Genomic DNA, 144,179 nt, shown 5'->3' with positions numbered 1-144,179 from the left:
GGAAAATTGAATTAGCCAATCTCAATAGAGTTGCTGCTTGTTGGAGCAAAAGCAATATCATCTCTAATAGAATATGTCCCAGCTAGTTTTGGCTGGCCCATGCAGTGGGTTGTGTGTGCAGATGCTGGCACAGCCATGCAGCAGGCTAATGTGAGCCTTAGTGGGTCAGCACTCTGCCTCTCCAGCAGCAGCTCACAGCCAGGGCTGGCAGTGCTCCTGCTAGATCAGAGATGAACTGATTTCCCTTGGCAGAGCAGCTCGAGGCTCCCTTCCAGTGAGGCTGTGGTGCCCTGCTGTGTGTGTCAGGTGGACCCTGCCCTGAAACCTCACAGCCCAAATCCTCTGCTCTGGCCATGGCTGCAGCTGCTCTGCCAGGGCCAGGGGCCACTTGGATTCCTTTTTAAAAATTCAGCTTTAGAATCCACATTGAAAGAGTTTCATGCCCAGGCCTCCTGGTGCTCTAGGTTGGTTTTGTTGTGGCTTTGTGAGTCTCCTGGCAGAGCCCCAGCAGCACAGTGCTGTCCATAACTGTGCACCCTCTGTGAGACTGCCAGCCTGAGTTCAGGAGGCTGAAATCCTTGCATCACTGAGAGGCAACTCAAAAAATATTTATATTTATGCCTGAAATAATCAGAGTTTGCTGGTTTGGTTGGAAAACAGATATTGTGCTAACACAATTAACACAGTAGCCTTGTAACTGGGAGCTGTTTGGGTTCCTCAGCTACTCTGGCACAGCCCAGTGCTCTGTCCTGTCACTTGTCCCTGCAAGGTGGGCTGCATGCTGTATTGCATATTTGTAGAGCCCATAAATTCCAGGAGGCTGCAGAAACATCCTGTGCACCTCTGGTTGCTGTGTGAGTGCAGTTACCTGGGGATGTGGATCTGAGTAAGAATTCAGTGCTTGTTGGTAGCAGTGGAGGTGGAAGGGGACCAAGTGAGACTGTCTTTCTGCTGGCTTTTTTCTCCCATAATTTAGAAGGACACAGGTGCTGGATTACAAGAAAGAAGTAATAATGTATGAAAGAGCTTTGGGGTTTTTTAACAAACATAAGTGCAGGCTTTGAGGCAGTGGGGAGTGGGAGTGAGGTAGGAGGGACACAACATTCAGTGATAATATGCTTTAGGTAGGATCAGCATTTTTTATATGTAGCATAAACACCTACATATACTGTTTGGCCCCAAATGTGATATTCAAGGAGATTATCCTGAATATTTTCAGGGAATTACCTAGCTAGCATTAAACTCCTTTGACATCTCAGTATCAGAATGTCTCAGAATTCAGTTCACTTTCCTTACTTCTACTTAAATTAATTTAATTCTTGAATTGAATTAGAGAATTAAAAATATTGATTTTTACACCTTTATTCTGCTAGAATTAATTTTCCAGAGTTGCTTTTCCTTGTTGCTTTTTTAGTAGGCTTCTGGCTGGCTTCTACTAATCAAAATAGGGTTGCTATAAAGAGGTTTTCTTGTTCCTTGACATGGTTTTCTGGGGGCTTTAAAGCACTGCAGTGGCTGTTTGGTAATGCTCTATTACTTGTAGCACCTTCTAAAATATCTCTTATGTCATCTCATTCCCACAAAAGTGGTGCACTCTGTTCAGGTTTAAATAATATGTTATCAGATTCAAAAGCTTACTGTCCTTAGATGATCAGAGTGAACTACTTCATTTTCAGTATGTGTGGAAATGAAACATTTTGTAATAGAAACTTAAATCTCCTGCCTGTGGAATGAAATGACCTTGTGTGGTACAAGATTTACATTTAAGCCAATGGGCACTAAAAACCTGCTATGCACTGCTTTGTATTTCCAGCTAGCTGTAACTCCATTTTGTAAAATCAAAATGGAAATTGTATCCTGAACAGTTTTATTTTAGTGGATTTAAATATAGCCGTGTAAATAAAACTATTACATGACAGAGAAAAAGAGATTTGAGGAGTAATATGTTGGAGAGAGTGAGGATGTGTGGAAATTGTAAGAGAGAAAAGGTTCTTGAGCTGCCAGTGGGATGTTCCTGGAATGTGAGAACAGCAACAGGGAGATGAGAAGAAGTTTGTGAAATTAGAAACAGCTGGAAAAACCTCCCAGGAGGCTCCTCCATGGCAGCCTGTGGCCCTTCAGGACTCTGCTAGAGCACATGTGTGCAAGGACTTTAAAAAAATAACAATCTTTCTAGATGATAACCTTTGGCAGTGCTATTAACTCCCCTTGCATGTGTTAAAGGGCAAACTGAGGTCCTTCTCTTGCATAATTTCTGACTTGCTTGGTCTGCAAAGGTGTGATTGACGTTTAAATGTGATTTGAAGCTTGGTGCATAACACATGGTGGTACTGGTGAGGATGGGGAGGATGAGCTGTTGTGCTTCTGTGCACTGGGGAAAGTGGCTCTTTGGAGCACCAAGTCCAACAAAACGCTGCTGTATGGAGGCAGGTTTTGTTAAAGGAGAGGGAGAACATGGTTTTTTCTTGGGATTGTTTCATCTTCTCCAACACAGCTCCCCACGCTGGGCTCGTGGCTGTGTCCTGGTGCTGGGGGTGGCTGCAGGTGGCTGTGCTGTTCTTGTGGTTCTCCAGGGCTGGAATTGCCATCCTTGAAAGGGAGAAGGATGAATAAACAACAGGAGACAAAACCTTAACTTGTGTCTGTCCTCGCTGCCCAGCACAGCAGTGTACAAATGTCACACACTCAGGAGTTAAATTGATCTTTACATCAAACTTGGAGACTTTTTTTTAAAGTTATTGGAGGTACAAGGGCACGTGTGGGTGGGCAGTGCTTGTGAATGTCATGACTGAGGCATCTTCCTATTTCTGATGTTGATGTGGAATCCAATATTCACTTCAATTATTATTACAGCTTTTGTAACTTTGGAGAAACTGCTTTGATGGGAAATCTAGTAAAGCAAGTTGAGCCTCTTTAGGCATACATAAAGTAAAAACTGGAGAAAGTAAGGTAGTGATTTGCCTGTAAGACTTAATGAATGTCACAGTTTTTAAAAATGCTTTTTCACATGATTTTGAAATACTTTAACCTGAAGCAATAGAATCTTGATAGACACATTTGTCTCCTATCAGCATTCTTGGCATGCTTTTTATTAACTGAGCCTATGGCATCTTTAAAAGACATTCCCTGACTTAAGATCTGCTCAACTGCAGATGAAGGCAGCTTTTGTGAAAGGGAGTTACTGCTAATATGTGATGATGAAGTTATGTTAATATGTGATACATTAATTTGTTAATAAGTAATGATGTTGAAAAGCTTTGTCCAGGAGGAAATTAATTATTTCCTCTTCCTTCTTCTGTATTTGTTACATCTTTTCTATATCCAGTTTGCTTTTTCAGCAATACCATTTTAGAAGCTTTTAGAAATAATGGCCACATTCACATCAAATTGGGAACTCAAAGGCTGATTGAAACTGCTCCCTCAGCTTACTTGGGAATCTCAGGAAATCCAGCTGCTGTTGGGTAATGCTTTGCATGCTGTGAGAGACCCCATCCTTCTGATGGGGAGCAGACAATAGATCCTGGCAGTGCATGACTGTTAAAACATTACTGAGCTAGCAAAATTCACACTAATGTCCTGGGCTCCACTTCAGCATTTTCATTTATTGAAACCTGCAGCACAGGTAACCAATTCTGCTGAACAGTCACATTGGATTTCCTGCCTGAACTACACACTTAAGAAACAGACTTTACCATAGTTGGTAATTACCAAACCAACCAAACAAAAAGTGCATGTCTACTTATTTTATGGACTAAATGTTTTCTTACAGTGTGCAATATTTTACAAGTTCCCATAAAGAGAATAATTATTTTTGGTACCTCTCTTGCCTGGGCACTGCTGCTCTTTAGCCTAAACCTGAACTGTGTTTAAGCAGGGCTCATTTCCCTCCCATGGCTGTGCTGTTCCTGCTGTATTGCTTTTGCCAGCATCTCTGGCCAGAGGCTCTGTCACCTGTCTGGGGGACATTTTTGGGCTCAGAGACCAGCCTGCCTTGTGCAGCCATCCCCAGCCTCTTGGCCTGAGCAACAAAAAAATAATTTTCCTGTGCTCTGGTTACACCAGCAGGACCCAATCCTGTTTCTGCTTGTCACTGTGGAGGTTCTGGCAGAACAGAGGACCTGAGAAGCCTCTCCTGCAGCTCCTGGACAGTGGCAGCACAAAAGGAATCCTTTCTTTGCATGTGAATGTATGCACCTTTAGGTTAAAGAGTGAGCTTATGAAGCAGAGGTTAAAGCAGAGAGTCCTACCCAGACAGTTGTTTATATAATTTTTTTCTTAATGTTTGGGAATAGTCAGCACAGCCAACTCCTTCTCCTGGTTAAGGAAGGACTGCTGACCTCCATTCCTAAATTCTTTTGTGCATTAGCTGGCAACTCTTCCCTCATCTTGCTTTTGGACTTAAATAGATTATTTTCCTTTGATCCTGTTGGTCATGAAAGTGGAGTTTTTTTGTATTTTTTTAAAAACTCTATTTTACCCCAAGTCTAATATCTGAGAGAAATGTAGCCTGCCTGGCTCTTGGGGTCTATCCAGTGCTTCTCCTATCAGTGGTTCTGCTAAGATTTCTTTGCAGACTTTCACTATTTGACTGTACACACATTGCTGGTCTGTGTTTTAGCTGTGAACCTCTTCCTACACAGGCAGTCTGAGCACCCTGTTTGGAAAGAAATAGAAAACAGGAGTTGGATAACACTGTGTGCCAAATGTGTCTGTGTGGCTAAAGCCTTCCCATGGATAATGCAGGTATGTTAAGAGGAGGAGAGGCCTCTGCTGCTTTAAAATTAAAAACTGGTTTGTAGCAGAGTAAACGAGCTCCCGTGGTGGTTACCTAGACGATGCACTAATTGGGAATGAAAGCCTTGTGTGGAATAAATAACACTCAGGCATCCTGATAGCACCTGTCTGGTGGTACATTCAGGGATTGTGCTGGGAGGCCTTTGAAGAAACAGGGCACACAACTTTTCACAGCCACACTTTGTGCCCCAGGTACGTCTAATGCAAATGAGGAGAAATTGGTGACATTAGACTAATAGCGCTGCTTAGTCTGTAATAGTTTCTACTTAATAATGACTCTGTAGTTAAAATTTTCAGATGAAGGCTGAAAACAATTTGCTCCACAGGAGGCCTCATGGCTTTGTGTCTTCTGTTTTCCTAAAATGAATATTCGGACTAAGACAGGGAGAACAATGAAACAAGATAAGCATCTAATACTTGCAGTGGAAAGATCACTCTGGCATAAACAGCAGTTGCATAGAGAAGGTTCCTGAAATTATGGCATGTTGATGTGTCTGTGTAAAACAAATATAGGCAAATTTAAATCCAATGCCTGCTGTAAAGTGAGACTTATATCTAGAATTCTTCTCCCATAGATATTCTTCCAATTGTTTTATGTGGAAATTGAGGCCACAACAGGGACTGATTCCTTTTGCCAGCATATCCAATTCCCACCTCAATGAGGAAAGCCAAGAGACGACTCAATATTTATTTTTTATTGCAATCCCAAGTCAGGCATTTTAATAGAAATCAACAGTGGAGAACAGAAGCATAGCCCAGTTCACTTCTAAAGGATAATCCAGATTCAAGTAAAACAAATTTCTAAACCAGATCAACTCCTGTTGAATAAATGACTGAGGCTCCAACATATATCCTGCCTGTGCAGTGATGAAATGGCAACACTCCTGGTTGCCTTTCCATTTGTGATTTGTCCATAGTGATGACAAACTCTTTTTAGCTGAGTGCACTGCTTATGGTGCAGGTTCCTGTCAAGGTGAATTTGATTCATTTTACCTTATTGCACCAAAGTTTAAATCATGTCATTTCTATCCGTGGCTACATGTGGTTGATTTGTGGTACATGTCTAACTGGAGAATACATAACATAAGATTGATTACAATAGCATTTCTAAGAGTGTAATGATAACTTTTTATGGCTTTCAACTCTGTCATTGTGCTGGTGTCACAGCACTCTGAGAGGAGTTTGGGATCTCACACGTCACACTGTGCAGGAAAAGAAGGTGGGGAGAGGAACAATATTCAAAAGAGCTGGGAGAAAATCACATTTCTTCATTAAGTTTGTCTGTGATGTAAAAAATGTCAAAATAAACAAATTTTCCAGCACACCCTAGAGAAAAGAACATAGTCAAGGTAGCTCCATAAAGGGCTGCCAAGGAGGAAAATGAAACCTGCATTATTTCAGTGTTAATGAAATGTTAAAGATATGTGGAGATTGTGAGCATCTGGATTTTGGAAGGTTGGCTTTCATGTTGGCTTTGATGTGACTGCATGAGGTGGGATTTTTGCCTGTGACCACCTTTTCAGATACACAGTGATTCCCTTTTGAAAGCTGTGGGTGATTTGGGTGCACATTTAAAGGCATCAGAACTACCAGGATTCTTCAAAATCTCTGAGCTATATGCATGGGTTTCTTCTATTGACAAAAGAGCTCACTGTCACTTTTAAAGCTGCTTAAAGCCTGTGTCAGCCAGCATTCAGAATCTAGACAAAAGAAATACCAGGTAGATGAAAGTTTAAAGATACCACAGGAATTCAGTAGCAGGTCTGAGAAAGTCTCTAATATTCTGGGTTCCTTGATTCCTTCTCTTCAGAGGCAAAGAACTTTATGGCATCCTTGCCTTCTCCTTGGCTATGCTATGTCTTTTCTTTTTCTTTTTTCTTTAAATTTCTTCTGAATAATGTGATCCAAAGAGGAAAAAAATAATTTGCCTCTGTTCTGAGTTGTGGGGGAAAAAGGCAGTGCTGACTCCAGAAGGGAGTAATTTGATGTTGTAGGAAATAAAAAAGAACTCAACAGGCTAAAAATGGATGTTCTGTATCAGGAGAAATCCTAAGAAGGTCTCTCTCCCTCTAGAGCTGATCAGATGCATAAAGGTCCATTAAATGTGTCCCAGTATAAATGGGCTCTAAATATCCAGGGATCTCCCTGAAGGGAAGGTCTAGTGATAAACTGGATGCTTTCTAAGTTACATTTCCAAATTTTCAGCTTCACTTTTCCCTTTGTTTTCCACCTTTCTTGGAGGACAGAGCATGTTTTATTGAAACCACTGAGCTTACCTTCTGTTTTCCTTTCATTCCAAAGTGGAGTGAATTATCTTCCCTGCTTAATCCTGAGAGCTAAAGCCATGGAAACTTCTATCCAAGCAGTGGACTGAATTCCAAATGCTGTTGGGCTGAAGGTCAGCAGAATCCTGGTTGGTGTCAGAAGCTGTGACCCACTGGGGAGGGATTGTCCCCTGTGCTGGGCACTGCTGGCGCCCCAGCCCAAACCCTGAGGTCAGTTCTGGGCTCCTCAGGAGAAGGACACAGAGGGGCTGGAGCTGTGCAGGGAAGGGAACAGAGCTGGGGAAGGGGCTGGAGCAGCAGTTTGTTAAATAGGGACTGTGGGAGGGCTCAGCCTGGAGAGAATGAGGCTCAGGGGAATTTTTCACTCCCACAGACATGTGGATGTGGCACCTGGGGACATGGCTCAGGTAATGATTCTGCTTGATGATCTTGGTGGCATTTTTCAACCAAAACCATTCTGTGATTCCACAAAATGCAGGTGCTGGGGTTGATTAACTGTGATGGGAACTGTGATTTTCAAATGTTCCCTGTCAGCAGCAGGTGCTGCTTTGGCAGAATCCTCTGCTGCTTATTTCTGATCAGCTCATGGCTCCAAATACCAGCAAACCACAAAGGGGAACAAGATACACCTTGCCAAGGATCATTCAAACACAGTGATCCTGTTTTTTCTCAGTATTAACTGGGCCTTCCTGTTTGTATAGCAGTGTTTGCAAGTACTGCTTATAAGCTGGATAAATTAATTAAGCTCTTGAAGTAATGTGTACAATGCTTCAAATTAAAAGCAGATTTGATTTGTCTTGTACAAAGACATCAGGGATTGGATTGCCACATCCTTTGAAGATAAAGTGATCAGAAAACCACACTGACCATTAATTGGGTGCTAATGGCAGCTATTACTCTTTGGAACTAATTGCTGGTATATATATATATATATATAGCTATGTGCACTGCAGGTATTTAAATAAAGTGTCTGGCTTCGTGAATATTGATATTGTTTCCAAGATAACTTTCCTGGTTATTTTCTAAAATTCTACAAAGTATTCCCTGAGAGCTGCTTCCTGCTGTTGGTGGGGTTTGCCAACCAGGAATGGTTAAAAGAGCCCTTCTTGTTGAATTTTTATTTCGTGTACATTTTCACTGCCACTCCAGTCAGTGTATAGACACTGCTTCAATTTAATTGAAACAGTTTTTTAAAGAGGAGGCAATGAGTAAAAATCTGTTTTCACTGGCTTAGTTCATGCTGATAAGCAAATTAAATCATTTGCTGTCCTGAACATAGGAAGAAGATTGAGTATTCTTCACATTCATGGCCAAACAATTCCAAAGTTCTCATCAAGCTGAAAAGAAAAATCACTGTTTGAAAGTACTGAGCTAACTCTTTTCTACCTCCCACCTTCTACCAAGGACTTTCTGAGCCTGATCAAGGTGGGCTGTGTGCCCACTTGGCAAACCATCACCTTTGCATGGCAGAGCATGCACTGCCTCTGAGTCAGAGACCTGCAAACTGCTTTGTACTGCTGGGAGCTAGAGCCAAGGAGCTTCCAAAACTACAGAAAAGCACTTTTTGACAGCTGATGTTGTTTGAAAGTTAAGTGCAGCATCAAATGGGAAGGTTGGGCAGGGAGGGCTAAATTATGGACAATTATATTGTTCCAGGGAGATCTGGGGATTGATGCTTGGTTTTGATTAAATCTGTTCACTCTTCAAGGAAAATTAAGTTCTACTTGCCCAAATTATTTATGGTGTGGACCATGTGCCTTGCATCACACACTCTCTGTGGTCAATGAGTGATAAATCCATGGGATAGAGGTCTCTGAAATGCACGAGGGTTGCAGCAGGGAGTGAAAAAAGGTAAAAGAGGGAATAGGGCAGGAACTCAGACTTGACAAGAGGCTTTTTGTTTGAATGCTTTGAGAAAACAATCTGAGAAATGTCCCATGCAGCGAAAAATCAAAGGCCAGTTTTGCAAATATCTGTGTGATTTTGTAGCATCTTTCAAGGCTGGTGTGCAGTGTTTGCATACCTGCCTCTGCTCCAGGGCCCTTCAGGGGCTGCTGTAATTGTCCCCTCGGGGACTGGTGGTGTGCAGCTCTCTCCAGAATCGCTTCACTGAGCACTCAGATGCTCTTCTCTAATTACTGCTGCAGAGGGGGGAGACCCTCTGAATTGCAGCTGAAGAGCTGATGCCTTTCAAGCTAAGCATCACTTCATAGCAAATTTGGTTACTTTTGTTCTGCTTTGCTTGTTTTTAAAGAGAGAAGAGGAAAATAGTGGTATAACTTTCCTTTAGTAAAAGCAGCACTTTGGTCCTATTTTCAAAGTGCAAGTTGGGAGGAAATTGAGTTCAGAGTACTGAGGACACAGTTCAGGCATTTTGAACCCTAATGTGCCTGATTTACTGAGGGAGAATAATGAAGCAGAATAGCCTCAACTGCTGGAATAGTTTCACTCTATTGAATTGCATCAGTTTTAGACAACTGGGTCTGAACTGTGACATGTGAGATGGGATGTTGTAAATAGCACTGCTGTGTGCACAGCACAGCCCCCTCTCCATCCTGCCTTTCCCTCTAAGCCTGCCCAGCTTAGAATTCAACACAAGCTTCTTTCTCAGCAGTGAGAATGAATTTTGATAATCCTGAAATGTCTAGACATCTGAACTCCAGCTCCAAGCTGCCCAAGCCTGAGGTGCATCTTTTTGGAATCTCCATAACCTGCATCTTATACGACCTATGCAGTTCATGTAGTAGTGTGTTTCCAATTAGAATTTTAAGTTGTAAAAAACGTACCAGAGAATTTGCAGTGATTCTACGAAGGATAGGAGACCTAGTTCAGGCAAAATAAGATTCAATTCAAGCGTGGGTAGGTTTATGGGATTGTAGGGTTTTAGTTTTATTCTCACACTCCTCTGTAATTCCTAATTTTGGACAGAACAGATGGACTGAAATTCTCTCTCTTCCCTTGTTTCCCTTCTGGGAGAAAACATGTTTGCAGGGACAGATTCACTGGTATAATTGAAGTAGAGAACAGGTCTGCTGCATTTCTGACCAACTGAAGTCCATAATAAAAGCAGAAAATGAGGTTTATATATTTTAGCTAAAGGAAAAATACATCCCATTAAAATAAATAGCCAACATGGGTATAAGGATCAAGTCAGTAAGCAAAAGGGAATGATACAGATGTGTTAGATAATGCTGCTTAAAACAAAGGGTTCTCCTCTGAGGTGCCTTAGAAATCCTGTGCTGGTGATCTGTATCCCCAGTCAGATGCAAATGATGTAGGTCTGGGTTTACCTGAGCTCTGGCTGAGTGCAGGCAGCCCATGCTGCTCCAGGAACCTCCCTGCACAGCTTCTGCAGCTGCACAGAGACTCCAGTTCAGGTGGGCACAGAAACTCCTGCCCCAGACATAGAGGAACTCTGGCCAGGTGCAGAAGTGACTGTGCCACGCCTGTGCCCCTTTGGTTGAAGACAGAACCAAGCAAAACGAGCTCACCCATGAGCAGAGCCTGCCAGCTGGAGCTGCAGAGCTGCCAGAGGTTGGAGCTGGGATGCTCAGCCCCAGAGGTTGGATTTGGGATGCTCAGCCCCCAGAGGTTGGATTTGGGATGTAGCACAGGCCAGGCTGTGCTCATCAGCCCTGCTGGGATGCTCAGCCCCCAGAGGTTGGATTTGGGATGTAGCACAGGTCAGGCTGTGCTCATCAGCCCTGCTGGGATGTTCAGCCCCCAGAGGTTGGAGCTGGGATGCTCAGCCCCCAGATGTTGGATTTGGGATGTAGCACAGGCCAGGCTGTGCTCATCAGCCCTGCTGGGATGCTCAGCCCCCAGAGGTTGGGGCTGGGGCTCGTTTGTGGGGGTGGCAGCACCACTGTCAGCCCCAGAATGCTTTTAGCACAGCCACCCACTCTCTGTGAGAGTCCCCTTGGTCACAATAGGATCAGGAAAAAGCTAAGAGCATTTAGATTTTATAATGCTCTTGTGCAAAAGCTTGGAAGTGAGATCCTTGGGAGGACTTCTAACCAAACCAAGCTGGGCTCAGGAGCTCTCTGGAGCTCAGTGTTGTTGGAGGCTGAGAAAGGACTTGAGTGAAGTGTCAGACAGGCTGACACTGCTCCTGCTTGTGCCTGGCTCTCTGGTTACAGCTGGCACTGGGGGCAGCAGGCTGGGCTTGATGAGCCCTTGCCTGAACCAGGATCATAAATATATCCTTGCTCATTGCAGAAAATGCACAAAATGCCCTACAGGGTTGAAATCCTAAAAGGCAAACTCCTTCCAACGACTGGATTTAAATTCTAGTAAATGCCTGTATACAGCAGAGAAGGGAATAATTATTATATAGCAGCTCTACAAGGTAAGAAATTATTTCATAATCCCTTTAATGTCTGTGCTTGCACGCTAGCCAGCTGGCTTGGTTACTGCAGGTAACAGAGGCTACTCTATTTCTTTAACAACTTGTTTTCAATCAAGCAAGCTAGATTTCTGCAAGATCAATATGAGATGAACAGAAAATATTTGATTACCTCAGGAGCTGTCAGTGTCTGAATTTTTTTCTAAGCTGACATAAATAACATCTGGGACAGCAAATGTACATGCTTGTGCTTTCTATTTCTGAACATTATTCATGGACTGAAACTTAGCTTGAAATTGAAACAATAAGAGTTCGAATTCTGGAAATGCACCACTTGAATTTGCAGCAGAGAAACAACAAGCTGCCAGCTGGAATGAAGATTCCCAGCACACAGAAGGCAGAGAGCCTGTGTAGCATGATGCAAAGTACAGTGAAACCTGCTTGTAAATCACACTGCCTTTTAAAATTCAAGTCCTTCTCCCTGGCAGAGTAGAATGCAGCTGAAGTATTGCCCCATGCCTGAAATTATAGCACCTAAAAAATATTGCTGTTTGTTCATGCTGTGAGAAAGGTGAACCAGGCAAATTGTCTGAGAAGAAATTGTCTGTGCTGCACCTCTGGGGTGGGTGCTGCAGTCACTCCTGCACCTTGTGTGTGCCCCATCTAGACAAGAATTCTAGAATTTCCAAGTTGTTTAAATATCAGCTGTTATTACTGAATCTGAAATGGCTTTATGAAAGGTTACTGTCTCCACACCTGCTATACAGGTGGTTATATTTCTGCTTGGTAAGTCCTCAGAGCAGGAACAACAAGAATACCATCCTACAATTTCTATTCTGTGCTCTGAAAGTGCCTTTAAAATGCAGCAGTGTTTCCTACCCAGCAATTGTCCCCAGCAACCTCTTGAGCTCTGAGCTATTAACTACCAGTGAATGAGTACATGTGCTGTGGCCTTTAACCTCATCTTTGGGTTATCATTTCTGATGTTTCTTTCAATAACTTTGCCAGTTTTTTTGTTTTGTTTTGTTTGGGATTTTTTTTTTCTGCCACTGAGATTTTTTATTTTTTTTTTCAAAGCTATGTCTCACACTTTTGGGCTGTATCCCCAGGATAGAAATACTTACCTTTTCTTTCATATCTCATGTGCAATTTGTTGGCTCTGACAATTCCTTTCATTCTGGAAAAATATTGCTTTATAGAAACCAGTTTTAAAACCCAGCAGCAACTCAGACTATTTTTGTCTGTAGCCATTCCAAAGAAGCACCAGTTGCCAACTTGTCTCAACAGCAATCAGCACCTCCAGGTAATGGCTCCTGACACACTTTGGTACAAAATGTTGCTGAAAACTCCTGATCTGGCTCTTCTTTTCAGACAAACAAAGAAAAAATGCTGGGGGAGAGAAAAGATGGAAGAGTTTACTTGGAATAAGGCTGGGAAAAGGGATGAGATGTCAGCATGGGCTTGCTGGGGACGAGCACAGGGCTCTGCTGTCACCTTGAGTTAGGCTGCTGGGCCATGGCAGACTGCCACCCACACTTGGTCTGCTTTGAAAGGAGCAGGCTAGAAGTGGTTCAACTCCCAGGCACAGCAGCTTGGAAAATGCCAGGAAGGGGGGAAAAAAGGGAAAAGAAGCTTTAAGTGAATAAACAAAAAATTAACTAAACCTTTCCCATCTGCTGTGCCAATAAATTTAAAACTGACCCAATAGTTTTTAACCACTATATTTTTTTTTTTCAGGCTGTTGAGTGCAGGTTTTAAAAAGTCCTTTAAAATTCAGCTTGTGCAGGTGGGGAGAAGCTGTGATCAGTGACCCCACACAGCCCAGCTTCCCTGGGGTTGTGGGGATACCTCCTCTTCGTTTTCATGGGCCCCAAGAGTCTCACAGCTGGAAATGGAAGTATTTCACCTCTACAGCAATGTCTGGCACAAGGAGGTCCTTCATTTTTTGTCTATTATTCCAGGCATGATTTGTAATCAAATAAAGCTATGGTTGAAACACTGTGGTGATGATGAATTGTCTGATCTGAACTGGGCAGGCTGTCCCTTTGTACTTGGCTAGCAGGTTACAGGCTTTTAAATTAAAAAAAAAAAAAAAAATAATAATTTTTTTTTTAACTTGGGCAATTTCACAGAATGCCTCAACTGGACCCCCAGGCATGAAGAGGCCATGAGCTGCTCCCCTTTGCACAGGACAGGCCATGGGGACCTCTGGTGAGGGACACTGATGTGGCAGCCACTGACCCCACACTTCTGCACATCTGGGCTGGGAGGGTGCAAAACCCCAGGATTTGTGTTTGTTCAGGGCTGCTCCTTGGGGCACCAGCTTGAGCTGTTATTTTGCTATTTAGTTATTGCACCAGGATTGAGTTATTGTAATGATGAGGATATCTGAGACTCTGCTGGGAAAGTGGGGAAGCACCTTGGCCTGACTGTGTGGGGTGTGGGTTGCAGCTGGGAATGGGCTTTGGTGAAGTCAGACTGCACAAACTGGAGTTTCACCTCGTTTTTATAGCTCATGATTTTCAGGAGAACTTGTAATTCAGAGTTTTTCTCTGTTAAAAACTTTTCTGAGAGATTAGGTAAACCATGTTTCCAGGGAACACAAGAAAACCTTTACAGCCACCAAAATAAGCTTTAGAATAAACTGAACCTATTTAGCACCTTGGTATAAAACTGATCAAGCTAATCATGTTCATTATATCCCAGCCCCTGCAAGCAATTTTGCAAAGGCAAACCAATGCCTTCCCTGTGTTTGGGCAAATCTCAGGCCAGAGCATAGCACAAAATTCAGCTGCTAAAGAGCCATACCTGGATCTAGCACTGCCAGAAGAGCAGCTCTGGATCTCTTTTGGGGTGCTATACATGGATGGAGAAGGCTGCCTCTGAAGTGGCAGCATTTGGTTTACATGGGAAATACAAAATTAATTTACTTTTTCTTTCCTAGATTCTCTATATTTTGTTTTGTTTTGTTTTTGGTTTTGTTTTTCTGTGCTTATAGCATGACTGTGAGTCTTTTTGCATCTCTGTGGTACTTTGCTTTTTTGTAACATGGTCCTTAGTGCTATTCCCACAAGCCTGAAATCCACATGAACATGCAGTTTGTTACCTTTATTAAAAACTCAATCACTCTATTGTTATATCTAATAGTAATGCTCAGGTATCAGATGTGTCTGGTTGTTTAAAACTAAGTGTAGCTTATAAGTGCTAGGGAATGGGTGGAAAATCCCATACACAGCAGCAGTGGGATTTTTCTTATCTGTTTACTAGGAATGCATTAATATCAGGGGCATGTTATGAGTTTAAGCTAAATCTCCTTTCTCCCTCATTATTTAATAATTATTTAATTTTCTTTGATTCCCTCTCTTTCTTTTCCAAGTTAAAGAACCAACCATGCTCTGGCCAAATCTCTACCAAGCCCAGCAAACTCCTTCTTTTTATCCTTCTTTGATACTATAATGCTTCACCAGGACCAGTGTAAAATCCTTTGTTCTACCCTTGCCACCTGACATCTTAGAAACAGGATTTATCTCTGAGTGTTTATTCTCCTCTATTCTCCATTTTAGCAGTGTAAATATTTGACTTTGCAGTTCTGACGTTAGCATAAACTTCAGAGTAAAAACTTGGCTTAATTAAGACCATCAAAATACCTGTCAGCTTTGTGTATGTACAAGAGGCTGGCTCAGAATTAGCTACCTACAGGTGATGCTGCCCATGTTTCAAGGGCTTTTTTTATTCCTTATGGCAGAATGTCTTTCAAAGGTGAATTTTGCAGCAGGTACTTAGGTAAAATTAGATAACAGCAAATAAAGTTTATATTCCTCTAAATACTGAATGTTAGGTCTTATCCTAAAACATCTTTAAATGAAGAATATGCTGCCACATCTTGGGTAAGAAAGACCAGAGCAAGTCTGTCATAAATACAGCTGAATTTTAAATCCCCTCGTTTTTATGCCTGCATTCATCTCAAAGCACACAAAAACTCCTGGAGGTCAATCTAAATGAAATAGGGATACAATCAATTAGCTTCTTTATTTGCAGCAGTAATTGCTTAAAGATGAGAAAGAAGAGATCATCCTGAAAAGTTGCTGGAAGTAGAAAATAAATGTATGGAGAGAAGTGTATGGATTGCTGTGATCTTTAACAGTTGTGTTAGATATTATGGCTAAATTTAACAGTTGTCTTAGACATTCTTTTCTCAATTAAAGACTTTTTAGGAGAATTTGCTGAGGGGCTGAAGGTTCCACCACAGGATGAGGCATCCAGTGGTACAGAGAGCTGGATTGCAAAGAGCAGCACTTGAGGTTTTGTACAATGCAATGCCAGGTGCAGCTTGATTTCATAAAACAATAACCCCTGGCTGATGGAGTGTAATATGGCACATCTTCAAGAATAAATGAGACAAAATATTCCAATTACAGACTAATCTTACTTCTTTCTATCCTGAGCCAAGCGTTTGCCTCAATTGTTCAGCAACAAATTACCCCAGGAGCAGAGAACTACCACAAAGTGGTGTCTGCTCAGGGAGATTAACTGCTGATAGGATATTAAGAGTTCTTGAAGGAAAAAGAAGCAAACCAATTCACAGCAGATGAGACACTGATGTCTTGTTCTTTGTCTTCAGAGGAGCCTTCTGTGCTGTGTTCAGCAGGATTTTTTTGGAAGCTGCTTTTTGAGGATTTGTGTGTGCCTTCTGCACAGCACATGCTTCAATAAAAAAATAATCAGACTCACAGGAACAGTTTCATGGGGCTTGGGAAAATTTTTGAAGTGTTGAGTTGTGACAATTGATGCCTGTATTCAGCATCTCTGAGAGGTTTAATTAATGATCTGTCATTAACTCTTTCATGCATCCATGTCATAAGAATATGGGTTTTTTTTCTCTTCTTTTGTAGTGTTTTAAGACTGATTTTGCCCTGCATGCTGCAGAGGGGAATTCATAAAGAGGCCAAGCTGAGGTGCAGGGAGAGAAGCAATGCACAGTGTTAGTTCCAGCCATGCTGTGAATGAACATCTATTACTGTGGTGAGGAAGTTTTAGGGAAGAACACTGATGTATGTGCTTTTTACTGTTTCCCCCTCCACACCCCCAGTAAATATTTTTGTGTAGCTGCTCTACAGACAGCCTTTGGGTGTAGTCTGCAGTCAGAGCTGAGGGCTCTTTGCAGTCATCCACAGCCCTTCCTGGGCCTTGGATGGATATGGAATTCCTCCTTTGCTTCCAGCTGCATGGTGTTGATCCACACAGACCCTCTGCAGAGTTTGAAGTGCTTCACAGTCGAGTACAAGTCACTGCAATGGTTAATTAATTTATAAATATTTTCTACAACTTAACAAAAATCATCACTGTGTTGGAAAAGAGCCACTTGACACTCTGTGTGTCTTTTAGGCTGTGAAGATCAGCTGCAATTTTAAATCTGTAAAACCACTCCACTGGGATATCTCTATGCAGATGGGAGACAAAACTCAGCCACATTTTTCAGTGAGTGGTTAATGGTCATTGTTTTGAGAAGTTCAGGGTTTAACCTAGCACAGTGTCTCAGTGTAGCACTTCACCTGTGTCTCCTTTATTATTCACCCAGATTTAGGTTAACTGAGCTGCTTTGCAAGCACAGACTGTTAGAGACAGTTCCTGACATCAGCTCTTTCCTTGCTTTCTGGAAAATGTTCTCTTGAGAAGACCAAGCAGGAATTTAAAACAAAGCCCAGCAACCTTTCATGGTCCTGCTGTATTCCTGGGACTCCTGATGATGGTTTGCTTGCTCCTCAGTTTAAAAATGCAGGTTTTGTTGACTTTGTTTCAGGCTGAACTGATCCTCTAAATCCCTTTGGTTAACAGTTGCTGCCACAGCAGCATTATGGAGCACTGGAAAACACTTGAAGAAAGTGGTTTTCAGAATATTAAAAGCTTTGATGAAATCAGGTCACTGTGCTTAGGAGGCGGCTGTTAAATGTGAATGTCAGGAGCAGGAGGGGTTAATGAGGGTTTGTTTTGGAGGGTGGTTCAGGTGCAGGAGCTGCCTTCAGCTGCAGATATTGATGGAAAAGCCTTGGTTCCTCCCAAACAGCCACCCAGGGAAAGGCTTTGCTGCTCTTTTCCCCTGGCTGTGAGTACCTCAACACTCATGTTGGCTCCAGCCAGGATGAGCTCCAGGGCATTGCAGCTCTGCTGTGTGTGCAGACTGCCTGTGATGCTATAACCAGATCATGTTTTGGATTCTCAAAATGCCTGTCCATCCTTGAGACCTCTGCAGTCAGCCAGCTGCCCCAGCCTTGGCCAGCCACACTGCTTGGCAAATGGAAAGGTGTCTCATTATGGATAATTTGATTTAACATACCTGCTCACAAAAGCAGGTGACTCTTCATTTAGCTAGTGAGATATTAAGGGTAATATTTCAACTGTGGTATTTTTCCCCCCCTCTAGATTAATTTAAAGTAAAATTGAGCATTTTTGTAGTTTAGTTGCTGCAAAACTCCACATAGTCACTTAGCAAAGTGTTTCAACCATCCACATTCATGTGAATAACTCTTACATTAACACTGTCTAAAAGCCTCCTGCTTGCTTTATCCTTTCTCTTAAATAAAAACCTGAGAGGGGTGAAAAGTCCAAACCCCCAAAACCACCTATTCATTTCCTCCCATGCTTTCTGACAGGAAATTATCTCAAATTTGAGTTTTCCATAACCTCACAGAGTTCAGGTCCTCTAGAGCACCTCTGATAGGTAATTCTTACCTAGAAGGGAAGGTTTTGTTATGATGGCTCCAATTTCTACATGGTAGAAATTTAGCCTGGATCTCCCAGTCACTCCCTGGGTACCAGAACTGTGAGAGGCCCTAAACCCAAGAGATGGCTCTGACCAGATCTAGAAATGTTCTGTGATGCTTCTCTTTGCTTCCTAATGGCAATGCTTCAAAAACCATTCCTCCAGCCTCCTGCAATCCCATAAAACATGGGACAGAACAGGTATGCAAGAACAGGTATTATTTGTAATTAATTCCTGGAGTGCAGGGTTTAATGCATCACGTGGGTGGTTGTGGTTTTTAAGGCACTTATTTATTCAGTCATAAAGTTCTATTGATTCAACACAGGTTATCCTGTTGGGTTGCAGGCTGTGTCCTAAAATTCCTATCAGAAGTTTTTAAAATGCATTACTTGTATATTTACAGTGAAGGAGAAGCCTCCCTGCTAATGCCCTGAAATGTGTGCCAGATCTTCAGGGCATGCTGCATAATGTGGCCCCAAGAAGAAATTCCCTATTTTCAAAGCTGAAGAAGTTAAAACAATAAATTATAGAATTACATGAAACAATGAAGGAGATACAAGAAGTAATTGCAGGGAGAGATGTTGCAGGAGTGTTTTCTAAGCTTGTACACTAGGGCAGAAGAAGTGGTACCAAACTCATTTACACATGCACATTAAATGTATTAACCAACTTCTTGTCTTATGTAACATCTAAATAATTAAAATGTGCTCTTTATGTAACTAAAAGAACATATTGCTTGAAGTAAAGTGTAAGGGGAAGGATTTTGATAAAAAAATTTCCTACCCCTTTAGCTATGGAAATGATAGCCCAAGTACTGTTTTTCCACTTTTGGGCTAAATTTGAGTGAGATGCCCTAAGAAATTCAAGAGAGTTCTTTTGCTTCTTCCAACCTTAGCTTGGGCTATGACCATTATTAGTTTAGAGGAAAAAAATGTTGGATTCACTGCACCCACTGTGCATAGTGGAAATCCTCCTTTCAATGTCAGAAAACAGATTTTTGCTCAGATGCTTGTATTTATTTATTTATTTATTTATTTATTTATTTATTTATTTATTTATTTATTTTGAAATCAGGCCCTTGTGGAGATTTTTTAAAAATGTCTTTTAATCTTTCTTATCCTTTGCAATGACTTTGGGGTGGGTTAGCAATCAAGTCTGGCCAGGTTACACCTGAAGAGGATTGAGGTGGCCCCAGGTATTTGAGGATTGGTTCATATGAGATGCAGTTGAGGCAAGTTGAGGGTTGGGGTGTTTAGAAGCAGCTGGGAAGTTCCCAGCCTCCAGTTCTCTGGGGGCTTTTCAGAAGAAAACTTGCAACATCCACTCTAGGTTCTGTTGGTTCTTTAATACTTTATTTCATCTTTTTGTGTAGTTTTGATGTTTTTGCGTTGTGGTCTTTATGATGGAAATTATCAGGAGGTGTTTATGGGTTTTTTTTTTTTTCCTAATTATATCCTGGATTTTTTTTTGTGCTAAAATGAGCTGACTAGCTGAAAGTAACAAGCTTATTTCTATCTCTAGCAGCCAAGCAGAGGCACTGCAGAGCTCATGGTCTTGAGGGCTAACAGATCATCACTGTGGGAAGAGAATGTGATTTGGTATTATTTGCTGCAAGTATAATTAATCAAAAGTGCTGTAGTTGTTGTGGTTTTTTCTTCCCTCAGTCTTAATTTTGGGTTTTGAAGTCTCTCATTAGTAGCATTAAAATTGGAATGGGGCTCTTAAAACATTTGCCAATTGCAGAAGCCCTTTCCTGTTTGCAGTTGTACAATGTGATGTTTCAAAGTGCTTTTCTCCCTTCTGTGACAAACCTTAATTTTATTTAGTGCACAGTAAACATTTATTTTTTTTGTCCTTCTAGAGATAAAGAATTTGCATGCCAGGTTTTTTTGAGTTGTTCTGAAACAATATTTGTCTTGATAATTGGATGCATTTATCCACTTTTGTGGATGTTTTTCCTTTTTGAAAAAATGGGTTGTTGTTGCTCTTCAGTGAGGTCTGTCCCTTAAAGACTTGTTTACTGAACCCAGCTTCTTTGCCTAAAATATATTGCACCTTTGCAGCATAAGCTGTGTGAAAGGAAAATACAATATTATTATTATTCCACCTACCCTGTTTAATCCTTACCTAAATGGGGTGTGTGTTGGGGGTTATTTGTTCCCTTTTTAAAGCTGTTTCAACACCTGGTATTTACTCAGGAAGCCTCCAGGACTCATGTGGATCTCAAACTGCTGCTCTTCTCCCAAGTTCTCCCTGTTGCTCTCAGGATGAGTGTGATGGACTGCTCTGCATGCCTGGGAATTTCCATTTCCCACCAGGTAGCATCAGGTGCTGGCATCTCTCAGGGAGCCCCATATGCCAGGACACCTGAGCCAGCCTTTAATGCCTCCCAGCTACCTGGCAGGCCTGGAAGAACCTCTCTCAAACTTTCTCTCCTGTCACTTTGCTATTTTTAAGTGCTGGTTTAGCAGCATGCAGAGATGAACAGGCTACAGGAGTGGAGACTCTTATGTATTCCTTTCAAGTAATAAATAAATAATGCATTCCAAGCTGTGCTACCAGCAGATGTTCCTTGCTCCAGCTTTATGGTTCTAGAGATACTTAGTAGTAAGTTCAAAAGTAGTTTTACAGTATTTCTGGGGAGCAACAGCAACAAAGGAAGACACTGAGAATGGCTGCATGTTTTAGTTCCTGGAGGGGAATGTCAAATATTTGCATTTTTCATGTTAGGAAGAGAGAGGAGAATTAAAATTCTGCAGTGGCTTTCATCATGAGTAGACTTCAGCCTCAATGGCCTCCCTAGAAGATGAATTCTAGTCATTAATAAACAGGGTGTCTGTCTATTATGGTATGCATTAATTTGTTTAGCTCATGTTTGATGAGCTGAAGGTTGTTGCTGACTGAATTCAGTGTCAGTATCCTCTGACTGCAGAAGTTGTTTATTTTTCCTATTTATAGAGGAAGAAAGGCACTGGAGGACAGGATATCCAGGATCCCAGTCTTTTGGCTGGGGTTTAGGAAGGTGTTTCATTAACTGGGAAGGGTTGAAGGTGTGTTCTGAATCAAACCCTCCTCTGGCAGGGTAGTGAACAGGTATTGTACCTGGAATGGTAGGGGCCAGCATTTTGCTTCTTATTCTAGGGGTGCCTGTGGGGGGACAAGGGTCCCTTTGGCACAGGGTTACACACAGAGTAGGGCATTGTACCCCAATTAATGTCCATCTGGTAATTTGAAATGTGGTAAACATCTTAAAAAAAAAAAAAAAATCTTTTGCTAGTTTAATAGTGATTGTAAATTAATTTTCATTTCACTGGCTATGAAAGAAAGAATGCAGTGGTTTTTATTATCTGGCTTCTAGAGGGTTTATCCCCAAGTGCTTTTAACTCCAGTAGATTTGTTTTCTAGGTTTGGGAAATAATGGCCTGGCCAGCTGCACTGTGCTGGATGTGCAGCGCTGTATGTGCACAAACACTCCCAGAGTTATTATTGAATACTTTCTCAGCAGATATTGGCCACTAGTTATACATACAAAATAAAGGGATAACAAATACTTAAAGGCATTCTGACACACCCTTCTCTCTGCCACACCAGTGTGTGATCACTGCAAATGGGATTATGTAGCAATATAACAAATGTCATTTGGTTTGTGTCCTCCAGCAGTAATGCAATAGCAGGAAAGTAGGAAAAACATTCTTTCATGCATATAGTTTTTTACTCAGATTTTTTCTTCTGTGATTGCTGTTTAAATTTTTTTTTAAGCAAAATTTGAGAAATGTGTATAATATCTTGAAGTGATGTTTCAAAGGATGGAATTCAGCATTCTCTTATGCCAGTGTTTCCTGTAGTTCTGCATTAGGGAAATAAACTTAGATCCAGGAGAGAACTCATGTTTTGGCAGTATCTAAACTTATCTGTGCACTTTATATGGAAACATTAGTTGTGATACCTGAGGGAAGTATTAAAAATAAATTCCAGTGACCACATTAATATTGAGTCTAAACTTTCTTCAGCAGCCTGCTGCACTTTGTCCTTATTGTTAGGTCAGTTTAGATGCATTTGTTTAGGTAGAAGGCATCAAAATAATGTTGGTCTGGTTTTGGCTTTTTCCCCATTTTATTCACCTTTTTTTGGTTGTGTTTGCTGGTTTCCCTAAGGAAGGGGTCTTGTTTGGGAAAGGTTTCCCAGGGCATTGAGGGGATGTGCTGAGGAATGAAGAGGTGTCTGGGTGGTGGCACTGGAGTGTCCCAGTGGGGACATGGGGAGGGGACAGGCAGGACCCTCCCTGCTGCCACCCCGAGCTGTGCCAGCCAAGGCTGCACTGATCCTGAGTGAATCCCTTTGATGGGTGGGGAGAGCAGAAAGGGCTGAAAGCAAACTTCGATTTTGTTGGGTATTTTAATATCGACTATCAGCTTCCATTTCTCTGCTTTCATCAGGAAGATGGTGTGAGAACTGAATACCTGCTCCCTTCCAGTGCTTCTGCTTTCTCAGTTTTTGTGCCAAAGGATGAAAATTCCTGTGACAATGTTGCCATTTTGCTAATGGTTCATGCCCTAGTGGATACCCTCCATTGCCCTAAAATATGCAATCATTTAATTGTCATTGCAATCCTATTATATTGCCATTATGGAACGTCTGGTGGGGAAAGCTATGAACATGTTATTAGTGCTGAAAGGGACAATTTACTGAATCTCACTAAATGCCATCACTTCTCAAAAATGAAACAAAATTACTTTATTATGCATGTCTTACTTTAATATTCTGCTCATATAATGATTGGGAGCCATTGATCTCTTTCTGAGTGTTTTTGTACAAGTTTTAGCTTGTTGCAAGAGTAGGAATGCCAAAAACTTCGTGGCTTTTTCCAGCATCTTTCCTTAGGTTAAAAAAAAAGGAAGGGGAAAAAAGGCAGCTCTTTTTGAACTGGATTTGAGTACAGTTTTTGTGTTTAGTGACTCAGGAAATGTTCCTATTCATAAGTTCATACAAGTGAATCAGATCTCCTCCTCCTGGCACTCCCTCTCCCTTTTGGCTCCTCTTCTTTTAGCTGTTCTGTAAACTCTTTGGGGCACAGGGCACATCTCAATGAGTCTGAAATAACATTATACTCTGCTCTGTACAACCTCACTTGCAGTCTCCAATTAGAGCCATAGTACAGATAATTAACTAATTAACTCCTGTGCTGGGGGAGGGTTGGTTGCATTTGGAGCACGTGCAGCCTGTTGTCAGTGTGGGAGCTTAGAACTGTGTAGGCTATTCCCAGAGATGGTTCAGTGAACTGGTGAATTTGAAATTCTTACTGATTCTAGAAACTGCATTTCCTTCTGTGGATGGCAAGTGAGGCTGAGTGAATCATTCCCTCATCTTTGAAGTTATCTCCAAAGAGCTCTGGGAAATCCAAGGAAAATGTCGTTGTGGAACAAGATGGAGACCAAGAGGGACTTCTCCAATGTACTGTGAATTCTGGAGGAAAAGCCATTTTAACCATAAGGAAATAAAGTATCATAGAAGTCCTTTAATATCTTTATAGTTTGATGTCTTTGTAAGTGCACATAAAACAAACTGAAGAGTATTGCATGCAAATAATGATTAACAATTTGAGCTTGGGGGGTCATTAAAAATCCTAAGGTATGATAAATGCAATATATATCAGCATTAAGAATGCAGATATATGCTTAAATTTCAAGCGTGTCACTGAGCAAAGCAAGAAGAGTCTGTTGTGACTTTTTCCTCTTTTAAATTCATGTGATATGTTTAGCTATTTCATATGGATTCTGCAATTTTTTTATTATTTTTTTTAAATCCTAGATTTCATCCTGGTAATTTTGAATTTGCAGTTCTGGGCCAGCTGATACAACACAAATAGAATTATTACTATACAACTTAGTTTGGAAAAAGGTTTTTGAAAAGCAGTTTTGAATTGCCTTGTGGCAATTCTCTTGTACATAAACTCATTTTAACTGCATAAAACCTACTATATTGCATCTAGAAACTGCAGTGAATGCGCATTTAGATGTTATGAATAACTGCAGTTAAGTAGAAATGAAACTGAAATAAATCTGAATTTTATTTGCACTTTCCCTTCATTTTAATGCCACTCAAGCTGCTGCTACCTTTTATTCTCAGAGTAACATAGCTGTTAAGGATAAAGAGCGAGTGTGTGTTTATCTGTGAAATGCTCCAGCACTGTTGGCCTACATGTAGCATGGTTTATAACCACAGAGGCTGAGCAATGAAATTTTGACTGCTGGACATTATTTTAAAGCTGTTTGCTCCTGTCATGGAAATGCATTGCACAACTAACACAAGGTATGGCTGAGAAAACTGAATAACCGCTTCAAAATTCAGGATTTCTGGGGGTGCTGAGTGGTGCTTGTGCCTTGGCTTGCCTCTGCTGTTAGAAGGTGTTGGGAGCAGGCTCGGTGCTGCAGACCCTGCCTGGTTTGTTGTGCTGGGCTTGCAGCAGCCAGAGCTTGGCTCTGGTCACTGCCACCCGTGTGGGTGACCAAATCCCTCTGCTCTGCAGCCACAGCTGACTTGAGGGAGCCTGAGTGACCCTGGGGAAAGTTGTCAAAAGCAATTGAATGCCTTGCTCAGTGTTGTCATTTCTGATTCACCTGCTCAGGAGATGCAGTCCACACCAAGATAATGTGCTTTGTCTGCCAGTGCAGCCAGCAGCCTCTGAAAATTTTACCATCAAAAATCCCACTTGATGAAGGTTTGCTTGATTTATCAGGCTGTGATGGCTTTTATTGGTTTCCTGCTGTTCTTTTTGCTGCCAACTCATTCAAATCTAAACTTTTGGACCATTTCTCTTCTGTCAGCTCTCAACTTTTGTCATGCAAGCCACCCTGCACAATTACTGTCAGAGTGTAATTAAAATGCTAAAATAAGGTAGCAGGAGCCTGTGCATTGCCTGGTGGGCTCCTGCCAGCAGCTAATGAGCAAGCCCTCTGTCCTGAACACATGGATGTGCTGGAAAAACAGCCCAAACGCTGGACACAAAATCTCTTAGCAGGGGCATCGTGGAATGGAGCAGTTTGAAGCCATCCTGCTCTGTCAGAGTGTGAACACCCTCCTGAGGGGCTGGGACAGTGGTGGGGCTGTGCCCCCCTCATTCTGCTCCCCCTCACTGTGGGTCCCTGCCCTCAGCACTTGCTGTGAGTCTGGCATTATCAACACTGTTTCTGTAATAGTATTCTCTCTTTTCTTCATCTTCTAATGATTAAATCTGCACTAATAATGGTTCTTTGATTAGGCTGTTAATATTTCAATTATGGTACTGGGAAGCCAATGATGGCACATAGAAGGTGCATTTCTTTTTTGCCCATAGCAAGATTTTTGAACATAATTTCTTTGATCTCTTTTGAATTAACAATAGCACAAATAAGGGGAAAAAAAAAAAAAAAGTATGGAGCAGACTGCTGGCATGGAGGCTGACCAGTTATCCCACACTGCACTCCTGCTCTGCCTCTTCTTTTCTTAACTTTTAACTTGTTTCATCACACCCACCTCCCCTTTCCCTTCTTAAAGGAGTTATCTCAAAGACTGAGAATTAGTACAGCCTGGAAAAATTTTAATTCATGCCCTGATTAATGAATATAATGCAATGTACACCCGTGGTGATAATACCTTTATTAGTGTTGGAGTTGTTAGACATCAAAGCATTGTATCAGGTAAAACCATCTATTTCTCATTTAATGGAGTCACAATTCAAGTGTATTTTGTTAGAATGAAATCACATCATAACTGTGAGTTAAGGTGAGTAGAAATCCTTCCATCCCAAGCTGCAGGTTAATGATAGGATAGGCTGCAGTATTAGGTGGCAATCCACATTTAACATCACTGAACACTTTATGAATTCACTCGTTTTAACACTTGACAAGTGTCTTAAAAGCTAGATGCATTAACATTATTTTTGCTTCATAAATAAGGGTGAAACTGTGTTCTCACCTCAACGTGAACAGCTTCAGTAAAGAGAAAATGCTGCAGCTTTTGGAGCAATAATTCATTTCCTGTGTGGATAAACTGAGGCTGAAGGCAAAATAGTTTGTCTCTATCTAGTATTGTAAATACATTACCTTTCCCCTTTTAAAATTGAAATCCTTCCTAATAACCACAAGCAATGCTGATGTTTCTTTCCCACAGCTTCTTTTGCTTCTTTTCCCAACTCCTCTGCTGTTAATTCTATTGCATAACAATTTGTTAGAGTTTTTTTTGTTTGTTTCTGATTCCTCATCTCTCTAAAAGCAGGAAGTTTTCTGGCTGAAAAAATATCTTGGAGATTTATTGTAGAAAAGCCTGGATGTGCTTACTTGGGCAAAATTCTCCATGTTTTTTTAAGAGCCATGAAGAAAGCTGGTCATGTTCAATATTGCCTGCTCAGGCAGTTCTTGTAGGCATGACAACAAGCATATGTTGTTGGGGAGGTGAATGCAACTGGGTTTGGAACTCATCCATCTCTTGAGACAGGGGTGGGAGGCAAGGGGAAGGTAACAAGGAATTTCTTCTAAGACAAATACAAGATGAACATTCCCACACGAAAACAGTAAAGAAATTCCTGATATGTAGGGTTTGATTTTCATATTCTCTGGACCATGGTCCTATTTATCTTTTGTCAGGAAGGATGAAGGGGCCAGTAATGGTGTTTTCCCACTCTCCAACCTTCTTTTCCTTTTTTTCCTCCATGGGTTCTTAGATTTATTTTTATCTTGGAGAAGCTGCAGTTTACTGGTGCAGTAGGTTAGCTTTTATAGAAATAAAATTTAGGAGAGAGTGATATCCTTTCCATACAACTTCCAGAGTGCTTTCTAAAGCTTTTATTGCTGTAATCTTTCAGATTCAGTAAGAATCCTTGACCTTTGCTGGCTCCATTATTTTAGATATGTTGCATGACTTTGATTCCTCTGTACTACCACATCATAAGAGAAAATTTTTCCTTATGGAAATGGCACAGCTACATCAAATGAGCAAGTTGCTCTCTTCACATTAAATGCTATTGAGATCTGGCTGCACTTAAGTAGAGAAGTAACTATTACTGCATTGCATAGCAGGTAAAATTTGAATAGACAGCATACTTAGAATGGAAATACAGCATATTCCTAATGAATAGTGATTACTTCTACAAACAGTCTGTATTTTTAAAAAAGGAAAAAAGTAAAAGTTGTTTGTTTGAATCCATGAAAATGAAATTGCCTCTTTTCTCCAAATTTTGCAAAGACTGTTTTCACTTTGTGTTTTGGGGCTTAATTTAATAATCCAGAAATTCAGTCTGGGTGCCAGAATCAGCTCTTGCCACCTTTAAGGTGGGGATATGGGTGTGGTTGTGAAGAGTTGCTGCTGGTCAAAGGTGACATTCTCATGTTCTCCTCATGTTTGTGTTGACACAATAACCAATGTCAGAAATGCCCAACAGATCACTTTAACAGCTTGCATTAAATATTTATTGAAGTATGCATGTGCCACATTTCCAGTTACATTGCAAGTGTGAAAGGAGGTGGTCTCGTGGGAATGCAGTCAGGTCTCTGAGGGAAAAACATTCTAAAACACACATAAAAGGACACTGCAAGCCTGATTAACATATGAAACTCTCAGCAGTGGAGTTTCTTGAAGAAAATGAAGAAAAATGTTGGGAAGGATATTTAGAGTTTACAGTTTTACTGCTCAACAGCTCTGTGTTCATTAACTGGCACATCCCTTCTAATTTGTGATCTCATTTGTACTGTGTCAACAGCTTTTAGCAGTGCCTCTCCACATTCTGTTTGCTTTAAAACACAGTTTCTGTAATCAGGGAGAAAACTGGGAGCAAAATCACCATTTCAAAACCTGTACTCATCCTCATTTCTACCTCCTTCTTTTCTACCTGGCTGAGCTGGGCTGGCTCACCTGTGAGCTGGGGAGGTTCTGTGAAGCTCTGCACATCTGACAGAGCTGATCAGTGTTTGTGGTGAATCACTGCAGGCTTTGTCACATCACAGAAGTGTTCAGGAATTGACCTTTTTGTTTCCTTTGTGCTGCATTACCAAAGTTATCTCTTCTTTTATGTTTTGTCATGTGGTAAAAACAGGACTGGTGTGGTTTATAGAGGTAAATTTGGCCATCTCTCCCTGTTTGCTTGGGCTGGGTGGTACATGTCAAATTTGTGCCTGTCCCAATGAAGATGGTACCTGAAAGAGGAGACAGAGTGTTAGTGGATCAGACACAGATCAAGGAGTTGCTGTTGTAAGAGTGTGTGCCAGGTATGATTTACAGGTTAAACTGGTTTCCCCTATTTAGTTTATTTTCCATTTTTCTCTTTATTATGTGTTTTGTTGTTCAATAATTTTGTAATATCTACCTCAACACAAAAGAACCCTACACAAAGACAGAAAGTATTCTCCATACATTTCAGCATTTTTTCTTGTTACAGTAAAGAATACTTTTCCATCCATTGCATTTTTTTTCTCTTTGCAGTGAGATGCTATTTTAAAATATTTTGGAGTGTTCCAATGTGCCTTGTAATTTTCCATTATCTAAATCCTCCCAATCCTTTTGCAACAAGCCCCAGCCCAACTAGAGGCTTTGTCCTTGTATCCTTTTTGTCCTAAACTGTGTCTCAGTCACATCAGAAGCTCCAGCCCTATGAAATCAGGACCCACTTTTGTCCTGCTTCTCAACAAATTTTGAAAAGTGTAATTTGCCTGTCTGAGGATTGCATTATTAGGTTTGCCTTGTTAGTGCTTAGTCCTTTGCTGGGTTCAGCTGAAATAAGTCAGAGTTCATTTATTATAGAAGCTCACAGATATACAGAAGAAATTGTGCAGACACTTTAATAGTTCCTATTCCTTACAAGAGGGATGTCTCTAAATTATAAAGTATTATAAAGAACTTCTGGTCTTAGAATTAATTTAGTTCTCAATTCCTTTGACAAGGAGAATAAGAAGCAGTGGAACAGGAGGGAGAGAGCCATCCAAACCCATCTTTCTTTGGTTGATTGATGTTTAGTAGGTTTACAGGAATTAACCTTCTTTCTTAGGTCACCATCTGATTTGGTCCTATGATTAATGAAGAGAACAATTCAGGCCATTTCTCCCACGTGTGTTTTTTTTTGTTTTTTTTTTTTTGTGATGCATCCTCTGGAGATGCCTTGCAGTCATTTAGATGGTGTGGGACCTTACAGAATTAAAAACAACAGGAAAAAGAAAATAATAGAACAAAAGCAGTTTTGTTCTGTAGTTAGCTGAAGGTTTGAATAGGCAAGTTTGAGATATTAGTAACCTTCAAAAAAGAATTAAAATCAAGCAGGAGGACCTGGAAGCAGCTGTATGTGTAATGTTGCAGCTCACACAGCTCTGCAGCTATCAAATAAAATAATTTAAAAATAATGGTTAAATATTTTGGTTTTAGTCTTCACTGTAGCCATCTTCTACCATCATGTTCCTTATTCCTCCCTGTCAGAAAAATGGGAAGGGAGCCCCAGGGCACAGTGTGCATCTCTCTGGGCTTTTCCAGCTGCTGATGGAAAGACAAGCTTGTACAGATGTGGAGTGAAGGGGAAGCTGAGCTGCTCCCCCAAGCCCAGCCTCTGCTCCGTGCTGTTTTTCACCACAGTGCCCTTATTGAAATTTGTGTGGGTGATGTCAGTTTAACAGGCTCAGCACTTTCAGGGGACATTGACAGAAACTAAATTGGAAAATGCAACAAATGTTAGGTTTTAGCAAAATATCGACTTAATACAGATTGAACAGGGAAGAAAAATATTGGCTGGTGTGCAACTTGAACTTCACATTGTCTCATTAAAGACTCTGCAATGGATAACACTGTCTGCCTGCCTTGCCCTCAGCTGTAGACCCAGCAGATCATTCATGTAAGGAGTAATAATAAACCACTCTGTGGCACCTCACTGCAACTGCCACGAGGTATTGTGAAGATCTGGTTTTATTACTTACCAAAATCTACACTCCATTTATTTCTGTGCAACTGTTCTTTTGCTCCCTCCCCACTTTTCCATGGGCCCACATCTATTTCTTATTCATTTGTTTGACCCAAATTTCTTATATGCAGCAGTCGATCCATTTAAACCCTCAGGTCCCCAAACCTGGGTGTGTATTTAGATAGGTTTTGGGTTTTTTTGAGTCAGAAGAAATATTAGCTTCTATCAATGAGAATTTTGCCTGCTGTCTGGAATAAGTGGATTGACTAAAAAAATTGAAAACTGGGCCAAAATCAACTTAGATTTTCACAAGAAAATCTACTAATTCTCAAAACACAACCTCTACTTTCAATCTTGATGTGTTTTATGCCATTAATTATGAGTAGCTGGTTTAGAAACATATAAACCATGGGTTGAGGGAACATCACCTCCACCATTACTGTGAATTAAAGGCAATTGAATCTGATACCAGTGAAATACCTGTTAACCAAACAGCAGCAGAGGGGGGTTTGTCAGATGGGCAGCTGGTGCTTTGGGTGGTTACTGATGAGATGGAAAATTCTGGTGTGTTCCTCTTGACTAGGGGGCTGCAGGGGATAAGGAAGTTATTCAAGACAATTAGTTCATGGTTAAGTTTGTTAGAATTTTTTTTTTTTTTTGGCTTTATTTTCCCCCAAAATGAATTGCTTAATATAATCCCGTTGTTTACTCACCAGAGGATAAAGAGATGGAATTTGCCAGCTGTGCAGAGTGGGCTTTCAGTGGGAAGGACTTGTGATGCATTTGTGGCCTGAGTCCTGCAGGACTGTGACTGTGCAATACTGATATTTAGTGCTTTCCATTTCCTAAGCAGTAATTCTGCACAGCTCATTATTTATGTCCAGCAAATGCCAAAAGCTTTTTTTATTAAAAAAAAAATAAAAAATACTCATAATATGAGTTTGTTCAATAGCCTCTGGAATACTGAGTTTTGTCCCTTGAGTGCAGGAAAAGCTGTTTGTCTCCTTTCAGAAAGCATCCAGGTTTGACTCTTCATGGCCAACTATAATGTGAATGCTAACTTCCACAAAACCCAGAGAAAGAATATTAATATTTCTCTCCATGTTTTTCTTTTCATGATTGCAACATAAGCACTGAATGTGATTTTCCTGTCTTGAAACAAACACACCAATAAGTCTATCTGGTATGCCAAGAAAAGATGCAACATCCAGACAGTTCTTTGTACTGTCAGATGAAATGAGGCTATTTTGACTAGTGTTTAGGATATACAACATATGGCATGCTGCTGATTTTTGCTTCCAAGGGATCATATTGGATTCACGTATCTGAGGATATAATTCTAACTGCACCCTACAAAATACTGAAATGGCAACTCAGTATGTTTTTTTGAAGGTGTCAGAACCATAAAAAGTTGATGCTGGCTCTGTTCCAGCACTTCTTTCTTTTATTAAAGCTAATTTCTTAGCTTTTTATTAATCACAGCTGTCCTTGAGGACAAAAAAATTACCAGGTAGGCAGACTGGGAGATGGTTTTGTGTTTTTCCTTTCTGCTCCCCTCAGCAGACAAACTGTGGTTTGTCTTCTGATACCTGACCTCCAACTGAAACCCACCCAGGACAGCAGTGGCCAAAAGCTGCTGCCCAGCACTCCCAGCTCCTCTGGGATCTCTGCAGAGGAGGTTTTTGGGATGCTGAAGCCTTTGATTCCCAGTTGCACTGCTGTTCAAGGGGCTCAGGAGAACACCAGTCCCTCGTGCTGCAGCTCTGCTCGTGTCACCTTATTGACCTTCCAGGACCCATCAAAAGCCACTGCTCCTGGGTTTGGGCAACAGAGAGATCATGGCTGGTTTATGTCTCCTGAAGCCATAGAAAGGTTTGGGTTGGAAGGGACTTTAAAACTCCTTGTTCCAGCCCTGCTGTGGGCAGGGACACCTTCCATCAGACCAGGCTGCTCCAAACTCCTCTTGGGCACATCCAGGGATGGGGCAGCCTGTGCCAGGGCCTCATCCCCCTCACAGGGAACAATTTCTTCTAAGATTTAATTTCAATCTCTCCTCTTTCCTTTTAAGATGATTTTCCCTTGTTCTGTCACCACATGATTGCCTATTGTGATGCTTTGCTAAGTTTCCTTTTTCCCTAGACTCAGGAGGTAAACAAAAATGACATATATTCATTGCACCTGTGTGATTTTCAAGCTGATTCCATGTTGGTCAGGTTGTCTTCTTTGGCACATGAACAATATGATTTAGGTGAAGGTTTTGTCTAAAACTGAACTATCAAGCATGGTTTGTGGTTAAGTAAACTGCAGGCTGTGCTCTATCCTTTGTTCCCCTGTACATGTGGACTCCACACCTCCTTTAAGTTGGCATGACAAAATATTTGGGGGCTTGTTCATCTCTCTGAAAGCTGGGAAAGTTTCCCAGGATTCATTTTCTTTCCCTCAGGAAAACAAATAAAACTGAGCAGCAGCCGAGCTGCTGTGTGAATTTTGTTTTTGGAGAGACAGTGGGCACCAGCTTAATACACACATTTGGATTTTTGGGTTGATACAAGCTCTGGATCTCTGAAGAGCATTGCACTGCAGCCTGACCTCATCCAGCAGATGCAAATCTGGTTTATATAATGCTCTTGTAAAAAGAAAAAGAAAAAAAAAAAGGAGAAAAAAAAAAAGTCACTTTAATTAGGTGGCTTTTTTTAATGCCATTTTGGGGTACCAGCTATTACACTTCCCCTGTGTTCTGGTGTTGATGATCACAAACAATAAGTGCTTTTGTCAAGTCACCTGTGTGATCCAAGAAACATACTGTGATCTTGCCCATCTCTTTACTTGTCTTCTTACACAAATTTAATATTCCTGCTACAGTATTTTCTTGCAGTCTCATTTTCTGTTAACTTTCAATTTTTATAGGCTGAAAAGTACCTCAGGGAAAGAGCTTGCTGATTGGTTTTTCGGGCTTTTTTTTTTTTTTTTCCCCCTTGTAAAAAGCTATTTTTATAACCCCTACAGTTTCTTCTCTTTTTTCAGTGCTTGCTTTTTCAAAAAGAATAGCAAATTGACTGTATCTGAGAGCTGATATGCCTATTTTGCTCATAACTTTTAGCTGCTATTTCCTTAGAAATTTCCTGATGATACATATGGTGTGTATGAACAAGCTGCCCTTTCTGTATTTCCTTTTATTTCTTTTCACCCAAAGGCTTCTTGTTCGTAAAATTTTAATGTAAAAACATTTTTTTTTTTTGTTTAAAATCTGTCTTATTCTCAGATGCTCCCTGTTTTGTTCAATCATTAAATTATAAGGCATTAAATTATAAGCTGCCACCTAGTTATTTCTGTCATTTCCTCACTGATCCACATGCACATGACCTGAAAGTGAACTTTCCCTTTAAAGTCTTCTAAAAATATTCCTTCCTGAGATGTGTTGCTGTAGCTTGTGTCTGAAATGAGCTGCTGCTGCTCTTCCTTTGGACCACAGTAGCAGAACCCACCTGGGAACCCACGGGGCAGGCAACAATTCCAACCTGTGGGTGCATGAGGATGAGGTTTTTAACAGATATTCCCCCTTTTTAACCCTACTGCTGCTTTCCTGAGGGAGTTTCCTGTCCTGAATTATATGGGATTTGAGCAGGTTAAAAATATACTAAGGCAAAACTGAAAGTATTTTGTGTGTATATATGCAAAAGCAGAATTTTGCAGGAGCTTCCTCAAAACCAGTGTCAGACAATGAGCATGTCCTGCTACAAAAAATATGCTGGAATTTTCTGGGGAAAGCAATAAGACTTGCAGTGGGATATGTGGGTTTAGGCCCATGCTGTGGTATCTAGAGTCTGTAACTTCAGCTGGCTCACAAGAATTGGATAATTCAGTCTGAGCTGCTGACAGGCATGGAGCAGTCTGAGCTGTTGACTGTCTCTGCAGCTCTGCCCAAGAAAAGCCAAAGAATGAGAGAGACACATCCCAAATTAAAACAGGCTGGGCTGGGCTTGCTGCAATTTTGAGTTGGGTTCCTTGATATAATTTGAGAAGAATATTTGCTTGGGTGTTTTGGTGTTTTCTTAGTAGATTTTCCCTGGTGTGGTCTCCACACATATTGCCAAGATGTTTTAAAGTAGCTAAATTGAGTGAGATATATAGAAATTATTCTGAGTCAAGCAAAACTCAGTGAGCTGGGCCATATATTTCTGACAAATTTATCTCCGTGGAATGTGAGGGTTGGTGACAAGGCAGACAGACTGTTTTCACATAATCTGTGCATCTTTAATCTGTACCTTCCAGTTTTGAAGCTATATAGCAGCTGTGTCTTAAGAATTAGAGAGTTTAAAAAAGGCTTAGTGGTGACAACTGACTTTAACAGCTCAAGCTGGAAAGGTGAGATCATTAAAAAAAAAAAAAAAGCAATATCCTTATGTCTATAGTGCTGTCCCTTTGTACATAGAGTCTTGAAGCCTGAGGTAATGCATAAAAATAATAGCTATATGTGACACTTAGTCTATTTTGAGGAACTTCCTATACTTAGTGACCATTAGACAGTACAAAAATTATGGTTAGACTTTTCTTGCTTGTGCTAAAACAGGATTTGCAGAACTGCTTAATGGGCATTTACTCTTTTACAACTCGAAAAGAGCCACTGCAAATCTGTTTTCTCTTTTTGACTTCTGCCTCTGCTGGCTCCCTCTGGTTCTGATGTTATCTATTTAAAACCAAATCTGATAAGGGATAATGGCTGCATTAGAGTTGAAGAACTGCTTTGCTTGATCTGTCTCCAGTGGCTCTGGAGCAAGGTCCAGGGACTCTCCTTTGTGATAAACACTGCCACAGACAATCCCTTAATTTCTCAATCAATTCACCAGTAAGGGGAATGTCGACAGATTCAGCATTTCCTGGACCAAATGCAGGTCTGAGGATGTGTGGATTTTATAGAGGGAGGATCAGTGAAGAGAGGCTCAGTGGGAGCTGATCCTTGCCAGGGAGGGAGAAGCAGCCCTGCAGATGGGGAGGGGAAGAGGAGGAGGAAAGGTGCCATTCAGGCTTCTCATCTAGGTACTGCAGCAGGAGTTCTCACTGCTTTAGCAATGCTATACCTGTGTGCCATAAATGTGGTGTCTCTGTCAAATAATTGCATTATTTCCTGACATATCCATGTATAAACATAAAGGTGTGTGTATATATATATGTAAATAACTATAATAAATATATGTATGCAAAATTGATCATCATATAAAGTATAGAAATTCTATGTATAAATATATATACACATATATACCTATTTATAAAAACAATAGTTCTGCCTCCTCTTAGCAAGCTAGGGAAAACAAATGTGTATGTCCAATATTTATTGCTGGGAATAATGACCTAAATTATTTTCTTGTTAGAGTTCAGATAGCTTCATTATTATACAGCTTCCTCAGAGCAACTCTGTAGAGTTTTTTTGTATAAACTGTACTTATTTATCACAGGGCTCATTATCTGTGCTGTAATTACAGTATGCATACTGATTTTAGAGAGCAAGAGAAGTAAAGCTGTTAGAACAGTAAGGATAAGTTTAAAAAGAAAATAAAAAAAATTAGTAATTCATCACTTAAATCCTGAGGTTCCTAACTCAGAAGTTCTCTGTTTCATAAATCACAATTTAGGAGCAAAGCTGTTAGTTAATGGATGGGGAGAGTGCAGGGCTCTCCTGCATCATATTGGGCAGTGTGAAAGCCTCAGCAGCCCCAGATGATTTTCTTCAGGGAGCTTTTTGGGTAAAACTGAGATGCTGGAGCTTGCCAGCATTGCCATGCCATTGCCTTGCACAGGGCCCTGCAGGTGGCAGCTGGAGGGGACAGGGAGCTGCAGGGTGGTGGCTGCAGTGACCCTCAGCCCTCCTGGCCACTGTCCTGCTGCTCCCTGCCCCTTGTCCTGGCTTGGAGCTGGTGCTGCTGACCCCAGCACCACCCTGAGCTGGTGTCAGCTGAATTCTGGCTCCTCGAGGGAACAGTCACATGTTCTCTCAAAATTAGCTGCAGATGATTATAAGAGGTTTAAGAAGGTTTCTGTAGGTGTAAAGATTTATTTTGTACAATTTCAGATTTTTTTGAAACCCTGGAGTTCACCTGTGAGTAATAAGCTGATGAAATTAACTTTGGTGTTTGATATTGTACTGAAGAATTTAGCCTTTATTTATTCCATAAGAACTTCAGGAAGAATACCACACCAACAAATCTAATTAACAGGGAGAGCTGCTTTGTTCTGTGACATTATGAGATGGAAATAGAATGGAGTATGTGGTAATTAAGGTGCTGATGGCTTTTCCTAAACAAATTTGAGTCTATGGTGAACTTTTGATTTAGTCCAGCCTTATTGTTTGCTGGAACTTTTAATGCACATCTGTGGCATGATGGCATTAAGCTCGGATGTGACAATGGAAAAAATATTGACTCTGCTTCTATTAATGCTGTGCTGAAATGTACTTTGCACCAGAACTGTTTGAAATGAGTTCAGTTTGCTAGCCCACTGTAACATATGACATTTTTCTAATTAGGGCAATGTTTAATTTACTGTCTCATGGCTTTTTGAATAAATATAAATTGTCATACTAAAGTGACAGGTGTAAAACCCTGGGTAGCTGTGTTAGAGAGGTTAATTTGCTCTTAATCAAATCAGTTCTGCTTCACTTTCTCACGGGGAGTGTGAGATAATAGGCCTGTTTAACTGGAGATTAGGCAGCCTTTTCCCTGGAATTCCCAAAGGATTCACCTGAGACTTATTGTGTCATATTCTCTATAAAGATATTTGAATACATCAACATTTAAAGATGTGCTAGATCTACTCACAAGGGTGTTTTGTTGCCTGCATTTCACTCAGCAGCACTGAAAGGAGACCTAGGACTAGAGGAGCTGCAGGAATGTGGTCCTGTGGAGAGCTGCAATGTACCACCCAAGAAGGGACCCAGGTTTGGAAAAGAAAGAGGGTCAGATGTCCTTAATTTGGTGGTGGTTTTTTTGTTTGTTTGGGTTTTTTTTGTTTTGGTTTGGTTTGGTTTTTTGGGTTTTTTGGGGTTTTTTTTACATTTTCTCTTACTGAGCTGAAAAGGGAGAAAAGTCCTCACCCCATCTTATATTTTGCAGTGAGAAAGTTGTCAATATGTGCTGCTTGAGAGCTGATAAAAGAGCTAAGAAACACAAATGAAACCCCTGCCAGTTTGTAGGAAGTGAGAGCAACGTGGGAATCCACTGGAGGGATGTGTGAGCACCAGAAGCTTGGCTGTGGGATCAATAGGTGAAGGCTTTGTGCCAGAAGGGCAATTGCTGCCAGGATTTGGTGGGCAGGGGCAGTGAGACACCACCAGCGTCCTGCCGTGGGGAGGAGCTGGAAAGCACTCAGCAAACAAGCTTGGTGTGTGCTAGGAGAGAAAAGCAGTGTGTTATGGAACACCTGAGGCTAGGGCTGAGAGCAGAGTCAGCTTTGGCTGCCTGCTACATCTGGGATAAGAGGTTTTAGCATTCAGGGGCAAATTGACATCTTATTTTATGACCTTCAGTGTAAATAATTCCACTTACACACTGGAAATAAGGTGGTTTTTAGTCTAAAGTTGTGATGCTTCCTTGCCTATTATTTTTAGGCAGGCCCATCTCGTCTTTTGCTAGCAGAAAGGAGAATGAAATAACCACCCTTGCATGGCAATCTGTGTGCAGAGGAGAAGCCAGAAGCACAAACTTTCACAGCTCCTTGTGCCTGGCAAGCACAACAGGAGAGGTTCTCACTGGTTTGCCATGTGCAGTGTGGAGGGAAAAAACACAAGGAATGGTCTTGGTCCTCACTCTGCTTCAACATCAGGGAAAACCATCCTAAAAAACGTTCTGTGGGCTGAAGAGACAAACGTGTGACAGAGCTGGGTCTGGATTTGCTCTGCTGGGAGACAAAGGAATGTCTTGAGCAAATCAAGGAGACCCAGGAAATGTGATACACTTCATATACAGCTCTGAACAAATTCCTCCCTAGGTTATTACACATGAAGAAGAGGCATCTCCTCTTTAATAATTTAGGAGATAGGAAATTAATCTTCTGTAGTCCCTGGCTATAGATGAATGCTGCAGTAAATTGAGAGTGATTTTTGCTTGTTTGCATCTTTTGTTCCTGAATTATCACATGCACCTGTGACTTCTATTTATTTGAATGGGCTTTGTGTAAGCCAAGTACTGAGAGAAATGTAACTTTTTTATTATTTTTTTGCATAACCTATATTGTATGTAAAACAAGCAGATCCTCTGACATGTTTAGAGTCCTATATTCTGGATGTGCTGGGCAAAATGAGAAGGATAGATACTATCACTCTTCTATTATTTATGGACTATAAAGTCTTTACAGTGGCATTGACAAAGGGTTTATAGTCAGTACACAAGCTGGTTATACCATAAATTGTAATGTTATATGATAAACTGGAAGTTTATAGCAGTAGTAGATATCAAAGAAAAAAAATGAATTTTGGTTTGAAATGATCTATCATGGGATGGAGTTGCTACAGGTTTAAATATTCAACCATTTTTGTCTTCATTTATTTTGAAGCTACTGATAATTCATGTGCTACAGAACAAGGATTTATAGGTTTATTTAGAGACTGCTGTGGGGGGAGGTAGGAATAGACCCTTTAAACTCAAGAACAACACATTCTGGCATGCTAGCTGAGAAACACTGATGCAATTAAATTGATTCAAGCCTTTGGTTTCCAGCCCTAGAGATGGCAAACAGTCCTGTTGCTAAATATTTGGTCTGTTGCTACAGGGCTCCCAATAATGCAATAAAATAGTTGGATTGCTATTTCTAGGAATGTAAATGGAGACTACTTACAGCAAAAATGTCTTAAACATAATTTAATTGCTTTGAGTTTACATAAAAACTAAAAGCAAGAAAATGTCAACAAATGTTAGCTCCCCTTTCTTTGTGAGTTACATTCCTTCCTTTAGCTAATGATTCTGTAAACAAGAACCAAAACATTCTTAGTGTTTACTTACAACACTTTAATTTAAAAAATCTCATTGCAATTTTTCCCATTGCAAGGAATTACTATGTATTAAATTTGTACTCTTTATTAAATTCATCGTTTCTCACTGCTCTTTTCTCCCTTCAAAGCATTTCTGGTGTGTGAGTACAGATGGAATGGCACTACAAACTTAACTAATAATGTGCAAGTAAAACTAATTTTCTTTTTTTTTTTTTTTTTTTTCCAGCTTCTAGAACTGACTTAAAATTATCTCAGTTGTTCAGAGCATGGTGCTCACAATGCCAAAGCCATGGGTTTGTTTCCTGTATGGGTCACTCATGGAAGGGGTGGACTTGATGGTTGTTCTAAGTCCCTTCTAACTCAGACTGTTTTGTGAAATACAGTGTGCCATAGGAGTTGTCAGGCTTTGAGAACCATTCTGCTGCCTTAATTTGTGATGTGCTCAGCACCCAGGTGCAGCCAGGATTTTGGGAAGTTTATGATTAGACACAAAACCAGAGGAAAACAGCTAAATATAAAAATGAGTGCTGCTGACTTTGGTGGTGACTGGAGTGTTGGTGGAGCAGATTTGGCTAATTAAACAAAGATTGCTGTGTTTGGCAGGGAGCAGGCTTGAGGGGTGGTTCAGAGTGAGTCCAAGGAGAACAGAGGGATGGGATGGGATGGGATGGGATGGAGCAGGCAGCACGTTGTGAGGAGCACAGAGCACGGTCCAGCCCCTGGTGGCCTCCTGATCCTCGCTGTGCCCCATCCCAGGGGAAGGGCTCCCATCCCTCTGACAAATCTTCAGGGATGAGAGTGTGTTTGTTATTGCAGGGAGAGAGGCTTGGAAGCCTCTCCACCAGCCAGCAGAATGGCATGAGAAATTGCATTCAGGCACTAAAACATGAGCACTATTTCAGCCTGCCCCTACTGCCAGGGGCCCAGGTAATGTCTGAGTGTATGCACAGCACATCCATGGCTTGTTTCCAAGCTCTGCTCCAGTCTGCCTGGATAATGAATATTCATGGAGGGGAAAAGAGGAGGTGTGAGGGGGTTGTCTGTTTGTTGGTTTGTTTTGGTGGTTTTTCTCTTTGTTTGGTTTGGAGGGGAGGTTTATTTGTTTAATTTTTTTTTTTCTAAAGAAATGCTTCTGATTCTGGGGGGAGAAAACCTCGCTGCTGTTTTCCCCTGAAGTACAAGTTTTGCACTGTGTACGTTGTTAAAGTACAATGCTAAGGATGAAAAGATGTATCTCCCCAAGCGATTTCTTGAGTTGTTTTTCATGCAACATAACAGTTTTCAATTGTACCATGTAGCAGTCAAGTGGTCTTGTTTATTTTAGTTATGCCTGAGGAATTCTTTGAAGAAATTAAAAAAAAAAAAAAAAGCAAACCATTTTGGGGTTAGACTCTCTGCTTGTTTTCAGCCTTCTCTGATCTTTGACACCCCTAAGAGATTGAGAGACTGGGATTGGTAACATTTCCCCCCTTGCAGTGGTGTAAACAAGCACATATTGCAAGACCTTGTCTGATTTTTGACATCTGCTTCTTTATCACTGGTGCTTTAAATATGAAACAGTTCCACAGGAATTTCAAACAGCAGAGCTTTATGGGTGCTTTGGCCACTGCTGTACCCCATAAATGCTAATAAGGTTGGCATTAGTGTCTACGGGACGGGTTCTTGCAAGCTGGGCATGGATTTTGGTTGTCACTGAATCAGCATTGAATGTTCACACAGGGCAAAGGGATTGAGTGCCAGAACTGCTGGTGACTTGTGGGAGCTTTGTGTGGTGGGGTTATTGATGGGACAACAGCCCTGAACAGATCTGCTCTTCCTGAGGTGGGCACAAGGGCTGACCCACCACTGACTTTCTGGGGCTATTCAAACCTTCTCCCTAAATTTTCCTCAAGACCCAGAGTTCTCATGAGCCTTAATTGCTCCAAGCATCCTCAGCTGCCCTTGTCCCATGGCCCAGGAGTGGTGCCAGAGCTCAGGTGGGACAGTTTGTTCCCTCTGTCACCTGCCCTGCTGCATCACCCTTGCTCAGGTGTCTCTAACCTGTGCAGAGGTGTGGGCTAGTCCAGTGGGCTGGATTTCAGTGTCACAAGGATTGCCTCCTCCTCTCTTCAGTGTGCTGATCAGTAATGGAGGTTTCAGGTGGCTTTGTAGAGTAGGGATTTTTTTTTTGTATTTATTTTCTCCTGAAGTTTCTGCCTGATTTGTCTAAGAAGTTGCATAATTTATCTGCAGCTGAAAATTGCTCCCTTTGTACAGCACAAAGAATGACATTTTCAGTTTACTAAAATAAATAAAAAATAGGGGAGGGGAGTGGGGGGAGTCAGGGACATGTTTATGTGCCAGTGGCTCTTGTTTGTGCCTGGCAGGTAAAAAGTGAGTGAACTGTTAAATTGCTATTGTGCTCCTATATGAGGTCATCATTGATCTCTATGAAATTCTTTAATGTTGTTACTAACTCCTAAAATCTATAGCAAATACTCATTGGACCATGTATATTTCTGAGGATTTATGAGCTCTTTGTGATTCATGCAGTCACAAATATGATAATTACCACTGAAATACAAAAAATTCTTTGGGTGGTAATTTTTCCTTTTATGTTTCCTGAACAGAGAACACCCTTGTAAGCACAATACCTGTTTCAATCTATCACTGTTTACAGTAAAAAACTAAAAATGAATTTAAGTTTTCTGCCTCTTATGCAAACTAAGATGACCTAAACTTTTGGTATCTTCCCAGTATATGCTTGCTGAAATGCCTGTTTTAATACAGATACTTTTAGCTCTGGGCATGCTTTGGTATCTAGTCTTTGCTCAAACAAATACACTTATTTTCTAGATAAATAAAGGTACCCCCAAGTCTGAACTATTGAGTGCTACCTGGTGCCTAGACAGGAATATTTCTCCTAATAAATACAACAGAGTTCAACTGCATTTGTTGATTTGAGAGTGCCAAAATGGAAGTGTGTAGTAAATGTCCATGTGAGGTGAAGAGATGTTCTGTGCTCACACTATGTGAAGCTTGCCTTCTGCATGGGCTCTTTGGAAAGAAGAGAAGGGTTGATGATCTGCTTGTGCAGATCACACCTGAGGCTCCTGCAGTGCAGTCCCAAACACACTGCAGGGATTCCTTCCAGCTGGGCAAAGCCAGGAGGAGCCTTTGCAGCTGCACAGGGGCACTGAGACATCCTCCCACTTCTCACCCCTCACTTTGCAGGAGCTGTCTGAACACACTGCTTGAGCTGGGATTTTTAGCTATGCAGTTATGCTGTCAGAAAGAAATAGGGATTGTGATCCATATCAGTGCTGTTATATTTTATTTACAAAATACGGTATTTTTGATTCAAGTCTAAACACATAAGCACTTAGTAGAGTATAAGCAGAACTTAGCCCTGAAAAGACATGATTTTAGCTTACATTTCCAAATGAGAATGTTTGCCAAAGATATGTTCATGCTATACCTTGAATGTGTATAGTCCCTCTTAAGCCATCTCGTAGTGATTGTGGCTTACATAGCTCAAAGCTAATTTTGCAACAAAACCTTACAAGTGGAGTATTTGGAAAACCAAACTATGCTTACAGGCAGAAATCAATCCTGGCTGTGGAGGGTCCTTGATACAGCTTAAGTTTTGCCTGGACAGCTCAAGTGGGGCTCCTGACTTGGAGGTAACTTCCCACCAGTGCAATGGTGAGAGCAGCCTAACCAGTACAAAAGAGCAAAAGTCTGAGCAGCCAGCTGGTTCTGATCACTGCAAGAGCAGTGTGGCAAGCCCATCACCCAGAGCTCAGGGTCTGCATGGCTCCTGATCATAGTAAGAATTCAAAAATTATTTCAAGACCTTTATTTAAACACTTTCTCCTCTTTTCAATTTTTTTTTTTGCACTGTCCCTTACTGTCTACACTGTTACTCCTTCCTTCCTGAGATCCTAAATGAATCTGACAGAACCAAGTGAGTTGTTCCAAAATGGAACCACACTTTTCTTTTTAGAACTATGGCATGCATAAAGAAATTTATTTGTAAGTAAGAAACTTTACACCGGGTTTGTCAATGCACAGTTCTTACTCAGTCTCCTTGTAGAAATGATTCATCTACATGAATCACAACTCATAGTATGGATAAGGTGGTTGTAGGTGGCTTATGACCTTTAGTCTGTGTACAAAATAGATGCTGAAGAGCTCCAGCTGCATCTTTAAGAATCAATGGCAGCACAGGATGAGTTCTGCACCAGCTTTGAGTAGCAGAGCAAGAAAGATCACACAGCCCAGATAATGGGTGGCCTCTGGCCCTAAAGTCATCTCACTAATCAGACTGCTGGATTCCATGTAGTTCTGCATTATAAATAGCACACTCTTGAGCTGCCATCTTGGTTTTGTGCCTTATTCTTTAAGTTCATGAATTAGTTTTTTGAGTAATCAGACTGTTGGGGAATGCTTGTAGCACAGATGTGTGATGGTCACTGTAATAATCCTCTGAGCTCCAGTTGTTGACCTACAATTGCATTTCTAGTGTGTTTGATAAGAAATAGCTGAGAGCATGGGATTGCAGATGTGTATGTTGCTGGCATTATCATAATTGAGACATACTGGCTTGTTTAAAAAAAATGCAGTGACTGTGCTGAAGCTTTCAACTGGCATAACACAAACGCCCTGTGTTTACTTTAAATGTCTGCATTTGCATCTTATGCAACCTTGACTCAAAAATCCTAAAGTCTTCATGTTTTTGGAAACTTACTTAGGCATGTTTCTCTTCATCTGTGCTAACCTGCTGCCTGAGGCAGAAAGCAGATTTTGATTTTGTCTGTATTTTGCTCATTAGGAGAGGAAGCAAGATCCAAGGATCCAGGGAAAGAAGAACCACACGAGCTCGTTTCTGGCTTGGATCAGCAAAACAACATGTAAGAGAAATGCTGGGAATAGCCAAATAGCAGGATGCTGTTTCATTGAAAGTGACAATGAGCTTCCAAAGCATGTCAGTCAGGCTTCATTATTCATCTAGTTTTGCTGTCTCAGTATCTTCAATACTAAGGTGCAAAGTTGAGAAATCTAATCCAGCCCAACAGCTTGCTCCTTATGGGTTTGGTCCCTTATTTCTGTAGCTTTTGTACCACTTTGGGGTTGTTCAGCCAGTCACACCACCTACATGTTGGAAGCTTTGCATTGTTTGGGTACTTTCCAGCTATCACCCTCTTTCTACCTTTTCCAGCAATATAAAAAAATGGTTATGTGATTTTATTTTACTGCTTTGTGCTATGCTTAACAGCCCATATGAATACAGAACTTGATATCGGTAAGGTAAAATAGAGATGATTTCTTCACAATGAGTAAACAAGTTTAGCTCATTATCTATATTGTAATCATTCCCTATGCAGCATATATACATAATTTTTGTTACCCAAATTATCCAGAGGTTAAACTAAAGCTTACATACAAATAGGAAATATTTCCCATATCTGTGCAGCTCGCTGCTAGGCAGAGGAACACGTGTGTGCATATTTTACAGTACCACTGAGCACAGGTTTTTCATTCTTTTTAAGTCTCTGTGGGTTTAGGTGGCAGTGACTTTGATCAGGCTGGCTGTTTGAAATCTCAGAGTGGCTAATAGCTCCTTGTTAGTGAGGGGGAGGAGATGGGCACTGAGGCTCACAATCACAGGCAGTCACTCGGTGAACTCCTGAACTGGAGTGTTTTGGAGTGGTTTTTAAAGCAGGGGTTTGAACCTGACAGTGTTTGAAGTTTGCACCAAAATCAGTGCCTGGGCATGGAGGTGACACCAGGTTGTTCCATGGAGTGGGTTACAGGTGGAGCTGGAGAAGTGCACAGGGCACAGACGTGTGCAGCTGTTCAGGCCCACCAGAAAAAAATTGAGTGTTGGTCTCTGCAAAGGAGGTTTTTATTTGAAATCTTGTGATATTGAGGATGGGAAGAACCTTCTGTGGCTGCCCACTGCCTACTCAGGCTGGGGGCTGCACTCAGCCTTGAGAAGAAGAACTTGGCTCTGCAGTGTGGGGCAACTTGGAGGAACAAAACTAAATGCTGGACAGAAGAAGAAATCCAAGTAATGTTTTTGAGTATCTTTAAGATAACCAAATGAAACGTGAAAAGTTGTGAATATAAAATCCCTGTGTGTTGTACATGTTGCTGGTCTCTTGAGAGGGGGAAGGTATTGTTCAGGTGGCCTTGTAGATCAGTAAAGAAGACTAGTGAAAACTAACAACAAAAGGGGAAAAGTGGCAGAAAATTAATACTTTTTTTAAGTAAAAGCATTGGTAATAATAATAAAAAAGGCAGGACTTCCAGAAATCAAATTAGTTTTTACCTTGTATCCCATTATCAGAAGACTATTATAGAGACCTAGTCCATTGCTGAAATAGGTGACATGATTTATATGACTGAGATGCTAGAAATCAATAGTTAGGATTTATTTAGGAGGGATTTGGTGGGCATAGAGGTAAACAACTATTGTAAAAAATCATATTTCCAAGTAAGAGATACTAAAACAAAATTATCCTGAATGGATATGAATCAGCTTCTGCTCAGATGATGCACTACCCACAGTTTGTTTAACAGTGGCTGAATTCCAAATGAGAACCGGATAATTCCCTTCCTACATTTACTTGCAATCCTCACAGTGGAATAATTTGTGGAATAATTATAGTGACTAATTTGTCAAATTTCAGTTTAGACAGCGCTGCTGGAAAACAGTATTGGAAAAGGGATACTGTTGCAGCTTGTACTTAATTAAGTCTACCCTGCATCTAAATAAGAATTATCTTGCCCAAGCTCCAGGTATGAAGTTGTTTGGGAAGTCCATCTTGGCTCCCTGGGAAAGTTTGATTTTCCAGCTTTTCAGAAAGGGTGCTGAGTCAAAGGGGAAAAGATAGAAAAATATTTCAGAGAAAAGTGACTATTTTCTATGTTTTCCCCCAAGATCTGTATCAGCAAAAGGTGTTTTGCAGAGTTTTCACTTATTTTTATTATTATGTCATCTTAACAAAACCTCCAAGTTTAAAGTCCTTAAAAACAGTTTGCCAAATATTCGTTAGAAAATCATTCTATTTTAAGACGTTAATTTAATACTAAAGATAAGGGAAACCTGTAAATAGATGCAAGAAATGCTTTAGAGGCCAGTGTTTTCTGCAGCTCCACAGTTCTCATCGTCTCCCCTTTAGCCGTGCATCCCACCCATGACCAGATGAACCGGATCCTGCATCGCACAAGGCGTTATCTCCCATTGGGAAAAAATGTTCAGGAGGCATCCAAGAGAACGGGAGCATCATCTCAGCCATGAGCAGCTGCTGACTCACCAGAAAAGGATCCTGCCGAGGCAGCTAATTTCCCTGGAGCGATACTTAGCGTTTGTAAACAGGGCGTGCATCTCCCGAGCTGTGCGAACATCTCATCACACATCACTGACACACATCGTCCAACCCCTACTCTCAGTTTCACTTTTCTGTCCTTGTAGATGTTGCTCAGGACAGGAAAAGTCAAGTAAAAGTCCCAGGATTTTCCATGTTGCTTGGGAAAGGAGGGATCCAGCTCCTACTGGACAGCAGAGTAGCTGAGGTCTTGATTTTTCTTTGAAAGTAATTCCTTTTAAATCAAATATTAATCTCACAGGAGATGATGGCAGCAATGTCTGTATTTCTGACATGTAAAATGTGTTTATCACTATGAGATGCCTCCAATAAAGAGTGAGGGTGAGAGGGGAGACACAGGCTGAGGGACAGCTGAGGGGAAACACACATTTCCTCTAGATTTACACTGATATTGCCCCATAGAGTTAATACCTTATTTTTCAACCCTTTGCTAAATGATTCCATGTTATAGATGGATGAATTAAATAGAGTCAGAATTTTCTAGACCTTTTCATTATATTTAATGCCATCTTAGACCAATGAGCCTGGAAAGGTGCAAATTAAGAGCAAGAGCTGAGAACTTTTTATGTAGTTGTCTTGATGCTCAAGTCAAACTGAACTAGAAATAAAGACTACTTTACTTTTAAAGTAGTCTGCCCCAGATTTGGGGAGGGCATTAACGTGCCATAGTTGGCAAATTAATTATTAGAAACATACCCAACATAAATAGAAACCCAGGTGAGGAATTAGTATTCTTCCAAGCATGTGTCTATAAATATTTATTCATAATGTGTGTCAATCTATATGATGTACAAGTACTGCTTCTTTCCTTCTAATAGAAAACTCAAATCACCAAATACAACATTTTGGCTTCTAATGCTTCTCAGTGAGTTCTGCCTTTAAAGGTCACGTTTAGTTTGGGTTTTTTTAGCAGCTCTGATGACCAGGGCTTTGGATTAAGTGCCAGAGATTCTGGGATGGATTTCTAACTCAACCATGATCTTTCATACATTATTTTTGTTATTAAATAATGGCCAGATATTCCTGAAAATGAAACCTTAGTGACAAATTAATACATCTAAGACTAGAAGTGTGCATGTGTATATAAAATTAAAAACTCTGTAGTGTGGAACACTACAGAAGGGTCACAACCAAGAAATTGTAAAGAAGAGAAGTGTAGCAGCTTGTAGTAGGTACAAAAAGATGCATGCCTTTATTCCATTTTCTTCTTCATGAGCAGAAATTGGTAATGGACTATTTTAATACTTTTTCAAAAGCTGCCTAGGAGCCCTAGCTACTAAGCCATAAAGGGAATGGCTAAGTCCCCAGAAGGCTTCTCTTCTCCTTCTCTTCTCTTCTCTTCTCTTCTCTTCTCTTCTCTTCTCTTCTCTTCTCTTCTCTTCTCTTCTCTTCTCTTCTCTTCTCTTCTCTTCTCTTCTCTTCTCTTCTCTTCTCTTCTCTTCTCTTCTCTTCTCTTCTCTTCTCTTCTCTTCTCTTCTCTTCTCTTCTCTTCTCTTCTCTTCTCTTCTCTTCTCTTCTCTTCTCTTCTCTTCTCTTCTCTTCTCTTCTCTTCTCTTCTCTTCTCTTCTCTTCTCTTCTCTTCTCTTCTCTTCTCTTCTCTTCTCTTCTCTTCTCTTCTCTTCTCTTCTCTTCTCTTCTCTTCTCTTCTCTTCTCTTCTCTTCTCTTGGAAAAAGAAAAATAATAATAAAAAAAAAGACACCCAGCTTCAAAGTTAGATGTAAAATAATTTTCCTTTATCTATTATCTTGTCTAGTTCAATGTGCTAAAGCAGTTTTCTGAATGTTATGGAATTTACTGTTAAACAAAAATAAGCAGAAACAGAAATCTGTTTTAATTTTCCTCTAATTACTTCCACAGAACCAATCAAGCTGCCAGTCAGGGGAATTGAAGACAGCAAACAGATCAACATTTTATCATCTTTGTTTTTACATACAAAACTTTGTTAATGGACAAAAAAAGAGGTTGCTGAATTTGGTTTCAAGTGTAGGTAGCTGATTATTTCTTGAAACAATATTTACATTATTTTGTTTCAAGTTAATTTTGAGATTGTGCTGGGGAAAAAAAAAACCAAAGCAATCAATTAAAAAAAAAAAAAAGACCTGCCAAATCTCAGGGATGTTCTTTTGAAGATGCTGAACAAAATCCTAAATTAAAGTAACAGTGATAGCAGTTCCATTTATATACAGAATGCAGAGTCAAAGTGCCTTTAGAACAAATACATTTCTCAAGATCAGAAATCAGTTTGAAACTGATTTCTTTTACATCTGCACTTGTGTAGTCATGTACACATCACTAAAACTCTCACAATTTCTCCTTCTCATGTAGCAGAAAGCACAGGCTTAAGGCTTTCAAGGTGTTACCTGCACCCATAGGAAAAGTACAATATATACTTGGATTATTGTATTTCTTTATGCTATTGTATTTTTTATGCTGGATCTGCAAAGCATGTGATTTGTTTTCAGAGGAAACTGTACTCCCCAATTCCTTTGAAAAATCTCCCTCAGTAAATCTGTTATCACCCTAATTCTTTATACAGATAACAAAAGGCATCTGTCCTTTATGTGCTTAACAAAAATAGTTTGATTTAATTCTAAATGACAGGCGTGGCAAGAGAAAGTGATATAATGAAACTGTAAATGAAGAGAATTTTGCTTGGCATTATTTTTTCCTTTTGTGGTGTTGTTTGCTTGAATTTGTTTGTTTGTTTAGGGAATTTTGGGGGCTGGTTTTGTTTCCTGCAGATTTATTGGAGTAGTCTGCAGGTAGGGAAGGGAGGAATTTGTATTTAAGGTATCAGTCTGGAAGGCAGAAGGAGTTTATCTCTTTCCCTGCCTGATATGTTTGTTTCTGAGTTGGATACCTATTGTTTCCTAGGTTGGAATATTTCTGCAAGACACTGATTGCATAGATTCCTGAAAGTCTCAGAAGTGAAGGTGCTGGAAGGAAAGCAATGCCTACACAGCACTTCAGTTTTTGTTTCATTTCCGTGAAATAATATTTCAGTTATTTTTATCAAAAGCAACAAACAGAAAGCAAGGAACACAACAAATCCAAAATTCAGAAACCTCAGCTTCCAGCCCTTTCCATTCCCTAAATTTCAAGCCCTTATGGAAGGAAGGATGCACTTGACTTGCAGAAGGATGTCTGAGGCCAGGATACAGCTTCTGGGGGTGGTGGGAAGAGGGGGAAGGCTCTCTGACATTTAGTGTGGGTTTACTTACACACGTGGACAGTAGCCAAGCAATTATTATTTTGGTTTTTTCTTCTCACTGTTTTATTGTTTATGTATGTGTAGCCTTTCTTTCTTAGATGATATTTATTCATTGCATTGAACTTAATTGAAAACTTTAAATAATCTTTTTGCAATTTGTCTTTTTTGCACAAAATTCTTGTTTTTCTTGCTTACCCTCTCTTTGCATGCTATTTAACTCACTCAGTGAGGAGGTCTGCTTACAGACAGAATTACTGAGACAAAGGAGATTTTCAAATGGCAGCATAAAAGTTCTTGTGAACTTGAGAATATTTGCATGGGCATGGAGAGGTTTCTGAGCACGCAGAAGGTAAAGCTTTGTTGTGCAAGCTCATGGAATAGAGAAAAACTTTCTTTTTTCTGCAGCATTGTAGTTTTGTTTCACTGCTTCAAACTGCTTTTTTTTCCTGGTTTCCAGGTCCTGAGCAAGAACTATAAATGTCACAGTATGCTGAGTTAATGAGGGAGCACCAGGCTGGGCTCTCTGCAAGACTTTGCTTTGTGGTTTTAAATCAGAAAATCAGAGCCTTAAATTTATCTGAACATAGCCTCCTTTTTGCCTGTGTGGTTTAATGTGGCTTAATTAACTAATGTCTTAAGTGAGGATTCAAGTACCCATGTAGATTAAATGAGCCAATTTAGGATCCTGCAGGAGCTGAGTCCCTCTGAAAATACATTTCTTCTTCCACAAAGGAATACAGAAAACACTTTGGAGGCTGTTTAATTTTGCATGGCAAGGTTTTGGTGGTGGGAGCTGCAGGGTGGTTTCCATCAGCTCCAGGACAGACCCAGCAGGGCCAGGGCAGTGCTCTGGGATGGCAGCTTTGGGAATGGGGAAGAGCAGCTGGGCAAGGACAGATTGCAGCCTGAGAGAGCAGGGAGAGCTGTGAGGGGCAGCTCTGCAGCCCAGGCAGGGCAGGAGGAGCCCCGGGGCAGAGCTGAGGTTCCCCTGCTGCTGCTCCCTTGCTGTGCCCCTGGAGCTGCTCTGGGTGCAGAGATCACCTGGAGCTGTGCAGGACCCACATGAGGACTGAGATCTCCTGGGAATCCCAGGCTGGAGCAGCTCCTGGCAGGACCTGTGACCCTGCAGAGCTCACAGCCCCAGGCTGGGGCTCCTCTGTCCCCCACCCTCTGCAGCCCAGGCTGGGCAGGAGCTGCCACGGGCAGCCAAGAGCTCCAGCACTGTTCCCCCCCAGCATCCCCTGGAGGAGTGAGAAGAGAGCTGAGGTCACAGGTAGGAGCCAGTGATGCTTGTGTATATTGATTTGACTGCTGGTTGCTCTGGCTGGGCAGAGGAGAACTTCTCAGGTTCCTGTCTGCCCACCCAGTGCCTTCCAGTTTGCCATGACCTGCCTTTCCCTGCATCACTGTGCAGCTCTGCCACGCTCCATCCCAGCAGGGCTCCTGCTGCCCTGGGCCCACGTCACCTGCAGCATCAGATCCTGGTCATTGTTGACACCAGGGGAAGTTCACACTTACCTTCTCATATGTGTCTATTTTTACACGATTTAATATTTACTGCAACAGCAAAACAAGCTGTTGTGCTAAGAGGACAAGTTCTTCACAAATGAGGACACTGCAAAATCAAAATTAGGTAGAAATTCTTTAAGCAGCTAATTCAAAGGAAATATCTTGATTTCCAAAGCTGTACCACTCAAGACAAAGCAGAGTAATGCAGTTCTTCACAGTCACCATAAACAGTCATAACAGACACTGGGTTGAGAATAATTGAATCATTAGAATTAAAGATCTCCAAATCAGAATCAAAATACTTTTCTGGACTTAGCAATTCACACAATATTACTGTTGAAATAAGAAAAGCATTGTATTATAGGGGTTAAATGGTAAGCATCTATGCACAGAACAATTATAACTTATTCAAAACCCTTTCTGCACAGGGTGTTTATAAAAATGCAGAGGATCATCACACCTTGTACAGACTGAGGCAATTAATGGTGAAGGCTTCTGGAAACAGAAATGAGACTTGATAAGTAATTGCTAGATAAACATTATAGAAATGCTGAGGTCCTGGGTTTAGAAGTGAGAAAGGTTTCTAAATGCCTCAGATGCTCCTGTGAATGTTGCTATTTGTTATATCTCTGCAGCATTTCAGTGTCTAAGAGCCCATTTTAAGATACTTTGGGCCTGATTAAAAAATAATAATGGTTGAGCAGTTGAGATACCAAGGTAATTCAGTCAAACTGATGTGAGGCTGAGTTGTGTTGTGATCAGTCAGGACTGTCAGTGATCACTTTGCCAACTGGTATTTTGATGTATAAATAATAATTAAGAGCTATTTTTGTGGCTTTTTTTGTCTGAGTGCTGTTTTTTTCTGCTGCATTAGAAGTGGGCATCCCAATGAAGCCTGGCCTCTGGAGCTGGGCTGGCCACCACAGGTTTAATTTCCTGCAAGAGAAGTGTTTCTTGCTGTTTTCAAAGGATATGGATATGATATTTTGTTTCTCCTCTTTAAAACTCTTCTCCCTGATGAGGGGTGGAAAAATATTTTAAATTTTAGTACTGTTTATGATTCAAGAAACTGTTTCTTGCTCTGCTTCATTTACAGCAGTAAAAAATAATAAAATATTTTGGTGGAGAAGAGTTGGTACCCTTAAAATATTAAGAAAAAATATTTTTCCAGACCATTAATACAAAGAATCCGCTTACATGGGTGTTTATTGTGAATTTTTTAGCATGTAGTTGTTTTTATGAAGCTATTTTGATGTTCCTGGATGCTCCTGCACAAAAGAAAATATTCTCATTTTGTTAGTTAGTACTTATGAAAATGACTTTATACAACTTATAAATAACCTAAATGTAGGGTCAGGATTTTATCTTGAATGTTATGCCCTGTTGGAGTAAAAATACAGTTATATGCAGTTGTAATAAAGCACCAAGAGAGGAGAAAAGCCTGTGCTTTCTGTAGGTTGCTATTGCACTCTCTATTTTACTGAGTTGGCTTACAAGACAAAAATGCTCATTCTTTATTTGTGTGAACAGCCAACTGTAGCAGCACCAATGTCTGTAACTGGATTTCATTATGGAAATTCAGCTAAAAAGGGCCACAGGCACAAAAATCCATTAAAATGTTTCTATTGCTTTACATATTCTTCTGTGATAAAAATAGCCCTATATTTGAATTTAAGAAGCTTTAGCCTAAAGGGTAGCAGATGGATATTAAGGAGATTATAATAAAGAAGGGTATTATAAAAAAAAAAAAAAAAAAAAAAAAAAAGGGATGGGGAGAACCATTCTTTTACATTTAGGGAAACCATTTGTAATTGCAAAGGTATTCAGAAAATGTCATCTATTCCTAGGTAATCAATAATGACTTGTTGATTCTTTGTTTCTTTATGAAGTCCTGACATAAAAATAGGCTCATTTTGTAATAAATTGATACAAACAACACCGGAAAAAAATATTAGCTTTATCTAGGACACTTGCATTGTCACTCCAACAATGTAAAATGTGATGAGTGGCTGCCATCTGAGCATATTTTGAAGTAAACAGTAAATGCTCTTTGGCTTAGTCAGAGTCTCAAAAGGCAGCCTTCAGAAGTTCCTGGGAAAATGCAGCCTTTGCCAGTTCTAGACCCCATTTCCCTTCCCATAAATCTACTTTATATCTGAACTTTTTTCCCTATCTCTGCAAATTTGTCCTGGCAGATTTAAAGGTTTTCTCGAGTTTCTTGAAAATTTCTGGTCCCTTTGGAGTCCAGACAGAGCCTTTGAGCAGCCAGAACAGATTTTCTGCTTCCATCACAGAAGTCCCTCTTCCCTTTGTGTGCCCAGATCACTTGCACCTAACAGCTCAGTACCTGTGTGTAAGTTTGAGACAAATCAGACTTAGTTGTCAGTTTTGCATAAGGGGAATCCATGGCACGTCTGGCACTTCCCAGGTTGTGGGACTGGAACAATAATGACGCAATAATAATAATAATAATGGTAATAATAATAATAATAATGGGGCAAGGCTGCAGCCAAACTGTCCAGCAGCATTGGACAGCACAGCAGAGTGGTTTTTCTTGGAAGCTGTGCCCTGCATCCTCTGCCCTGTGGGAAGGAGTGATTCTTGGGTTGCCCCATCACTGGATGTCTGTGTGAAAGGTGGAGGAGCTGACAGGAGGGAAAAAAGCCCCACATGTGTTTCCTCTCAAGCTCCCCTGTGCTGGCTGTGGCCCACTAAAGTCTGATGGGATTAACTGGCTTCAGTGGGCTTGACATCTGTGTGAGGGAGGTTAGGCTTTTCCTTCAGATCAGCTGGCCCTAATAGCATTTCTGTGATTGCCTTCCCCTTCTTACACTTTCCATGTCCTGCCTGAATGTTGTGAGCTATGCTGTAAGGATGGATTTATTAGAGATTGCTCTTGCTCTTTGGGTGAGCCCCGGGACTTTTCCAGCAAAAGATAAGGGAAGAAAGGAACAGGGGAGAAAAAGGAAACAATTTCAGGTCTCAATAACTAAGAAGGGTTAAACAAAGAGATAACTGCTGCAATGCCTAAATGTTTTCGGCATCTCTTTAATGTGAAACCTTTTCATCTGTTACACCTTCAGAAGTCAGATCTCACTACGCCCCCTTTGAGTTTTGTGCTTCCATTTCTGTCTTAATTACCTCTCAGAGAGAGACTGCTCCTCTGTTTTAGAGGAGGGGGATTTTTTAATGCCAAGTTGTATTTATTTATAAATATATAGATGTATATATGTCTAGAGAAAGTCGGCTTCAAGTCTTTTGTTCGCGGCACTCACCATATGCTACTGTTTAATATTTAATCAGCCCCACCTCATCAGAAACACTGCTGGCCTCATTAGATAATTAATGGCTGCCTGCGTCTCATTTGCTTCAGTTGATACATCTGCAGCCAGTAATTAGAGCAGGAGTTTATTAGTTGCACTGGCTCGGTTTATTTGTGAAACAATCTCTGCTTTGATGGAAGCCGTTGGGATTGGCATATGTGGACAGCCTGCCTCCCTGTTCAGCAGGGCTCTTTTGTTTACATTTTTGCTACAGTTTTGCAACACTGCACATCCTGGCAGTCCTAGGAACAGTTGGTGGTGAAGATTTGCCTTTTATAATTTAGGAGATAATTGGGTAATTCAATGCAGTAAAGCTACTGCAAAGCAATTCTGTAACTTTGGGGGAGGGAAATCTGGTAGACAATTTGTTCTCTTATAATATTCATTTTTTTATTATTATTTTCCAGGCATCTTAATACAAACCGTCTCCGAAGGATAAATGTGCATAGCACAATGCATTTGGAAAGCTTTCAATCCAAGTTTTTTTCATTCTGATATATTAGCTAAGACAAAACCAGTGTTCTTAAATATTGGCAAGTGGTCACAAGCCAGTGTCAGTAGCCATCCTCCTTAATGAATTCTCATTTTAAGCCTCCGTCCTTGGTCTATCAACTCATTTGCAAGTGTGTAAAATGTGGTATTTTCTTCTGGCCCTATGAATTTATGACAAGTCTCTTACTGAGCAGTCTGAAGGAAAACCTTTATACAACTGTCCATGTTAAAATAATGAGAGGAATTGTTCCTGCCTCTGAGAGAAAACAGCAGATCTCCTCAGGATTGTCTCTGAAAGGTCCTTTCCTGTCATTATACTCTTAGTCCTGATTAAGTGGGCTTGTTTTTATTTTTTTTTTTTTTGTTTGTTTTTTGTTGGTGTTTTTTTTTTTTCTTGAAGAAATAAATCTTTTATAACTCTTCCTCCTGACAAGGTTCTTGCACCAGCGATCATCCAGCCAGGCAGAAGTTTGAATGGGGAGTTCTCCCCCCTCATTGCCTGTTTTTGTCTTGCATGTTTGCTGCACACCTTGGCATTGCCTTTGTGTGCAGAGGTACTGCAGAATTCCACTCTGGAACAGCAGGTGTGTGTTTGACAGCCTCTGGCAGCACAGTGCAAGAGTTAACTGTTAATGTGGGGAACAAATCTAAGTCAGATTCAATTTTCTTTACCACTAAAAAAAGAAACTGAAAACTGTTTTATTTTTTGTGTATTTATTTTCCAAAGGGGCAGGTTATTGAGCCAGCACTTGTTTTTTTAATGTGAGAGAAAGTGTTTTGGGTTGTTGACCCTGACTCTTCTTTTGTCCTCAGTCAGGATTTTCCTGCAATGAGCATTTCCAGATAGGTCTTGTTCCAAGATTAACACATCAGCTGTTCTTGCCTATGTGCAAGAATTCCTGAAATTAATCCTAATTTCTCTTATAGTACCTCTTTTATCTACCAGCATGTGTGCTCCTGAAAGCATATCCTAAATCTTCTATATTCTGGGATGCTCCTTCCTCCTTGTTGTGCCTCATAAAACCAGGGGAAGGCAATTGTCCATGATTTTTGCCTTCAGCCATGCTGCAAAAGAGACAGGTTCTAGTGAAAATTAACCTGCCTGTAAACCAGGTAAATTTCCTGCAGGTTGGAGGCATCCTCAGCCCCTGGAGGACTGGGTTAAAAGTAATCCTGGCTGGGTGGTTTGGGTGAAGGCATAAACTATCTGATAAAACTTGGTGTTGGCAACTCCCCACCCTTGTTCTCTTCCTGCAGAGGTCAAGTGTCTGTAGCTGTCTCTGCTGGGAAGCCTTATTTCCTTTATTGTGTGCATCTGGGTGTATTCTTTATCATTTGGGTTTGTTTTTTTTTTTCCTATTTTGCAAGCCACACTTTGTACTTGAGCCCGACTACCTCTCTCACATAGCTGGTTTTTTTTCCCCTGATGTTATTGAGAGACTTAACCCTGGTGAGGAGCTAGAATTTGTGATAACCACATCTTTTAAAGACTGGTACCAGCCAGCTTGGCTGCACAATTGGAAGGGGTGTCAGCCAGCAATAGTTTTACTATAGCTCCAAGCAATGGCTTCCTTATCAGTCTTCAAAACATTAAAAAGTCTTTTCTTCTACTAGATAATCCTTTATCATCCCTCTGTAGCTCCACTTAGCCTACACTGGCAGATTCAGTGCGTTTTGACAGTTCTGACCTGATGAAAAAGCCTGTGCTGTGTTTGTAATTGATTGTACCCATAAATGGCTCACAGACTCTATTTTGTTTCTGTTGTTCACTGTGTCACTTGAGCTTTTTGTTTGTGTTCCTCTGGTTCGATTTCTCCACAGTGAGAAGAGCTTTGCAGAAACAAGTTTAGATTTTTGTTCACAAGGTGGTGTTGGGCTGCCTCTGGGGAGGAGAGACAGTCACCAGTGTTTTCTGATGCAGAGCAGGAGGGAAATGATGGCTGCTGGAGATTTGGATCAGAGCAATTAATAAACACACCTTCCTTCAGACTTTGCTGTCCCTGCCTTTCACCAATTTTAAGTCCCCATCCTAGTAATGGTTATCTTTTGCTTTCCCATATTGCTGGCACAGGGGAATCTCCTAAACCACATTTGGGTTAAATTCCTACATGGCAGCACCAGATGTGCCTGCACAACTAGTTATAACAGGAATTTGGCTACAACAATAGGGATCTGTGTATGGATATTATATAATCGAGTTACTTGGGAATTTGCAAAGTTTTCCAAATACCATTTTTTTCTCTGAATCCTCCCAATGTCTTATGAAGGGTGTTTTAAATGGCAAGTTTCTGAATGGTGATTATTTAATGGCGTTTTATTCAAAACAGCATTTGGGTATTTAGCTTCCTAAGTTGTCCTCAGAAATCACAGTTTTACATTTTGAGTGCTAAACCTGAAGTTTGTTTCGAGTTTATGTCCATAATTACTTTTATAAGCTCAGAGGACTCATCACTGTGCATGTATTTTGCAATATTGTGACTTTTTCACCTTTGCATGGTGCAGTGCTGAAGTTAAAGGCAAGAGCATTTGTTAACTGATTCTTCAGAGCCAAATGTCTTTTTTTTTTTCTTTCTTTTTTTTTTTTTTCCCCCACCGCTGACACTTTATGGCAGCTTACCCTTGTATACCATCTCTTTAGGTCGGCAAAGTGTTATTCTGCCATTTAATACAAAATTTGCAAGGCTAGAAACCAGTTCTTAAAAAAATCATTAGAAAATGAAAATTTTGCAGACTACAACAGTCTGTTAGACAAGTCATTTAAAGTAATAAATAGGTGAAACCTATTCTCACAAGCTGAATTGTAAAGACACATTTATCTGATATATAAAATAGTGAAAGAAACACTGGCACACACACTACTTCAACTGCAAAATGATGAAAAGTTACAATAAATCTCCCTGTGTATGCCTTTTCTTTCCCCTTTAAACATTCTAATGTCATTGTTGTCAGGTTTCTATATTCAGAGTCTATCTCCTTTCAGTAATCTTTGGCTCGCCTGCTCTCCAAGGGACACAATTATGTTAGTTCCAAATAAGGGCTCTTTGATCTCTTTTTATTCCTCCTTTGTTTCTGCACAATGAAAGCCAGAGGAACTCAATTAAAGTGACTTAGTCTGGTCTCTTGACAGAAATTGTTACAAGTAAAGGGTTTGATTCTCTCCTCAGTTAAACCAGTGTTTTGCCAGTGTAGCTACATTGACACTATCAGAGCTGCATTGATGGAAAGCTGCTGCACTGGAAGAAAGGATCAATCCTCAAATTTCTCCAAATAGGCCGTTTGAAAGAACTACCACTTGCTTTTTCTCGGCTGAATTGAAACAATTTAATTGGCTTTCAAAGCAGGCTGCTCAGTGAAAGAAGCCCAGACTGAAGGTGACCATGATGGAGACATGTCTTGTGATGAAACTTTGTTTTGCATTCGAGTCTGGTAATCCTTGAAAAGCAAATTTTAAGAATAATGTGATGTCATTGTTGTCATAGTTAAAACAGGGGTGTTACTCAGTATTTCCTCAGAGTAAACTCATGCCTTAAACTCACCACACACCATGTGTTTATCATTTCTTTTTTTGAGAAAGGCATAAATTATAGGTAGCATGCACTCAGCTTGTGCTTTCAATCCAAATAGTATTTGCATCCTCAATATATGTTTTAAGTCTTAAGTCAGTCTGTCTCTTGAAAGAGCCAAAGATTTGCTAGAGCCCTCAGGGATTATGAACACTTGGTAATTGCTAGAAAATTAGATTCTTCTATTGATAAAATGGAAATCATAAACATTACTTTATGTGTTGCTGTTCAGAAAGCAAGTTCAGGACAGAAAAACATCATGGGAAACTTGAAATACTCCACAGAAAACAGAATACCTGGGCTCTTTATCCTTTGTGAAATATAGTCATCAGTGTTTTGCATATCTCTGGGAGTTTTTTGCATAATATTTGTCTTTATATTTGGATAGATCATTGTGGTTAAGAGAGATCTGTTAATACCATAACTGATATTGAATACTTCTTATTTTCTCCTTTTATTTTGAGACATTTTTTCCTATATAAATCCTGTGAAGGGTTTTTGTCACTTGGTGGTTATTCCATGCTCAGCTGTGCACCAGCCTTATTCATCCTCTAATGCTGCTGTGAAGTTTGTGGTCCTTGGGCTCTTCAGCTTTTTAGAGGTTCCTTGTCAAGCTTTATTTGGGAACCATCTGGTTTGGCTTCCTTTTCACTTTTTTCAGGATTCACTTATTCCCAGCATGCTAACTGTTTAAAGCTGGTTTTCCCATTAGCCCTCTGAGGTATGAGCAAGCAGCTCCTATGTCAGGTTGGGTACTGTCTCTGAAGTCTCTCTTCTCCTTTGCATCTATTTCCTACTCCTTTTCTCAGCAAATCTTGTCCTGCTGGAAGATCCCATTATGCTGCTTTTTGAGGCTCCTGTCTCAACCAGAGTAAGGGCACATTTTCTGACACAGAACATTGCTGTCAGAAGAAGGTCTCAGAAACATATTTGTTTTTCTGAAATAATTCTCATGCTTCTAAGGACAGAAACAAACCCAGAAGATGTTACCCAGAAGATGGAAATTACAGGCAAGCAAGAGATGAAGCACAAGCATTGGGAGGTATCACTTTGCTCTCAGTGTCACAGATAATTTGGGCTTGTCTAGAATGAGTCTAATGATCTCTGGGATGTTTGATCAATTCTCATTTAAGCAAATTCTCTCCTTGAATTTTGAGGTGATTCAGTGATTAGGGAATGCTTTAGACATCTCTATTTCCTTTGTGCTTTTTTTCACCACATGCAATTTTTTAATGCCAAAGAAGAATGATGGTTGGCTGGAAGATGTTATTTAGACAATAAAATAGAAAGAAATATTTCAACTCTTCCAAATGGTATCTTGCAACCATGATCCATTGCTAGATCTGGCTGCTGTTCTGTGCTCTGCCTCATATTCTCAGGGGGGGAAAAAATAACTAAAGACAACATAGGATACAAGAGTTCATGGAAGAAATCATACCTAGGAAAACCTGACTGCCATGTAACAAGTCTATTACATTTTGAGTATATGGAAAAAATAGAAACAAATCAGTCAGTGATATTTTCCCTATCTGTACATGAAGAACAGTAGACCAGTCAATGAAATTCAAGGGCAGGAAATCTTACAGTGGAAAGAAATTCAAGGAGTGTTGTTGTCTTATATGGCTTATCTGCATGCAGAGCATCCTATATTGAAATACACCTGTGACTGAAATAAAGGCTAGAGAGCAGAGCTATTTCTAAGATTTTTGGATTGATATTACTTAGTTAAAAATACTATCAAATATCTCAATGTTTGGGGAGGTCAGGGAAGATCTCTGAACTCTTCTCAGGTCTCTTGCTGAATTTTCCTGCCCAAGTTTTAGCATACTTAAGGCCAGGTCACATCTTTGAGCAAGGCTCTTAGGAACTGGACTTCTATCACCTTAACTACGAGACACTCTAGCACTTGGAGACATTGAAACTTCCTTATTTGTTTTACACAAAGGGAGTGAAAGAATTTACTTTTTTTCCCTCCCCACTTTCAGAAAAAAAATAATTTTAAATCCTCTTTTTCTATGACAAATACTTTACAATAGAGTGAAAATCTTTTTATATGAGTCTTTTAGGTGACCTGCATTCTGAGCTTTGCCTTTGTTTGCTTATTAGTAGAATCCAGAATCCTGCATTTTCAGCAGGGCAGAAAAGTCTCTTGATTGCCAGGATCTGACTGTGATATATAACACTGGAGTGACAGACATGTGTGCAGTAGAAGTGTTGCTCTGTGCTAATTCTGCTCCACTGATTTCAGTGGAAAATACCATCCCAAAAATGACGACGAGGAAAAAGATGAGTTATTACTGAGTTCTGCATATGTTCTTCCATATGCTGCCAAGCTGCAGTTGGGGTGAGGTGCAGCCAAGGCATCATTTTGGATCCATCTGACTCTGCTTCTCTCCATTCACCTGAGCAGGGTGGGCATTTGCTCTGCCCTTTCTCTTTATCTGCTATGCACAATGCAGGTGCTGCTACAGGAGAAACACAAATCTTTTTAGTCGTGTGCAGCCTCCCATGTATTTTGGTCTTACTGCACTGCAATTTTATCCCCTCCACAAGTGCCTTTGGTTTTATCAGGCTCTCAGGAGGAGGTTTATCTTAAGCTTGGTGTGAAGTGGAGGTCTAAATTCTGAGCTGTCTCTAAATCAATTCACTCTTCCCTGGTAGGAAGAGTGCCATTCATGCCTGGAGTGGAGAGAGCAGTCTTTTCAATATCAGTTAAATGTTTTATCCTTATTTATCTTATTTAATTCAACCATTCTAAAGTACTTTTCAAAGTAATCAGGTATGACAGTGCTGGGGTTAATTAACAGTTGGTGTGCTGCCAGCAGCTTCCCCCTGATGGTATTGATGATGATACTGATCTTATCTGATACGCTTTGCTAGGGAAAAAAAAATGAGAAAGAAGCAAAGACATTATGATATGAATATATAAGGACAGTAGGTGTCCTTCCTGCCGTTTTATGGATGTGTCTGAAGGATTTCCTTTGTGAGAGAACAGAAGCTCAGCCTAGCCCTTATCTGTATCACACCACAAAAATCTGTCTTCAAATGACATCAAACACTTGTCTTAAAACCACAAAGCACAGTATAAATAGGTGCCTGAAAGCTCATCTTGCTGGTGGTTCTGCAGTAGAACCATCCATGTGATTTTGATGGGCAGTTGATATGTGTAGACACAAGTATTTCCCACCCATGGGCTGTGAACTTGCCATGTTTGAAGTTTCCAGTCACCAGCTACGTACATATACAAACACTGAGACACACCAAGGCCTTTGTTTTGTGAATCTGGGAATTTTGCAATGTCTGAGACTCACCTGTCTGAGAGGCACTTTTTGCTTTTGCAGTGTAAGGCTTTGTTTGTTTTTGCTTGCCTGCCACAAATGAAATAGAAAATATGATGCCAATAAATCCTCTAAGAAATTTAAAAATGAGCAGCAAAGGAGTCTCAGAGAAATACATCACTGTGATGTAAATGCTTGTCATGCCTCTGGGAGAGACAGGAAAGACTAAAATCCCACAGATTTTGGAGGAAACCAGATGGTCCAGTTAACACTGTGCTTTTAAAATCAGTGATGATTAGATTTTCCAAAAGCAAACTGTAAATTTGTGTTTCTTTATCAGTGCTCCAAGTCCTTCCCCAATGTTGACTAGCTGTGTATAAGGCAAGCAGTCTGAAAACCCACACAGTCTGTAAGTACTGATAGGTTTTCACATAGTCATCAATCAAATTTATGTGCTGGGCTCTGTGTTTTCAGAACCAGGTAAAGGAGGGTCCCTTCAGACTACTGGAGAATTGTCACTTGGGAGAACTGTGACGGTGAAAAGTTAGCATAAAAAGGCAGGTGACTACACAAGATATTAACCTGGTGAAAGCTGCCATAGTTTTCAGGTACTGACTAGTGATTACTGTTTGAGAATATGGTGAGAATTAGCATCAATCTGATTTTGCTTCTTAAGATTGCAGCAAAATCAGTTCTATGGTTTGCAGTTAGGAAAGTAGATAACTTACTTTTATGTACTTTATAATTTTAATTTCTCTTTAAATGCAATCATGGTAAAGCTGTAATTAAGAAGTGTTGGTTGAGTTAGAGGATGAAGAAAATGGATTAAAAAAAAACTTCATTCAGCAAGTAAGGCAGAACATTTTTGGGAGCTCTGGTATCTCTGCAAATACGTTTTTTTAAATCTGCCAAAATCCATTCTGTGTTGCTCCTCTCACTTTGCAAGATATGTTGAAAACCTTGCAGGTAAGGATTCCAAATTTCTCACAGTGAGATGATTTCTTCAATTCCCAGTGATGCTGGGAATGCAGTTGGGCTGAGTACCTCTACCAACCTACTGCCACCCAGTCCTATGAGAGCACTTGGGGTACCAGTCCTGGATCCCTTTCTCTCAGCTGAGTTTATCCTTTTTGCTGAGTTGATGTTGTTCAGGTACTACTTGGATATTGTGAAATTTTTTTATGTGTTCCAAGGGGATCCAAGGTGTTGAGCTGGATTAACATTGCATAGAGCAACCCCTTCAAACAGGAGTGCTGTGTACCATGCAATTGGTCTTTGAGAGAGTATTATCAAGATATTTAATTCACCTAATTAAAAATAGGAAAATAGAAAGTATTTCTTAGAGCTATAGAATTACCTTTAAATCATTGTAATGATGTTTTTTTCTTATTACGTGGGTGATAATGTCTGACCACAGGTCAATGCCTCTGTTCTGTTCCTAGTGATTTTGTTGCCAGCAGTGATCCAGGCAGCTGATGTTCTCTATTAGGAGGTTCTTTGATGTCATGGACACCTTCACCTCTGTGCTCTTTGTTTAAAACAAATAAATTGTATCTGGTGGTGGTTGTGCCTCAGTATTTCCATGTCTACTTGCCTGCATATTTGGGCAGAGTGTGACCTTCCAGAGCTCCTTGGTTCATGTTTTTACTTGTAGAAATCAGATTTTCCCAGTTTGTGTTTCTGTGTGCATAAACCAAGACTTTGATGTTTGTTTAAGCAGAGGTTCATTACATAAAATATGTAATTTTTTGGGTTTATATACAGTTATCTCCTTTGTTTAGGCATTGGTGTTTCTATTCATATTAACATCATGTTTGTCTTCCTGAGCAGCTCTAAAAGCTTTGAGTTTTCAGAGAATGGGGTGCACCTACATTTTGCTGTGATTTTGTTGTGGCAAACTAAACAAATACTGCAACTTCTTTGAAGCAGTTTCTCTAACTTCATTAGCAAAACAAGCATTCTTCTTTGGAGTCACAAAACTCTGCTGCAAGACCAGCGAAGAAGGAATTTGGCAGTCTCTTGTCACAAGATTTTTTTGTTTCTTTGGAGTATTTTCAAGAAAATAGATAAAACAGTGCTTTGCCTGAAAGCTTAGTCTAGAGAACAAGTGATACACAGACTAAATAAAACATATCTTGAATACACTTGTGGAAAGTTTAGGTAGTAGCTTGATGTATGGTTTTTTGGACTCAATTTCTTGGAAGCCACTGCACCAAGGATTTTGTTATTTCCAGGTTTCAGCCATGTAAAGACTCAGAATGCTGCAGGGTAATTTTATATAGTGATGACCTTGGTGCCAACATGAGCTAGGGGAGGAAAAGAGGAGAGATGAACAACACATAAATGAATTAGATTTGAGCTGTGTTTTTAATATTTTATTTGCACTGGTTTGTTTTGTGGTATTGGTTTAAACCATCTGCATTTGGCTGGAACAAGCTCCATGAAACAAAGAGAATCTTGACAATAAGATATATTATATATACAGTTTTGGAAATTTAGTTTGAAATAAATGTACTTCAGCTTTAAAGGAACCTCTTCTTTTAAAACATCCTTTTCTCTAATTTTGTTGAAGTGTAAGAAAATGAGCTCACTTTTTCCTCAAACATACGGTACTTTATCAAACTTGTATATAAATTACTTGATTCTTCATACTGCTGATATTCTTACAATTGTTTTAATAGACCATAAAAATGGTAATACTGTGGTAAACCATTAAATGCTTTAGCCCAGCAGTATTCCTAGTTTAATAGTTTTACTCATTTAACACTTACGATTTGTAACCGAGTAAATCTAATTTTAAAGTAGGTTGAGGAAGTTAAACCACCTCTGGGGGATAAATCTACACTCCCTTACCTGGAGGGCAATACTAATTGCTATCCAGACCCAGAACAGGCTCAAATGAAGTCAAGCTCCAAGGATTACTAATGAGTGAGGCTTACATTGTATGAGCTAAAAGTCTTTGAATGCTATTTTTTTTTTTTTTACTTGAGAAACTGGCTGAACAAAAGTCTGAGAAAATCCATGCAATCAGTAAGACTGCTGGTGCTTTTAAGCATTAGTAATTATCAGCCTTCCTCCTTGGGATGTTAATGATAGTGGTTTGACCTTAGCCCAGTGTCTCTATCTAAATGTATAACTTAGCCATCAGTTTGCTTTAAATCAAGCACTAAATCTGTCTGAGTGCCATTTCATATGGATATTAAAAAAGCATCAGGGTCTACTAGGCTTCTTTTGTCAGCTAAATCTCGGACAATTGTGTGAATAAATTAATGGATGAAACTGACCTTTTTAAAATTATTCTATAAGTTCTGTGTTGGTGCAAATGAGGAGCACATCTCAGTATGTATTTCAGTGCAGAGGAGGTATTTGCAAGCACTGCTATTAAGCTGCATGGTCATATCAGTGGGAAGACAAGAGTTGTAATTTTTGTAAAGATCTTTAGCCTTTCAGTTTTTCACCCTACTCATAAATCTTGAGTGAGTTCTTTTATGAGGTTGTTTCGTTATTTTTCCTCCTTTCCTTCATTCTCTTTGCTCTGCTGATACATGGCAATAGAAACATCTAGATTTGTTTAAAACACTAGTGAGTTACATTTAGACCTTTTCAAAACAAAGTATGAAACTGTTAGCAATGATTAGCCAGACAAATGTTAACATGAATAAATTGTAATGTAAAATAGGGCATAAAAGAATGGGAGGGAAGAAGATTAGGTCTCTGTTCCCTCATTTAAATCCTGTTTGAGCCCAGAGGGTTTAATAGGTATGGAAGTGGTGCCTCAGAGAGTGAGACTGGGACTTAGGAGGTGCAAATACCTTCATCTGACTTTCTGCAGCTGCTGAATTTTGCCCCCAATGGCCAACCTTAGTAAAATCCAGCTATTTTCCTTGAATAATGAAGCTGTGGAAAATCCAGCAAGTACGTGGAAATCAGAAGTAGGAACAGGCCCTAGAGGATTTTTAACCTAAATAGAAGAGGCTGTATCACCAGCTTTGAAAGCTGTTGCTGTTCCACTATTCTTTCTTTTTGCCTCTGGGATATTCCTGAGACGTGTGCATCCTCTGTTTTATGAGATGTACTTGCCTCCCTTAGATGTAGAGAGAAGCAGGAGGAGGTGGACGATGGCATGGCCTCCAGCACTTTGTTTATGAGAACATCCTTCCAGCAATTTTATGTCTGCATGAGGCAGAAAAACCATTTCCAATGTGCCCTTGAGCTGTGGATCAAGCATTTTACTTCTTACTCTTTTCTGCTTTAAAACTTAGCATTCCTTTCCCAGAGTCCTTAGACAGATGAGATTTTTTGTTATTTGCAGTGGCTGAAGCACTTTTGTCTCCCTTTCTTTTCCCCAGCCCCATTTCCCAGCTGATTGAGCATTTCTTTTTCTGGAAAACAGCTCTCCTGGGAGCAGGCTGGCATGCTGCCTCTGCTTCAGGACACCTGCAGGACAGTTGGTTCAGCCATCAGCTCCAACTTTTTATTGTAGCTCAGGCTCATGAGATGGGTCTATTAGGCAGGGTTGTGTTCCCAGGCTGTGTTCAGCAGGTTTGTGTACAGAAGGTTTGGAGAAATGAGCTGACCACTGGCTGGAGAAAAGCTTGCTCATTCTCCAGTCCTCCTGCTGCTAATGCTGAAAGAATCCTCAGTTCCTCCCCAAAAAAACTCCAACTAACTGATAACAAAACCTAACACAACTCCTAGAATATTTTGGTTTTTTTCCCCCCAAGAGAAAGTAACCTGACAAGCAATCACAACACTGGGGATCATTTAGTCCTAAGGAATGTTTAGAGCACTTTGGGCTCTCAGACCCAAGGCAGGGACACCTCCAGGGTGGCACCACTCCTTGATGCAGGTCTCCAACTTTCTGTCTTTAGGTCCAAAGTACCACAGAAAAAAGCTGCATTTCTCTTGGAAATTAACCACAGTCCTTTGCAAAGCTCGTGCAATTATGTACAAATAAAAATAGATTTTTTTCTCAGTGGATTTATGTCCCCTCTGTGTGGTGAGGGGATTTTGAGTCCCATCCTCTGAGGGGCTGCTCTGCTGTTGGTGCTGGATTTAATTCCTATAACAAGGCAAAGAAAAACCTGTTGCTCAAACAGCAATATGTCATCATCTGGTGATGCTGGTTCCTGCACAGCCATGTCCATACAGCAAACAGCCTTGTTTATCCTATTGCTAATTTACAGAAATAAATTTCTTTCTCCATTGAGCGTTGAGATACACATGTGCAATTCACTAGTTGTAACTTGTGTTATTAGCTCTAATCCCTCCACAACAATTTGCCAAAATAATTGCCTCAGCCACAATGACCTTGTTATGTGATGTTTCTGAGTAAGATGTGCAACAATTTATTTCTTACTGGAGCTTTCTTGTTTAAATTAGCATAATTTCTTCTTAAAAACAAACAGATCTGACTCCTCCATTCAGCAGAAGTGCAGAGGGAAATTGTTTATGCTGTTTTTACTTTGTTTTTCTTTTGGGCTGAGTTTTTATTGTCTTGTGGAAGAGAACTAATGACAGATTAGGAGGTAAGCAGCTGCTTTCCTGGAGCCATGTATCATCATGTAGGTTGCTTCTGTAAGGATTGCCTTCAAACACCAGTGTCAGAGAGAAACTGATTGTGAGAAACACTTTACTTTGGGTTTGGTTTTATAAAGCCTGTCTGAAAATCTGTGCAGAAAGCAGCATACACACAAGTGCATTTGCCTAGCCTAATTTCCTCTCTTTTTACCAGTTATTAACCTTCAGGAGAGCTTTTCTTCCTGTTCCCTGATAGCTGTCAATGAAGGATGGTGTCACAGGTTTTGGTTGGGGGTCACAGCTCTGCACTGTTTGTGGGCTGCCCCTTTTGCCACTGAATTCACTGGGAGATATGGGGAGCCCAAGGTCCCTGCAAGAGGTTGACTCTTTTAAAACTCTTTGATCAATGAGGTGAACATCTTTAAACTTTGTACCAATATTCCCATGCCAGAAGTCAGAGTCCCTGGGCTCTTGATACTGTGCTTATTATCTGTTGTTCTACTCATGTTCACTCTAATTTAAATTGTAGGCTGCAAACCACAATTAGATAATCACAGATTTTATATCTGAGATGCCTTGGAAGCACTGAGTGCATTTTATGTGTTTCTATTCATTTTGTCCTTTATTGTAAAAGCTCCTAAACAGGTCAGTTTGAGGAAGTATTTTGTACTCCTCCTGTAGGGAGAATCTCTTCAGTCCCAAGCCCCACTAGGGTTCTCTGTGAGAAATGTGGATGTCTAGGATTCATCCACTTTGCCTTCCCTCTAAGTTCCCTGTACACCCTGTGCTCCAAGGCTGGCTGCTTCTTATGGGGATTTGAAAACTTGATATTTTTAATCTTTACCAATTTTTTTTTTTTTTTTTTTTTACTCCCCTGATTCTCATTTGAATTTTCTCAGTTTGTTATTTTCAGTTTTCTCAGGTGTGTGCAACTTCTGCTTTTTAAAGGTTGTCTTTTCATGTCTAATAGCCTCCTTTACTCAGCTCTTTGAGTGCACTGATATTTTTTGGAAACCCATTTGAAATTATTCCTGAAAGCTATTATACATGTACTCTGAGCTTTTACACTGCTGCCTTTAAAGCCTCCCTATGCCAGTTTATATAAAAAGAAAGCTTTAAAATATTTATATGAATATTTTAAAATTTTAGCTGATTCTTTTTAATTTATTTTTAACTAGCTTTTTCATATTTGTATCATTCTTTTTTTTTTCCAAGTTAAGCAACTTAACCTTTCAAGTTAAACCTCTTGTGGGTTTGCTTTTGGGCTTCTTTTTGGCATTTTTCCCCTCTCATACAAGTGATTTGGTATCTGAGTGTGGAGTAATGTCTCTTCCACAGTTTTTCTTGGATAACTTCATCTTAAGTCGAGCTGATCCAAGAATTGCTTCTCATCCTGTGAGTTTTTTCATTAGCTGCTCCAAAAAGTGGTTCTTTATGGTTTGGGATGTCCAAAAAATATGTCACCATAGTACACTATATAGGGGCAAAATAAAATCTGTCCCTGTTATTGTGCTTTGTCTTCACAGCTCTTCACTCTCCCTTGAAATCTTTAACTATTATGATCCTCATGTATTTGAGATATATTTAATATTTCAGTTTTAATAGATCTTTCTTAGGTCTCCAAAGCTTTGTAGGGAAATAAAGTTCCTCTCAGTCCAGGGGCAATGTGTCTTTCCTTCCCCTACAGCTCTGAGTTGAGCAATCTCTTAAATAGTTCTAATGGTTTCCAGTTGTGTTTTGTTCTCTCAGTACCTTAATCCAATTCTAGCAATTATATTGGTGCTTGGTTTATCCTGTGTGTTGGTGCCACTTTTTAGACCTTCTCTAACAAGCTGCTTGGGAACCAATTGCTCTGTTCTTCCCCTTGAAACCAGGTCAGTGGGGGTTGACAGGACTGTGTCTCCAAGTGGAACACTGTCCAAGCCTTTAGGAGTTTCTCTTAATCAATGAGAGAAATTCTTCTTTTTATGTATTTCCTACCATCAGTGTTAATCAGAGAGACTCTTCTGGGTTTGTCCATGCCAAGCTCTTGTACCCTGTGATAATTTCTCTCATCAGCTCTCTCTCCCTTTCTGGACTACTTTAAACACCTTATCCTTTCCCAGTAGTTTGGTTTCTCTCCTTAACCAGTTAGCCATTTTCTCAAATCTATTGGAGCTCATTCTTTGCTTTCAATTCTTATCTTCAGCATGGAAAAAAAAATCTTCTTCCCAACTATATTTTTTCTTTCTGAACTTCTCCTTAGTTTCAACTTTATACAGCAATTGCTTTCACTCTAATCCACTATGGACTCCCTCACCCATTGCGTGCATGAGTCGAGTAATCTGAGTTAATTGCAAGTTAATTACTATTTAAGAGATTTGGTTTTCTTCATTATTTGCTGAGCTACATATTAAATTATACTGTCTTTATGGGGAAGTAACTTTCCACCACTCCAGATCTATGCCCTGCTCAGACCATTTGGCACCATCAGATGTGGCCATAACAATTTTGCTTATGTTGTTTCTTGTTTATTAGAAAGCACAATTCTGGAATATTGATTACTCTTTCACTCTAGTTTTGCTGCTATTGCTATGCCCAACACTAGAAAAGGTTTTCCTTCATGCCCAAGACTATGTTTTTAGAAACTTCATTATAGGCATGTGAATTTGAGGGAAATATAATGTGTTTTCTTCTTCCTTCTGCATTCATCTACTGACATTATTTGCACTGTGGCCAAATAAAGTTTTTAGTAAAGTTGTGCAACATTTAAAAAAATAAAATTGATAGACTGCCCAGCATAGGTAGCAAAGAACAATGTTTTACTTGAGCTTTTATAGGACCCTTATTTGGTGGTGGGGTTTCCCCAAAATGTGGATCACTGAAAATATTAAAAACAGAGACATTTTTTGAAATGCATTTTGTAACGGAAAATTATTTCATCTTTAAGTACACAGTGACTATTAGGTTAGCACTTTTGGTTGTTGCCTTATGTGAGGAAAAAAAAGATGGAAAAACATTTGAACTGTTTTCATAGAGAATCAACCTCTCTAGGTACTTAAAAGAAAAAAAAAAACTTGATGTAATTACTCCAAAATTTTTGTTGAAACCTTTGCTACTAAAAAGAAATGTGTTTTTTCTTATTGTTGGTTTGGTTTTTCTGATGTTTGGATTTGTTTTTTTTCCTCTCCTGCTACCAAAACATGCCCATTAACCTTGTCTCCTTTTTGCTTTTCATTTAACTTGAGTATGCAAGGAAGTGTTAATGGTTCAGCTCCAGTTTGATGGAGCTGCAGTACTTTTATTACATAAGTTTATGACTATTAAAATACAAGGGTTTTCAGTTAATTACTTTTCTCCTGAAACCCCTACATTCATTCCTAGACAGAGAATTTCAAAACCCATGCATGTGTTCTCCTTGACTGCACCCTGCCTTTGTTGTCCAACATTTTTAGCCATTAAACAATAAAATTCTTTGATAATTTGGCTGGTGGACCTATCCAGCCCACTTTTTTCACATAGGGGTTTCCCCATATGCTCTTTTAGTGACTGGCATCTGCAACTTATAAACAGCCCTGAACTTTGGTCTGTATTTAATTACAGAATTAACTTTATTATGTATTTTTGGATCACTGGCTGAAGAGGCACTCATATATTTGTGCTTTTGAAGGAACAAGAATTTTGAAGACTTCCTAGGTACATGGTGATCTCCTGTGTTACCAAAATTAAAAAGATGTAATTTGGAAAGAAGAAAGTTTGCCTGTGTATGTTAATTCCTTCAGATTCCCTTTTGTGTCCTGCAAAAGGGAAAGTAGATTTTTCTGTGCTGTGATCTCAAACTGTATCTTGATCTCTGCATGAGAGGTGAATGTTTGTGGTAAATGTGGCTTTCTTAATGAGGTCCTGCTGTTCTGCATGAAACACTGTCACAAATAATAATAAACAGCGCCCAGTTTCTGCCTCTGCAGCAGGAATAAAAACTGAGAAGTAAATCTTCCCCCCACAACTGTGTCAGCAGCAGGTCCTCATTACCTGTCCCTAGTTGCTGAAAACTGATTTATCCCCTCATGGTCAGAATGCTGCCCAAGCTCCTTATTTTTGGTAAGATTTTTGAAAGGAAAAAAGAAATATTTTCCTCTTTTTCAAAAGGATTTTGTGGGCACTCCCTGAAGCTGCTTTTGCTGCTTCCAATCCATTTGGTTGTTGATGGGCTTTGTGGATGCAGGGCCTTTGAGCTGCAGGAATTGCAAACACGGTTCCAGCTGAGCTCCTGAACTGATGGGTGATCATCTGATTAGGAGCTGGGAGATCACATTGTGATTTCTGCCAAAGTTCTGCCTTGTTCCTGCTTTGCAGTGAATGCATAAGACCCTGCTTTCTTTGTGGAGAATACAATCAGTTCTGTAATTTCATTATGAATCATATAATTTTGCTCAGTCTCTTCATTTTCCTGTGTGCTGTTTTCCTCTGGAGCAATCTGCAGTTCCTCTGGGCTGCAGGCAGGAAGTAGAGGAAAAACAGAGGAAAGAGCAAATGAAGATCTGGAAAGGGAAACCACTTCAAGAAGGTTTCCTTGGTCAAGGAAAGAGAAATCTCCATTGTTGAATGTTTGGTTTTGATGATGTCAAAGAAACAGAGAAACCAGATGGGAAGAAATTGTGTTTAATTTATCTTGCAGTTTAATGTAGAGAGCCACAGGTCTTCCCACAGGTGCAAGGTGAGGCAGCTTGAGACAATGTTTGGGCGTGTTCCTGCTGATCTGGGGGATCCTCCTGGCTCCCAGAGCAGATAAGGGGATTCCACATCACATTTATTGACTGCACTTTGCCCTTCTCTGCCGTGGTCATGATCTCTAATCGGAGTCAGAGCTGCTACCGAGGCCCTTGGGGCTCCTCCATCCAAGGCTCCAGCTTTAAGCTGAAAGATTTATATCCTTTATCTGACTCATGGCTGCTGCAGGCTTCGTGGTGTACTCAGAATCAGAAACCCCTTCAAGGCCCAAACTTCATAAATCTTAAATCCTATAAACATCCTAAGTCCTGGAGTACTGATTTCAGGAATCACTGTGTTACAAAAATCGTGAATCCAGTAGTCCTGATTTAATTAAAAGAGGAGATAATTAGATGAGCAGCCTCTGCTGGGAGTAATTAGAAGTATTTCTGAATGGGTTGAGTTAGATGAGTAATCCACTGAAGCTGTGCAGAGCCATGGCTGTCCAGCTTCCAGCAAACCCAGTGAGGAGGAAGCGAGAGACTCTCCCCAGAGGCGATTTCTTCTGGAACAGGAGGGAAAACTTCATGGCTGATGGAGCCAGATTTGTGCCATTCCTCCTCTGACTGTGGTTAAAAACACTGCTTTCTGCAGCAAAGAGCTGAAGCAGCCCACACTAGAAGGGGAAAAGATCTACTCCTGTGCCAGCTGCCAGAAGATCTGAGCTTAGTCTTTACCACCAAACCCAAACTGAGGCACTGCCTGATGCTGGAGTGAACACAGACTTTCCCCTTTCTTAATTGTAATTCAGAGAGGAACAAAGAGCTTTATGAGAAGGTTTGTCTGTATTTCCCCCTCACCCTTTTCGATAAATGAAAAAGAAAAGTTTCTGGAGACATGGCTTAGGGTGAGACCAAGTTGATGGACTTCAAAAAGTCTCAGTTCAAAATGAAGTTAGGCTTATGATGCCTGCAGTCTTTTCTTCTGGGCTGGATGTTTTGGGATGGCACTTGTGGCTAATACTTTTTTTTTTTTTTACATGCTGAATGTGAGATGGTTGTAGGTTGTTAGTGCAAGAGTCAGGAGAAATAACCCCCCAATTCATTCACAGCAATTCAGTAAATGGATTTTTACACAACGTGCATAATGTTGTTAAGGCTCATCCTCTGTTCATTTTTCATGGCATCTTCATTTCTTAAAAGCATCTCAGCTGAAAACAGTTTTTATTTTTATGTTTCATGATGAAAGAATTATCTGATGGGAACTCAGACTTCCTGTGATCCCTATTGGCTATATTCAGAGAGGCTTTAATATGATTATCCTAATCTTTAGGGGGATTTATGTAAGCATGAACTGTTCAAATAAACTGAAATTCAGAAGGGCTTTTTGTACTTTTCCACTGAATTTTTCTGGGAACTGGACTGCTGTCATTTAACATTTCTACTTCAGGAGGTCTTGCTTCTCCACAAGCAGCACTTAAATGGAACAGCCAAGACTTTTGAGAGCTCATGTCCAAGAATTACAAGTTTGACTAGAGGTGTCATAAATTCTTAGCTGCAGCTCTTCACAAGGTTATCCAAACTTCTCTGAAGCACTGTACATCTTTTGCTGAAGCCAAGTGCTGGTGCACAAATGTTCTTCTCCTTGTATCATGATTTCCAGTTTGGATTTGTCAATATCCTGGAGAGCTTACAGTTCTCCACAAAACTTCAATTCTGTTTATGTCACCATAAACAATTACGCAAGAACAGTGGGTTTGTTTCCTTTATTTTCAGAAACTTTGGGTGATAAATTCCAGGAGTTGGAGCAGCTGCACAAAATGAGCAGCTCTTTATCTGATATTCTGCATATGTGGATTTCCATAACTTAATTCACTTGTAAGATTCTCCTGTGGCTTTCAGTTACCTACAAAGTGTGTTCAGGCACGTGTGCTTATTTAATTTGTGCATAAAATAGAGATTTATCATTTCTGCAATAGAATAAAAAGCAAATCAACCAGTCTGGGAAACTCTGTTGAAAGCTCAATATGTTTTATGGATATTGTTGGAGAGACTTTTAATTTTCATTTATTTTAATATCTGAATTACCCACCTTATTTTTGCAATATTATGTTCAACAAACAGTGTTACCTATGTGGAGGGAGGTTGTACTTTGAGCACCTGCACAGGAGTTTTTCAGGAGCTGGAGGAGATGGTTCCTTTGTGAGGCATCAGAGAAAACTTGAGCTGTAGGTTTTGTTTCTCCAATCCTGCACAACTTTAAGCATTGGCTTAATTTCTGCAGACTTCAGTGCACTTCATTACATGTGCAGCTTGCATATGTAACTGGCAGAAGTTAGAGACAGAAAGATTTTATTAAATATGTTAATCACCTAACATCACTTGCCTTGCAGCCTCAACTTTTAAGAAGGAAATAAGAGAGGAAAAAAGTTTCATGCATAAAATATAGCACATGAAATAACTGGAAAAATGCAAAGGTAAAAGATCAGTTGTTTTCTCAAATCCTTTAAATTCTAATAATTTGTTTAATACCTCAGAAAAGGAAATTGTGTATTTATATGCTGTTTTTAGCTGGATTCTGACCATTAAATCACTTTTGGTGTTTGAGAAATCCTCATTAAATTTATTTATTAAAATGACAGTATATTTCCACAGTCTATTGTGGTTAAGATTCTGTTGGCTGGATTGTTCTTGTGCAGCACCCAGTGAGTGTTTCTGTGTTTCTGCACCAGTGTATGGGATTTGCAATAATGGATGTCATAACCCTCTGCTGAAGCTTTGGAAAGAACTGGCCATCAATCACCATGTACACTCTTTTCAGTTGTAGCTCCCAGTAAATGTGTTTTCTTCATTTATTTGGAAGCTATTATGCTGTCATTTAAAAGCCCAAGAGAAAGAGGAAAAAGCCCTTTTAATGAGACTTGGTGCACTCTGTTTTTTAATAATAATGGCTTGTTTCATGTTAAATTTAAAGCCTGTAGCTCTGTAGCAAATAGGTTTTTAGTTGGTTCACATAATCAAAAGCAGTACAACTGGCATATGAGCATCTGCTCTGATCCCAGCTTTCAAACAGAGCACAGAGAACAAACATCCACTCTGTCCCTAGTTGAGACTTTGAAAAGTCAAAACTTTCTTCCTGGTGTAATTGCCCTAACAGATCTCATCAGTGCTGGTTCACATGCTGAGTTTCACAGATCACAGGCTTCTCAAAGCTTGCTTGCTGATGAGGAAGGGGTTTGCAGCCACCAGCACCAGCCTGGCTTCCTCTCCCCTCCAGCTCTGCTTTTATTGTTTATCTCCTTTGCTGGTGCTGAATGGCCAGGTTAGGTTTTGGTCACAGAGCAGAAAACTTGGTGTTTGCTTTTGCTTCTTGTTCTCCTGTTCCAGGATGAATGCACAAGTCTTTAGGGTTATTTGTGTTTGCAGTGTAACAGTTAATTTTTTTTTAAATAATTCTTGTAGATCACCTAAATGTGTCCACATAACCAATATTTTAATGAATGAATCAACGAGTACAATCTTTAGGAGGCTTCTAGTTATTTATTTATGTTTCTAGATTCATACTTTGTAGGAAAAAAATAATTTAAGACATTAAAAAAAATCCCACCTTCATAAACTTCCTGTCAAGTGTGTAACTTTCATGAATTGGCAGTTAGCATCTGACAATATTTCCACAGATTTCATGTATTGAAACAGGTTTTACTGGTAGTAGTTCATAGTATTCAAGAAACTTCAATGAAAAATTAGGATAATTTACTAATTATTGTACCTCATGGTGCAATCAACAAATTACCATTTCCTAAAATCTACTGATTTTACCTCAGGTTCATTAAAAAGTGTTTCAGTTTTGCATCTGATTCTTGTTTAGGAAACAGCCATGCAAAATCTCATTTTGAAAGAAACCTGTCTTTTAAACCACATTATAAGACTGTAGTGCTGCAATTACAGCAATGTTCAAGAAGTTCCTTCTATCATTTTTTCTTACTCTTTAACATCTTTAAAAAGAAAAGTGAAGAATTCAGTGCTTTGTGAAAATTATTAACTACAGATACTTATTGCTTTACCTGCAAACAAAAGAAAGCTAATTGTGTAACACTTCTTTTTAAGCAGGTTTTCCTTCTGAAAATGCTGAAAAACAATTATATTAATAGTGGCTTGTTTCTTTCTTTATCTTGAGTGCAAGTTTTCCTTGCCTTGTGATATAAAGGTAGCCATGGCAACTTAACATTTTAATCACTCCTTTGCAGTGCATTTCTTAGGTAAAGATTATGTAGAACCTGCACTTGATATCTGAACTAATTAATTCTGCTTTCCTTGAGATAATATTTCAAGATAACTGTTCTTATTTTAAAAAAATAAGTGTAACTGAAACAAAAATGCTCAATTGGGAAGGAGACAACAAATTTGCACTTGAGATTGTGCTGCTGTATCCACTGACTGAAAGACAGGGATTTGCTGTTTGTAAAATCCTCACCCCTCCTGCAGAGCAAGGGAATTCCCAGGACTCTGAGGAAGTGCTCATGTTTCATTTAATTGTGTCAGAAGCAGCTCTGCAGGCACTGGCCTTTCAGCACTGGCAGTGTCTCAGAGAATGTTAAAAGAACACTTAAGTTATTTGTTTCTGGCTCGGCAACAAGGTATGGCAGGCTTTTCTCAGTGCTCTCACACCTTTTTTTTTTTTTTTTTTTTTTTTTAGGACAGAACAAAACCAAATGTTGAACTCTTCTAATCCATAAACAATATTTGATAGCTGTATTTATGTGGAAAACAGGCATCTGTTTGTAGTAACAGTGCTGGTAGTTCAGTGCTAGGAGAAGCTTGTCAAGTCTGAAAATGAACCTTTTCCCTTTGAGCCTCAGCTTTGTGAGTGCTCCAAAACATTAGAGAGAGCAAAGGGGTTGGATAATGGGCTTTATCATTAAGTGTATTTTGGGTTTGTACTTTGTGCTCTTTCCCAGGTGATAACTTCTTCAGCTGTGCATTTGGATATTATTCCTGAAACTCACTACTGTGAGTATTGAACACAATCTGTGGTCCTCTAATCACTTAAGAAACCCTTTCAGCAAACCCTTTGCTCAGAGCTATGGCCCACATGCTTCTCATTCTGTGACTGCAGAACACCAGTGTGATTGCCTCCCTCATAAAAAATGTAATTTTCTTTTTCATTAGGGAAAAAAAATTAATTTGCCTTCCTTTTTTTTTTTTTTTTTTGTGTTCACCTCCTGGATGGTGAAGTCAACACATGGTCAGCTGGTTGCCAGGAGAGAACAATGAAGTTTCTTTGTCAGATTGGCAAAACTAAACGTTTTCAGGACAGCTGGAAATGTCTAGTAATAAATTTCCTTGCAAATCATTGGGATGTTCTCAGGAATTCCCTAGCCTTGTTCTTTTGGATTCCATTGAAGTTAGTAAAATAAAATTACCATGGTAGGCTTTTATGTAAATTTTTGGAACAGTTGTAAATCCCAGGAGTTATTTCACAACAGTTATTAAGAGTTGAAAGTCTACATGTTCTTTTTCTTTAAGAATCTGATTCACATTAAGTGGAAAGAAAAAGCCACATGGAGAAAGCTTGCTGTACAGGAGTCACAGACCCTCTGACAAGTATTTTGGTGACCATGGGTGCTTAATTGATCTTTGAGCTATGTGCTTGCTGTAGCTCTGCTTCAAGCAGAGGAAAGAATTTCCAGTTCCCCTTCCTGGGTCTTGCCAGCCTTCTCTGCCTCTGGAGAAGCTGCTTAAGCAAGAAAAACTTTTGGAGTGATTCCACCTCTGCAAGTCCAGGGTTGCTGTAAGGTGGTGCAATAATTTAGTCAGGGGCTGTCAGTGGCCAGCTGCATTGAAACCTGCCTGGAAGGTGTGCAGCCAGGGCAGCCCTGGGCATTTAGTTCAGTCTGGGGATGATGGAGCAGCCTGGTGCACAGTGCTCCATCTCCCTGTGCTCCTGCTCTGCAGGGTCACTCACCCATCCAGAGCAGGTGGGGGACTTCAGAGGGCACAGCTTGCTGCACTTACCAATGCCAAGGCAGAGGTGTTATTTCAACTGCAGCATTTGGGAAAATGGGAAAGATGGCTCTAAGTGCAGAGACTTAGAGTAGCCAGAGTGCTGGACGAGGGTTTGAGTGTGCAGAAAACTGGGGAAGCAAAGGTTTAATGCACCTTATTAACATAACCTTATCTTAACATGCTGGCATATTCCACGTGTTAAGTGTTCTTTGTATGTCATCTGTCTGGAAAGAACTTGGTTCTTTGTCAACTGTGCCTGTGCAAGGAAACGTGGATTTAAACAGGGCAGGAAACAGCAGCACTGATACTTGATTTCCTTAATACACAAGAAGGAACAAACTTGGTCAGAGCCTTCCCCAGGCTCTCTGGGCAGCCTGGCTGGGAATCACTGGGAGCTCTGAGTGCCAGGATCCAAGCTTCCCAAACTAGCAGAGCAGCTGAGCAATTTGACTGTGCTTTTCACAGCCTGCCTGCCTGGGATGGAGCCAAATTAGACAGCCAGTTCCTCAGTCTTGTATGTAAATAAAGGAGGGTTGTGTCCCTGAGTATCAACCTCTTAGACTGGAGGGAAAACAGCTAAGAGGGGTTAATGAATGAATTCCCTAAACCACAGTGAACTAAAACAGGGGGCAGGAGAGAAAAGAATAAGTTGCCTTTTTTTGTTGTTTTTTAAGGAGAGCAGGCACTCATTGCACTTAATCAAGTGGAGAATGATCTGAATGTCAAAGGCCCTTAATTGTGCTTTCATCTGCTATGATTTTTGTTTGTCTGAAAATCTCTTTGGCAGCCATGCAAAGAGGTTCTGCTGTGTTTAGAGCCACTTGTATTCCATATATGAACTATTTGCCCACATCTTTAGGCAAAGAGCTCACACAGAAAAATGAGAATTCACCTGCACTTCTCTAAGGTGATGGAGTCAATCCCCAAATGGCTGAAAACTGTGTGTGTGTAGGAGAACTCTGGATTGCAGAACACAGTGGTAAATGCTGAATGTGCAGAATGGCTTAATTTCCTGTGTGCAGGGCTGAGCAAGGTTATTAAGAAGCCCTTTCAAGTTTAAGATTTTCCCCAGGGAATCTCCAGAAACACAGCTGCTTGAAAAGAGAGAAAGAGAGGGAGGAAAAAAGTAAGAATAAAAAGGAGCTGAAATGTGAGGATGCTGGCTGTGTGCTGCAGAGAAGCTGGAGGCAATGTTTTGCACAAACCTGAGAGGAGGCAAGACAGCAGCAGCAGGAATGGGAGGAGGGACAGGGCTCTCAGAGCCTGCTCTTGCTCCTTGTGCCTTACTCAGACATGTGGCAGGCACAGAGATGCTGACACAGGGTGGGATAAATTCAGGGAGTGCTGAGCAAGGGTTGAATCAACAGCTGTGGATCAGAGAAGAAAGCATGAGTTTGTTCTGACTGGTTAAGTTTTGGGGAACTGTCTGTGAAACTTTGATTTGGTGACTTTGCTGTATCATTGGAAATATCCATGGGAGTGGAATCCAGTAGGTGCTGCCTGGTGCAGGGATATTGTTCTGGAGAAAGCAGCAGCCTGAGTCAAAGAAATGCACATGGGGTAGACCAGTCCTTTAAAAAGATGAGATTTCTGAGAGGCTTCCTAGAGTTTTTCCAAAACAACTAATGAGAAAAACCTTAGAATGTTGTGGAAATTGAGGAGAAAGCAGCACAGGGATAGGCACGAGTGTAGTTTTTGATAACTTCTGTTGGAAGTGTGACAAATGGATTCCCTAACACTTGCCTTCAGCAGTGTCATGTGTATCCCTAAATAAGCCCCATCTATGCCACCCTTGCTGTGCTGTTTTGGGGAGGATGGAGTGCACGTACCACTCACAGCTACCATGAATGGTTCTGCTGTGTTGGGATCAGCATGGGAACATTCAAATCCCCCAAAGTTGTTTTTATCCAGGGTGTGATGCCTTCCTACAGTGGGGTGCTCTTAGAGGAAGGCTCCAGCATGAGCAATAGCTTCATGTAACTGCATTATGTCAAAGCCTTGGCTGACTTAGTTCCTTGGCCAACTTAATTATTTTTATGAAGAATGCCATGTAGTGTCAGAAGCAATGAGATGCTGGAATTCTGTATCTAAAATGAGTTTAAACTTAGTTATTGCTACAGCGCCAGTTAAAAAAAAAAAAAAAAAAAAAAAAAAAGTTCCAATGTCAGCAAGTACCTGAGAAAAGAAAGTGAAGTGTAAAATAACTAAATGTGTTTGTGTAGTACAGTTTGCCAGTTTCAGCTTCCACAAGTGACTGATTTTATTTGGAAAGGGTAGGAGTATTTTAGGTTAGACTCTTTCACATTCCAGAACTAGAAGGTTTCATAACCCACACTGTATGTTGAAATGTGTATCAGATGGTATAATAAAAAAATTAATTAGATTCTTTCTTTCTTCTCATACAAAGAATACAGGCAAAGGGATTATAAAATAGTTATTTCAGAAGTGACCCAATGAATTTCTACCTGACAATGTAGAACAGAGGTACCAACACCATCACAGTGTCTTTGTGCAGATCATGGAATTAGATGATATTTCTATTAAGTCACTTTATAGCTGGTTCCATATTTTAATGCTGACAAAGGGGATGACAACTTCTTTAGTGTAATTTGCTTTTTAAAATTACTTCTATGCATTGTTAATTATATTGTACTATATTATATTGTAGGTATCTGTACTTTGACATGCATTTCACTTAGCTTGGGTTGTGTACAGGCTAAATATTTTTCTTTCACCATCAGTATTCAGAATCATATTTATTCTTTTTTAAAAACCTTGTTGAATTCTTTATCAGCTCTAAGTAGACTGAAAGACAAGTGCACAGCCTTCAATGTGATAAATTTTGTACCTCATTTTTTAGGTAGTCAGTAAGAAATGTCATGAAAAATAAAGGTTTTTTTAAATATTGTGTTTGTCACAATGAAGTATTTTCATTATTGGGTTCATTAGCTTAGTTTTTTAGCAGAATAATTAGCTCAGCTTCAGTTAAGCCTGGAAATGCCTAGCACTTCTGGAAATAAATTATTCTTTCTGAGACTTCCAAACTTTAGGCTGAAGTGTTCTGCAGTAGGTGTCTAATATGTTTGGAAATAAATATATTTTCAGCCTCCAGTTTCACATAGGCACACATAGCCTGTATAACCATGAGAAATATTCCTTCCTCTGTTCAAAGACACATCTGTGTATTGTGGAAAGGTGTTTCTGACCTGTAACATGAGAGTGATAATGGCAAACTTGCTCATCCAAGTTCTGTTGCAGGGCACAAGAAAATGCCCATGTTGGTGTTTGAAGTGGAAAAACTCTTTCTTGCAAATGGCAGCTTCTATCCTGGTGGGCTGCTCCATTTCTTGTGGCTGAACCTCAAGAGAGATGTGGCAAATGACATTCAGAAATCACCAACAGTGGCAGGAGCAGCAGAGATGAACAGGAGCTGCTGTAGAGCGAGGAGTTACCTGCCACAGGAGTGACCTTCAGCTTAATATGCACTTGTCTGTATTGATTTTATCTTACAGCATGTTATTGAACACAAAAGCAAGATGAGCCAAATCCCCCTCATTGTTCCTGAATGCTGCAAGACTCCTTATATGAATAAGGGGACTAGGAGGTGACTCTATAAAAAGAATATTTAGCTGGGTTTTTAGATCATCTGCCAGATTCTAATCTCTGTAGGCATAGAAACAGGGTTTTTTTCTTTGACAGCCACACATCTGAAATTAGAGTTTAACTCCTACAGTTGTCAAAATAGATTTTCTGTGGTTTCAGAGCTTTTTCTAGCATCAAAAGAATATTCAGTTTAAGTTTCATCCCTGTTTTATGAGGACTTAGGTTAGATTCTTCTGTAGGCTGATTTCTTGTTCTTAGTTACAAGACCTGGTGCAGCTTTTATGTCCTCAATTCCTATAATTTCTCCTAAAGGAAGGAGAGTTTCAAACCAGGCAGTTTGGGTGAAGAGGGCCACTGGAGGTTGTGTCTGTACAGCTGGCAGTCAATGCCTGGAGCTCTACATGTCTTTTTACCAAATTTCAACCAAAGCACCACCAAGGCAGTTGAAACCTTTTGGGCTAATGCAGATCAGAATGAATATTTTTATAACAGGGGAATCAGGAGAAATTTCCAGAAGTAGCCCAGTGACTTTATGACCTGTGGCAAAAACTTGGCCTATTTTTTTGTTTAATCCCTTCACTATTTCCAACTTCTTAACAGAACACTGCTCAGAAATATACAGGGGGTTTATTGAACAAAAAAATTCCATCAGCTCAGCTATGATGATGCAAAACACTTTATTCTCAGCACAACTTTGAACCTGTGAAAAGAAAAAGCAGCAGCTTTGTAAATTCCCATTTGGGACTGTGCTATAAGTTTGGTAGGCAGAGGGATGACAAAGAGGAAAAATCATATTGGAATATCATAAGAAAGAATACTCTCTCTGAAATTATTTTTTTTAAAAATAATGGCCTTGCAAAAATGTGAGCAATACAGAGTGCACCAAACATTATACAGCTACAAGTGGGAAAATAATTTAGGCAAATTAGGAAGATCTGTTTCTTAATGTCTTTACTAGGCAAATCTAGGGAACTGTTCCATTTGCTTTACATTTTCTGGACACCTTATCTTTCCTGCATTAAAATATTGTGCTAGTATTTCTTATTCCTTTCACTGTAGGTAGCTGAAATTTATGCATGGAATCAAAACCACCTCCCACACTGGGAGTCTGTCCACCTGAGATCCTACTCAGGATATTAATTTTCTGTTTCAGAGGAAGGAGAGCAGGTGAAGAGCTCAGTCACCTCCTCTGCCATCCTGCTTCAGAGCAGAATCAACCATACTCTTCTCATCCCTGGCAGATGAGGACATAACTAAAGATCTCCAGTTGTGAAGTCTCTGCAGCATGTTAGGGAAATCTATCCTGAGCTTAAGTGTCCTTACAATTAGAAAGATTTGCCTAATATCTAACCTAAATCTCCTTAGCTGTAAGTTAACTCATTAATTCCTGTGATATCCCAAGTAAAAATGGTGAATGGATTCTTTCCTTCCTTCCAGTACATTAAGACTATTATCAAATCTCCTGTTCTGAAGCTTAAGAATCAACAGTTTATTAAAGGTCTTCTTTAGGACAAATTTAATATAGTTCTTATTTTTTTTCCTTTCATTTTTTTGTCTTTAATTTTCAAAAATTACTTTTGCAACTTGTTTAGTTTTTTTCTTGGACAGCAGTGGGATACAATATTTCAGGTGATATCTAGATGAACTGTTATTTCAGGAACACTGTTTTTATGCCTCTGAGGAAATTGTTCCTCTTCTTGTAAGGCCATGACATTTACTGAGTCATAAACAACTTATGATCTGCTACAGCCTTCTGATCAGGTCTTCAGGGCTCCTAGTTAGCTGACTACTCACTATTTATTTTTTTTTGTCTCTACATTCTTTTTTTCCTTTTTGAACTGCCTTCACTTTTCTAGATAACTTCTCCAATTAGTCATATTTTTCTGGGGGTGTTTGTTTTGTTCAGGCTACTTTTGTGTTCCTGTAGAACTTCTTGCACTCTATTTTCTCCACCCAAAAATGTGCACTCTCTAATCCTGTTACTGAAACCATCAAACAGGAACAACCAAGGCAGCCACTGAAGGAACTTGATGTTCCCTCTCTAATGGTGGGCACTTAACAAGTGTAGAAAATTATTTTCCATCCTTATTAGTACTGCCTCAGTGGTAGATTAATTGAGTTTGCAAGGGTTTAAGTTTGGTGACTGTTACTTTTTGCCTTGTTTTTTTGGGTTTTTTTTGGTTTTTTTTTTTTTTTTCTTTTTTTCCCAAGCTTGCTCCAAAGAATATACATCAACTTACAAGTACCAGGATATTTAACATTTATCTTTTTCCCCTTTCCTTCCTTTTTTCCGCCCCTCCCTGGATTTCAAGTGTCCATTATTACCTTGTTACAGAAAGAAATAAATGTATTTCTGGTTAATAGTTTTCTGCCAAATCTCATAATCTAGAAGTTGACAACTAGTTTGATTATTTATCTCAGTACATTTCCAGGAAAGTAATCACACTTTTCCAGAGTTGTCTGACCCTTATTTTTGCTTCTGGGTTTTAAAATGCAGATAGACACAACATTTTTCCCTTTTCTGCCCGTCCAATGCTCCACTCTTGTCATGAGTTGACACTGGTAACTAATTTTGACATTGCTTTAGTCAGACCTTTAATGAAGTAAATCCACCCTCACTGTTTAGAGATTAAATTAACTTTTACAAAACATCCTAGATTATTTTTCCTGTGTTTTTTGCCCTGATTCACTGGTATTAACTGTACTGGCAGCATTCTTGCAATTACATCACAAGTGAAGCAAAATGATATTAAATTTTTGACCTTCTTGATTTTCCTTCTACTGGATTTTCTTCATCATGCAGTATCAGATCAGTTTCATTATTATTTATTTTGTTCTCCCTTTGCATACATGTGTCCTTCTCATTTTACCAATACACTTTCAGAATCACTTCAGTCAGCCTGTTGTGTCTGTTTGCTCTTAGGTTTTATATTTTGTGTGTGCACTTGTGCTATTCCTTTCCACTTATCCCTGGTAATTAAAAACCTTTTCAGATTCCTGGCCTTTGGAGTGAATAAATAATTTTGTGCCTTAGTGAAGTGACATCTTGATGATCATCTGTTTCACACTCAGATAATCTGTCTTTAACTGTCCTATTTTAGTAAAGGAACTTCTGGTTCTCCTTTCTCTCTAAGTTTATTCAAAGCATATTGAATTCTGCTTTCATGATGTCTTTGCTTTCCTTTTGTATTATTCTCTTTTCACTCCAACATGACTGTCAACTACCTTTTTGTGGTGACTCTTATGGGTAAATAGAAATGACTAATAAGGAGGTTATAAATAATCTTCTCTCTCTCAAGGAACTGAAGGCTGGTGTGGACTTCAAGGAAAAGTGTGAGTGAAGAGGTTTCTGTAGAAATGGAAAAGAATTCAGGAGAGAAGGATCCTGCAGACAAGTTTAGGCAATGCATATCATGTGACAGTGTAAAATCTGGTCTCTGTACCACCAAATTAAAAATGATCTACATTTTATATTGCATTTCTCTTGGGAATTACTTTCTTTTTTTTCCTTCTTGGAAGCTTATAACAATTCATTTGGGTGTGTTTTCCCTCTTTGACTGCAAAACATGATTCTTCTGCAGATACTACTGGGTTAGCATTTTATCATAGGAGAAACTGCAAAAGAAGGGTGAAGGAAAAATATCAAAATAATATCCACTTCTATGAGGAAAAACTACTGAATTGTGACTGTTAATTGTATGATTGAGCTGAACATGTTTTAGGGTGGAATTGGCTTTTTTTCAAGGTAATATTTTGTTGATTACTGTCACATCTGACCCAACATCATATTACATAATTGAGCTAATATCCCATGATACAAAGGAACTTTTTCTGGAAAGTCTGGAGGCAAAAAGCAGGACTGATATTTTCACTTTAAGAAGCTTTTCATTTCAGGATCTTGCTAAAAAAAAAAAAGATTACACACACTGATTTTCCATTTATAAGTTCATAATTTAAATTTTTCTTGCCTCAGAACAATTCCATTCCATTTTCAATTGAAGTTTCTGTAAGATATGTTAAATTAGATGGGTAAATGAATTGGCAAAATTACTACAGAAAGGCTGCTGAGAACATACCAATTCTGACCATTACTTGTAGTATTTAGGAGTATTAGGAGAACACAGGAGCTGTTCTCCATAAAAGCTGAAGATTTATGTCACAGGATTATTTTGGTTTTTTGGAATGTTTTATGTGAAGTAGATATTGAAGATATTTGTTGTATGAAATATAATTTTAAAAGTCTTTATTGGAGATTCTCTTTGTTCCTCACTTTTATGCCTTGCCTGCACCTGCAGAGGGTTGTGAAGTTATTTCAGTGATAGAAAATTTCATCAAGAACTATTTCAGTCATTCCTTATCATTGGCATATAGTAAAAGCAATCAGTAAACTCAGGGAGTTTGATGGATATTGCAGGTACCTCATAGACCTCTTGCTCCACACAGGGAGAAGGAAGGAATGGCATGGATTTTTTCCTTTATCTTTTATTAACTACAAAATTGAAAGAATTGTGAATTTTAATTTCACAGTGATCTCTAGCTTGTCATGTTTGTCTGTGCACTATGTACTGTATTATCTTTAGATCAATGAATTTTGTTTTGTCCTAACATGCTATGTGCACCAAAGAAGTGACAAAAATGGGTTTTATGAATATTTTAGATGCCTACAATACCTCTCATAGTGAACAAGATTATAAGTGCACCATCTTGACTGGTTTTATAAGTATCAAATATTAGCAAACCATCTGTCTTAAATAATGTTAATAACACCTCTTGATAAATTCTCTGATAGTTTTGGCTGCTGCCACTTTACTTTGTGCTTGATATAAAATAGTTCAGGTATGGATTTTCATCCATTGAAAAATACATATAGCAGCCACAATAAGAAATTTATTATGGCACCAAGATAGACTTGCAATCTACTCAGCACACTGCACCAGATCCTTCTCTTGACAGTAATTTATTCTAGTTTCAAAAAGTAAGAACTTTTCACATACTAAGATGTTAAAATGTGAATAAAAAAAATCCTGTGGTATCATTTCTTTAGCTAGTTATCTCATACTTTGGGAATTTGTTAAATTAGCTGTATTATTCTGATTGAACAAGCCTGTGTTGGGTGTTTCTGCTCTTTCAAAGCAGCTCTTTTACCTGTGTGTTCTCTGTAAGGATCATTTTGCTTTCAGAGAATTCATGGAAAATCTTTTCTCTCTGTTGTGAGACCTCAGGAGATCCTTTTCTGTGGCTCTGGGTGTCACAGTCCAAACACAGCTCCTTCTCTTTGGTCACATCTTTGCTTTGGAAGCTCAGCTGGCACTGAAAAGGGCAGTGCATCTCCCAACACCTTGGGAATGAAATATTCAGGAAGGTTCCTCAGTCAAAGTCTGGAAGAATTTCAGATAGGCAAACATTTTAGTTCTTCTAAAACCCAAGCAAACCTCAACTCCTACTACACTTTTGCAGTCTAAGTGTTTCTGAAATCACCTTTTAAATGGCCCACCAGCTTATCAAAGGACTTTTAAATGGTAAACCTGACTTCTAAGCTCAGAAATACAAAATGAGCCAGGCTGTGCTCATAACCATATTTGTAGATGCATTTGTTACAAGGTGATGAGTCCCAAAAGGAGCTGCATCTTGAAAATTGTGTTGTCTGACTTCTGGATATTCACTTTATCCCTTTATGTGCTTGATTAATATCTGCACAGCTACTTGTATAGATGTAACTAATTTTTTTAAATAAGATGCTATAAAATATGAAAATAGTGTTATATAATTTCTGAGAGGTTATATACTGTATTTTTTTTTTCTAATCTATTGTAGACAGACAAGAGGGGGGTTTTTCCCCCTCCAAAGTTAAATAAACTTTTAATTAAATAAAGATTTTCTCTTCAAAATGGAGTCTACAAATATCTAATCCCAGAGCTACAATTTCTCAACCTTCCTCCTCTGCTATGAGATGTTGCTATGGTTATTACCCTGCTGGGTAGTGAAATGCAGTAATTTGTTTAGCAATTCCTTTCTTCCACAATTCTGTACACACACAGAGGAGGCTTGCATTTACCAAGTGCAGCAGTGTGACAAGTCTGCTGTTTTTCACAAATCCTTCTAATATAAGTCACGGTTTGTGAAGCACATATATTTTGGGTTAGAAGCTGAAATTCTTATCTAGCAAAAATAAATTTCTCTGATAGCAAAAATAAGTTTATAGAAAGCTGTTCCAAGTGCTGCCTTTCTTCCTCTCTGCAGTAAATGTGAGGACCCTGGAAGGGGCAGCAGATGCTGTGTGTTATCTTTTTGAATTTGTTGGGCATTGCCAGTTAGACAATTAAATAATCAGATGCTTGAAAGAAGCTTAAGTCATAATTCAGGTTTCATTAAGTGGTGAAAATAAGAATAGTTTTGTTGCATCTGCTCTGACTTGTTTCAAATCTTAAAGCAAGACTGTAATATAAGTGGTAAGCAATGATAAGGTTTGCAATGGTTTCTTTCAGCAAGGCTTGCATCTTCACAATTGCTCAATATCTATAAGACATTTGGTTTGTAAGCTTCTTCAAATAGTTGGGCTGTGCTGAACACAAAATATTTGAAAATGTAGAAGGTTCTGTCATGGCAAAGAGTTTAGGGTTTGCTTGCTTGGTGGTGGTGCTTCAGCTAGAGAGGACTGTGATCTTTGTGTCAAGTGAAGTGCTGCATTGCAAGGGTTAAAAGAGCAAAGGCAAAGGGAGTGACACTCAGCAAAAAGTTCCAGGGAAATAGGATGCAGGCTGAGCAAGAATTAGTTTTGTTTGGGCAGAAAACACAGCAGGCTGATGTGTGCAAATGTCTCCAGTTCTGCTTTACCAAGCCATGAGGTGGCAGTTCTACTGTGGATTCTCCTCAGTTTCATTCAGTCTTTTGATAAAGTTTCAAGTGGTGAAAACTCCAGCTCTTCCTTTGGGAGACAAATTGTTCTATAGTGTAATTAATCCCACAATCAGCTTGTTCCTTCATATTAATCAAAACATATATTCTTAATTAACCCCTGGGCCTTCTTGCTTTGCCTGCTCAGCAGAACACATTAGAATTGATGGCTTATGGTCATTTTTTGCTGCTTTTTGTATATTATAGCACCTACCTCTTTAAATAATGTCTGGTATACTCTGACTTCGGTATCCTGTTGCTTCTCACTGCTCATTGATATTTGCAGTATGGGAAAAAACTCTGGAGTCCATTTCTGGCAGAAAAAAGTGAAGAATGGCCAAAACATTTTTTTTTTTTTTTTTTTAAAGTAGGTGATTAAGCTCTTAGATGCAGTTTATGAAAGCCTGTGGGCTGCTTCTACCAGGCAGCAGTCAGCCAGCTTGCTGGATTTAGAGCCCAGCTAGTTCCAGGTAATTTGGGAAAGAAAGCCAAGGCAAACAGGACTCTGACTGAGGAGGTGATGCCCATGTCCTGTCCTGCAAACCTGCACCCTCACTGCCTTGTGCAGGGAAAGCAATGCTCCAACCACCCCTGTGCAGTGAGTGAAGGGAGGGTCACTGCTCAGCTCAGATAAAATGATTGTATTCTGTTTCAGTGCAAGATCTGATGAAAGTTTCAGTAGCATTTCATGCCTTCTTTGCTTTCAGCTGTTTGCATGTTTTGGTGCTCTCATCCAGCTCTCTGTGTTGTTAGGGTTTCAGCACACTCTTCAGTTCTGGTGGATGAAACAAGTGTTTTATTGCAAATGTCTGGAATTTTCTTCATTTAGTCTGGCAGAAAAAGTACATCTGTCAAATGCACCTGTCTTTCTGCACTGAACTGTCAAGAATTGATGCATAACTCCCAGAAGTGTAGAGGAGTTGTTCTCAGCACCTTGACTTTTCCTTTCTGAATCACCCAGCATTCTCCTAACCTTTTATTTGCCTCACAATCATACAGTAAATTTGCAGTAGACTGACTTCTCACTCAGCCTGTTTCCTCCATTGAGGTGTTTCTATTTTCCACTTCATCTGCACCAGCTTATGCCCATGGGATTTTCCTCCAGGTTTGTGGATACTTTCTTTAACATGCAAAATATTGTAGAATTTGAGGTTTTGTGGCAGCTTGGGCTAGTATGACATGTTTTAAAATGGCTTTAGTTTCACTTATTTGATTTCTCTGAAACTCTTTCGTTGCCATCTTCTGTGTCTTCCCAAACTCCTCCTCATTTTGGATTATCCAAATAAGGTCAATAAAACTTGAGCATGGGTGTGTTTTAAAGGTAAGGAATTCAGGGAATAAGTTAGAGAATTTAAGGTTGACAAATCTTAAAATATGTTCTCCAAATTTTAGATTTTATGTAAATTAGGAAAAGTACTAGAGATTCTTTCTACCAAAGCATTAATAGCAACTGCCATATAGAGAAAAAAAAGCTGACAGTCCTCAACCAGTTAAAATTATGTTGATGTTATATGTTTGTTTTTAATCCTAGTTGGGTTGATTATTACAATCAATAGATTATAATTGTCTTAACATTGTGCTTTATGAGGTCACATGTTGTTGTTTAAAACCACCAAGTAGTAATTGTGTTGTTTGAAAATTGAATTGGGTTTCTCATGGCCTTGAAGATGAGTATGGAATATCTCCAAGGGCAGAGATTCTCCTTTTCCACTTGCTTCAGCCTTGCCTTGGTATCTCTGTCTCTCCTAGAAGGCAGTTCTACAAAGCATGAGGTCCCTTCCTGCCCCTTTCCCTCTGAGCCTCTCCAGGTAGAAGAAAGCAGCTCAAAGCAAACCAGTGGGGGATCCCTAGTCAGAATTACAATTTCATAGGAAAATTAAAATAAAATGCAGTCAGGGTGCTGGCAGCAGTTTGATTAAATGGCTGTATCCTCCTGGAGTGAGAGATGTGGCTCTGTTGAGGCAGTGGTCCTGTAGAAGCTGCAGTTTTCTCTGTCCAGTGGTGGTGTAGAAGGGTCTGGTCTTCCTTTGGAATCCCCCAGCACTGCATCCTTCACCTTACTTACCATTTCACTGGGGTTTCCTTTTGCTGCTGCTGTACCTTCCTCACCACCTTCCCATCCCTTGCCAGTCACGATTCTCCAAGCTCTGTGCGTGTGGAGCAGCACAGCTGGAGCAGGGCACAACGTGATTTGCTGTTTTTGGAGTCAGAACAGCTTCCCCAGGACTCCCTGTGGGTCAGCCTTGGTAGTGAGCAGCTCCTGGTGCACAGGAACCAGTGTGTGCATTAAAGATGTGACAGCAATGTAAGACCTGTGATCAAAATCCAGAAAACTCTGCATTTTTTTTTTTCCAAAATGAATTTCACCCTCAGCATGCAGCTTCAGAGGGGGTGTGTGTGAGATAAAATAGAGCTTTGCTGCTGTAAACCCTGGATGCTGAGGAAACTCCTTCAAACTCTTATTCAGCAATAAAACATTACAAGCTTGTTTCATCTATTCTTTTGACAACCACGTCTTAATGACCCAGAAAAGAGGTATCCAAGCAAAAACATAGTAGGACTCTAAAACCCTAAAGGAATTCAGTCACTAAATTGTCTACAATTATGTGACACCCACACATGCTGGCTTAATGTATTACACCAAGAATGCCTTGATGACTTCACCAGCAGTTTCACATTAAAATCACTGAGCAGAGCACGGAGATTTTATTTTTCACTCTTTATGTGGAGAAGTAAATTTAATAAATATTTTGCGAATATAATTATTTTATGTTAACTATATTTACATTGGCATATATCATTTTAAAGGGAACTATTAAACTCAGCAAGGAGAGAGAATATGTATATATACAGTTCTGCTCGTTAAGTAGGGCTGTGAACTGACTTCATCATCAAACTCAAGGTACATAAATGGAAAGGATATGCCAGGGAAATATTTTACAATTTCAGTGTTCTCATTTCTCTTAGTGGTGTAAATCTCGTTTTTTCCCCCCTTCGATGAAAATGAGGATGAAATTAATTTTTTGTGTAGATTGAATTCTTTAGCCTTAATTAAATTATAATGGTTAATAGAAGAAGGGTATCTTATGAATTTGAAACATTTCAGATTTAAACTGAGGATGTTTTCTCTCTATAATTTTTTTTAAGTGATAACTGCTAGATTAAGCAGGTCTTAAGTGGTCTTGTATCATTATTCAATCTTGTATAACCAAAAAAAGCTTTAGAGCAGAAGGTAAAAATCCTTGGAGGGACTGCATAGCATTTCTGGTGTCTCAACATTGTTGCAAATAAAGTAAAGAAACCTGTTTTCAGTTTTCACAGATTTTTAGTATAATAGTTCAGGAATTCAAGTGGAAATGGGTAGGCCTTGAAGAAAGCAGACACACTGAACACTGTGGAAAACTATCAGTTGCTTGAGGGGAAATCTTGTTGGAGATCACAGAAACATATTAATATTCATTGAAATTAAATCTTTTTTCTTCTCTTTGACTCTCTTTATGTGTTAGAGGAAGAAGCATTCCAGGGTTTTACCAGAAATCTGAGGTGTAACACATTTCTGCTGTTTAATGTCAAGCAAGTTAGTGTTATGCCTCAGTTTCCCTGGCCATAAATGGAGATAATGATACTTATCTCCTGTAAATTGCTTTGGGAACTTTTGATTATGAAAGTTGAATATGATTATTCATTATGTTTGCTTCCTATGAATATTCTAGTGAATGTGTTTCGCAAGGGGATGATTAATTTTCAACAAATATCGGAGACTTGAGAAAATGAGTTTATATCCTCATAAATATAAATGTTCTGTTTCAGATACTGAGGAAAAGTGACATATTTGTATTCCATACAAATGAAGCCAGTATTCTCAAATGAGGAATGCTGAGCCCACACGTGTTAATCACATGTTCTTTCATGCCAAGAGCTATCAAGCTCCCCTCATGCCAAGTAAGAAATACACAGATATACTTTTAGACAAAGTAAGCAAGAGATGTAGATGCAAAGTTTACTGAGTTATGGTTATTTCTGCATGTGACAGAGGTAAAACACATGGAGTGTTTCCTCTGAGGGCTTTTCAATATGCAGAGTGTCATTCTGTGAGGTGGATGGTGTGGTATGAGGTGGGATATGAATGCCATGTCACAAATGTCACTCCAGTGTTGCTGTGGGGAGGTCACTGTTTAATAAGTATGTATTTCAGAAAGGCCTGAGTACCAAGAGATGGGATAATCTGTGATTGTTCTTTACAGAATTTTGTAGTGGTCAGTCACCTTCAGTGTGAGGAATTTTGCCTCACAGCTGAGATTCTCTGTCTTGCTCTCTCCCTTTTCTCTGTGGAGATGCTCAGGCGGTGGAGTTACACAGCACTGGAGACTCCTTTCAGGTAGAAGAGATCAAATCTTTGTCTACCAATAACAAAACACCTTTTTCTAACCTTAAACCTTACTTGTCATATGTTTACACTTTCCCTCTAATTTCTCAGCTCTCTTGGATTGCCAGATGCTGTGCAGTCACATAGTCTGTAACATTGTCTTGCTCTTACACTTTGCTCATTCTGTGTCAGATTCTGAAGTGGGGCTTATTCTGGTTTGCACCCAACCTCGTGACAGTGTATATGAATTACCTTTCCACTGAATCTGCACTTCTTTATCAGAATTGCAGCTTTTTTGGCTTCAAGCTGTCATTCCCTAGGTAGGACCTGTACTCTGTGCTCCCTGGTCTCTAACTCTGCTCACTACTTGTTTCAACACAACTTTCTCAAGTAAAAGGCTTTCCATAGGTTTTTTTTTGCCACTGTGTTATCTACAAATTTTAATAGGAGTATTTTTATGGGCATTCAATTGTGTGATTAAAATGATTCTTGTCCTGGTGATTCTTTTATTCCTGCTTCCTGCTCTTTCAAACATTTTATAGTTGAAATGCTTAAATCAAATGAACAAAACAGAAAAGTATGAGTATCAGTACTGTTATCTTCATCTTACTATTGAAAAATGACATGTAGGCAATATGTATTTAATTATTTAAAAAGCCTACTTGCCTAGGTTTAGATGAATGCAATTGTGCTTCACTTTGATGATCAGGAGCTAAGAAGCAGGTAAGAGCAAGAGGGACCCATTTCCATCCTTGCTGAAGAAAAACCCTTAAAGTTTTTTTTACTACTTTAATCTCTGTGCCCAGAAAATGAGGAGCACAACAATAGGAGTGGTCAAGAATGAGGTGTATCCACAGAGGTGGGTTTGGGGCTGGCCCTGAATTTAGTTGCTGCTATTGCTAAATAACACTCTTCATCAACAATAACATCTCAACCCATCCTAAAAGGAAAGACATAGGTAAAGCTGTCATGCAAGGAAAAATTTCCATTTTTAGGAATGACACTCTACAAGCATCACTGGGATATGGGGACCAGAAGACAAAGAAAATTTTCAGGTAGCCTGAAACAAAAAGGGCAGTAACTGAAGAGAGTGTTCACACAAGATTTCTGTAGGATAGCCTTAAGAAAAAATATTTTTACTTACAAGAGCTTAATTGAATAATTATTGCCTTGTGGCCAGAGCAAAAGTCAGCAAGCACTCACTCCAGCCCCCTGTAACAATCTGAAGATTAGTTGGAGCATCTAAAAACCTAAATAAAAACCCCACAATAGCAAGCCAACAGGCCAGAGCTTTATAATTTTGTCAACTTTTATTTTATTTCATTTTTTTTTTCAGAGATGTGAATAGATATTGAATTGTGCCTGAAAAGTGTGATTGTTTTGTCACTCCTGCTGCACCAGGGGATTTTTATTTTGGCAGTTATCGTTAAGTAAAAACTGCCAGTGAAAGAGTTGAGCTAGAAGAACATATTTGAAAGATTCCTGCACCAGTCAAACTCGCTTAGCCCCTTAATCCCTTACATTGGCAGTTGAATCCAAGAAAAAATGTAGCAGTGCACAGAGGAGCCATAAACAAACAAAGCTTGAAGCTCTTGGCACCTTAAAAAATTGCCTGTTTCTTGTAAATACATTGCAATAAAACAATAGCTACTGAACATTAGTGGAGAAAGAAATCAGCCATGAGGAACTCAAAGTAGGTGGCCTTCCAATTGTGGGGAAAAAAAAAATCAGGAAAGTGGCTGAGATAAATCCTGCAAATACCATGCAAGGTTTTTGAGGACTTTTATTAATAAAACACACCAATAGAACGCATGGAGAAAATTAAGTTAGTTGATGTTTTGAATGGTGGAATGTTTGTCTAAGGACCAAGGCACTCCATTCCCTGCAATTTAAACAGCTTTCTTTGATAACACATTGTAAGTCCTGCCTTACCACCCTTTCTTAGCCTCAATCTCTCACATTCAGCAATATTTTTGCTACAGAATATGGGAAAGAAATAAAATCAGGTGTCCCGTCTGTAAAGTGCAGTGATGACAGCAAGGATGCATTCTCATAATTTGCCTCACTATGAATTGAGCATCCTCTTAAAAATGAAATGGGAAGAATTTTTGTGGTGACTTAATGATGCACGTGCCTACAATTGAAAAATACAATATTTGGAATTGTAAAGTTTGGGTTGAAGTTCTAATGTCACAATTCTGTAAAATATAGACTGAGGTAGAAATACTGCACAAAATAAATGGCAAATGGAACACAAAGTTCTGCAGTTGGCCACTTTAGATATGCAGAAGGTTTTTATTTTTGGCAACAGCTATATATTTCTGTAACTGTCTTTTTTGGTAGGTGGAGTGGACAATTAAGGAGTCAAGAGAAAATTGTAGGAGGAGATGAAACACAATGAAGCTATTTAAAACTGCATTTGCTTGTTTTCTTTTGTTCTGCAGCTTGATTTTGCACCTTATACATTGCCTGTTCTGCCTTTTAGGTCTACTCAAGACACTTTTGCACCATTTGCCAGATCTCACACTGATAAACCAGCTGATGGACACTCTGCAAAACTAGTTTATGAATTTCTTCTGGATGTGAAATCTGATTCTGAATGCCTAGGATACATTTTCCTCAGCCTGTAACTTTCATCACGATGGGAATTCTAGTTTGCCTTCTTTTTGCTCTCACTTTTGAACTAAGAGTGGGCTGAGGCAGGAGGGCCATGCAGATGATCTGGGGTTTAGCCAGGTGTTTTCAGCAAGGAGACAAGGGCTTGCTGAAGAAGTGGACCAGATGCCACATCAGAGAAGAGGATTATTACCTGTGATTTTAAGTAGCAGTAGAGAGAAAGTCTCCAGAGAGTAAGATGAATATATCTGGGAGTTTTGCAGCATCTTGGACCTCAAGTTACTTCCCTGTGTGTAGTGAACTCTGTGTGGGGAAAGCACGAGGTGCTGCGCTCGTTCAACTCCATTTGTATGAAGCTCCTCCTTAGAATGGTTAGTAAAACATATGCTGGTATGCCTGTGAGGTGAGGATTACAAAATCATCTCCTTTGAGAGTGTGTACTACACACAGTCTTGTTAGCAATAGAATGTAATAAATCCCACATCTCCTGGCTGTCCCAGGTGGGTTTGCATCCCAAGCTGCATCATTTCCAGAGCACACTGCATCCTGCAGGGCAGGGGAGAGGCTTCCTTGGCACCATCCCCCTCCTCCCAGCTTCCTGAGAGACAGCTGGAGGGCTTGAAGGCAGCAGATTTAGGGCATTTGTCTGCCTTTATAAAATTTCTCTGCTAAACCTGTGCAGTTGCTGGGCTTCCTTAAGCCTGGAAGCAGCCCAGGCAGCAGCCCTGGTTCTAATGTTGTAACTGCACTGTGTGAACAAGGCACAGCAGGCTCTGATACCCTGGACCTTTGGCATGGAGAGGGTGCTCAATATCTGATAATGCCATTTGATGTCACCCTTCAAGAGAGAGGATTTAATCCTGCTGTTTTTCTGAGGATGGTCCCCACAGAAGTCAGCACTGCCAGGGAGGGGTTGGGGTGCTGCTGAAACCCCCCCAGGCAGTTCTGTGCAGAGCAGGCACACCATCACTGGTGATGAATATACCATAATGCATCAATCATGTGCCTCAGTGCTACCATCTCTGGAGATCAGAGAACACATGATTTGTTGTTTAAGTGTGAACTAAATAGATAATCCCCATTTACTTTGCAGTACTTGGAAAGCCCTTAAGTCAGAATGATATTTAATTGTATGGCTTCCATCAGCATCCAAGATTTGTTCACTGTTTTGCATTCACTACGTCATAATTTCTCCCTGGAATTCACAGGGGACTGATTTTCACTTACATGAAGATCTCTTCATGCTGCTCTGTCAGTGAAAAGGAGACTTAAAGTGGGAGTAAATTACACTAATATACAGTGCTGTTATATTGTCAGAGAGATGTAAAGCAGTGTTACTGCAGTAGAATATGATGTCCATCTGCTCACTTCAGTCCTCAACACAAAGAAATTCTCTCCTTAACTGAAAAGGAAATGATGAGGTAACTAACTTAGATTAATAGAAATGGTAACAGCCCTTTCTGCTGCACATCTGATGATGTTCCCTAGGATGACAGTTGCTACTTCAGTTTAGGTAAGATCCTAAAGAATAAGAATTGCAGATGCTCTCCTTCTGGTGTTTTTGGATAGAGAGTATTTGTGTTTACACGGGCTGACAGATTGTGAAAAATGAATTATTGCCAGTGAGAAATGAAAGTTTATTAAAAAGAAGTGCTTATCTTCAGAGAGAGGTAATCACAGTGCATTTCCACTTGGGATTCCTTAAAAATAAACAACCAACTCCCCAAAACCAGAGCTCATCAAGAAAAAACTTAATGGGAGAGACCCATGTAATGCATTTTTTACAAAGGCAATGCATTTTTTAAAAATGTGGTTTGATATTTAAGCACTACATGGAAACAGGAGAGCTCTTTAAATCCACTTAGGATCTTCCTACCTCCTGGGTTTCATTTTAGAATTTGGTGTCATCACTGAAGCACAAGGACACTGCTCTCCCTGGCTTTAATCTGTATATTCCACTAGGTTGATTTTCATTGAAACCAGCAATATCTTTCCTTTCATGAAGGATTCCTTTATGAGGCACTCTTAAAATTTTTGATCTTGATTTTTGGTACTGCTGACTGATAATCAATCTTTGTTTTATGAATAATATCTTTCAGTATAAATATTTTAATTAGATTTAGCAGGAATTATTATGAATAATATATTTTTCCATCAAAAGCAATCACTAATACTGTAGTATTTGATGTTCTGGATTTTCTTAACCATATTAAAGCCTTCTCTCTGCACTTTAAGTTACATTATTAGCAATTTAAAAATATAAATACATAAATTATAGCTCTAAATATTTCACTTTGTCTTTTGTCCTACATGTAATTTCACAGGCTCATTGTAAAGTGAACATGTGGTTTTGACAAATTCAAAATAAATTTTTGGAATGTGCAATGTAGCTATCAGCAGTGCCAGTAATTTCCAAAGCCAGCTTCACAAATGAGTCTGACAACAGTGGTGTGAACTCAAAAGTCAGTGGTTCTTTTGGTTTGAGGGTAGCAAATATTCACAGTGTTGGATTAAAATGTCTTTTTTAGTTGTTTTTTTTTTTTTATGAAGGGCTCACAAAACCAAAGATTCAGTGCTGGCCAGAGAAGCTGGGCTCTTTAGATGGGTGACAAGCCCCAAAAAGGGGCCAAAGGAAGAGGCAAAGAGCAGAGGAGCTCTGGGCTCACTGCTCTGTTTGGCTCTCTGGGCTTTGTCTTTCTGCAACCATGGCCAAATAGGAATAAAAGAGAATTTACAGGTCCTGGATGTGCAGCACAGCAACTCCTTTTGGTCCATGCCTGATGCTGGTGTCAGCTTGAAATCAGGATCTCAAACTCAGCATATAGAAGGAAAAAGGTGAAAGGTAAAGAATAGCTCCCATCATTATTTTATTCACTAATTGGGCTTAATTTCTAACATAGCTATTTTGGTCCATTAATTTCTGGCTTCATGCTCCCCTTGTTTATCAGAAATTATCTCTACACAGCTGTTTGGTTTTATTTGGTTTGGACTACTTCAATCTTCCTGTCTTGTGCTTTTAACTCTGGTGAAATGGTTTCATGCATCAGTCTGAACTTTTGTTTGCTTGGATAAATAGATTTGTCTGTGGAACAGAAGGTACAGAAAACAGTACCCCTGTAGTCTTTATTTTTCTGTTGTGTAATTGCTGTTTTAATTTTTGCTTTTTGCTGCTGATTTCTTGGTGAACCTCAGGAAACTGCAGTGAAAACAATATAGAAAGGAAAGTCAGCTCAGGGATATATGAACCTTACTTGGTATTCCAACACAAATTTTAGCACTCTGCTTAAGAAAAAATGTGGAGGAAGATTAAATTTACTATGTATTCCTAAACATCCCACCCTTTCTAGGGGAGGCAGTGGTGCTGAGAGCTTGGTTGTTTGGGGAGCATTTGCCTGCCTGCAAAGTGAGGGGCGGTGCAGGGAACACCCTGCATGTGAATCTCAGGCAGAAATGGAAAAGGAGACTGAGAAAACACAACTTTGTGCAGTCTAAAAGCAGCAAGCAGCTAAAGCCCTCCTAAATCAATAATTGCTTGCTAGAGATTTACCTTGTTTTTAATAGAAAGCCTTGAAATATGTTTCTGTAACATGAAACTCAGTGGTCGTGTGTAAGAGTATTATCTAATTGTCCACATATTCCACTTGAAGCTGTAGGGGAAATTCAGAGCTCTGCAAATCTATATTTTATCCTGTATAATGTTCACTAAAGCCTTACAGCAGGCTTAATCAGTTGGACATGAATTAATGATGGTTATCAAACAAAAAATAATGAATTCCAAATAAATACTTATTGCATAATTGAAGTCACAAGAATTTTCTATGAATAAAATATATTTGTATTTACAATGCATAAATTCAGTTGTGACACTGTTGGCCATAAACAGCTTTCTGATGGAAGTATTGATGAGCTGTTTTAAATTAGTAATGGCTTGAATACATTTCTTAATTATGTCACCAACTTTGTGTGTAGGCATGTTGTTTGAAGTGAATTGGCTGCCATTTATTTTGTCTGTACTAGGAGAACAAAATGGTGGGATTATTTTTTTTAATTTTTAAAATCTAACATATACTCAAGAGCCTCAGTTGGATTAGTCTCTTCTGTTTATATATGCAGTGGATGTTATGCAGTTTACTTCTGCTGTGCCAAAGACAATTCAGATAATTTTGTTATCAATGCAATAATTAGCTAGATTCACATGTATTGGAGAAAACATAAATATGTCACTCTGGGCCTTCTCAAAGAGCAAGGCAGAATGCACCCAAGAGCTGCATGCATGGTACAGAATTAACAGAAAACTCTGTTTTAAAAACAAATTAAAATATAATTGGGGGGACACTCGGGAGTAACTCTGGAGTCATCAGAGCTCCTGTGTGACACAAACTATTGAGTATTTATCATTACACATGGAAGCCTCAGGGGAGTGGCACCTCTGCTGTGCCCAGGGTCTGTGAGCTCATGCTGGGCTGCAGTGAGCAGGGAGAGAAGTGATTTCCAGAGCCAGATGTGGTTTGGTACTGGTGGGTTAGCATGGGAACTTTGTAAACCACATCATCCCTTGGCACACCACTTCCCTGTTCACCAAATGAGAATAACTCTTACTGGCACAGCTGGAGCTGGGATGTTTGTGCAATGTTTTTAATCCACAGAGCTGAGCCATCCTCAGTGTTAGTTTTTGAAAGATGATTTGAGTGCTTCCAGTTGAATTAGCATCACACATTTCAATAGATGTGAAATTTGGTTTTTAATGAGCATAAACCACCCCCTGCTTTGGAAGCAGTGTTATCACTATTGCTCTCTTACCTGAGAGCCCATAGTAAAATCCTTCTTGCAAAAAGCTGTGAAAGAGAAACAGATAAATAGAAAAGTAAGGAAGTACAAGTGCACGAGAGGCAGAAGCCTTAACGTGTCAGCAATCTTATTGCATTCTGCTCCTCTTTTTTTCCTCAGCAAATGAGAAGTTTCAAGAGATAATTACAGGACTAATAATGAGCCTTGTCAGCATTAGCCACCCCTAAGAGACAAGCACAAAATTGTGAGTGTTCCAAGGTGCTTGTTTAGAAGAGTTAGTGAGATGGATCAAACAAGGTTGGAGGAGCACGAGGGAAAGTGCAATGGATGGGAAACAAAGAGAGGCTGGGTTCACCAGAGCAAGTGTCAGAGCAGAAGTGCAAAGGAACTTATCTCTCAGAGACATAATTGTCCTTATTGCCCTCCTAACTGAGGAAAACTGAGGAAAAAAAATTCTGAAGCATAAAACTGTGTTGGAAGAAAACAAAAAGTGTGAATAAAGGGCAGAATGAAAATCTGTTCCATGAATAAAACCATTATTTCCTAATGAAGGGCACATCCTCCTGCAGAGTGGGGTCTGATGATCCCTTGGGCTCCTCTTAATCAGCTCACTGCCCTGGCACTAAAATTTGAATGGGTTCATGGTGGAAGGAGGACTTGTGATTTCTGAGAGCTGTGACCCAGCAGAATCATCCTCTGCAGAAATGTTGAAATGCTTCAAGTCACAGTTTTGCCTTTAGTCTACCAAATAATTTTCAGATCAGGTCTAAGGGATAAATCCCCTTGAGAAGTGATAAAATTCTTCATCCTGCACATTTAAAACAAACCTAGATAAAAGAATAAAGAAACATACCATGAAGGGTAGTAGTGTGTTAGTGCAGGTGGTATCTCCATGGTTCTTCTTTCTTTTTTTGTATTTTATAGATATTTTTTAAAGGCATGGATATACTTACCTACTTCATCTATATGTTCCACTATTAAAAAAAGTCCAGAAAGATAAAACTGATTGCTGAGTTTTGTTTTGTTTTGTTTTTCTTTCTTGAATAATGAAGAAAAAGATTTATAGTGCAATTTATACTCCATACCCACATAGTCTTGGATGCTTTTTCTGACAGAAGCCAGCACTGGGCAGAGTCAGAGAGCCACCCACTTAAAAATTCTAGTAGTATCTGTTTTCCAGATAAATACTTTCAACAGTAGAGCCAGCTAACACACAGAAATGGCATCTTTTTTTTTTTCCCCTTTTTTTTTTTTTTTTTTTTTTTTTTGTCATGAGGTTTTCAACATGTAGGTCATGCTCAGACCAAGGACAAAGAAACAGTAAGATTTTCACTTTATGGCCCCTATTTCATAAGTAGCAGGAGTAGGTCAGAACAATTACAGTATATCTCATAAAACTGTCTGCCTCCCTACTCTGCAACTTGATTATTCTGTATAAATTTTCAACTGAAACTGTAAAATCTGCAATATTTATACTATGACATAAAGCTGTAAAGATGTGAAACCTCTCCATTCACTCGTGTCCATCCACAAAAGTGAGATTTTGAGTAAATTTTACTCTTTAGAGTCTGTAAGAAAATAACAGAGACTTTATCCTTTAGAGGTTTGTTTTACTGTAGCCTGTTATTTCAAAGTTACATAATTTTTGTCATACCCACATGAAAGAAAATATTAAAACAAATTCCAGCAATATCTGTGGGTTAGATTTTGAAGAGAAAAAAGACACCCCACAAAATATTCTTTAGAATTTAACAAGAACATGATTATCTTACAGCTTAAAAAAAGCAAACTTTTACATCTTTGTGGCCGTGCCAGTTGTGTTCTCTTTTTCAAATGTTGTCAAAAATTATAAAACATAAAAGCTTTCAAGCACTGAAGATTAATCCTCCCTCCCACAAAGATATAGATTGTAGTCAAATTCTATAAACCACGTTTTGCTTCTAGCTCCATATTTTTAAGTATAATTCTGAAGCAATATCAAAGCAGATGGTGCAACAGCAGCATTGAAAAAGCATTTGGTGTATTGTAAGTGTCAGGTTAGAATTCACAACCTGATGAATTGCCCACAAGTTCAGTGCTAAAATGGTGCCATTTCTGTTTTAAAATAACTAAGCTGGAAACTATTTTCAGAGCTAGAATTAAAGATAAAAAAGAGAATAAATAACCCATATGTCCCTTGTTGTTTTTAAATATTTAAGTGTCAACTGGAATTGTGAAAGCAAGGGTTATGTGTATTGAATTGCTATAAAAACTTTCCATTTGTTCAGAATTTTCCTGCTGTGGGAACAGTGCTTTCAAAGACCTTTGCAGCTGGTATTGTCAGCATATGCAGTAGATTGGAGTTTTACATAATACTTCAGGAGCAAACACTCTTGGCTTTGAATGAAACTTTGTTTTAAAGGCAGCAAATTCTCAACAATATCACTGTCTGGAAGCAGAGAAATCTTCCTCAGGTGATGGATAAAAATTGACCTTTATAACTATGAATAATGTCAAGTGCTGAAGCCATTAAAGATCAGCTTCCTCCCAACTATAAGACTACATGATGCTATTTTATATTTCTATTCAGGAGTAAAAAAAAAAAAAAAGATTAGGATTTCTTTCATACTATAGATAAGAGGAGACAGCTCCCATTTAGCTGGAAAGAAATTTGAGGTTTTATACCCCTATTTCAGTGCCAGAGGATCCGTGGACCTTCATTTAGAAGCTGAGAAGACAGAGGGCTGTAAGAAACCCTGGAATAAGAAGTTTCCAGAGAATAAGAAAGTGCTTATTCTGGAAGTTTCTTCCTTGTTAGGCAGAGGATCCCCTCTGGCAGCTGGGTGGCACAAGCTGTGAGGGTTTGCCCTCCGTGGGCAGAGAGCCAGGATTGATTTGTTCCTGGAGCTCTGCTGGCTCCCTGGCAGCGCTGTGGGTTTTGGGAAAGGTGGAGGAGCAGAGTGGAGTTGGTGTCTAGCTGTGCTGCCATGCTGGAGCAGATGCTTTGCTAGCAGGGACCAGTGATGCTGGTGAGATGCTGCAGCTCCTGGGGATGCTGGTGAGGCCACAGTGGCTCAGCCTGCAACTTCTGAGCTACTCCCATACTTCATTGTGCCTCTGCTGCCCTGTACAGAGAGCTCTTGGAGGGCTTAGCTGTGTGTTTTACCTTTTGTTATTCACATTCTGGTTTGCAGACCTTTAGGAGGGGAAGGTGACTGCGTTTTTGGACAGTTATCTGGGACATCCCTTACACAAAACTGCCTGCAGTAATTAAACTTCCCAGGCAGTGCTGAGAGTTTGGTGCTCCTGCAGTGTGAGTGGAAAGACAGAGGCATTACAAGTCACCAGGTGTATCCCAGATCTGAGACTGCTGCAAGGATGAGAAGATTTCTCCTGTTTGGTTTGGTATGGTTTCCAGGATATTGATCCATGGAGAAGGCAGCTGCCCCTCCTGAGACTGTAAAAATGAGATTCCTGGCTAGAAGAGCTCCTGTGAATAACAGGTTTGTGGCTATAAAGATATTACATGAGGCATATTGTTTTAAAGATATTCAAAATGCCATACTGAAAACAAACAAATCATGAGATTCTGAGGTGAAGAAAAGACAAAAGGAGGGGCTCTTTGTACCTAAGTGAGTTTTTTTTCCTACTGCTATGATGTAGAGTTGATGTTTAATCAAAACTTCTGCGAATTTAATATACACTGTAGGTGTTTTAGTACCTATAACCTTATTTCTTGCTTGGTTTCTTGAAAGGAAAATAACCTCTCCCAGGATTTGCTTTTAATGAAATGCAGGTAATGTGTTTTTTGAGCTTACAAGAGTGATGCTTTGAGACTGCTCTGGGAGAAAGCCTGGAGAGTCCTTTCCCATCTGTCCTTTAAGGACACTGGCCTTGGGAATCACCCTGCAAGCAGGTGCCTGTGCCAGGTCTGTGCTGCTGCTGCTGGCTCTCAGGTGGTGCCAGTGGTGTGTGGTGTGAGCATGTTACCTCCAAAACTGCTAACCAGGGGGTAAAGAGCTGCTGCTTCTGCTCTCTCCTCTGGGAAAAGGCAGTGCTTTCCTAATTAATTAAACTCAGCCTCACAGTCAAAGCAGAAATGTGCATTGTTAACTCCTGTGCAGCTGTGAGCTCAGGAGAGAGGCTGCTTTGCATTTTTGTGCAGGAAAGACAACTTTCTTTTTTGCAGAGATTTGGCCTGAGAATACCAGGGAAAGTTATTGCTAAGGTTTGTCCTGTTATGGCATGAATGCCCAAGCAGTATAAAGAAGGATTTGTATACTTCTAGCTTAATTAGTTGTAATTTTTTATGGAGTCCTGGTGTTCTATCTTTCCTGGGTTTCTAAGGCTAATGTTGAAAACAACCTTGGCATTTAGAAAAAGCCTGAAAATTTCCAAGTGAATGAAGTGATCCTTCAGCTGGCACAGAAATGGATAATGGTTTGGGCATGTTTTAGGAGGTCTATATTGGTTTCCTCCTACTTTAGATAAGTTTGGAAAAGTTGCTGGCTGGCAGCTGATAGGATACTGCTGGTGTTATCATCAGCAGCATGACCAGAATCACTGCTAAGAGTGAACAAACCAAATAATCTTGATACTCTCCTGCTTCCTGAAGGTCCAGGAAGGGGACATGGCCACTTGCAGTCCTCATGAACGTGCTGCATTCTTCTTCAACTGTTAAAAAGTGAAAAAAGAAGTGAGGAACATGCCCTGAGCATTCTCAGCTGTGCACATATTATGTCCTTGTTTGCACTATGACTTCAGATGATGCCAGCAGGTGATAGCTAAACCCAGGCTGACTCTCTAGTCCAAGACCAAGGAAAAGCAGTGCTTCCTAATGCTCTGGCCCTAAAACAAAATGAAAACTCTGTGCTCAGGTTAGTTTCCTTGGAAACCAGTGGCTGTTCACATGGGCTGCAGTTTGTGGACGTGGCCCTTGGGGGCCCCATTACTGAATTTCTTATGTTTAGAAATACTTTGTAATAAGGCCCCTGGTGTCACTTATTAGCAGTAAAGTGTAGGGCAGCCTTCATCAGCATCAACTGCCAATTTGTTTCTTATGGAAATGAATCCACGTTGATGGTGTGTAAGACTTTTTGGAGATTTTCTGCTGGAAGAGAATCCTCACTTGTTCTTTTTATGCTGCCACTTGACACACACTTCTCTAATTTGCGTGCTTTTCTACTCATTATATTGATTTCAGCCTTCTCGGTGAAACGAAGTAACAACTTGCAGGGAGAAGATGGGCAGAGAGAGAGGAAATAAACTCATAGAGAAGCATTTTGTCTGCACCATGTTCTGCATTAAATTACAGTACTAGAGCTGAAGCAATTTTAATCTTCACTGACTAATCTGCCTTCTTTATTTCCCCCAAAGTTTTGTGCCTTCATCTTTGCTAAATGGTGTTTTGATTCACTTTAAAATGCAAACTAAAATATTAACATTTAAGGGAATGTCATAGAAACGAATATATGCCTGTCTCATTTTTTCTATTACCTATTTCATTCTTTCTATTACCTCTTAGGAAGTACACAGATGAGTAAGATATTTAAAAGGCTATAAGCTAGCCAGATATCTGGTGTAAAAACAATTTCAGTTACAAGGCAAGTTCTGGATCAAAAGTTTGGGTCCAGGGTTGTGCAAGCCTTTTTATTCTGTAAGTTTTGTCAGATTTTTGTGGGTTTAGAGTGGTTTATTCTGTTATCATGGCTTCATTTTTCCTGCAATTGTTTCAAAACTGCCTGTATTGTGTGCTAAGGTCCCAGAGAAACTACAGCCTCTGTTTATTGTGGTGATCAATCCATGACACAACAGGTCCTAATCCCCTCCATAATAGAAATGCATAAATTTCACTTCAGATCTGACCTCCTGGTGTGCTGGTGAAAGAGAGAAGAGGGAGACAGGAAGGAATTTCACTCTTTCTGTTGAGTACCTTGGTGTCTTTCACTGACAGTTGGGAGATATTTGATGGGAAAGGCTAAATACTACTGGAGGAAGCAGGCAAATATGAGAATTTAATTTTAAACCCAAGATCTTTTGGTATTATCTTTTAATTAAAAGTCCCAGAAAAATACAAGCCTGAAAAGCTGAGAGAAATGAGGATATACTCAATAAATGGCCTTTTCATGCAATCACATTTTGGGGTCTTTAAGAACCTCTTTGTTTCACATTTGAATTCCTATAATTTAAGCCATGCATGCACTCCTATACACAAAGATCAGTTTCTATTGAGTAAACTCCTTTCTTGTCATTAAGACTTGACATTTCTGTTGATTGCTGCCTCACTGCAATAAACTTTGCTCAGAGGATAAACTAACACTATTTTCAGGCCTGAATACCAGGAAGGGACTGTGTATGAAGCAGGGAGGAGGAGTTGCTCTTGTTCAGAGAGGCTGGGGAGGCACATGAGTTACTGATATATCCTAGATATTTCAGACAAGAGGGGATATAGAAATCAGAGAAACATGGGGGGCTGTTAGGTTTCTGGTCTCATGTAATCTCTCACTGAGGTGGGTTTGCTTTCCTATGGAAAATTCTCTTGGATTTTCTACAGTCAAGTTTTAAATGTCTTTGGAGTTAAGGTGTTTGGTGTTATGATACTTTCCTTGTGGGATTGTACTGGAGTCAGGATATTTCGTTGGTAGGTTGTGTCCTAATATTCCATTAAAATAAAAATAAAAAAGTTTCTCCATGGAGAAATTCTAATGAAATACTGCCACTGCAAAAACTGAGTCTATGAAGATCCCACAAGAAAAATGAATGGTGAAACTCCCTAGACAGGGGAAAAAAAAAAAAAATAAAGGATTAAATTTAAAATGGCAAACAATGGAAGAGAATCCTTTAACAAGAACAAATCTGAATTGCTTGAACTTCATTGTGCAGAAGGTCTCAATTTCTGAAGGCTGCTTTTCTTCCACCATCATCTCTTAATTACAGTGAAAATGTCTCTTGAATGCCCAACATCATTTATAATCAGATCTCATTCATTGTTGCTCATGATACTCTCATTGTTAAAATTGTTATTTATACATACATGCAAATGATTAATATTTTAAAGCCCTTTGAGCTGCAAGCTGTAAGTTGTAATTTACTTTTTTTTGCTTCCAGTTGAACAAGAATATGCCTAACAGTCACTCAGAATTGTCATCCTCACAAAAAATCCCACCCCAAGACCAGTAAACAAGATCATCAAAAATCCTTCGAGTTGCATCTCTTAGAAAAAGAGTTAGGTGAGGTATCAGTGGGATTTCACACTGCCCTCTAACCTTTCCTGGCTTATTCTAATTCCCTCTAAGTTGCAGTTACACTTTTATCTATTCCCTCTGGTTGTCAGGGATGGTGAAGCAATATTTGCTTTCCCAAGGCTGCATCCTGAAGGGTAAATCCTGGCCACTGGGGGCAGAAAGTGGGTATTTGCTGCTCTGCCAGCAGAGATGGTTTTTGCATGACAGAAAGTAAAATAATCACGTTTCCTCCTTTTCATGCTTTAATCCTCCACACAGTATCTCAGGGCATTCCCTTCTGAAATTATTTAGATTGAAGCAGACTTGCTATTCTAGTAAAAACCATAATATTTTTTTCTTCTTACCATTCTTTTTAAAACTCTTGAATGCCTAGAGCTTTGATTGCTTTCACATTATAGTTTAAAACTAATATTAATAATTTCATTTAATTTTTTTATTGATTTTTGCTAAATAAGTAAAAGCTGAAGTAAGATTGCAATCTAAGTTTTTTGAAACACCTTTGTGAATCTTTGTTGCCTTGGAAGAACTCTTTTGCAGTGGTACAGTAATAAAAATGTTCAGAGGAAGGTCGAGCTCACAAGTTGCAGTAGTTGCTCAGAGTGTGTGTAATGTTCTTTGAACCAGCAACCTTGTAAGTTTTCATCTAGCACAGAATGTCTTATTAACTGAGAGGATCATCCCAAGAAGCACTCACATACACTGAACCTTTGTGATGTGCTCTTCTGCATTAATTGTTTCTCTCAGTAGTGGCTGAAACCTGCTCAGCTAAAAATGTCACAAGTGTAAGGGAGAGTAGACTCAAATGTGTCATAGTGGGGATCCTGACATTTTCCAGTGACTGCTGTCAGTCTGAACAGTCAGAAATACTTTCATGGGGCTGAGTGTTTTGGAGGCAGAGCAGCCAGATCTGACTGGAGCAGACATTTCTGCAGCTGAGCCTCCCAAAGGGCTCCTCCTGGCTGGTCTCCTTAGTGTTCCACATCTGCTCTTCTTACCACCCACTGCTCAAACCAAAAAAAATGCAGGCTACTTCTTTAAAAACTTGGTAGGGGACATCTTTAATGGCTCCTCTTCCAATGTCTGTAGCATTAAAATAAATTTACCTTAAGTGTAGGATGTCTGAAAATTTGCATTTATGAAAACTCCCAGGCTTTTAGAATCAGCATAGCCTTCCAGCCCAAAGCTGTGGCATTGCACATTGACAATCAGAGTTCATGGGATGTCTTTATCAAGTGAATAATGCTGTCCAACAAAATCAGAGCAAGCACACTGAGACTCTAAGCAAGCAACACTGGCTGTTTCAGGCATGTGAAGGAGTCATGTACAAAAGCAAGCAGGGATGGATGCTTCAGTTGCCAGCTTCCTTGGAGGCTGTACTTCACAATAAGCATTGTCTCCCCCTCTAGTCTGCTGCCACAGGGGTCCTGACCCAGCTTTGTTGCTTGGGAGGAATAATATGCCATCAACACTGCCTTTGATTTCCTGATTCTTCCCTTCAATGTCCCCTGAAGGAGTCTCATCTGCCTGTCCTACAAATGATGTGCAGTGATGTTGTGAGCCCTGTCTCAGATGATGGGGGGGCACCAGTTTCATTCCATGGAGTCAAAAATGGATCTAAATCCATGTGATGTTTGAGTTACCACTGAGAACCTGAGTGAAGCTGGACCTGCAGTGGTGGGAAGATGATGAAAATGTCCCCTGGTGACTTAGATCCCTGGGGATATCTGTGGCCCCAGCAGAGCAGCTGCTGCAGATGTGCTCCTCCTGCATCCTGCTCCCTGGGATTGCTGGTGATGGCTGGAGGAGTCCTGGGCAGCCCTTTGGCAGGTGCTGCCTCTGGGCACTGATTTAAGCCACTCCAGTCTGAGTTTCTGCTGCAGCCCTACCTGGCTCTTACACTGGAAGCTCAATGGGCTCATGTTTGGGTGATATTGATCCCCTCACTTTAGCTGTCAGTCTTTTAATTAAAAATATAATAAAAATCATTAACTAATGCTATGTTCCCTGTCCAAGTTAAAACCCTAAAATTTAAGAGATTTTGTGGGGCTGGGGGCTGATTGAAACAGGACTTTACTAAAGGTACAAAATTGGTGAAAAAGAGCACATCATGGTTACAAAATGAAAATGTTAGTTTATATTTTTGAAACAGATAAGCTTATCGGGGCAAGCTTATTTATTTGGACACTTTGACCTTTGGAAATAATACAATGAAATATGCTAACACAGACTCCTATTTTTCTTTTTAAATATTTCTTTCAGAGCCCTATAAAAATGACAATCTGGTTTTCAGGAAGGATTTGGTATAATCACATGGTGTTTGCAGTTACCATTAAGGTATGCGTGGCACTTGCTGCCAATTAGTTTAATTGATGTGAAAGTCTGAGTACATCTTAAGAGGGCAGGATTTCCTTACCTGAATTGAGCTTTCCTCAAAGACCAGCAGAAGAGTGTGTGTGGAAGAGGGAAGGAAAAAGCCAAGTACAACAGAAAACCTCTAAGGGGACCTGAGCCAGGACAGAACTGGGGTAGCTAAACAATATCTTCATCATTTTGTATTTCTTTTAAATGTTTTTGGGGTTTTTTTTCTTTCAATCTAATCTGCCAATTGATCTCACCTGTTCCCTTAAGAGGAACAAGCTTTGCATTAGAATTTTGAGTCAGATGTTAAAATTTTGTATGATTTAAATTGGATGCAGTGTGGGCCCTGAGTAATTTTCTGTTTTTCCCTGATGACACTGCAGTGTCACAGAAAGGAGAGGAAGGTGACAAATTAAACCTGTTATGCAATAGTAGCTGCTCCAAGGACTTTTTTTTGTTTTGTTTTTTGTTTTTTTTTTTTTTTTTTTTTTTTTTTTGTTTGTTTTTTTTTGTTTTTTTTTTCAAGTAGAGAAGTAGCCAAGGTATGATTCACTCCTATAGGATTGCAAAAGCAGCCTACTTGACTGGTACATAGTTGGAGCTCTCAGTTCAGCTTTATTGGTGTAAGGAAGGGTTAATTTGGAAAAAACACTTTTTCCCTTAAGCTTCTCTCATCACGGAGCTGCATTTAGAGGTGCCTGTGTTCTGGGACCCCAGTGCAGATCCAGGTTTGGGACAGGGGCTGTGATCCCAGTGCAGATCCAGGTTTGGGACAGGGGCTGTGATCCCAGTGCAGATCCAGGTTTGGGATGAGGGGCTGTGATCCCAGTGCAGATCCAGGTTTGGGATGAGGGGCTGTGATCCCAGTGCAGCTCCAGGTTTGGGATGAGGGGCTGTGATCCCAGTGCAGCTCCAGGTTTGGGATGAGGGGCTGTGATCCCAGTACAGATCCAGGTTTGGGATGAGGGGCTGTGATCCCAGTGCAGATCCAGGTTTGGGACAGGGGCTGTGATCCCAGTGCAGATCCAGGTTTGGGATGAGTGGCTGTGATCCCAGTGCAGATCCAGGTTTGGGATGAGGGGCTGTGATCCCAGTGCAGATCCAGGTTTGGGACAGGGGCTGTGATCCCAGTGCAGATCCAGGTTTGGGACAGGGGCTGTGATCCCAGTGCAGATCCAGGTTTGGGATGAGGGGCTGTGATCCCAGTGCAGATCCAGGTTTGGGATGAAGGGCTGTGATCCCAGTGCAGATCCAGGTTTGGGATGAAGGGCTGAGATCCCAGTGCAGCTCCAGGTTTGGGATGAGGGGCTGTGATCCCAGTGCAGATTCAGGTTTGGGATGAGGGGCTGTGATCCCAGTACAGCTCCAGGTTTGGGACGAGGGGCTGTGATCCCAGTGCAGATCCAGGTTTGGGATGAGGGGCTGTGATCCCAGTGCAGATCCAGGTTTGGGATGAGGGGCTGTGATCCCAGTGCAGATCCAGGTTTGGGATGAAGGGCTGTGCTGCCAGGACTGAGGTGCAGCTCTGCAGCTCCTCCTGAGTTGAACTCAACCTCTGCTTCTGCTTCTGGCTGCATCTGCCAAGCAAATCAGAGCAAGGAGAGGAGTTAGGAAATCAAGATCAGCAAACAGATGGGGAAGGGAACAGGAGAAATTCATGCCCTGATGGCTCCTTTGGCTGTTTGCATTTTCAGCCACTTTTTGGTGCCCCCTCTGTATTTCCCCACTCCTGGCCTGCAGCACACATATTTAACATGAATTCCCATTTAAAAAGGAAATCAGTGGAAAGAAAGGAGGGGAAAATCCCTTTGAAGAAATTCAACATTTGAAATTGTAAAATTCTGATCACAGATCAAGTGTTGCTCCCTTGCAATATTAGATGATTTCTTTGTGCAGTGGTATTTTAGATTCTCTGGTTTTATTTTTATTGTGCTCCATTCTACTTGAAACTGTAATCCTTTAGGAATTCTCTCTAGTAAACTCCCATTCAAACCACTGGGGATTTCAGCAATCTGTTGGCACAGTCTTTCACTGTGTTTTTGAGTTATTTATAGATATGGTCTTGCATCACTGAAATATTTCTGCATATTGTTCCAGACAAAGCCAGTAAATTCAATATGTCACTGTGTATCCCCTGACTTGCCTCCAAGGCCTTGTTTTTCACAGAGAAAAAAAAATACTTTATAGAAGAGTGGGAGCTGTCTGACTGCAAAATGGGCTTGAATAATAACACCAGGCTGTCCCATGGAAATTTATACTCTAGATGAATCATCAAGTGCTCATTAAACATCTATCTTCTCTAGGATGAGATAAAAAATCTTCCTCTTGATGTTACCCTTAGGATCTGGACAAAAAAATAATTTTATATTGGAACATGAAAACAGCAAACTTGACCAAACCATCAGCTGTAGTGGTTTTACATCTATTTTGTTCTAACCTGAGAAACTTCTTGCTCTTATAATGATACCAGCATTAGAACACTCATTATTCTTAGAAGGCCTTATAATGAAACATGGAAAGGGCTGTGTCATATTCCATCCTCTTTGGGAAATTATCCTTTGGCTCAGATATCAAAAACACATATTTTAACCTGAACATACAAAAGGGCACACAACAAAACCAAAACATTTCTTAAGACACTCTTTTAGTTTGCATCTTTCCCCTGTAAACTCACTTTCATGGCAGGAAGACCACATTTTGAATAAGAAATAGATATAAGGGCTGTGGTGAGGAATAAGTTTTTGTCTTCTTCAACCCTATTGTAGGAATGACAGCTGTGGATTGTGCTGGTACTTTGACTTAGCTCCTCACTCCATTCTTTATTTGGCATCAGATTTCTCTGCAAGTGGCAGTTTTCCTGGGCTGTGCAGTGACAGTGTCTGATGCCACAGTGCAAGCTCTGCCATGCTATCACTGAATTTAATTCCCTCTTCCCAGTGTTATGTGACCCCTTATGTGCCCTGTGTTCAAAACGTGCTTGGCAGTGGTTGCAGCAATTCTGTTCATCCTGCAATCTCATTGTATTTCGATCACATTTTATTTTAACCCAGGTTTAACTCGTGTTGCAGGGCTACAGGCTCCTTAATATAACAAATTTTCAATTTTGTGTTTGCATAAATATTATTTTTAATTATTTCCTACCTTAGTTTATCACCAGTCTCAGCAAATAAAACTTTCAGATCTGGAAAATCATGCACCATTGTGTGTATGATTTGCTTTGCTTTTTCATTCCACATTTAATTGAGAAGCCACCAGAAACAGTTTTTAGCCTTTTCATTACTTAATCTTAATTGCAGTATCTATTAATTTATGTTGTGTAGTACTTTAATGATATGAGGGCTGGTAAGTGGCTATTGTTCATTAGCCATATAAATGCTCTGTGTTTGAGGTTTGGGTTTGTTTTTTTGCTTGGTTTGTTTTGTTATGTTGTTTTTTTTTTTTTTTTTTTTTGCTTTACCTTTTTTTCAATCCACCTAATGTCAGCATTTTTTGCATGTAGAGTACTGTAAGGGTGAATGAGGAAAAGATATTTTCATTCATATCAAGCTAAAATACCTCCAAAGCAATCTCAGTGGAATCATTAATTTGCTATGAACAAATGTCTCAATTAAAGCTGCTTTTACATTTTCTCATCATTCTCTGATTAACTGTTAAATAGATGAACTTAGTTTTAAACCCCTTTGGCAGCTCATAGTCTGTTTAGTGGAGAAAACTTCCTTGCATCATTTTTGGATAAAAAGGCCAGCACAGGGTGAAGAAGGTGGCCAAACACCTGGATAACAAGCAACCTGTCCTGTGTTGTGTCTGGCATTTGCAGTGTGGGGTCTTTCCTGAGAGGGTGAAGTTCAGCAAAAGCACAGGAGTGGGAGAAGCCAAGAATCCAGGAGGTGAGGGAATATATGGATTTCTGCCTTTAATTTGGGAGAGCTGTGGTTTTCCCATGTTGTATTCAAGGGAGAACAGAGCAGGAATGATGGAGGAGGGACTGACATTGTGTGGCTGCAAATAAAAGTTACAAACCCTCAGCTCTTCCACACTGATTGGCAGGTCTCTCCACACAAGACTCTTTGAATTTGATTTCCTGCTAACATGATGTTAATTTTACTCTGAAAAAAAATTTAATATGTGAATTCAGAAAGTATCAGCAACCCTGGAGCTTGGTGTTGACACTGTAAAATATTCAACAGGTGTTGGATGAAAATTGGGCAATAAGTATTTTTTATTAAAGAGTATGGATTTCAAATATTTGAGAAAGAGTTCTGCTTCCGTGTCAAAAATGTGAAGAATTAGCAGCAGAAGCCTACATTTTATGTGAACAATGGTGTTTTGTAAGTTTGCCAACTTACTTTTGTCAACTACAAGGCCACAAAAGGAAGCAGAGAAGGAGGAGTGGTGGCTGCAGGGAGTGATGATACTTGTGAGATGCTAAAATTGCAGAGTTTATGGGCAGCCCCACTGTCCTCCTCACTTGTGCATCATCCTGGAAAAAGTGCTAAAGCTTCTCTTTATTTAATGCTGTTCAGTCTTGTGTGTAATTTTCAAGAGCACGAGGTGGTGAGGAAAAGAGAACTCGAGAGAGTTTTCTGTAGGGTGAGGGGGTGGGAGGCTCCTTGCTTTTGCACTGTGGGTTTGTGCAAGCAAGGAATCACAAAGAGCAGCTTTGAATCATAGAGGATATCCCATTCCTGTTTGGTTCTCCTGACCTACATACAAAATAGACATAAATGACTGCACAGCCTTCTGTTTGGTGTCTGGAAGGAAAATCAGGCTGTAAAATAAAAGGTTGTTGTGCTTGAATTTAAAAATGGGATTTCTTTCTGAGGAGGACATGTAGACTGGTGCTCTGCAAAATTTCAGGCTGTATGAGAATAGAATCATAGAATAGAATTGTGTAATCATTAAGGTTGGAAGACCTCCAACATCATGAAGTCCAGCCTGTGTCCTATCCCCACCTTGCCACCCAGCCCAGAGCACCTGAGAGCCACATCCAGCCATTCCTTGGGCACCTCCAGGGGTGGGGGCATCACCAGCTCCTGGGCAGCCCCTTCCAGTGTTTGGCAACCCTTTCAGAGAAAGAATTTACCTGATAGCCAATCTTTGCCTCCCCTGGCACAGCCTGAGGCATTTCTTCTTATCCTGCCTCTGATTTCCTGGGAGAAGAGAGCAGCCCCTCATCTCCCTGAGACTTTCAGGTAGCTGTAGACAGCTATGAGGTCTCCCCTGAGCCTCCCTTCTCCAGACTAGGCAGCCCCAGCCCCTCAGGTGCCACAGAGGCAGCAGTATCATCATCAGGTGCTTTGGGCTACCTCAGGTTTCTTGTGGAGCTGTTAGGTTCTCCCATATACATCTGCTCATAGTTGCTTTTAGGCAAAATTTGCCTTTAACTTCCACCAGCCTGATTGCTTAACTTGACATCAGTCCTCTCTGCTTGTTTGTCATTGCATCAAACCTCAAACCAGAAGGAATCTTTTCCCATTCCCTTTTCCATCTGTTCCTTTGAGAACAACCACAGAAACTTTTTTGCATGGAGCTTTCGAGTGACTGAGACTTTCTGAAACACTAATCTTAGAATATTAGGATTTTGGTTACCTTGCTGAAAACAATTAAAAGTTAGAAGGGAGTAGTTATCTGAAATTAAATAATTGATTGTCTGTCATTTCATGCTTGCTCAGCTGTGCTTACAATGGAAAAAGACAAAACTAGTGAGCAGATCCAAAGGAACATAGACAATGCAACCAGAAACCCATTCTCTGGAAAATTTGACTGTCCCCAGAAATCATTTGTATTGTCAGTGATAGAAAAGGTCAAGAGTTTAGGGTGAGGAAGACTCACCTTACTTCCTCCTTTTAAGACCCCTCCCCACAAAAACGACCCCAGACTTAATTTAAGAAGTCAATCAATGCTTAATAGCTATTCAAGCTAATTACCATGGGAAGGATGGGAGGGGCTGTTATTATGAATATGTATTTGTTTGAATCCTTTGCTAATAAATAGACTTTGTGATCACCTGTGATTTTGCAGTGTGTATTAGTGTGTATAAACACACACTTTCTAACTTTAAATTGTTACAGAGTCCGTCACAGTTGAGTGTCGGTGTTAGACCAATACTCTTTATTTTGATAATTCATTTCAGAGGATGTGCTTGCACTTGTGGGAGGTAAGAGCTCCTTGCTCTGAGCCATCATCCTGGAGCCTTCCTTCTGCTCACAGGCAGTTCTTTTCCTGTTAAATTCTGTAAGCCAGCTGAGAAAATGAAGCATCCTGGAAAACAAGCAGTGGACCCCCACGCAGGCTGATGGCTCTCCTGCAAGAGAGCACACCAGCAGCACAGAATCGAGTAAAGGACACAGATAATAAACCCCAAGCAGTTAATCACCTCAGCGTGCCCTTCACCGAAGGCAAAGAGCTGCCCTCCACCTCTGTGTACTGCCATCCACCACACAAACAAACCCTACAAAAATCTAATTATCTGCACTAATGCTGAGTATTTCCAGCGCTGCGGTCGCAGGAATGTTCAGTTGAAACTGTCCTTTCCCTGGCAGGTTCATTTGTCAAAACCAGAGCGTGTTGTAAAATGTTTTGCTAAGTTCCTGGTGAAATGAGGGTAGGTCTCTCAAAAATCCATTCAGCAGGTACCTGGTGAGATGCTCTGCAGACCCCTCAGGTTACTGCTGGTGCAGGGGGGCAGATAAGTTTTTTGGAGGGGATGTGGCATTCCTAGATGTGGGTTAGGATTATGGATTGTGTCTCTGTCTGCACAAGCAGGTTGGATGCCTGAAAATACATAGCTAGAAGTGTTTGGGTGGCTTGCTGCCAAACAGAACAATCCTTCCTTAAGCAGTTTCAAACTTTTCTTTCACAGAAAATTCTAAAATGTAATTCTTTCTCTTACAAAGCTCTGTTTGAAAGGGAAAGAACAACTCTTGAGAATTGGAAAATGTGTGTTGATGAGCATAGCTTTTTGTTACAATATGTTGCTGAATTTTAGATGTTTGTAATGCTACATTTTGGAGGTAATTCCCTGATTCAAAACACCTGTTTGTACCAGAATGTTTTGGGTTTCTTTTCTTTTTTTTTTAACCATCCTGGCTTTTCCAAGATGAAAAGAATGTGTCTGGTGTGTAAAACACTTTGATTTATCAGAGGTAAGCCCTGCTGTTAGCAGAGATAAAGGACCTTGTTTACAAGGTGTCTATATCCTTAGAAAAAAAGGAGTTTCCAATAATTGAATAAGGTGTCGTGAATGTATAGATTAAACTAGAAGGCCAACAGCAAGCATGATGAACTTCAAAAGAACAGCTTCTCATCTCTCTGGGGACCTTCATTAACGAGTCACCAGATAGGCAATTACTGTACAGTTCTTATAATGACCGGGATCAGACACAGGCAATCAGCACAGTAGGCAGCAAAAAAGCAAGCAGAAAAAAACTGTGAAAATATGCCATTAAATCTTAATTATTCTTCAAAAGAAAACAAGCACAACTAGGGGGCAAATAACTGTAAGGAATATACAGAACTGTATCCAAACCTGCTGGCTCAGGGCAATGATATTTAGTTATTAGCAGCATCAACATTTATTTAAAGCTAAGTATTATGTTCACAGACCACTCAGAGTTGTATTTTCCACCTGTTTGTTGTAAGCCTGGGGAAGAGCTACTTTTGCTGCCACAGGATTGTTTTCCCAACCAGGGCACATGCCCTGTCCCCCTATTATTTTGATCTCTATTCCAGTGCTCTCTAGAAACAGCAGCAAAGCCTGGGGCCCCAGGTGGATGTGGAGAAAATGAGAGACCGCTTTTCTGAGACAAATGGCTCAAATTGATAAAGCAGGACAGGCCATTATGGGAGAGTAAAGAGGTCATTGGGGCTGCACAGCACCACCAGGTCTGAGGAAGTCTCAGCCCAACAGCCCTGCAGGATTTGGATGCAGCAGCTTTAGCCTGGGTCCGTGGGGCTTATTTAGCAGGGGAGGCTCCCAGGTCAGGGATGGCAAAGTGGTTCCTTTGCAGCTAAGTGGGCCTGTTTAGCTCACTGGAATCCTCTGGGGAAATTTTTAATGATTAGGAGAGTATGAGTTTCTTGACTCGTCCTTCTTTGTAAGAAATAATTATGAACTTATAAATAATATAGGCCCCATGCTCTCACTATTACTGGGGAGGAGGAGGACTCAGAGAAGGAGGTATTGCACAGCAGCTATGACGTTTCAGATCTTTTATCTGCCCTGAAGTGCCTTTTAAAAAGCAATCTTATTCAGTGGGCCACAAAGGTCATCCTCATCCCTGCCTTGCAGCAAACAACATTTTTTTGTTTGTTTGTTTATTTTGGTTTAGGTTTTTTGTCTGTGTCCTCCAAATTGTCATTACACAAGTAATTTTGATCTGTCTTTAGAGATGTGCATACCCAGTACAATGTGGATGTATCACTTCACCATGTATGTGAACCACCCACATGTCTTAGTGTGTGTAAATTGCTTCAGCCTTTCAGGAGTTAAAGTTGTTTAGGGTCAAGAGGACAAAAAAGCAAACCCCAAAGTTGCCATACTCTTAGTATAATGTGCATTTGTCTGAAGTTCAAAGTACTCCAAGGCTGAGGTCTGAGAAATGGGCTTGGGATTCTTTTCTACTTCTTGAGAAGCATATTAGTAGGAAGGATAGTAGAAAAAGATTAAAAAAATCCTGACAAAAAGTAACGGTGTTTATAATGGCATTGCAAAATTGATCTCTATGTTCTATGAAATTTACTGTCTCCCTCTACACCTAGGGAGATTTGAGTTTAAAATGGATAAATCTGGATAACCTTCTTTCACAGAAGCACATGGAGGAAGTTATTTATTGGCACAGTTGTGTGGATTTAGCTCCAGAGCATCGTATGACTAACTGTCTAATGACTTTTCCTGAGTGTTTTTCATAGTGCTCCATGCTTTTCCTGCAGAAAGAATAATTATGTAAATAATTATTATCAGAACATAATGTGCAGCTAAAAAGTGTAAGTTTCATTGTATGATCACATATTTGTAGAATAAGTCTGGCTCTGTGAAAGATAAAAGTGAATATTGAAGCTGTGGTAGTTAATTTATACCCATTTCTGTGCACTCATCACCTAAGGTAGTTTAACAATTTAAAGATTTGTTCTCTCTGATAGGGGCTATTCAATGTGGGAAACCCCCAAAGGAAATAATAACATTTTGCATTCAGAGCTCCCAACTATGGGGGCTGAAACTGGTGATACATCAGAGCTTTTGATTTTGGTGTTGACTGTCACAATGATAATCCCTCAGTAACGATTCCTTTGCTTTCCTTGGGAAATCAAACAAGATAACAGGAATAATTAATCTGTTGTTCTTTTTAGCCTGAAACATAAAATAAAATAATGTCCTAATCTTTCATCTCTGTGTATTCTAAATCACTGTTTAACTTGGTTCTTGAAAACAATATTTAGTTATCAGTCCAGAGTATGTGATAGGTCTTCAAGTTAGCTGGGAGGAAGAAGGATGAATTTCAGAGTGTTCTGCTTTCATCAGCAACTAATATTAAAACCAAAAAGTTGATATAACATGTGACAATAGAAAAATTCAGCCAATTCACAAAGCATCAAGATACCTTGCTGGCCATAAATCAAATTTCTTCCTATAAAATTTTAATTAATTGGAACAATTTTAGGATGTCTGGGCTTATTTTCCATAAAACTGGATTACAAAATAAGAAATTTAATTTAGTGACTATATCTTGATAATATTCATTTTGAGCCTAATTATTGAGCCAAAGAGACATTGTGGACTAAATCTCAACTCCCAAGATTAAGTTTTCTAAATAGGAACTCATGGTAGTTTCACAGATTTTGCACTTTTATGATTTGATATTGTAATTATGAACTATTCACAGATTTTCTTCTCCTCCCTTTTTGCCTCCCATAGCCTGCATTTAGAAAAATCTCTTGCTGTTCCTGCTTCTTTTAAAGCAGCCAAAACTGGCATCATTGCCCAGTGACTCAGGATGAGCTGCAGTGCCCCTGAGCTGCTCCATGAGCTCTCTGATATCTGCTCACCCCACTCATGAGCCTGCAAATTCTCATCTGGTTTTGCCAGGGGGTCCTGATTCTTCCAGAGAGACCCTACACTGCTGAAAATTGTGAATCATGGTAAATATGAGTTCTTACCTGGTCATGATCTCATGCAAGGGTTTATGAGCTGCCCTTGTACAGTAGTGGATAGAGGATCAGTTGCATATTGCTGTGTATCCAAATCTGAAAATGTTTCCCCAATTTCTGTGTGGATCTGTGGAGCAATCAGGGGCAAGTGACTTGCCAAGGTCACCTAACAAACTCTCACAACTGATGTTAAAATTAGCAGCTCATTGCTCCCCACATCTCTGTGCAGTTTGTCATCTGGTATCATTTAGTTGTTATACAGTCTTTAGTTTTGCATTGGAATGTTGTTGAATTTCAGCAATTAATATTGACTATCCTGCCTGTTTCATTTCTGTATGAGGTTAAAAAATAGTTATTGTCAATTATATTGAGGATGTGACACGAATTCATGAGCTGAGCAGAAAAATCCTCTAAGGTAAGTTTGTTTGGATTTTTGTGTTTGTTTTTGGTCAAGCTTTCCCTTTTGTTGCATATAGGTAAAGTCTTATAAAATAAGGGCCTTGTTACCCTTGTAAAATCATGGCTCAGGCCTGTTAATTCTGTTAAGTAGAGGAAGACTGTGGGAAAATGATTCAGCTGAATTAGAGGTAGAAAGACAAGTTATATAACCATTACATGTTCACATCATGGTATATGGTGGTCGGTAGGATTATTTTTGTTATGATTTAAAACTACATAACTGATAACTACTAACTGCTTAAAAAGGCCTGGCATTTGCAATAAAGGGCTCCTGGATGGGGACTCTGCATTGCTTTGCTTCGTGCATTACTTCATGTTTTTCTTTGCTTTCCTATTCACCCTTTTCTATTTTTCTTGATACCTTTGATGTCAATTGGGCTGGCAGGTCAAAGTGAGCAATTGCCTTTCAGTGTTTTCAGATGACACAATCACCTCCTTAATGCTCTTAGATCTGGTGTGACCTGGGCAAGCCCCAGCTCCCTTCTAAATGCAGATCTTTGGAGCTGGGTTAAAACTGATCCAAAAGTTTGTCTTGCAGTCTGTATTATTCAGAATACAGTTTCTAGCATTTAACTTGGTTTGTTTCATTGTAAATGGTATTTCTTAGTGCTTGTGTCAGATTCCCTTTTGAAAGCTCTCTGCTTGTGTGTCATCACCAGAGTTCTGGCAGGGTTCTGATCATGGTCAAGGAATGGAGCTTTTCTTGTTATTTGGCAAGGTTTTTTTGACTGAGGATTTTGTCCAGGGCAAGATGCATGTCAAAGATACACATTGCTGCAGAAGTCAGACTGTGCATAGATACTTTTGAAAGCAATTGAATTATCAAGCTGTACCAAACTTCAAGAGAAATCTAACAGGGAAAAAGGAGGAAATATGCAAGGTAACTGCTCAGGAGGGTTTCTTTATAAAGTCTCAGTGTAAATGTAAAATTATTAGGTACCCTTCAGATAGACTATAGACTTTTAAATATCTAGCTTCAAACTTTTTTCTTAAGTGAGTTTTGTTTCCATTGGGATATATTCTCAGCAAATCAAATCCTTTACAGGGTCCTGACTATAGAGTTTGGGGGTTTTGGGGCCTGGACATAGAGGTTTAGCAGCTCTCCTGCCTTTGGGGAGAGTCTTGGGTTAGCCAAGACTGTTTTTAGCAGTGTGTGATGGGTGTGTTCAGGTGTGGGATCTCTCTCCCTTCGCAGAAGGATCAGCAGAAACAGAAGAGCAGGATGTACAGGCTGAATGCTTAAATAAAATCCAATCTCATGGCTGATTTTTGCCCCTAGATGTACAAGAGTCAGCTGCTGTGCAGTTCATACTGTGCATGTGTGTGCTGTGCAGTCTGGGCTGGCTGGATCCTCAAATAATTCATGGGTTTCTTCCATTCCCTGGACAGGAGGGGAGCTTTCCCTTGGTTTCATTCTGCTCTGTCTGGACAACTACCTTAACTTTACCACAATTAATACTGCTTTTAAAGCTTGCTTGCCAGGAGATTTTTTTAGTCTAAGTTCATCTAAGTTGTTGTCTTTTACTGCCTTTTTCCAAACCAGCCCACAGAGCCAAGGAAGCTTTTTATTGTAAATATTCTCATGACCTGGTCTAACCACAAAGTATTATTGGATTAATGAGAATCATTCCCATGTCCTTCAGTTCTGTTTACATCATTAAAAGTATATAAGTAGCAGATAAAGAAAAAAATATCTAGGTCATTCTATCTGAAAGTATTTAAATTTAGTTTAGAAGATTAAGCATACCTGTTTCAACAACAGAAAGCATTTTGTAGAAGGAAATTGTTAGCAATAGCTAGAGAAAGACCAAAGAAAACATTTTTGCCTGATTCACAATGAATAATTTTGCTTTGCTGCTAGTTTTCTTCTTGAAATATAAGCCAGAGATATATTTCATCATTAACCTTTTGAACCAGGCCAAGTATAATTGGCAATTCTCCTGCCACGTCCATTTGTCTGTATTATGCTGTTCCTTTTGTAGAAGAAATAATTGTCATTTTTTTCTGTGTACAGCTTTTTTTTTTCCCCAGCCAACCTTTGCAAGGATCAGAATTATTAAGTCACCAAACGATATCCTATTCTATCTAGGTTTAGCCAACAACAATTTGTGGTTGTACATAAAAGTATTTCAATATGTTCAATACCAAAGAGGAGCTCAACTGAGAAATTCTGTTGAGCAGATTGGATTATTACCCTTGCCTCTGTTTAAGCCTGGCAACAATGTTCTGGGAGATGATTTTGCTGTCTCCTGACATGCCATAACCCACAGCAGAGGCTCACATGCCATGACACAGACCTATCTTGTCTGCCATCACCCACTGTCAGTAATAATGCCCTTTGTTTACTGAAGAGCTAATCAGAAATTTGCCCAGCTGTAACTGGAATTGCCTTTTAATATCTTTGCTGTCAGCCTGCAAGGATGCCTTTTTGACATGATATTTGCAGGAATATATATTACATACTAACAGATAACAGAATAGCCTTAACATCTGGAGAAGTGTCTGCCTTCAATCAAAATAAAGGATGATCTTTTTCAGTACTTTCCTGACAAGTGGAGATTTCAGAGAAGGGCTACACTCAGATTTTTTTCATGGTCTTTACTTATGGAGTCAGTATCCTTTTTTCCCTGTTGGTTGCTTGCTGATTGCTGAATATTTGCCCTTTGCCCCTAATCATTATTTAATACATTAAAAAATACACCATCAGGGACACAATTTTTATTTCTCCTATTAGTTATGCTTCTGCTGAGTGCACTGTTCACTAGTGAGCACTAGCATGCTGTTTTACAGTGGAAATGACACAAAAGGGGCACACATTTTCATTAGAAAGGCAATTATCAGGCTGGTGGTTGGTGGTTTACTGCTCCTTTGGCCCACGATTTATTATGTCAGACAGAAACTGGAGTAATATGTTTTGATACATCTGCCTCAGTCCAGCAAACTTTCAAAGTCCATGGGTGTTCTGCCCTTGACCTCCTCCTGAGCTGAATGCAGAGTACATGGCTGGGGGAACATCAGCAGCATCTTGAGATGTACAGATAAAAGCCATTAGAGAGGAATTGGGTATTATCACTTTTGGCTTTGCTTTTATTACACAGTGAAATACTCTTTTGGTGGTATATCTGCCCAATTTTGACTTCTCAGATCTCTGAATTAAATCTAGGCTCAATTATCAGTCCTGGAAAGCAGCTGTTATCAAGGCATTGTATCAGAAGCCTCTGAACTTGACAATTTTATATTAAAAGCCCAAGTGAAATGATTTAGTGGCCCATAAATCTATCAGTTCCAGAAGCCTAAATCTTTGTACAGTTTTTTTTGAGATTTGGGATTGCTTCCCAAAAGAGAGTATATGCTTACAAAAGATGAAATGTTCTGTCATCCCAGAGCTTCAGTGACTGCATCAACAGGCACAGGGTATATGGGACAAGAGGGGTTTTTCAATCCATCCAATTATGGTGTTTTTTTCTTTAAAACTGTAACTTGACTCTATTAAGAATTAAATCCTTACATTAATAGATATAGACTTGCAGCATTTTTATGACCCTCTTTTTGGATGACTTTGTGTTTTGTAAATCACATTATTTCTGTCTAGTTTTATTAGAGAAACACTGAGACTTAATAAACATTTCAAACTCCAGAAATTAGGAATTTTAGACTCTTAACTTTTGAAGACTCATTGCAATAAGTTTCCATTCTCCTGCCTTGTGCAATTCCAAACTCTTATCAGGGTCTGTAAATTAAACCTCTAGACACTAAAGCATTGATTAGGCCAATTGTTGACAAAGTGCCAGATTGAGAAGGGAAATTATAATCTCACTTTTTCTCAAACCTATTCAGTATTGCTAAATAACAGTTTTTATTTTAAACAGATTGTGTCAAATTTCTGATACAGAAAAAATGAGAAAACTTTCAAATACTTTCAAACATGGGGACACAGGTGATTTTTTCTTTTTCTAAAATGTCATTTTGCATCAGCATTGAGTTCAGCTATCTGAACAAGAATGATACAGCTCTGTTGAGGTTATTAACCCAAGAGGTATCCACTTATCTGCAAACAGTTCATGTTTTATGCAAATGTAGTTTTGCAGGCAGGAGTAGCAGGCTGAGTCCTCCTCTGGGACAACCCTGTGTCCTCAGCTGGGACAGGCTCCCTAAAATGCTGTGATAGTTTCTCATTGTGGGACTTGACAAAGGCAGAAATACTTTCCAAAAACACTTTAGAAAGCCTTTTTCAATGTCTTTGGTTCTGAGACAGCATTAACTCTGCTGAATAGTGAAAGTAATAGGGATCACTCAGCCTGCCTTAAGGCCATGACAGAACTCTAATCTGTTTGCTGATAATTCTGCAGCCCTGTGAAGAGTTCTCATTTGCTCCATAAATTGTGCTGAAGAATGGCCTTTTTTGGAATAACAATATAGTAATTTTTCTATGTTTACATAGGGTATAAGTAGTTAAAATGGAAAACAGCCTAAATCCAATAGCTTCTTAGATATTGCACACCCATCAAAGTAAACTGGAACCCAACAGATCAATAGTTAAATACCATTAAAAACAGTTTTGAGAAAAAAATCATAATTGACTTTGCCATATGCTTCATTTTCTTACTACACTATCTTCAGAGTGAAGCACAATCACCGTTCATAGAGAAACTAATTATCCACTGTCAATTAAGCCCTCAATAACTGATCTCTTGACAGCTGGTAATAAGTCCCAAACCCCATTGCAAATTGCATTAAAATACATGTTTATCCACTGGAGAAAGATGGGGAGCACAGCTCACATGTTCATGAAATTCTGCAGCCAGAAACAATTGCCTTTTTGAGACAGAGTTCCCTGCACTTCAGCTTTGGGTTTTCCTCTTTTCTGACTTCTTAAAGCTTGCACATTTCAAATGACTTTTGCATTCTCTCTTCAGAGAGCATATGAAGCTATGCTCAGACAACCTGGCAGTCCTTGCCTAAATGTTTGTTTAAAGTGGCATTTTTTTTATAGCTTCACTGAGCAAGTGCAGGTGTTGACTAAACTTTGCATTTGTTAAAGCAGGTAACAAGGGATGTGGGAAATAGGAGAAGAACTGGTTTGCAGGTTCAATAACTCACTGATATCAACTCTTGCAGGTTATAAACTGTCCCATCTTTAAGGTTGGGACCAAAAAGAAGAAATCTCTTTCCCAGATCAGCTCTATCTGACCTCCCAGCTTTGTTCCCTCATGCTTGAATCTGCCCTGGGGGCCAGTATGTGCTGTCCTTATAGATTTTTTCCTATGTAACTACTGTAAGAACTATTTTGTAAATGAAAATTAGAAAGTCTTTGTTCCATTACCAAAAAAACCCCCAAACAACCTAGTGGGAAGTCGGAGAGAGGAAAAGAGAAATATGACAACAAAGGTCTTATGACTGTTTTTAAATATAAATAAATATTTAGTAAAAGAGCTTGATTTGGAAGAACAAGAAGTACAAATTTGTGTTATTTTAATTACATAGAATCCCATGATAAAATTAAAGGAATGGGAAACATTTTATCTATGCAAATTGTAAATGTCAGGTGAATGTGGCAGATTTTGGCCAACTTTCTGTTGATTAGTTGTATCTGTTCCTGCAGTAGTGCATTCACTCCATAAATACCCACTACTGAAAGGGTTCCTCATTGTGTGATCTAAAAACCAATCTATTGCCCAATTCTGCAACAGCTCCTTAGAAAACTTACCTTTCAACTTTAAAGGCTGAAGAATCTAAATTTCTCTATGTCCTAATTTTTTCTTTTAAAGATCTGTTCCAATATTTTCACAGGGATAGTGCAAATTGATTAATTAATAGGTACAAAGTGTGTTTGTATCTGTGCATTAGAAGACCTGCTCTGTATCTGCCTATCTTGCTCTCCATCACAAAAGTATTTAAGGTCTTATTTTATAACACCTTTTATTATTTACAAAGGAGGAAATTAAAATATTTCTATGGATTGTTCCTCCTTGGTAGTCATCCACATTTTTCATTGCTTTTGGTTGGTGATAAAGGCTGTTGTGGAGCAGTGCATCAATAGATGACTAGTGTAGCCTTTTCTTTTAATTGTCACCATCTCCACTATAGAGATCGAATCTTTTTTTTTTTTCTCCCCTTTCTTGGCACTTAAGAAAGGAATTGCCATGAAAATGGAATAGCCTTTAGTTCACTTCTTTTTTCTTTCCTCATCACACTGGCACACAGATCCATCTATCACTATTGTAATGTGCTTTTGAGGTGTAAAAGGCTATTTAGTACATCTTATTAACTACCTCTGCATAATAGCAGCATCAGAATTCAGAGTACTTTTCATTCTTGAAACAACTGGGGTACTTTTAAGTAGAGAAATAAATGAGTTCTGTAAGCAAGAACATTGGAAGACTCAGATAAGATAGTGATATTATAAGAACCTTGAAAATAATTCTCTTCATGCTCCTTTTACATTTCTCTAATTAAACTTTATATTCTGATAACTCTAAGTATTCAAGATCTTTTTAAACACCTGCTTTCATTTTTTTATGCATATCCAAAAATCCCATGCTTTACTTGTCTTTGTACCAAGTGCTGTGCTGGAGAGCAGATTGTAGATAGCAGCAATGTAATTCCTGCCATCTTAAAAGGTAATAGCAAAATAACTCTGTCAATTAAGTACTGCCTTAATAGTTTTGTCCTTAAAGTCCAGATAGATTCTAGTAATTCCTCTGGAGCAGCATATGTTTCTATATAAGATCAGGTGGGCTATCTAATATTTTGCTTTCCTTGTGTGGCTCAGGACCAGTTTCACAGTGTGTGTGAATACTTGTATGGAGTGCTGTGTGTAAACACTGGCAGACTCTGCTCTTTCTGTAAAAATGTCAGTCTGTGGAACCAAAAGCTGCTGGTGAAGTTGTCAATATCTTGCTCTGGGACATGAGTGATGTCAGTGCCCAGAGGGGCTGTGTGCTTTCCCTTTCTAGGCAAATTCCTTCAGTGTTTTTTAGTTTGGTGCAGTTTCTACTTCTGTTTTACCAAAGTGATGATCATTTCCTGCAAGGTGAGACTTGCTGAGGTCAGAGCATGGGCAGCACCATCCTGTGCTCAGCTGCAGAAGGAAAAGCACCACATTTAGTGAGACTGGAACTGCCCAGGGGTACTGGAGAACCTGGTGCAGGATGATGTGGCTGCTGCTGCCAAACAGTCATCTTGAACTTCAGGAGACCCTGCACCCTCCAACCCCTAACCCAGAAATCCCACCTGGACCTGTTTGCTCAGCCACAAAGGAAGATTGCTCTGCTTTAGTCTCAGTCCCACATGCTGAGTGCAGAGAGGTTGAACCCCTGACAATGACAAATGCATTTGGCTCAAATCACACGCCTGTGACCAGTGCTCGAGTGGTGATATCTTACATTTTATAAAACTGCTTTCATCTGGGAGGTTTTGAAAGCAGCCACCATCATGAAAGCTGCAAATTATTTGTAAATAAGACTTTACTACTTGAAAACTTAGACTTTTTTTTTTTTTTTTTTTTTTTGGTAAACTAAGACAGATTGAATTATTGCAGTCAAATCCTTAATGTTACTCTTGTTTACAACACACTTCCCTTAACAATAAATCTCCAGGCCCGTGGGCACTTTCAATTACTGCATCTTCCTTGCTTAGCAAAGGAACTCATAAACCTTTCCCCCTGTCATACCACTCTGAAAGATCTCTCTGTAACTAAACTATGTTGTCTGACAATGCTTATATTAAGAAAGACTTATTAAAAGCATAACTTGTGTGGTTCCCTGTGACCAGGGGAGAGAAGGAATGCACACATTACTACAGGTAATGTGTACTTTCCTTCAAAATTTATTGCTAAGGCTGCTAAAAATGGGTAGGAAATACGACAGAACTAAATCTTTAAGTTTTATTTAAGTTTTTTTGTGATGTAGGAAAGAATTATTCCCGGTATAAACTCTTACAAATCTACAGCACCAGACTTCTCAGTATTTCAAGTTTTATGAATTTTAAAGAAACCAGAAGATGCAGCTGTAAAGGCAGAGATATTTCTCCTAAGGAGGATTTTATGGCATTATTTGAAAAGGTGTCACGTTTACACAGTTTCTTGACCTACACAGAGGGCAGAGGGAGATTCACTCGGATTTTAGAGATGGAAAAATGGGTGTGAGAAGAAAAGAAAATTCAAATTTTCCAGCTGCCCTTCTTTTCTATTCACATGCAGTAAAAGCATGGAAAATGTAGGAATCACTGCTGAAAACTACTTACAGTTCATCCTTATAATCTGTGTGTGTTTTCAGTATAGATGAAAATTGTAAGAGAGGTGTTTTTAATGGAAATCATTATCTACTCACCACCAATGAGTTAACAGAAAATAAAAATTGGTGGGGGGGAGCCACAAAACCTAAATACCGAGCAACATCATATCCAAGTATTGTGAACACTGATAGCTAAAAGTAATTTCTGAAATTTGTGCTTAGAAGTATACACTGGTACAGCAAATAGACTGAGTTGCTAGTGGAAACTGGAGATGTTCATCATTTCTGGAAATTGGTCCAGATACCCAAATGTCTCTTAGAAAACTAATTTTAGGAATGATAGCAGGGAAATGTTGATGAATATTACCAGTGTCATATTTAACTGTTAAACAAGTAATAGCATATAATCCTTTATGTCTCAGTGTAAAAATATTCTTTAAAATAAATAACAATAAAAGTATATGAAGCGTACAGCTCTATCCCGAATCACTGTAATCCCATTTTGTAACAGTAATGAATACACTGCAGCAAGCTTCACTGATTAAAAACTTTTCCTGCCAAGTTTGTTTGCAGTTTATCAAATGGGATGTGGAACACAGACTACCTTTCTATCTGGTGTGCTAAGCTTTGCTTGTGGGAGGCAGTCCATCAGTTTGAGCTTCAGCTGTCTCCAGCTGCCAGAAGTTTAATTTGGGTCACCAGCAGACCTCTGGCTGCTATGAGTAGAAAAAAAGAAAAAACCAGAGCAAAAGGCAGGAGGTTGCTGTGCCCACCCTGCTCCCCCTGAAAGGGTGAGCGAGCTCTGACACGGAGTGCTGGTCACAGGAATGGGACTCAAGAAACCACAGAGTCCATTCCCCCGAGGCAGGACTGGGGCACAGAGGGTCAATTGCTGAATCTGTTGTCTTCTTTGCCATCCCAGTTTCAATGTGTTGTTGATAAAAAGCTTTTGGTTTCCATGTGGAAACAAATGTGACTTAGGCACATAGTGGTATTTTCCAAAATGTAGCATGCTGTGAGATTTGCCATGTGCATTTCCCCTGATATACTGCAGGTGTTTAGTGTCATAGTGAGGTATTAGAAAGGAATGACACATTAGAGTGAAGAATTATAGTGTTCTGTCATCACTGAGAAAGGAATATTCTTTGTTTTGCTGAGATTAAAAAATAGAAAAATGAGTAGAAACTGCCTGGAGTCTATGGAAATAGCAATATTTAGAGTTATGGCAGTAATGCATCTGCCATGTAGGTCTTTCCTCTGCACAAGGCTTCTTTTAACATTTGATTAACATCAGTGCTTCATTTGCCAGCTCTGTGTTAGGTTCTTTGCAATTGAATTGTCCACAGTCCACAGACTTCACAGAATCCCAGAGAATCTCAGGCTGGAAGAGATTCATAAAAATCATTTATACCTCAGACTTGGAAATCTGAGCCAGACACTCCAAATAAACTGTGTTGAAACTTCATTCAGATCCCCCAAACTATTTGTGAATTGTTTGAGGATGTAGAGGAGGAAATTTGAGAGAAACTCCAGGGACAAAGAATTTACAGACATAAGAGGGCAGATCCTGCAATTAGCTGTGCTTGAAAGTGAACCTGGAAGGAAAAGTTTCCCATGTAGGAATTAATGGAAGATGAAGACCTGAAGAGAAGTTTCTTGTAGGAAAATAATGCTGTTTGATTTGCAGGGCTGATCTGGTGTACACAGCCTACTTGCATATTTGCATTCCTCCCCTTCCTTGCTCTGCTGCTCTGTTCAGTCCTCCTGACAATTATAATCTAACAACAGGACAAATTCTTTAAGCACTGTGCCACAGACCTTTTGTCTGTTATTGTTATTAGTGTTTCATGGAACTGAAATGAAGGAAAAATACTCTCCATGTACTAAGCAAAGGTGTCACACATCCAGGGAGCCCCAAGTCAGGTCTCTGATGGAAATCCACTGCAGAGGGAAAATGTTCACACATTCACTGCCACCCTGTGTGCTACACATCGAGTAGGACAATGATGAATTTTGTCCTTTCCCTCTTATTTAAGAAAATTGATTTTGTGTGGAACTAAAGGGGTTTTATAGAATTATTCTTTGTCAACAGAATAATTCTTGCAGTATATTATCTGAATTATATAAACCTGTTATTTTGGGGGTCACAGCAGCTGAAATGCTCTCTATATATATTCTTAGATAGAAAAATTACTGTTTTTCCAAGGTCAGCTATGTGAGTTGAAATGTAAAATTCACCCTAATTTGCAGATTACTTTATCAGTCTTGAGGGCATTTGGCAACATTTTAAATTGAATTGTAGAAGAATTAAAATTACTTTGGCATTAATTTTGATGAGCTAGATAATGGTCTATTGCCCAATCTAGAAGAAAAAAAAACAGTAAAAGATGGAAGACAGAAAACACCATATTGCAATAGATTTCATAGACTTCTGAAACAAATTAGCAGCCTGGATGATAAAGAGGGGGAAAAAAACCACAGAAACTGAGTCTGGTTTTACCAGATAAATTAAAATTAAGAAACTTCTGACCAAAAAAAATATATAATCCAGATACCCTGCTAGATTCACGTTCATATTTGCCCACAGTTTGTAACTGAGAGAAACAGGAACAAGAGTTCCAGCTGTAGAAAGCTGAAGTTAATCCTTCATGAAATCAAATCATAACCAATCTTACTCTTAATACTCTTCCAAGGAGCAGCAAGATATTTTGCCTTTTAAAATAAGACTCAGATCCAATTATTTAAGAGATGAAAGAGCACTAAACAAATCTAATAACTGCTGAATTAATGTAATTTCCTACACTTGTGTTTGGTAGCTGAAGACAAACTAAATGCCTAAATAGCTGTCTAACCTAAGGAGCAGGAAAAAATAATGTGCAAAAACACCCTTCAGAGAAAATGTCTGCCACCAATATCAGAGCTTGCAGAAGGTATCAAAACTGAAGGAACTAATTTAAAATACATTCCAATTTATTCCTATTAGGAAGTGAAATATTCTTGGATTTCAGGGCTGAGGAGCACCTGAGTGTATGTGTGGTCAAAAGCAATTTGCTGTGGAAGTTGCTGGATCAAGGCAGTTTTAAAGTCACTTTGCATCTTCTTCTCCCTGCTCTAGATATCCTCCTCATGACCAGATATGTGGAATTAGTTTTATTTTTGATTATGCAGAAAGAAATCAACTCTTCCATGCTGAACCTGGAGGGCTGAAATAGCTGCAGTTGGATTTAACCATGTGAAATTGGGAAACCTGTCAGGGTAGAGGGAAAAGGCTGCACAGGGTTTTGCCAGCATCCCTTTTCTGCTGGAGGAGCTTCACAGAGTTCTGGCCACTCAGATTCACACCTTTATTGATCATCTTTCTCAATATTTGTAGCTGGAGGTTAATTTACCTTTTTTTTTTACCCCACATACCCTGCTAGCCTTTGAAAATGGAGTTGCTGTTTTTGATGGCATTTCTGGAATGAAAACAGAATATTCTTGCTTTCTTACATTTGGTTTATTTTGTTGTGACTTGACCACAATTGCTGAGCTAAAGAAGCCTGGGTCTGGATCACTGTCTGAGTGAGCAGTGCTTTCTCTGATTTTTCTCCAAAATATGGTAATACTACACATGGGGTCTTCCCTTCCAAATTTCTAATGGAATGATACATGGGCAAGGTGCTCTTCTTGAACAATAACATTAAAAACAGCCTGTCCTCCAGTCAACAGATGCCATGTAGCCAAATCACCAAAATTTGAAATACATCCTCTTTTCCTGCAGAACATTCTACATTGTTATCTTCACAGTGCACTACTGCTGAAAATAGAGTAAAATTAACTTTTTTATTTTCCCCAAATTGGAATTCTGATAGATTATTTGGCTAATTCTTTTGGGGGAAAGAGTTTTAATCTTTAATCAAGTACACATTCAGTCTATTTAACTTATTGTGGTAGTAGACAAATAGAATAAGACATTCATCTTGTTATGCCACATCAGTGTTTTGTTGCATTGTATATTTTTGACTTTTATGAGTAAATACTGCAGTTAATATAATAACCATAAAGCATTCAACAGGTTCACAATCTCATAAAGAAATTATTTAATATAAAATCAAAACTAAAGCTCAGTGAACCACTCATCCAGCAACAAGATCATTTCCATGGGCAGTAAGATACAGATGATTAGCTCTTTTATATTAATTAGATAAAGGATTTCTTTTCATTTTGGATCTTAAATCTCTTATCAACCTTCCCAGAGAGAGAGGGGAACTATGTAAAGGGTCTTGTATGATTTTGAAAGTTTTTGGCCCCAAAATTTTACTGGGAAGATGTTATCTAAAAATCTAAATAGCTGAGAGCAAGAATCTAAATCAGTGACTTTTTGTGGCTTGATCTTTGTGTCTCCCGTAACAAACCAAGGAGAACTAGGCAGTCAGTGCCAGTTCTTCTAATTCACAAATTCACACTCACCCCAGTTTGGCCCATTACCTGTGGATTCTCTTTTTCCTTTGGCTGAAAATTTGCACACTGAAATAAAAAATCAGGCCACTGTAAGAAAGAAACAGAAAAATCAGATAATTTCTACACTGGCTTCCTGGGCTCTTCAGGAGCCTATCAGCTGCTCTAAACCAGGTAATAAATCTGGAAGACCACCTGACCTTTGTGAGTTATCCCCAGGCAAAGCTCACACGAGCATTCAATTAGCTTCTGCAGCTCACTAATTTGAGTTTATGAAGCATATTGTCCCCACAGCAAAGAAATGCTGCAGGGCTATTGTAGAGGAGTGTGCATCACAGCCTTACATGATTAATGAGCTTTTATTATTATTGCCAGCCTACACAAGCAGATTTACAAATTATCCAGATTCAAGGTATAGGTGGCCAGTTCCTCATGTCAACACTTGAACTTCTCTTTATCTGGAGGATGAAGATTATTTGAATAGAAACCAACGGGAGCATTTAGGGACAAAGGGAAATAAAAAATAGCTTGGTGTAAAACTTGAGAATGGACAATATGTTCAATGAAAAGGATTCTAAAAAAAGTGTAGGCTTTTTAATCAGAATAATAGGTGTGATTTTCATTAAACAATTCTGTATGATGAGATTAATCCTGAGGAAATAACTCTCAACATTCATTGCATTTATTTTCAAGTGAAGATTTTTAATATTAAACTGCTGATGGATTTCAAGATTTATTTTTGAGCATTTCATACTCACAAAACTTATGTTAGAAACACCTTTCTCTTTTACTTTACATTAAAAATTTGAGATACATATTGAGATACAATATTTTCTGGCTTTTTTAAGCAAGCAAAGCTAATTTCTCTTCCCTTACTCCTGTTCCTGAAGTTTGATTTTTTTTATTTCAATACACAAAATTGTCTAGGTCCACCACAGGAAGAGGACAGCATTTCCTGCCCTCTTGCACCTACTGGTTGCTCTAATATGCTCTTGGTGCTGCTATGGACAACTGGACATCCTCCTCCTAAAATCAGATTTCTCTCTGTCTCAGGTTATGAAACTTTAGGTAAACTATTAAGTATTAAAGAATAAATAAAATAAATGCTGGTTAACTTCAACAGTCAATGAAATTTGCACAGCATTTCTAGAAATTACATTTCATTGTATGTAAACCAGGGATGACAAACTCAAAAAATAACTCAAGGAAGGTCTCAAACTCTGCAGTCATATCAGCAGCTCTACAAATGCTGCCTTTGCTTGTATCACCATCTTTTCTTGCATATTGATGTGAAACTGAAGCTAGATACAGAGAGTAATGTTCATTTTCTTGATTATTTTTCTCTTCAGCTAATGAGAAGAAGGTAAAGTGGTATTGAAATATAGTTAAATGTATTGGTATAATTTAGAAGTAATATAAGCATAATGTAAAATTAAGTGTAATGTAGAAATATGTTAAGCTAAATGTAGTTTAAAAGTAGACAAGGCTGAGGTGGGCTGGTTAATAAAGATCTCTGTTGTTCCAGGGAAGGGTCAAAAAGGGTTTTTTTGGTGCCCACCCAGGGCTGCCCTGGGATCCTTCCCAAGAATTTCCTTGACCCTGGTGGGGAAGTGTCGATTACCCACTTATAGTTAATTTACAGTGTTTCAGAGATTGGTTTCCTTCACTGAAAACTTCAAACCACCTGGAAGTCTGATCCTTTGTCTTCTGAAGTCTTGCCATTGATTTTAGGATAGCAGTGTCAGGTCCTCAGCAGACATCTCACTGACACAGCTCCTCTCACATTTATTTCTTCTGGCTATGTTTCAGAGCCAAGTTAAAGTCAATCTTGAACACAAAAGAGGGGAAAAAAGGAAGAGAATGATAAAGCCTCCATGGTCCAGGAAAGACAGGACCTGGCTTTGAGGCTCAGCCACTCTGGGAAGGGAGAAAAAGCCAAGGACTTGCCCATGATTTTACAGGATGTGCATCCCAGAGTGCCCTTCTCATCCCAACTGCACAAAGGAAACAGCTCATCAGCAAAAACCCTCCTCATAAATCTGTAAGGGCCTCACTATCTATCTCTCTCTATATATATGTATATATATATATAACTGGTTTGTTCCAGTGATTTTTCAAGCTACAGGAGCTGTACAAACCCTCCCCACCTCCCCTCCTGTAAAGCAGTGTGTAGCAAGGGGGATGCATTTTGGTTTGCAGCCTTCTCACTGAGGTGTGAGTTGACTGAAACAGAATTCCCACTGCATTTTTCCCAAATGTTGCTAGAGCAGGTTGACTAATCCATACATTGGATTAGGTAATTCCATTTCAGAACATTTTGTCCTCTATTATAGCCTTATTCCTTCTGGTTTATAGACTATTGTTCCCTTCTTTTCCCCTCCTTTCCTCAAATCTTTCACATTTAACTGGTTACACAGCTATGAATATAATGTTTTAAAGATATAAATAATAATGAGCTCCTTTAATAAAATCGGACAAGTTACGCAGCCGATGTCAATTATAATGGATTTTAAAGGTTTTGATCTAGAACCTGGGTGGCATTACATTTAGACTAATAACTGTAACTATGATTTATGTGTTTGCAACTGAAATGGTTTCAGTGCTTCGATATATGTCCAAAGTAAAATTTATAGTCTGCTACAGAATGTATAAATAATGAACAGCCATATGTCATATTGCATTTAAAAATTTGACTTCTTCCACAGCCAGCATAAGGTAAAATGAATTAAAATTTTAAGTTCATTTGGGATCAAGTTACTTTAATGCTTTAAAGCAGCTCTGCAAATACAACATTGATTTAATTATTCTTGCTGCAGTAAAAATAAAATACTTTAAAATTTGCAGTTGTATTCAAATTAAACCATGACAAAGGGCAAAGCATGTGCTAATAAGAAAGGAAAATGATCCACTTTTCTCCTAGAAATTATTATAACTAATTATTTTTAGATAGCCAAATTAGGATAACTGGCATTGACAAAGAGATGCTGCATGTTTATTACACCTTTTAAATTAACCCCCTCCTCCAAATGCTCATTTCATGTTGGAAAAGAACCTGTAATCTATTTTTAGTAATATGAGCTGCATGTGAGTACATGAGTGCACAGGGCAATTTTCCACTTGGCAGTTTGGAAAGTGAAAATGCAGCTCATATTTGTGGTCTGTTTGCAGCAGGAAGAGCCCCCAGCCCACCCTTACAGCAGAGGCTGCTCTCCAGACTGTGCCTACTCTTTCTAAGTCTTGGTTTAAACATTTTAAATCCTGCTGGCTAAACGAGGTTTGGGTTTGTTCCCCTTCTTAGCTATCTGTTGGAATTTGTCATTGTCAGGAGCAGGCTGTACAGAAATGGGATGACAGCCACTATTTTGTTAGTAGCTTATAAGGTGCTTTCCATTTTGCCCATAACAAGAGGCAAAGCATAACAGGATTTCAGTCCTGTGGGAAGCTGCATGTGCTAAGATTTCACTACAGGAGCCCATTCCTTTTATGTCATCAGATCTGTTTTCACCAGTAAATGTTTCTCAAAGGTTTTAGGTAATTTTTCTGGTATTTATAGCCAGGGAAGTGCTGAGTGTTCAGTATTGCCCATGGCTTGAAGCTTCTCTTTTCTTTTCATACAGGAATACTATTTTCTTTTATTCCCTGGAGTGCTGGTACCAGGACTGATCTTAGTGAGCTCTTCAAGAAGCAGAAATAAATAAATGAAAAATCTGCAGTTAAGCCATCAGCAGAGATGACATCTATTCCTCAGCAGCCCCTTGTTTTATACTATTGGGAAGTTATCAAACTTCCCATAGAAAATGCTATTGATTTTTAGCCTGCTTTGTCAACTAGTCAATAACCACACACAGAGGCTACTTGTGATGCACTTTTTTTTTTTTTTTTTCCCTTTTAGTAAAAGTGCTCCTGTATGTTGAGTTCCCAGTGTGGCCAGCCAAGCTTGGTGGCTTTTTTCTCTTGAACTTTAGTCATTCATACACGTGTTTGGTTTATTAATGGCAAAGTCTTATTTTGTCATTCCTCTATAAAGGTGTCTTAGCTGGGACAGATGTTTTTGCTGAGAAATACTCTGGGTGTCTTTGAGCCTTTGGGCTCTGCCAGACACTTGGCAGCAGAGTGAAAAGTGGGTGTGTGAAGTGGTTACTGCTCTCACCTTGTCTGTCACAGATTTAGTTTGCCTTTGCTACCCCTGACTGAAGTCATGAAAATGGCAACATCTGTCACAGAAAGGCAGGAGACCAGAGGAGGAAACGAGGAATGAAGGCACAAGAAGTTTCAAAATTCAAAATTAATTTTTTTTTTAATAATATAATTGGACAAGCAAAAACATTAATTGCTTTAATTCTAGGATTCTAAGTAAGGAAACTCTAAATGTCTTTTCACTTCACTTATTAGATGTTTAGTCCCAGGGAGCATGGCATTCCAAGATCAGATTACCTATAGTTATTGAATATTTGGTAAAAAGGAGGGTTTGCTGTTTTCAGTGGGAGAAATTTAATTCATATCTTAGGAGGGAAAGAGAGGACTGTTTTATGGATGAAATAATGGAATATAATCATGGAAATGGATACTCCTCTCCACAAAATATTAGTGATTAAAAAAAAATTGAAAATTTTTCTTCCAAGGCTGGGATAACATCAAACAATGTGTGAAATGCTTTTATGCAAGACATGAAATTTTTGTATCATTTTGCCTAGCCCAGCTCTCTCTCTGTCCTTTTCTCTCTTAGTTTACCACTCCAATTCTACCCTGCCTTAATTTACACAAGAGCAAAACATGATTTTGTTGTGCTTTGGGAAAATCCTCGTGGAAAAGCTACCCAAGTATCAAAATATAAGGTTAACTCGTGGATCTGTGTGTGTGTGTGGGCATTTTTCTTGATATTCAACAATGAGAGACACTCACCAGTTTTCTGTCTGTGGGAGAAAGGTTTTGGAAGAGATTATACTTGCAAAGAGATAAGGCTGCATTCAGGTGTGGCTTATCAGAAGAGGTGCTGCCATTGTCTGATGATAATCAAGAGCACCTTGTCTGAGCAGGAGCTTATTTGTCTCCTGCTCCCTCTGAACCCTTGCCCCAGCTTTTCAGAGAAATGGCTGCTTTTATCTTTTTGCAATTTTTCAGAGATTTGTTGCTAGATATTAATTTCAGCACAAGGTTGTTTAGGAAGTCAGGTGAGCTTAAGGAAAGGTCAGGAGAAAGAGCACTAAAGACTTGGGGAAATTCAATAGCAGGCAAGATCTTCTCTCCTGATTTATTCAGTTTAATGGAAGTGTAAATAGCTGGACTCACCTCCCCCAGTCCAGACATTTCATGACCTAAAACTAAACTAGTAAGTTTTTTTTTTCTTTTTTGCTTCAAGTTGTTGCTTTACTTCTATATTCTTAAATAAATATGTAAATAAAACTACAATTAGTAGATGTGGTGTTGGAGAGAAACCTTAGAGAAAATGTGGCAGCTCTACCAGCAGTTTCTAACCTATTTTTAGGTTTGTTATCCTTCAGTAACTTCACCTTGAAAACAGCTGTTATCATTGAGGTGAACTTGCACATTCTATAGATCTTGAGATGTGTCATTCAATAGTTTCACTGTTTTTCTTTTGGTGCTTAGAAAAGGGGTAAAAAAAGAGAGATATCTGAGGCTGTTTGTGTCATTGGCAGATAAAATATTATCTCTTTTCACCTGTTGTTGCTACTCAAACAGTACCAGGCTTTTTAACAAGCTTTTTGTAGCTATTTTTTTGTTTCGTTTTGTTTTGCCAGATACACCCTTACAAGTTCAATCAGTTATTAATTAGTGAATTACAAACAGTTAAAAGATTATTTGTGGCTTTTTTTGTGGTTCAAACTGTGATGACTGGACTTAAACTTGTCATAGAGTATTGCACTACTTCATTTAACCTCTGCCTTTTTTTCCCCTCCTATTACCATTCAAACTGAAAAGTTTAGAATTTTTTTTTGCTCTTCCTTCTAATAAAGTAAGGGTCTTCAGCTCAAGAATATCTTTGAAGTTGCTTTTCAGATCCTTGATTGGGCTCAGGAGACAAATTTCTGTATCTCATTGGATTGGAGTTGCTGGTTTATATCATGACCTTGTGGGACAGGTACTGAGAGCAGAGAGATGAATATCAAATTATTTCACTGGCTTCCACAAATTTTTGAACATTTCAATGCTTTTCCTATTAAAAAAACCACTCAATCAACCCTCATCTTTCTATATTATCAGGTATTTAAAGAAACTGAGAGAATGGGAGTTTATAGAAATTGGCTTTTAATATTATGATGTTACATTGGCTATGTTGTCATCAATTGTCATCATTGTATTACCTAAGCTATGGGCTTCAAGACTTATTAAGAAATTAAAATACATTTTTTCACACCAGCATTGTTGGAGCAAACAGAGGGAGAACAAGCCCTTGGGAGTCTTATTGCTGGGGTGGAGAAGTGAGACTTTGTATAAGATGGAGAAAGAAATAATAAAAAGTGACCACACATTTTGATTAGAGTTCTAGTCCCCAGTGAAAGATTGTCATGAGAATGTCATTTATTTGACAAATTAATGTTTTGTTAGGACATTGCATTTAGAGAAGAAATTACCATAAACATAGGCTTGTGGTTTTCTTAACTTCTCTAACTTATCTAACAGATACCTTCTTCAGGGCCATTATCACCAATCTTGTCCTTAATTAAAAACTTAATTTTATCCTTCTCGTAATGTTTAGTAGGCAAACAAAATCTTGTTTTTAGTCTCACTTCTTGATTTCCTTTTGTGGTGTAACACAGGCACTGGCAGAGGATTTGTGATGTGATTTGGTACCTGCATCACTTTGTACCTGGAGATCAGAAGGATTCTGTGGGTGTGGAGTTTAAGCTGCTTTAAATCCAGCTAATTACATGCAGCGTTTGCAGGACTCTGATGACTTCACAAATGTGTGAATCCAAGTCAAAACTGCCACCAAGCTGCAGGGCTTTCAGAGCAGTGATTCTTATTCAGGCTTCTCTCAGGAACAGAGATGTGTGCTCCATCCAGAGAGCAGGGGAGGTGTTGATTTCTTTTGTCCCCTCATGATATTGAACTTCCAAGATCTATTTGCAAAGTTTTTTACTTATGTTTTGTTTATAAAGGAGTGTTTCTCGTTGTATTTATCCTTGGAAATAGCTACATTTAAAGAACTGGTAGGACTGTGAGGTATCAGTAACTAAAAACTAAATCTTGTGATTTCATTTAGAGGGAGATTTTTCCAGTAAGATTAAAAAATCAGAATCTATATTTTGGTTTTTTTTCTTCCCCCAATAAGCCTTGTAAAATGAGATGGTATAGAGTCACTTTGCAGGCTATTTTATGATATTTTAAAACCTGATAAAGATAAGATTTAAGGTGTCCTCATCAAAACCATGAAAAAAAGCATAATGCACTTGACATTTCTAAATTAAGGTATGCATAAATGGTTTCATGAAAAGAAAGGTTTTTCATTACAGTATTTTCAGGCCACTTTTGACCTCAAAAAGAAATGATGACCAAAGTTTTCTATCAACCCCTCATGTCACCTTAAATTAACATTTGGTAAATTTGACTAGGACATGAACAGTAATGTTTTAGTGCCTCTGGCTCAGCCCTCGGGGGGGTGAATAAACTGAATAAACCCTACCAGCAAAGGGGGCTGGTGGGGATGAGCTGGGCTGAGGTGCCCATAGACCTTGGAGAACAAAGCAGGGTGTGACTGACCACAGCTGGCACACAGGAGCTGCCAAAATCTGCTTTTTCTTTAGCTCTGCACAGCCAGGTGGGAGCAGGAGTGTAACTCTCCCTCCCTGGGCTGGCCAGAACAGCCTGGGGAGAGTGAAGAAGTAGCTCTGGCCAAAAAAGAACATAAAACCTCAGCATTTAACAAGGATTTCAGAGGGTTTTGAACTGGCTTCAAGCCAAGTCCTGTGTAAAGTGAGCACAATTGATATTGAACATTGCACTTTCCATGAGTGGAACAGCTTGAAAGAAGCTGGTCAGGGAGTGCTGGGCTTGGACCATGCACCATCATCACACACACACCTGGAAGAGGAGAAACCCACACACAGAGACAGCTTTCCAAAGGCATGGAGAAGCTGAGCTCAAATTCACTTAAAACATGGTGATTCTGCTTGGGTCATCAGTGCCTCTCTGGGAGACACCTTGGCATTAGTCATACAGTAAAAGAAAGTTAAATCAGCATTTCTGCCTCTGTGTTGAGAGGCTGGAAGTTATTCTGGTGGTGTGGTTGCCTTAGGAAGGTCTGACATGCCATGTGGGAGGCCTCACCATGATTTGAAGGCTCCTGTGCCACAGATTATTACTGGTTTACAGCCTGAAATATTGTTTTTCATCCTCAGGTCAGATCCTTACAGTGACTCACAGTCCTTAAGGGGAGCCTTTGACTTCAATAAGATTATTTGAGTAAGAGGGACATGCCAGGAAATACAATGGGTTTTTTAAATAGATTTTCATAGACTTATTATGAATTCAATTGTCAAATTGAAATAAATATCTTAATGAAATTGTGAATAGTTTTCAAGTGTAGTAGTTCATTATGTTAATTTGCTTAAAAATTAAAATGGTGCTAAAAGATTATTAATGCATATTAGTGGAATAGATGAAAATAGATTTCGCCCAAATGAATAGAAAAAAATAAATGCTGTAAAAGGGATTCATGCAAAACAGATACAATACTATGAAGTATATTGTATTTATGGACAGTTGGTTTGGACACTCATTAATTCAGCTGTGAATTCTGGTTTTATTATTAACCAGGTCATTTGCCATGGGTGGGCCATCCCCATCCCAGGTATCCTGGGCCTGTGATCCCACTGGGATATGTGGCACAACCATCCTGTGAAACACTGAATGGTGGCTGGGCACCTGCTTTACCATGTTTGAGAGAAACCCCCTTACCCCTTTGGTGCTGCAGTGCAAAAACTGAGCTCCTTGGATAAGCTGGTGTGCCTCGAGCTGGGAGAGACAACAGTCTAAAAGATTAGATGGTTATTTAATAAATGTGCCTCTCCAGGACATGGAATTTTAATTTTTTTTAAGTGATTATGTCAGCATTTGAGGGCAGTGGATGTTTCCAGCACTTCCTAGGGAGTTACCAGGGGTCTAGGTGACCAATTAAAATGTCAGTGTAAGCTTTGGTTCCCTCTCAGCTTAGGGTGTGCCACAACCAGATGGTGTGATGGTCTCACCATCAGGGATTTTTACCTCCACAGACTGCTGAAAACTCAGAACTTGTCCTAAATTAGATGGGAAGCAGGGAATAGAGCAAAATTTGCTCCTTGATTTGCTGGCAGTGTTGCTTGAACCCTGGTACCACACTGTTGCATGGATATCATGGAATTTTCCCTTGCTTGGTTTGTCTCAGGGAGACAGGCAGACAATACAGCGCTCCTTGCACAAGCAAACTACTTCTAGTGTAGCTGCAGGTTATTGTTTCTGCTCCTTAAAAACTGGCTTTTGGAAAACATCAGAATTGTTTGCTGATGGTAGATAATCAAGAAAACCCACAGTTTAGGGAAAACGTGCCATATGTCCTGTAATTCCAGCACACAATGGGGTCTCTCCTTAATGACTTGCTCGGTGCCCCAGTTGTATCTTGGTGTTAGGAGACATATGGAGCCTTTTCCCCTTAACTGTGAATTTTCTTCCTGCCACTGCTTTCTCTTACAACCTTAATCTGCTTTTAATGCACTGCAGTTGTCTTTTCCTGCCAATAATCTTTTATCCCTTGTTAGGCGACTTCATCACAAATGACACAACTAGAACTTTTACACTTGGAGTGAGATGAATGCTTAAATTCATTTCTCAATAACTGAGCAACAGGAGGTCTTTGAGTTAAACTTGGTTTCACACTGTAAGACCTGTGCTCACCTGGCTGCTGATGGCAGAAGTGTTTGGTGATATTTGCTGTTCTGCAGCCTCTCCATGTCTGTGTATAACAGGTGTGGTGCTAGCTGTTGTTTTTGAATGATTTGTGAAACCCTACATATAGAAATGCGCTTATTTTTGAGTCTGATATGTTAAGTCTTAATAATTTTAACATATCAGACTGAAAAATAAGTGCATTTCTATATGTAGGGTGTAGTTTGGCTCTGGTTGTATAAGAAATGGCACAAGCTGCAGCCCCAGTTTAAGGGATATCTTTGTTTTCTAAATCATTCACAGTGATGTACAGATTTCTTTCTGAATTCAAGTGCAGCAAACTATGTGGAAAATGCAAAAGATCAGAAAATAACTTTCACATTTTTTTCAAATTAAGGAGAATGTGTTCCATATTCTATTCAAATAAATTCGTGAAGGGCTAGTCTTACTGATCTGATGCTTTCACTTAAAATATTTTAGACAGAAATATTTATACCTGGAAGTATCCTTGCTTGATTCAAAGCCTGAAGAGATCAACAGCACTTTTTACAAGGCTTTGAGCAAAGATTTAAAATATCATGTAGAAGAGAAAAGATGGAAGGTGCTTTACATCCTGATATTGAGAAATCTTGTGGTGCACGTGGGCAAGAGAGGCAGGGCAGCCACTTGCCCTTCAGGGCTTGGGAGCTGGAGCAGAAACCAGTGTCCTTCCCCGTGGGGAGGATGACTCCTCTTCCTTGCAGATGCTTTATTAAGCCAAGGTGACCTCAGAACAACAGTACCAGAAGCAGAGCTGGCTTAGGTTGCTTTTCTACCAGCTAGACCAGCACTGGAAATAAAATTATGGCTCTGATTCACAGCCCAGTTGACAGTCTGCTCCTGAGGTTTTGACTGCTTTGCAGGGAGTATATCCCCAGAGAGAGTGTAGTAAAGTTTATTTTTTAACCTGAGTTTGAATATTATGGTTGAGTTGGAAGTTGTTATAAGCAAATCTGAGATTGACTGTTGATGGAGTTTGTAGGAAAATTTTATGATCATCTAATTTTTATCATTTGTCTGTGATGGATGAAGGCTTGTTGTGAGCCTGTGGTGGTGGAATTCACTGAGGGACAGTTCATTTGCAGTAAAGGATTA

This window comes from Oenanthe melanoleuca, chromosome 14 (assembly GCF_029582105.1).
Source record: "Oenanthe melanoleuca isolate GR-GAL-2019-014 chromosome 14, OMel1.0, whole genome shotgun sequence".
Lineage (NCBI taxonomy): Eukaryota > Metazoa > Chordata > Aves > Passeriformes > Muscicapidae > Oenanthe > Oenanthe melanoleuca.
This window is presented reverse-complemented; position numbering follows the sequence as displayed.